At 40.3% G+C, this 144,179-nt stretch overlaps 1 protein-coding gene across 1 annotated transcript; it reads left to right on the top strand.

The window, feature by feature from the left end:
• Positions 1 to 58,034: 58,034 nt before the first annotated feature.
• Positions 58,035 to 117,519, top strand: LOC124805151 (exosome complex component RRP46). Its single transcript, XM_047265621.1, has 5 exons — positions 58,035 to 58,337; positions 70,973 to 71,086; positions 87,801 to 87,922; positions 117,004 to 117,144; positions 117,238 to 117,519. The coding sequence occupies exons 1-5, from the start codon at positions 58,193 to 58,195 to the stop codon at positions 117,421 to 117,423; spliced, it is 708 nt and encodes a 235-aa protein (XP_047121577.1). The 5' UTR covers positions 58,035 to 58,192; the 3' UTR covers positions 117,424 to 117,519.
• Positions 117,520 to 144,179: the final 26,660 nt, after the last annotated feature.

Raw genomic sequence — 144,179 nt, 5'->3', positions numbered from 1 at the left:
AGGCTGGCCACAGCTGCTCACAGGACCAGCACCATTTCCAGTCTCTGTGCTGAGGCTGGAGAACCACTATTCACTATCTGGTGGCAACTAACTCCTCACAATTCACCAGCATACCATACTATTGCTTGTTCAGCTTTGAAATATCTTTTCTCCAATTGTCCACAATCATTTAGGCCATTTAGGATTCACATGAAGCAAGTGCTGGAGTCACTTGGTGTGAGGCACATACAAACCAAAATCCAGGGCTTTATCCAACTGCCATCCCGGTTACCGCAAGGGTCCAGAGTAATTTTAGATTTGATGTAGTACAGGAGAGGCTGTACCCCTGCATCCGTTTTTAATACGATGTTTTATGACATTTTCAATAAGTACCACAATCGTATAGCTCTACTGATGGATGGAGCTAAACTGGGAGACTGTTGGTTGCTCTGTTGCTTTCCCTGATCATGTCTTCAAGACTCAATTGTCTCAAGACTTCATAGTCTTCAGTGCAGAATTATATGCAATCTAGCAGGCACTGGAGCTGATGGTATGCATTGCAACTGCTAAAAACCTTGTCTGCTACAATTCCCTGAGTGCCCTTCACTCTCTAAAACATTTGCACACAGCCGATAAAGTAGTCCAGGATATGCAAGATGTTCTCCTCCACCTAAAATGGCTGGAGAAGGTGTTGTCTTACTGCTGTGTGCCAAGGCATGAGTATTAATGAAAATGAAATGGCAAAGGTAGCAGTCAAGAAAGTGTGTCACAATCCGAAATTGTACAATCGTACAGGAAATAAAGAAAATGGCAGCTGCAGGCTTCAAGAAATCATTCAAAAAATTCATCACATCTGCGGACCCTATCACATTGAAAATTATACATCCTGAGAGAGTTCAATGTGCCCATCAACCTACATAACACCACCTCATGATTGTTGATTGGAAGAAAACTGGATGGGAGTTACAGACAAGAAGCTGCATCTGGCAGGGTAAACAAGCTTGCAGCCACACAAACAGGATGGTTCCTTTTCACTCATCTTCACTTAGGACACTGCTCTATGATGCATGGCTTCTTGCTCTGGCAAGAGGACCCTCAAATGTGTGGCATACAGGTCATGGTGCACCGTGTTTTAGTGGACTGTACCTTATACTCAGACAAGAGGGCAGCCACTAATTTGCAAACAGGTTTGCCCTCTATCTTAACTGACAATGAAATGAACATGGTACTTATTTTAAGATTTTTTGAAATGTCTTACATGTTTCCCAAAATTTTGGGGAGAATTTTTTAATGTGTTATCATGATGGTTGGAGTATTTGTGTTTTTGTAAGTGTCAGTCAGCCATATATCCCTGTGTATTATGTAGTTTTCTCCTTGTCCTGCACATGTTTAAATTGGCAGTTTTAGAACTGTTGAAAATTTTAACATGATGTAAGCTGGTGTGATTGTGGGTGATAATGGGTGAGACTGGGGGAGAGAGAAAGAGAGTGTGCAGTTTTATATCATATACTTCATATTCAGTATTTTCTGCAGCAGTTTCGAACTGCTTCTATTCTCTCCTCGTATAATTTTTTATCACCCGCATTTCATTTCAGTAAAAGGCTACATTCCAACCAAATATCTACATCTATGCTCTACAAACTACTTCGATGCACATGGCAGAGGATACTCCCACTGTAACCAATTATTAGGGTTTCTTCCTGTTCTATTCACATATGGAGTGTGGGAATAATGACTGTTTGAATGAATCTGTGTGTGCAGCAATTATTCTAATCTTATTCTCATGATCCCTATGTGAGCTATATGTTGGGGGTTGTGGTATATTCCTGGAGTAATCATTTAAAAGTAGTTCTTGAAACTTTGTTAATAGACAATCTTCAAGAGTCTTCCACTTCAGTTCCTTCAGTATCTCTGTGACAGTCTCCCATGAATTAAACAAACATGTGATCATTCATGTTGCTCTTCTCTGTGTATGTTCAATATCCCCTGTTAGTCCTATCTGGTATGAGTCCCACACACCTGAGCAATATTCAAAATCCAGTCGCACGAGTGGTTTATATGTTTGTGAACAATCTCCTTTGATTGCACTTCCCCAGCATTCTACCAATAAACCGAAATCTACCACCTGCTTTATTCATGACTGAACCTATATGATCATTCCATTTCATATCCCTTCAAAGTATTACATCCAGGTATTTGTATGAGTTGACCAATTACAATAGTGACTCACTGATATTATAGTCATAGGACACTAAGTTTTTTCATGTTGTGAAGTGCAAAATTTTACATTTCTGAACATTTAAAGCAAGTTGCCAATCTCTGCACCACTTTGAAATCTTATCAAGATCTGACTGGATATTTATGCAGGTTCTTTCAGACACTACTCCATTATAGGTAACTGCATTCTCTGCAAATAGTCTGATTTTACTATTAATATTGTTTGCATGCTTATTAACTGTTTCATAACACCACTGACGTTACTACTTATTTCATTCATCTTTTCAGCAGTATGAGGATTAAATTGAGGCAATTCTCATGGGTTTTACGTTATAAAAGAACATTTGAAAATGGAATTAAGCATTTCAGCTTTTGCTTTGCTACCCTCAATTTCGGTTCCTGTCTCATTCACTAGAGTCTAGACACCAACCTTGGTGCCACTAACAGTCTTTACATATGATCAGAATTTCTTTGGGTTCTGTGAAAGATCACTTGACAATACTCTGCTAATGTAGTCACTGAAGGCATCATGCAGTCCTCTCTTGGCAGGCAAATGTGTTTCATTCAGCATCTCTCTATCTATAGCCCTACACTTTTTTTTACACTGTTTGTGCAGTAATCTCTATTTCTGTAGAAGTTTCTTTACAGTGATTGTATACCATGGAGGTTCCCTCCCATTGTGAACTGTTCTACTGGGTGCATATCTACCCAGTGCATGGTCAAATATTCCATTAAACTTGAGCCATAGTTCCTCTACATAGATCTTTCTGCTTGTTTTTGTTGTGCTTTGTATCACCAGTTTTGATGTGGACATCCTCAAAGAGGTCAGATCTATTTGTTGCCATTAGATCAAATATATTTTCATCATGAGTGGGGTTCCTATCTGTTTCAGATATTTTTCAAAGATGGCATTTAGTACAGTTTCACAGGATGTCTTATCATGTCCACCACTAACAAAAGTGTAATTTTCCCAATTTATTGTTGGATGTTTAAATTCTCCACCAGTGATTACAGTATGATTGGAAAACTTATGTACAAGTGAAATGAGGTTTTCTCTAAAGTTTTGGTTACATCAGGAGATGAGTCTGGTAGGTGATAAAAGGATCTAATTATCATTTTATGCCCAGCCCTAATACTGAGTCCTGCCCAAACAATTTCACATGCAGCTTCAATTTCTACATCGGTGGATCTGAGTTTCTTGTCTACTGCAACAAATACTTGACCTTCATTTCCCATATGCCTACTCTTTCAATATACACTTAAACTTTCCCCTAAAAGCTCACTGCTATCAACTTCAGATTTCAACCAGCTCCCAGTACCTATTACTATGTGAGCTTCACTGCTTTACATGATCGCTTCAAACTCTGGCACTTTGTTGTGTATGCTTTGGCAGTGTGGCACTATGATTTTAATACTCTCACCTGTGGGAGTCTTTCTTTCGATCTTACACAGATACTTCTGGTTTTCCAACAGCTATCATATATGGATTGGATGGAGAGTAGCCTAATCTAAAAAGTTCTTGTGCACACCCCACACACAATCAGGTACCTGAGTAGCAGCCTCTGATTTGTAGTGCACATCTGACCCATTTAGTTGGAGCCTACAGTTGTCAACCCTATGGCACAGGTCCAGGAAGCGCAGACTAGCTTGTCGTAGAACTTTCAAAGACTTTGGTTCAGTCCTTCCATTCGACTCAGACCCAAAGAGCCACAATCAGTTCTGGGGACAATGCTGCAAATTGTGAAATTCTTCGAAACTCCATGCACAAGCTGATCTTCTTAACCTTCTCTGCCAGTCACTAGAATGATCCAAATATGGCCTCAAAGCCCAGATGAAAGGCCTCATTTTTTTCAGCGTGTGCCACAATCTGCAGTTGGTTGCACCCCATTCCCTCAACATTTGTTGGAATAGCCTCTTCAACATGCTGAATGAGGGCCCCAGGCATACATAATGAGTGCACTTGGTGTCCTTTTCTGTCCCTTGGTGCCATTCCCCAAAGGGATGCCATCATTCACCATGCATTTGAACGTCCAACAATTAATAGATGACTAATCTTTTGCGTTTGCCTCCTCCTGACATCAGACAAAACAGGTTTCCCCAAACAGGTGAAGTGAGCCCTACTGGACCAGTTTCAGTTACAGTGAAAGACAGCATGTCAAACTTGTTGGTTGGGGGTTCGGAACAACACGCTGAGTCCTCCCTGGTCCCCGTCCACCTTGTAGAAGATGCCTAGATCTAACATTGACACGTCACTCACAGTCAACTGGACGATTAATGAAAGATGCTGTACTTTCTGCAGGAGACAAGATCCATGGGAGAGGATAGTAATTGAGGTACCTCTGCTGCATGTATCACAGGTACTTGATTCCCGGGAGCTCTTCCAACACGACTGAATTCATACTGGGGCTGCATTCTGGCTGGTGCAATGAATTACAAGCCAGTGAACAAATAACTTTAAGATATGACCGCTGATTATCTTCCAATCTATTGAGATAAAAGTTGCTAATTCCCTGTAAGAATGGAATACACAAAACGAGATTTTTATTCAGGTAATACAAAACCCTGTGGTAAAAACAACTAGTTTCCTGAAAAGTTTTAGGTTACCGGTAATTATTGTCGTTAGCAAACTCGAAAACAGTTAATTAACGATTAATGAAGATGATTTATAGGGCTACTGCTCTTTAAAGTGAAACTAGACGTAACACAATATGTTAGTTAGAAAACTCAATACAGTAACTAAATCACAAAGGCTGGTTTGCTACAAATTGCTCATAGATTATGCGAAGAACATTTGGTAGCTTCCGAAAATTCTCAAAAACGCATGTTTACTTGCATTGATATAAAATGAAGTTCAGGGGTGGTGTATTCTTTGGCAAAACTGTGAACCACAAACGCTGATTTGCTGCGAAATAAATTATGTATCCAAATCGCTCATACCGGTAACTTACCAAAATAAACGTACGTAGTTTTGTAAGAGTCCGAAAATTGACGTAACTCAGCAATGAGATTGAGAACGATTATTTTGAACGAGGATAGACCTATTGTTCTGAAAAACTTTAAAAGAGCACAATAAAGTTTAGGCCTACAATTAACGATAACAGTACAAGTTTACCGCGGCACTCGCGAATGTTCGACATTTCGCAATATATCACAATAAAAGGGTACTGATGGAAAAAATGAAAGATTCCGCAGAAACGACGCGAACAGTAAAATTTGCGAATCTATAACTTATAATCGGCACACGATCTTATGCACGCGATCTCATACAAAGGAAAATTCCTAAATTGGTTTTATGTATAAATATACGTGCATATTGCACGGATTTTTCACTTGGACGATTCTGCGCACACTCCTAAGCAGGCATGCAGGAGAACACTGCAGCATCAGTTTTTCTCAATCAAAATCACTAAAATGTGCAGCACCAACAAAGCACCTCTTCTGCCTGTTGTAGCTAACAATACATTCATAAAGTACTTCCTGACATTTAAATTTATATTAGATGTTAACATAATACTTTTTTTCAGAAATGCTTTGCTTGCTACTGTCGGTCCACATTTTATATCTTATCTACTTCGGCCATCATGAGTTATTTTGTTGCCCAAATAGCGAAACATGTTGGCTAGTTCCTAATTTTATTTCCTTGGGATCACCTGATTTAATTCAAGTACATTCTGTGGTCCGTGTCATAGAGTAAATATCTCTGGAGTGAGCATTCACATGCGCAGAACAGATTTTGTGTTAACATACATTGCCGGCCTGGTCACGTGATCTCGGGACGTCGTGTGTTTGTCCGTATAGCTCCCTGTATATTTAGAATGTCACTACATACCTAGTTCAGACGGATTCTTTTCGTACGTGTCGTGGATTATTTATAATGTTGCGCAGGCTTTTTAACAGTATCCATTTGATACCTGGAATAAACCAGCTGCGTAACTTTTAAGGCCAAGTGATATTACATTCTGCTTTTTTGCGATAGGTGTCGTAGTTCCGATGCACTCGATTTTTGGTAGTTTTCGGTATGATACGGCACTTTATAGTATTACAGAGCCTGACGTACATTTTTGCAGTGATAGCCCTGCAAAACGACTTGACAGTACGCTAGTACCTTTGCAAGTCTCCGAAAAACACCGAATTTGCCACACATTAGCGATTATATTCCTGCTAATTCGTCCTTTTTTCTTGTTTTTCTGCGTATTTATTTTCTCGTTTTTGCGACCTAAAGCACAATTTTTCTTACTGGTGGCACTTTGAGGTATTTATTTAACGCATTTTAAGTACTTGCTCCCAGTTTATTAAATAAATAGTAGACTCAGTAATCTATATACATAATCGACAAGTCACTGATAAATGCATGGAGGATAGTATTTACTGAAACAACTAACCATTCCCTTCCTGTTCCACTAGCAAATTTACGAGAGGAAGCGATTGTTTGTAAGCTTTTGTACGAGCCGTAATATCTGTTATATAGTCATAAAATCGTAGAAAAATAGGTCTACAGAATGAAGCCTTAATTATAAGGCGTCTCGAAATTTTTAAACATATACAGTGTCTCCTACTAATAGGATAACTATAATTAGAGCTACATGGTATGTACCCATGAAAAGTTACTATCCCTCCTTTCACATATTTTTCTTTGCATCCGTAGCAACAACAGTAATTCACCCTCGCTATTACACTATCAACAAGCGGTGAAACACAACAAAAACTGTTGATATTATAAACTTCAAACGCTGCAGAAAGCACACACGCACAGCGAAGTCCCGAAAACACGTGACAATCCTGGTTTAATGTTGACAACATGCGCAGAACGCAATGCTCACTCCAGAGATATTTACTCTATGGTCCGTGTTACATTTTTGTTGGTGTTCATCTTGTAACCTCTTTTCAGAACGCTATCCGTTGCATTCAACCGCTCTTCCATGTCATTTCTTGTATCGGGCACAATTACAGTGCCTTCTCTTTCCAAATTTGCCTTGGTTTCCTTTACTCCTTGGTTAGTGTACAGGTTAAATAGCATCAAGGATAGACGACGACGCTGTCTCATTCCCTCCTCAGTCGTTGCTTCCCATTAGTGTCCTTGGACGCATAACTGTAGTCTGGTTTCAGTAAAATAGGTCAATAGACGTTTGCTCCCTGTATTTCATCCCTGTTATTCTCATCTCATAATTCCAGGTTGTATTCTAGCCAACATTGTCAAAAACTTTCCCTACAGCTACATGCTATAAATTTAGGTCTGCCTTTCTTTAAACCTTCTAAGTTAACTTGTAGGTTTAGTATTGCCTCACGTGTTCCTACTGATCTTCCCTGAGGCCAACTTCTACTAGTTTTTCTATTCTTCTGTAAATAATTCGGATCAGTATTCTGCAACCATCACTTACAAAAATGATGGTTCAAAAACAAACAATGGCAAATCCAGGACTGAATAACAGCAATATAAAATAGAACTGATTGCTCCTTGCCACATAGAAAAGGAATTTAGTGGAGGACAGGAACACTAAGAGCCCTGGCGCACTAAGATGCGACAGCATCTCTGCTGGCAGAGATGCCCGATACAATACATTGGGCTCGATGGGGCCTCCCGCACCTGGCATCCACCTGACGCTGCCAGCAGACCCGCCGCTCCAAGCCTCTGCTGGCAGTTCGCTTGCAGACGTGGAAGTGTTAAGACATGCTACGCGGTCGCTCTTCCATGTGACGCTTGTGTTTACCTACTAGTGCACGCACGTAACAGCTTTCGTTTGGTACGGTTTTCTGTTAGGCACATTAACGCCTGACATTACTATCGGTGACGGCTAGCCCTGCCATGTATGGTAGGGTGTATGGAGAAGGGGGTGGTGACTTCGACGCCCCTATGGGACAACATCAACGACAACCACCTGCCCAGCGGCTACATCCAGATGCAGCACCCTTACCAGCTCCTCCAGGAACTACATTGGACAACACAACGGCTGTGATCAGCCACTCGTTAGCAGTTGTTCAGGGAGAATCTGGAATACAGCCGGCAGAAGAGCATATGGATTTATCGGAACAGGATTCCTCCAGCTTCTCCGCTACGAGAAACAAGCGACAAAGTGAGGTCAGTCTGGATTTAAGAAATTCCAAAACCTTCATAGCAGACGCTAATCAACTCTTACCTGTAACTGACGATTCAAATGTAGCTGACCCCCCTGTAGCAACTGCTTCTGGGCTCACTCCTAACAAACATGCTGCAACTAACACCCCTCCTGTGGGACCTGCACCTACTCCGAGGTCTCTCAACTTTTACAAACGTACAGATAGGGGACCATTCGTAGTTTACATGGAATGTTTGGACAAAAACTTGGGCCGCTTGCACCCTATGGCACTAGGGAAATTATTGCATATTTCCTTGCCAGAAGTGAAGAATTCTATCCTTAACATCTCTTCAGCAGGAAAAACAAAAGTTAAGGTGGAACTGAAAACCCCAGACAAGGCTAATTTCCTAGTTACCAGTGAGGTATTAAAGTCAAAAAATATAGAAGTTTACATTCCTTCCTTTGTTGACCATAAGCTGGGAGTAATCAGGAAAGTAGACACCAACCTTGAAGAAGCGGAGATTTTGGAAGTCGTACAATCTCCCTTCCCTGTGGCAGGCGTTCGGAGGTTTACGAAGAGATATGGTAAAGACCAAATCGTTAAATTGCAGACCTGTTTGTTAACCTTCGACTCTCAAACCTTACCGGAAGCCGTGTCTATTCACGGAACAAGATGTCCCGTAGACCTTTATGTACCAACTGTCAAGCTGTGCTTTAATTGTCTTCGTTACGGGCACATCAGCAAACAATGTCGATCTCAGATGAGATGCATTAAATGTAGTGGTCCACATAATGTTGAATCCTGTGTCTCACCTATCACTATTTGCGCTCATTGCGGGAGACAACACGCATCCACGGACCATTCCTGCCCGGAATACCATATACAGCGACGAGCTCAAGAATTATCTACATTCAACAACATCAACTTCAGGGATGCGCTGTCTATTGCTCGTATGCCAACCTATGCATCCGTCACCGGGGTTCAACAACATCACTTGCCGGCTCCGATCATTCCTGCTCCAACAAATTTGAGCTCTCCGGACTTTCAAAACCCACAACTCTTCCCGCCGCTGCCCGCCGCAAGCATGCAGAGTCAACAACGCGGAAGTGGGGACGCAACTCAGTGTGCAACTGTGCCCCATCAGACACACGTCGCGTACCGGCCTCCCCGGCGGCAGGCGCAAGTAAACAACCAAAGTAACGTTCGTGAGTGGTCTCAGTACCGCAGCCTGTTATATCCCATGCAACATTCATTCACTCCTATCAGCCAAAATCCATACCAGCCTGCTGCTCACAGATTAGCAACCCCACAAGCGCCGAATCAACGACAGCCTCAAGGTCATGCTGAACTTATAAATAAGATAATAAATGTGATTGATATTGTCATGCAAAACATGAGACAAAATAGTGCTATGAACAATTCCGATATCCGGCACCTCGTTACTGGCTTATTTCAATCTCTCTCTCCCTAAATTATGGCGGCTTTAAAAGTATTGCAGTGGAATGCGAGATCGGCTAATTCTAATAGAGAAAGCTTGCAACGAGAACTGTTCGTAAGTCAGCCTGATATCGTTCTGTTATGTGAAGCTTGGTTCAAATTCGAACGAACTGTTCGCTTTCAAAATTATTATATAGTAAGGGAAGACCGTCTCGATGGGTGGGGCGGCGTAGCTATACTGGTAAAAACTTCGCTGCCGCATCGACCACACCCGTTACATGTACCTGTCACCAACCTTGAATTAGTTGCTGTGGAGATACGAACTGCTCACAAAACCTTTACAGCTGTCTCGTTGTATAATGCTCCCCACCACAGTATCGTGGCAGATGACTGGAGACAATTAATATGTCAGCTTCGTCCTACCTTTATCGTAGCTGGAGACGTGAATGCCCACCATGTAGCGTGGGGAGGAGACGTGACAGACAGGAATGGCAGGACCTTGATAAGCGTTATCGAAGATAATAACCTAGTGATACTCAACGATGGCTCTCCTACTATGATAACTTCACCTCTCCGTAGACCCTCCGCAGTTGATGTAACTCTTTGCACCCCCTGCTTTACTGAAATATCTAATTGGTGCGTTGAAAAGGATTCAATGGGATCAGATCATCTCCCAATAGAGTTTCACATTAACATCAACGTCGATACTACGCACATCTGTTACTCTAATAGTACGTGGAAAATCAAGGAAGCCAATTGGGCCTCTTATAAGGAAACGGTTCGGCGGGCACTCTCAAATACGAGACGTGACTTACAGGACGAAGATGCATACCCAGTTTTACTCAATGCTATGAACGTCGCAGCTGGCATCAGCATCCCTAAGAAAAAAGAGTTTACAGTAATGAAGCACCGTTCTCCTCCTTGGTGGAATTCGGAATGCTCTCGCCTTGAAAACGTATCGTCAGAATCCTTCATTGGACAACTTCTTGGCTGTACAAAAAGCGAATGCGCGAGTTACCAAATCCCTGAAGAAAACCAAGAAGGACAGTTGGAAACAATTTTGCCTTTCCCTAAATAATGAAACCAGTATGGCAAGCATCTGGCATAAAATAAAAGCTTTTAGAACAAGAAGACTGTCTTCCTCCCCTCCTGCTACCACGGCCTGGTTAGAGGAATTCATAGATACAATCGCTCCTCCCACGGTGCTATTTTTAAACCATCGGTTCCCTGCTGAAGAAGACCGCTATCATGTTCTCCTTCGTCCTTTCTCTGAAGAAGAACTCAACGAAGCTATTAAAGTATCGAGCGACAGTTGCCCTGGCACTGATCACATACATTACTCTATGCTTGCACACCTGCTTATAGAAGCGAAAGACTTTCTCTTGAACATTTTTAATCAGTACTGGATGAAGAAAGACCTCATATCAATATGGACGACGCAAGTAATAATTCCAATTCTCAAACGTGGTAAAGATCCAAATGTCGGTACTAATTATAGACCTATTGCCTTGTCGTCGTGTGTTGCAAAAACACTGGAACGAATGATAAAAAGGAGACTAGAATGGTGGCTTGAAAAAAGTAATTTGTTGCCTCGGAGTCAATACGGCTTCAGAAAAGGCAAAGGGACCATGGATAACCTGTTTTTGCTTAATATGGATATCACGTCAGCCTTTCAAACGAAAGAGACAGTAGTGGCAGCTTTTCTTGACGTTAAGGGTGCATATGATCATGTACAAATACCGATACTCTTGGACAAGCTGGCAAGATTCGGAATTCCTTCACGGATGATCTACGGTATCAGTACCCTGATTACTCAAAGAACGATCTACGTCCGTTTCAAAGGTACCATGATCGGACCTTTTTATGTCTCCCAGGGCTTGCCGCAAGGTGCAGTTTTAAGTCCTCTCCTGTATACTCTATATACGCAAAGCCTAGAACGCATACTTAGTCCCCCCACAAAAATCCTACAGTATGCTGATGATATATGTGTTTATTCTACTGCTGCTTCATATCTTCAGGCCAAAACGGCATTAACCACAACCATCGCACACATCGATGAGTGGCTCTCTATCAATGGGCTGGAGATCTCGGCTGAGAAATCAGCAGTCGTTCCCTTCTCCAAGTCGACGACAGCTCGCACTGAAGATCACATTACCTGTGGCAAGTACACCTTCCAAATAAAATCTCACGTTCGATTTCTGGGGATGATTTTTGACTCTCGGTTAAGCTGGGCGCCCCACATCCGATCCACCGTTACCAAGTGTGAAGAAGGTTTAAATGTAATCAGATCACTCACTCGTGTTTGGTGGGGAGCGCACCAGAGTGTTTTACTCACCATGTACCGAGGGATAATTCGATCTCGATTAGACTATGGCTGTCAATTCTACCACACTGCGTCAAAGATTCATCTCTCCAAATTAGATTTCAATATAGAGCCATTAGTACCTGTCTTGAAACCATGCGATCGACGCCCACCAACGCCCTTTTAATAGAAGCAGGGGAGATGCCCTTGAGCATTAGGCGCCAAATGCTATCGGACAAATTCTACATTCAAGGCATGGCCATTATGGACAGTTCCGTCTATCAAAGTAGAGACTGCATTTATCTACTGTGGATTGCATCCCACAGAAGGAATAAAGTGCTAGCCGTTTGTGCCAGCTTTGACACTTGGTCACCTGTCATACATTCTATACGGCGTTCAGCGCATCTACCTGTTTTTGAATATGATCTTCAAACGCTCTGCTCTCAGATCCCAGTCCATTATTTAAGTGCGACCTGGCTGGACAGTACTAATGTCAACGTTGGCTTCAATCGTCTTGTTCAAGCACAATGGCCGGGTTTTCTCTGTGTATATACCGATGGCTCCAGAATTCCGCAAGAAGAGTGTACAGGATGCGCTTTTTTCTGCCCTCAGATCCAGATCCGCAAAACCTTCAAACTGCCTACGAGCACTTCTATTTTTACGGCGGAGACAGTGGCAGTTTTGGAAGGACTTAAGTTTGTCTCTAGCACTTCCTTCCCCAAGATATTGATAGTATCTGACTCGCAAAGCGTTCTTAAAAACATTCAGTACAGTCGATGGAACAAAACGACGAACAGTTATATCTTGGATGTGATATCTGAATATATTCGCAGCACACGCACGGGCCGGTCGATCCATTTGTTGTGGGTACCTTCCCACTCTGGTATCGTCTATAATGATGAAGTCGATGCATTAGCCAAACAAGCGGCAACGTTAGGCACCGTCCTGGATCTGCAGCTTCCTTATACAGACTACTTACGTGCAGTCAAGGATCACGCAAGACAACAATGGCAGGAAATGTGGAACGTTTCTCAACAGACAAAAAGCGGTTATTACGCAGTGCTACAACCTCGGATTCCTTCACAGCCGTGGTTCATGAGGACACATCTGGGCCGATCCACGATTTCTACCATCATAAGACTCCGCTTCAATCATGCCTCTTTCCCACAACATCTACATCGGATCAACGTTTACAGTTCACCAGCATGTGAGTGTGATCCTGAGTCGGAAGCTGATGTCAACCACATCTTATTTATGTGCCCCAAATTTGACCGTGAACGGTTGGTCTTTTTGAAGATATTGCTGAGTATGGGCTACCATCTTCCTCAATCAGCTTCTCCTCTTTTGTGCACTAAAGACGTTCGTCTATATAAAGTGATCGTTAACTTCATCAAGAGTACTGGTCACAATCTGCAGGTTTTAATGGTGTATGTCAATTATAAATATGTCTTGCTGATGAAGATATTTCAGAATTGGTGTGAATTGTAAGCCAAGACACTTTTAATTATTTTCCAATTCAATTCAATTCAATTTTTAAAACATTATGTACAAAACTGTAACAGTTAAGCTTTTTATTCTTGTAAATATGCATTTCTGTATTTGTTTATTCAGCTATGTGTACATTGTCACTATGTGTTGCCGATGGCTAAATTGAGTACACACTCAAAGGCCAAATTAAAAAAAAAAAAGCCTCTGCTGGCAGCGCTGCCAATGAAACACAAGGCGGCTTATGGGGGCTCCCGCACCCGGACACCAGCAGACCTGCTACGCCCTACCTGCCGCTCACCTGTGCTCAGTTTTGTTGCTGTTTTGCATGTGTGCCAGCATGGATAGTTTCGATACGGAAGCTTTTATATGTGAAATTCAGGCGACACCAGCAATTTGGGACACATCATCCGTGGATTATTCGAACCGCGAACTGAAAAAAACGTGTTGGGAACAAGTTTCGGAGGAAAAGAATCGTCTTTGGAAGTGAAGAAAGAACTCGGTAAGTGCTTCAAAAACATTTTATTTTTCATTACTAAAGTTTACTGAACGTAAATACTTTGAACTTGAGGGGATCACGATTAACAAAATACTCTGAAAATTTGTCTCTCACTGCAAGTGCAGATCGACCGCTTCTGCCTGAATGGCCTGCACATTCATTGTTCTCAAAACCAATTACTTCAAGTGAGTCTTCATAGACGAATCCATCTCTTGCACGTACAAAATTATGCAAAGTACAACAAGCTTTAACTATATCTTGCGCAAAACCAATGCCCACATTTAGTAGACGACGAAAGATTCTCCACTTGTTGGAGAGGATACCAGAGGCACATTCCACATAACGCCTAGCCCTGGATAATCTGTAATTGAAGATCTTCTTCTCGTAACTAAGATTATTTCCACCGTATGGACGCATCAAATTTTCGCTTGTGCCAAAAGCCTCATCTCCTACCAACACATAAGGAAAAACAGCTGAATGTTTTTCTGTCAGTGGTGAAGCTTTCGGTATCTTCAGGGAATTGTTCATTAGTCTCTTGTAAAACAAACTGTCTTTGAAAATTGGCGAATCATTACTTTTTACATAAGCTCCGACGTCTACGAAAGTAAAGTTATAGTTAGCATCGCACACAGCGAGCTAAACAATGGAAAAGTAATTTTTGTAGTTGTAGTACAAGGAACCTGAGTGAGCGGGCCTAATCACTCGTACATGTTTGCCATCAATTGCTCCAATGCAGTGAGGAAAGTTGGCATTCTATTCGAAGGTATTTGCTATTTTTAACCATTCTTCTGTTGTCTGCATAGCTTTATTTGCATACAGTTTCTGCCATAACAGGATACACTTCTCGAACAATTTCTGTGATTGTTGTGTGCCCGAGACGGTATCCATAATGCAGTTCCATGAAAGAACAGCCAGTCGCCAGATACCTGTAATAAATTAGGCAACAATGAGTACGACAAGCGATTCGTATGACTAGTTTTCTTTTTATATAAGATAAAATGCCACATGAAAGTAAACGCCTTTTCTGTGAAATACACTGCTGGCCACCGTAAATGCAACACCATGAAGGAAGCATCCGAATCAAGTGAAATTTACACCATGGCTCGGCCACAGCCATATTTCAACAGGATAATGCGCGACCACACGTGGCACGCATTGTCCAAAGGTTCTTCGTCAATAACCAGATTGACTTGCTTCCCTGGCCGGCTCGCTCTCCGGATCTTTCGCCGATACAAAACATGTGGTCCATGGTTGCTCAATGAGTGACCCAGATTACATACCCAGCTGCCACACCAGATGATCTTTGGCAACGTGTGGAAGCTGCTTGGGCTGCTGTACTCCAGGAACACATCCAACGTCTCTTTGACTCAATGTCGAGACGTGTGGCAGCGGTGATCTCCAACAATGGCGGCTACTCTGGCTACTGATTCTGGCAGGAACCACACGTCACAGACGTCTGTAAACGTAATCATTTGATACTTGGTCAACATGTTATCTACAAAATAAATTTTGTTGTGCTACCTCTTGTCTTCCTTGGTGTTGCATTTACGGTGGCCAGCAGTGTATTAAAAGCTCTGCTATAACGGACGCAAAAACCAACAATACAAAGCCTCTTGCAAAAGTTAATTTTTCTGTATTCATCACTTTTCGATGTTTACTCGCGTCTACATTATCAAGTTTGCATGTGTACATCAAAATTGAATAGGTATTCATCTTAGTGTCGCTTATCGTAGAAAAGTACCTACTGTACATCGTACTTATCGACTTAACTCAAGACCAGTCTCTCCCCTTTTTTTAATGAATTATTAGTAATGTTTATCTTTAAGCGATAACACCATTCTCTTGCGCTTTCACGTATTTAAGAACTAACGCGACACGGCGGCGCGATTGCCAACTGTCTAATCAAACAATAATCAAAAGCATGGGACAGGGATCGCACGAATCTCAGAGGGTAGTACCAGCGCGTCATGTCCGTTACAATTCGGATAATCACGAATACGTATCACTGAGGTCCGTATAATGCAGTCTCCATCGTATATTTGAATTTTTTAAAAAATGATGGGACTATTTCTGACAAATAACACAGATCGTGACAAAACGTACACATATTTTGTTGCAGGCTTGGCGTTGCATAAGAGGTGGAAGAATCTCAGAGGCTCTTTTGCGCGAGAGCTACAACGCAGGAAATCCTTAAAATCAGGATCGGGTGCCACAAGGAAGAGCCAATACACTTACTTTAACCAACTGTCGTTCCTTCGGACCGTTGTAAGCATAAGGGAATACACACAAGCTGAGGATCCGGACGAAAATGAAGAAGAAGAAGAAGCTGCATCTCGTGCAGGTGCGGTTCCGTTAAGAAGAAATAGAAAGAGGAGGAAAGAAGATGACGAAGACCACCTGATTAAGCTACTTAATGCGAGTATTTACCAAAGAGAATTACGGGAGCAGTAAGCAGAAGAGGATGAAGACAGAATGTTTTTGTTGTCTGTGTTAAGAAGAAATAGAAAAAGGAGGAAAGAAGATTAACTGATTACGCTACTTAATGCAAGTATTCAGCAAAGAGAAATACGGGAGCGGCGAGCAGAAGAGAATGAAGACAGTAATACCCCTTCGTGGTATTCCCAAGGAAAGGAAAATGGAGACGAAAATTAAAATAATAAGTGTGATAAATGAAGCTCAGTACGGACCACGCTATTTACAGAGTAATGTTCAGTCAGGACACTGGCCAATAGGAAATTATCGTCCTACAGTTTCCTGTCACCCTGTACCTGATGCTCCACAGCAGTCGCAAGCTACTAACACAGTAAATTACTATCCACAACATGCACCTCCAGAACAAAATTACACAGTTACGTCTCCAGCTGCAGCAAGTGATGTTAATGGGTCAGAGTCTTCAGACGTCGTTGATTTAAGTATTTTTTTTAATACTGCTTTGTCTCATTTATAGTATTGCTTTAAGTTTAATTGTAATAGTGTTTCAAGATTTATTTGTAATATTGAATTTCATTTTGTAATAAAGTACTTTTCGGATTAAAACTGATAAAACGCTTCTATGTATATGTTACAGTTACAACTCAAATTGAAAGTATCACTGCATAAAACAAATAATTAGCTACTGCGTAGACAGGTAGTTATTTACCTTAATGTCACGAAAATCTTTTCTTCTGGTGAGATGGCTTTCTTTAAAACAGTGTCCTTTTTCTTCAGTTCATCTCGGCAGATCTCCACTAATTCGTCGAATGAACGTACTGACATTCTCACGTAATTAAAAAATTTATCACTGTAATTTCTTAAATCATTGTATAGTGTATGAAATAATCCGTTTACATCACGATCAGCAATGAAGGGGTGTACCCAGAAATTCTTAGTTCTCTGCATTCTCTGTCTACGACGCACACAAAGCACAGCTACTAGCTCCTCTACGTCCATTTCGACACTGAGCGCAGACTGAAGGAGTTCCCCCCCTGTGGCATCCCTGCTGGGAGCCGCACTGGCAGACTGTGTGCTGCCAGCAGAGATGCCGTGGCATCCCAGTGGGGCATGGCCCTAAAGGTAGACTGTTGGATATTATTAAGTCATTGGGAAAAGTCTTTCTTCAAATGTAGATTTCACACACATTCATACACACAAGGCCAAAGTCGTCTCTGGATGCTAAAGCCCATCTGATAAGCAGCAATCTCAGCTGTTTTAAGAAGTGGAGATGCAGAAGAGGTGTGGTGTGGGGACGGTAGGGATAGCATGATAAGGGTGAGGGAATGTGCTGTAGTGCTGCCTGTGGGAGTGGGCTTGGACATTGTAGAGATGGGATGGTGGGACCCAAGGTGCAGCATCTGGAGGTCGCCCTAGAGTGGGAGCAATGAATGGGATAGGGGCAGGTGGAGGACAGGATCTAGTGAAAGTTGTCGCCAGGGAGGTTACAGGAACGAAGGATATGTTACAGGGATAATTTTCATTCACATAACTGAAAAAAAGTTGGTGTTGGTGCGAAGAACACTGACTGCATTTACTCCAGAGGCCTTGTTCCAACTTAGGTCATTCTGTCAAATTATTCGTCTAGTATCATATCTCACATACTATCTCCACTTAAAATCTTTCTTTCGATGAAAGCATTGTCAGTCACTGAAGTCAAGCACATGAGTTGGGTGGAATGCATGGCAACAGGGTGATCCAGCTGTGTCTGGATCACAATTTGGCGGTGGCCATTCACGCAAACAGCCAGATTATTAGTGGTCAAGCCCACATATAATGCCACGCAGTGCTGTAGCTAAGTTGGTAGACCACATGGCTGTTTTCACTCGTGGCCCTGCCTTTAATGGAGGGCAGCGCTGCAGTAGGTGACAGTAGGAGCCTCTATGGAATATGTCTTGAATATAGGTAGTTTAGAGGCATATGATCCGTAGGTTAAGTGGTCATGAACAAGAATGGAATAGGGATGGAGAAAGATAAAGTGTAGGTTGGGTGCATGGCAGAATATCAAAGTAGACAGGGTGAGCAGGATAGTGGGGAGAATATTTCTCATTTCAGAGCACAATGAGTGGTTGTCAAAACCTGATGGAGAACATCGTTCAATTGATCCAGTCCTAGGTGGCGCTAAGTCACAAGAGGGAACTCCCCTGTGGTTGATCTGTGAGTAAGGGGGGGGGGGGGGGTGAAGGGGTAAGAGACTAGGGAAACATGGCATTGGAGATCTGTATATGTACAAGGTGGGGAGGGCAATCTTGATCCATCAAAGCATTGGCAGGACCCTCAGCACATTTTAAGGGACTGCTCGTCAATGCAGATGTGACGACGACGTATATACACTCCTGGAAATTGAAATAAGAACACCGTGAATTCATTGTCCCAGGAAGGGGAAACTTTATTGACACATTCCTGGGGTCAGATACATCACATGATCACACTGACAGAACCACAGGCACATAGTCACAGGCAACAGAGCATGCACAATGTCGGCACTAGTACAGTGTATATCCACCTTTCGCAGCAATGCAGGCTGCTATTCTCCCATGGAGACGATCGTAGAGATGCTGGATGTAGTCCTGTGGAACGGCTTGCCATGCCATTTCCACCTGGCGCCTCAGTTGGACCAGCGTTCGTGCTGGACGTGCAGACCGCGTGAGACGACGCTGCATCCAGTCCCAAACATGCTCAATGGGGGACAGATACGGAGATCTTGCTGGCCAGGGTAGTTGACTTACACCTTCTAGAGCACGTTGGGTGGCACGGGATACATGCGGATGTGCATTGTCTTGTTGGAACAGCAAGTTCCCTTGCCGGTCTAGGAATGGTAGAACGATGGGTTCGATGACGGTTTGGATGTACCGTGCAATATTCAGTGTCCCCTCGAAGATCACCAGTGGTGTACGGCCAGTGTAGGAGATCGCTCCCCACACCATGATGCCGGGTGTTGGCCCTGTGTGCCTCGGTCGTATGCAGTCCTGATTGTGGCGCTCACCTGCACGGCGCCAAACACGCATACGACCATCATTGGCACCAAGGCAGAAGCGACTCTCATCGCTGAAGACGACACGTCTCCATTCGTCCCTCCATTCACGCCTGTCGCGACACCACTGGAGGCGGGCTGCACGATGTTGGGGCGTGAGCGGAAGACGGCCTAACGGTGTGCGGGACCGTAGCCCAGCTTCATGGAGACGGTTGCGAATGGTCCTCGCCGATACCCCAGGAGCAACAGTGTCCCTAATTTGCTGGGAAGTGGCGGTGCGGTCCCCTACGGCACTGCGTAGGATCCTACGGTCTTGGCGTGCATCCGTGCGTCGCTGCGGTCCGGTCCCAGGTCGACGGGCACGTGCACCTTCCGCCGACCACTGGCGACAACATCGATGTACTGTGGAGACCTCACGCCCCACGTGTTGAGCAATTCGGCGGTACGTCTACCCGGCCTCCCGCATGCCCACTATACGCCTTCGCTCAAAGTCCGTCAACTGCACATACGGTTCACGTCCACGCTGTCGCGGCATGCTACCAGTGTTAAAGACTGCGATGGAGCTCCGTATGCCACGGCAAACTGGCTGACACTGACGGCGGCGGTGCACAAATGCTGCGCAGCTAGCGCCATTCGACGGCCAACACCGCGGTTCCTGGTGCGTCCGCTGTGCCGTGCGTGTGATCATTGCTTGTACAGCCCTCTCGCAGTGTCCGGAGCAAGTATGGTGGGTCTGACACACCGGTGTCAATGTGTTCTTTTTTCCATTTCCAGGAGTGTATTTCTGATTGTTGTTAAAGTGATGGATCAGTAGCATTCTCATCTGCCTTCTTTGGAATTTGAATCATTAAATTCTTCATGAGCTCTGAAATAGTTTTGTCGTGGTTTACTCTCCTAAGGACCTCAATTATTTTGGGGGAGTGTCATTTACTCCAGAGGCCTTGTTTCGACTCAGGTCATTCTGTCAAATTATTCATCCAGTATCGTATCTCCCATACTATCTGCATTTTTCTTTTGACAGTGTTACTATAAAGTTCATTTCCCTTGTATAGCACCTCTACACTATCTGAGCTCTTGATATTCATGCAGGTGCTTTCCTTTTGTCCTAAGGTCTCTCTAACTTTGCTGTAGGTGGCGTCTATCTTCGTCTACATCTACATACAGCTTATGGTGCACGACAGAGAGTATCCTATACCACTACCAATCATTTCCTTTTATATTTGCTCTAGTTATTCAAGTTTCTAAATCCTTGCATTTATTAGTTTTAATTTTAATAAACAACAGCCTCTGTTGCAATGTTTACCTAGATTTACCTAGGTTTCAGTCGGGATAACCCAACCTTCTTCAGAATAAAAGTAACTACCGTTTGTCCATAGTAGACATCGTCAAGCTAAAACTACAAATCCATAAATTATCGTCAGACTGTAAAAACGTATCTGAAACTGCCTTGGCCTCCCTTTGCGATTGCAATGCGGCAGCCACAAGTGCTGTACTGGAACTGACCGTAGCGTCATGAGGCCCGCTTAGGCGGACACAATACCTTGTGCTTAGATCGACCGTCTTAACATAAATGTTAAAACAGTCGATCTAAGAACAAGGTTGCAACTGAGGCTGTTGGTTATTAAAATTAAAATTAATATTTATACAGTTGCTGACAGGGCCGCAAAATGTTGAAAATATTTAAGTCCTTGCATTTATCCTTTAGCCATTGCTGTTTAGTCATTTTGCACTTTCTTTCAATCCACATTTTTAGATGTCTGTATTCCTTTCCACAAGCTTTATCTGCTGCATTTTTATATTTTCTTCTCTCATCAGTTACACTCACTAACTCCTGTGTTATCGAAAGTTTTCTATTAGGCCTTATCTTTTCACTCATTTCGTCAACAGCTGCCTTTTCTTTTTACTCATTTGATCCTCAGCTGCCTTGTTTTTATCCATTTGTTCTTCTGCTGCCTTCTCTGTTCCATGTTCTAAGCTACCCATTCGTCTTCTATAAATGACTTTCTGCCCTTTCAGTCAATCATTTCCAAATGCTCTCTTTGAAACAACGAAAAATGTTTGGTTCTTTCACTTTGTCCAGGTCCCATCATCTTAATTTCCTACCTTTCTTCAACGTCTTCACTCTTAATATGCAGTTCATAAGTAAAATCTTCAGTTTGGATTCCGTAGAAATGTTGGAACACGTGAGGCAATACTAACCTTACGACTTATCTTAGAAGAAAGATTAAGAAAAGGCAAACCTACGTTTCTAGCATTTGTAGACTTAGAGAAAGCTTTTGACAACGTTAACTGGAATACTCTCTTTCAAATTCTGAAGGTGGCAGGGGTGAAATACAGGGAGCGAAAGGCTATTTACAATTTGTACAGAAACCAGATGGCAGTTATAAGAGTCGAGGGGCATGAAAGGGAAGCAGTGGTTGGGAAAGGAGTGAGACAGGGTTGTAGCCTCTCCCCAATGTTATTCAATCTGTATATTTAGCAAGCAGTAAAGGAAACAAAAGAAAAATTCGGAGTAGGTATTAAAATTCATGGAGAAGAAGTAAAAACTTTGAGGTTCGCTGATGACATTGTAATTCTGTCAGAGACAGCAAAGGACTTGGAAGACCAGTTGAACGGAATGGACAGTGTCTTGAAAGGAGGCTATAAGATGAACATCAACAAAAGCAAAACGAGGATAATGGAATGTAGTCAAATTAAATCGGGTGATGCTGAGGGGATTAGATTAGGAAATGAGACACTTAAAGTAGTAAAGGAGTTTTGCTATTTAGGGAGTAAAATAACTGATGATGATCGAAGTAGAGATGATATAAAATGTAGACTGGCAATGGCAAGGAAATCGTTTCTGAAGAAGAGAAATTTGTTAACATCGAGTATAGATTTAAGTGTCAGGAAGTCGTTTCTGAAAGTATTTGTATGGAGTGTAGCCATGTATGGAAGTGAAACATGGACGATAACCAGTTTGGACAAGAAGAGAATAGAAGCTTTCGAAATGTGGTGCTACAGAAGAATGCTGAAGATAAGGTGGGTAGATCACGTAACTAATGAGGAGGTATTGAATAGGATTGGGGAGAAGAGAAGTTTGTGGCAGAACTTGACTAGAAGAAGGGATCGGTTGGTAGGACATGTTTTGAGGCATCAAGGGATCACAAATTTAGCATTGGAGGGCAGCGTGGAGGGTAAAAATCGTAGAGGGAGACCAAGAGATAAATACACTAAGCAGATTCAGAAGGATGTAGGTTGCAGTAGGTACTGGGAGATGAAGAAGCTTGCACAGGATAGAGTAGCATGGAGAGCTGCATCAAACCAGTCTCAGGACTGAAGACCACAACAACAACAACAAGTAAAATCTGGTTTTGCATTATCTCTTACCATTATACAAGAAACTTTCCATTGGCTCCAGTCTCTTTTACATATACGACCCTCCTATATTATTCTTAAGCCAAACGTTATCAATGATTAAATTACGCTCTGCACGAAATTCTACCAGTGGCTTCCTCTTTCATTCCATCTCCCCATCCCTCGTCCCTGTCCATTTCTTCTATTTTCCCCTCTCTTCCTCTTATTATTATCTAAGCTTACTTAAATTTTCGACTTCCATAACTATTTGAGTAATAGATTATCTGACCAGTCCAGCTAGCCACACGGTGTAACGCGCTGCTTCCCGAGCGGGAAGGCGTGCTGGTCCCCGGCACAAATCCGCCCAGCAGATTAGTGTTGAGGTCCGGTGTGCTGGCCACCCTGTGGATAGTTTTTAGGCGGTTTTCCTACTGCCTCGATGAATGCGGGCTGGTTCTTCCTATTTCGCCTCAGCTACACTATGTTGGAGAGTGCTGTGCAAACACTGCCTCCACACACATGTATACCATAATTACTCTACCTCACAAACATTTGGGGTTGACTTGTCTTGTATGAGACGCTCTCGCCCAGGGGAGGGGACCACTGGGAACCGAATTGCACAATAAACCTGGGTTCGGTGTGGGGCGGCAGTGGGGTGGGTGTACTGCTGTGGCCTGATGTGGGGATGTGAACCACTGAGGACTACAGCAGGACGAAGCCTCTCTGTCGTTTCCAGGTCCCCGGTTCAGTACACAATACAAAATACATCTCATCTCATGATACATTATTTCAATCTCTTCACATTCTGTGGAGCTAATTGGTATATTAACTTTTTCCGCTGTGGTGGGTATTGGCTCCACATTTATCTTGGCTGCAATAATGCATCCACTATGCTGTTCATAGAAGCTTACCTGCATTCCCATTTTCTTCCGCATTATCGGACCTACACTTCCATTATCCCTATTTGTTTTTGTGTTTATAACCCTACACTAACATGAATAGAAGTCTTGTTCCTTGTACCACCACACTTAACTAATTCACTCTGTATCTAACTTCAGCCTATCAATTTCTCCTTTAAATTCTCTGACCTACTTACCTGATTATGATCCCCAAAAATCTCTTCTATTTGACGATTATACTGATGTATTACTCTCTGGAAGTAGCATAGGAAGTTTGTGGTTAAAAGCAGAAAAAAATGTAAGGACTTACTTAGTGGTTCAACAAAAACTAATTGTGATTCTGACATAATTCTACGTTAAACTTTAACTTACCTCATCATTCTGATCAAAAACGTATTCAAGCAGGATTAAAAGAAAAAAATTGTAGAAGGCGTTAGTGTTAAAAAAAATTTCGGTCTTTGGGTTCAGCAGAACTTTAGATGTGACACCCATGTAACTAATTTGTAAAGGGTAACTCTTTACACTGTGCTGCAGTCTGAAAATTTTAAAAGTCACAAGAAATAAAGAAACATTGGTCCCGGTATATTATGCACAATTCATTTCTCTGCTTTACTATGGCTGGTTGGTTGGTTGGTTGGGGAAAGAGACCAAACAGCGTGGTTATCGGTCTCATAGGATTAGGGAAGGATGGGGAAGGAAGTCAGCCGTGCCCTTTCAAACGAACCATCCCAGCATTTGCCTGGAGCGATTTAGGGCAATCATGGAAAACCTAAATCAGGATGGCCCAACGCGGAATTGAACCATCGTCCTTCCGAATGTGAGTTCAGTGTGCTAACCACTGCGCCACCTCGCTCGGTCTCTGCTTTACTATGGAATCATTTTCTGGGAAAATACTGCACAGAGCCTAAAAGTATTTAGAATACAAAAAAGAGCAATGAACATAATTTGTCGCCTAAACAAAACAGAATCTTATATATCTCTTTTTATCAAGGTTGGAGTTATAAGTGTCCCATGTTTTTATTTTATCCTCCAAACAATCTCATTCATTAGAAACTATCTCATGATATGTGGTAAAATCAGGCAGAACATATATAAGTATGGTATCAGATGACTTCGGCCAAAGTTACATACTGGACCCGTAGTGAAATCTTGGTTTTAATGATAGACTGATCTGTAGCACAGCCCAAAGTCTAGGTTGTTGAAGGTGTCAATTTGGTTGTGTGTTGGCGACACCAACGAATGTGAATGCAGAATTCCCAGTCTGGGTATTCTGGAAATACCCAGGCTTTGGCTAAACCATGTATCCACAATATTCTCTCTTCCAGGAGCGCTAGTCTTGAAAGTTTCGCAGGATAGCTTTTGTGAAGTTTGGAAGCTAAGAGATGAAGTACTGACTGAAGTAAACCCCTGAGGACTGGTCATGGGTTGTGCTTGGGTAGCTCAGTTGGTAAAGCACTTGCCCACAAAAGGCAAAGGTTGCAAGCTCGAGTCCCAGTCCAGCATACAGTTTTAATCCGCCAGGAATTTTCATAGCAGCTGCATTGTCTTGTTTCAAGATTCTTGTATCTCAAATGTTCTAAAAATTCTGCAACCAAATGTAAGCAATGACCTATGGTGCTCAGGTTTGATTATCTGTACAACTGAATTTTCCTGTCATGGAAGAGACACTTTGATGGATTACTTTGAGGCTGGAATTTAGAGATTAGTACGTGTTTGCTAGCCTGTTCCCATAGAAAATTTTGGAAATTACGTGTGTGAAGTGAGGACAATTATCTGATGGTAGTTTTCATGTAGTATTACTGGGACAGCATCTTAGTGGATCTGCCATTCTCATAATATTATGGGTATGGCAGTCACCATTAAGATGTGCCCAAAATATTATAGGCATGACATTCTTTTAAACACTGAAGGCAACGTAATATCATGGGCATGGCACTCAAAGTGTTAAAGTAGCTGTACTTAAGTAAATGATTTGTTCCTGATTAAAGAAATAACATATGCATCAGTTATACACTCTCCAACATGGGATCTCAAAACTGAGTTAATAGAAAAAATTTATACAAATACAAATGTTTTATTCCACCATTGAGTATATTTACATGCAGTTGGTGTTGTCAGTGTTTACATAATAATAATAACAATAATAATAATATAAACTTCAACATGACAAATGTTATTAACTACAATATAATAATCCAGGATGGATGCAATAAATATTTGTGCAAATGTAAATAACAACAAAAAGTTTCCTAATAGATCAATTACAAGATAAATGAACTACATAGTTTAGTGAATGACAAATAAATAATCAAAGAGATAATTAACAGTAAGTACATGAAACAGTAATAAAATAGTTGCACAGTGTGGCATATGTATAGTTTGCAATGAATTTATAGTTCATTTTCATAAGGAAAGTGGGTCATTTGTCACATAATCAAGGAACTGTTGAGTATAGTAAATTACTTTACTTTTGATCCACCACGAAAGAGTAGTTTTAAATTTACGAGTATTTACTGGCAGTGTGTAGGCATTTTCAGGTAATTTATTGAAGTAGACAGGACCAAGATATTTGTAGCTGTCATGTGTCTTTTTAAGACTAGCATATGGTATGTTAATTGTATGTCCACTTCTTATGTTATGATCAAGAACTATTCTCCTTAAGACAAATTTACTTAGATTCTCTTCAATGAAGACAAGGCAATTGTAAATATACAGGTCAGGCTCTGTCATTGTATTTAGTTTCTCAAAATAATCTCAACATGATTCACATGGGCTAAGTTCCGCTACATCTTTCTTTTGCCATTGAAACACTAATTTTGAGCCTAAGGAATTGTCCCATAATAGTTTTCCATATCTCAGCTTTGAATGGAAGAATGCAAAATATGTATACAACAGAATTTCTTTACTGACACTGCTCCTCAGCTTGTACAGCAATTGGCAATATCTTCTCTGTGTGGGTATCCCAGCTGAGCTTTTGAGCTATATGAACTCCTAATAATTTTATTGTTTTGTTGTCATGACTGGGAGCATTCAGACTGAATATAATAGCTTCAGTTTTACTACCATTGTTCTGCAATACACTTGCCTCAAACCAAGTAGTGCACCTCTCCATTGCCACTGCCATGCTGTCTTGCACATTTTCAAGATTGGATTCACATGCAATTAGTGTTGTATCATCAGCATAAAGCACTGCATCACATGATACAGCTGTAGGTAAATCATTTATATAAACAATGAAAAGGAAAGGTCCAAGAACAGATCATTGAGGTACGCCCTTTATAACTGGGAGACTTTCCAACATTTTATTATTTACCTTAAATAACTGTTTTCTATTGTCCAAGTATGACTGCATTAGGTATAGAGCATTCTCTCACTCTGTAGTGGTAGAGTTTTTTATGAGAATATTGTAGGAGACCATATCAAAAGCTCCCCTGAGGTCCAACAGTGTTGCACAGATAATATCTTTATTTTCAAAACAGTTGTATATTTTTGCTACCATACTCTCAACTGCTTTGACTGTAGAAAGGCCAGATCTGAAACCATACTGTGAGGAGGTGAGTATATCATTATGTTCAAAATATTGACTCATCTGTTTATGCATGCAGTATTCTATTATCTTTGATATTATGGATATAAGTGATATTGGTCGATAGTTATCTGGTGATGCTATATCTCCTTTCTTATTGACTGGTTTAACTACAGATGTTTTTTAACATTCTGGATAATTACCTTCATTTAAAATTTTGTTGTTTATTTTAGTCAGTGGCGTTACAATTTGATTTCTGATGTATTCAATAACATAATTTGAAAGACCATAGTAATCCTTTGCTCTAGAATTACTGAGCTTAGTTACTGATTCATTGACCATCTTCTCTGTTACAAAAGTCGTGTGAAAGCTGTCTGTCTGCTTACTGTTCATTTCTGGCAGCAGTACCTCTGCCTCACTCACACTCTCCATTATGCTGTTATCTGATTGAGGACTGACAAAATGAGCATTTAGAATATCATGTGGAATTAGTGTCTGGTATACTTTATCATCACAGTTAGTTTCTGTTTTAATAATTTCCCATGCAGCTTTGCATTTATTTACTGAGTTCAGCATATATGTATAATTTGTTTTGCACTTAGCTGCCTTGATTTCAGAGCTGTAAATCTTTTTTACTTTCATGTACATTTCCTTGTCGGCATTATTGTGCTTGTACCTATCATGATAGAGTAGAATTATGATTCTTATTCTACTTAGATGTGAGGTGTACCAGCTTTTAGATTTTGTGGTTTGGTATAACGATTTTGCTTTGATATTTTCTTGCAATGTTTAGGACAACATGCTTCAAAATTTTCAGTTAACGGTTCTAGAAATTTGTTGGTAGAATCATTTGCACATGCAATGGTTATTATTTTGTTTCATTTTATTAAATTCAATTTACTTATCAACTTGTTAATTGGTCTTATAATGTTTCTACAGTCTGTGGAAGATTCAGTTGCTTTACTGTTAAGAGATCCCTCATGATCTGAAATGCCTAGCTTGATTGTGTTGAATTCTGTTTTGTTTAGATGAAAATTACAAAAACAAGTTATCTAGGCATGCTTCCTGTCTTGTGGGTTTGTCATTTACGCAACTGAAGTTAAGGGATCTTAATGTATTTAGTAAGTGATCAACCTTTCCATTCTTAAACCTAATGTCTATATTGATTTGACAAAATATTAGTACTCTGTAATTTTTGGATTTTGTTTAGCATGAGTATCAGCTTCTCCAGAAGTTCCATAAACAGATCATCATTGTGTTTTGGGGGACAGTATACTGAAGCTATTATAATTTCCTGGTTTGGCAACATTATGGCTGCAGCTTCAAATTTTGCTACTATGCACAGTCCACCTGCATCTATAACTTCATAGATTAAGTTCACACTATTTTTAACGTATACAGATACATCACCATGTTTAATACTTGTTCTACAGTAGCTGGTTGCCAATTCATATCCAAATAGTACACTTAATTTTAGTTCCTCATTGCTAAGGCAGTGTTCATTTATTGAAATAACAGTGGAGTTTAAGTTTTCCAGCCAATACTGAAGTTCATTAAGTTTGCTGTTAAGAGACTGCACATTGATATGTAAGAATATTACACTTTCCGCCCTTATGTAAATGTCTCCTCTGTTTCAGTATGGTTCCAGTTCCACTCTTTCTTTCTTAATACCTTACAGGTCTAGGCTCCTCTCCTCGAGTTTCTTGAATTCTAATTATTAATTCTGTCCTCTCTCTGCACAAATTGTGTCTGTTAGAGAATTTGGCACATACTATGTTAAGCTGTTTCTGTAATGGACAAACTCAGATTTGTCTTCCCGTATCTAAAACTTCAGTACGAATAATAAGCTACTTAACTTGAAAAACACTGTTGAGAAAACCTTTCTCTCAAGTACTGTCTGCAACAATCTTGATACCAAAGATGGGAAAAGAAATTCTGCCATGAGTACCTGTAAAATTCGAAAACAACACAACACATTAAATTTTCATTTCCTGTTATAATCAAGTTTTATAATATTGACATACAAGTTTTTGCTCATTAAAATTTCCCTACAGGGTGTTACAAAAAGGTATGGCCAAACTTTCAGGAAACATTCCTCACACACAAATAAAGAAAAGATGTTATGTGGATATGTGTCCAGAAACGCTTAATTTCCATGTTAGAGCTCATTTTAGTTTCATCAGTATGTACTGTACTTCCTCGATTCACCGCCTGTTGGCCCAATTCAAGAAGGTAATGTCAAACATGTGCCTTTACAAGTATGACACAACATGTGGTTCATGCACGATGGAGCTCCTGCACATTTCAGTCGAAGTGTTCGTACGCTTCTCAACAACAGATTTGGTGACAGATGGATTGGTAGAGGCGGACCAATTCCATGGCCTCCACGCTCTCCTGACCTCAACCCTCTTGACTTTCATTTATGGGGGCATTTGAAAGCTCTTGCCTACGCAACCCCGGTACGGTCCTCGTGCTCGTATTGTGGACGGCTGTGATACAATACGCCATTCTCCAGGGCTGCATCAGCGTATCAGGGATTCCATGTGATGGAGGGTGGTTGCAGGTATCCTCGCTAATGGAGGACATTTTGAACATTTCCTGTAACAAAGTGTTTGAAGTCACGCTGGTACGTTTTGTTGCTGTGTGTTTCAATTCCATGATTAATGTTATTTGAAGAGAGGTAATAAGATGAGCTCTAACATGCAAAGTAAGCGTTTCCGGACACATGTCCACATAACATATTTTCTTTCTTTGTGTGTGAGGAATGTTTCCTGAAAGTTTGGCCGTACCTTTTTGTAACACACTGTATATGGCCCTATGCAACAACAGAGATTATTGTATAATAGAAGGGGGGAGATTAAATAACTTGTTTCTACACACTTTGTTTACCAGCTGATAACTCTAAGTGCGTATGAATTTTAGAAGACACTAAAGAGAGAATTACTTACAGTATGATCTCCAAAGGACTGAAGAAGGCATTCTGTGATGGATAAGGGAGGCTAGAAAGAGGGAAGTCAGAGTGACTTCTCCAAAAACTTTAAACATTGACAACTGTCGCCAATTGAGAATCAAGGATTTTATTCACCATAGATCATTTTACAATGATATTGGTTTCATCATACAGGATGTACTAGTACATACAGAATAATAAGATAAACCAGTTTCAGTACATTATAGAATACATTTTAAGCAAGGCAGTGTACCAAATTACACCAAGATAGCTGCTAAAAGCTAATACAATGAGCTATACTATAATCTAATACAATATAGTATTGTATTGTTTATTGTATACACTATATAATTACACACAATCAACCACAGCACACAATAATATGTTTAATTAGAGACAACTTTGAAATGCGAATATCCTCCTCCATCTCAACGATTTCTTTAATGTCATAGAATGGAAGATCTGACTGCCAGCTGTACCACTTAATTAGAAAAACGTATACCCATAGAGTGAACATGAGTTGGTAATTTATTGAACATTTTGAGTGAGTTTACTTTGTGGGGATTTCCTGTTCTTGCTAATTTGTGGTATGGTGTGTCTAAATTACCCTTAGCCCTATTGTTGTGTTCATGTATTTCTCCTCTGGCAATAAATTCTGAAATATTATTCTTAATATAGAGCACAGGCTGGGGGAAAACCGACCAGTTAAAACTGGTACTGGTATTTTAGTTCTGAGTAACTGATGTTTGTTTGGTCTCATTTATAACGGGTGTTTTGCATTTTCTCTAGTGACTGAGTAACTGAGTAAAAAACTGAAATATCACTTAGCCATAGCAACAATGCTAAAATATTTTGTATTTAAATAAAGGCCAAATCACACTGGCCATCATGGCACTTCATGTCACGGCACCATAAAGTCAAGCTGTTTTCACACTGTCCCTTACGTCATGGTACATCAAGTCAGTTCAAGTCATGTCATCTCAACTAGCATGGATGACCTCAACTGTTACTTTCGTTGAAACTGCAATCTTTGCATATTGATTTGCAAACGTTTTAAAATGTGAAGTGTACATACATAAGGCGATAGCTTATATATGTGGAGAATGGAGCCCACATTTGAACGAAAGTGACATTTATTGGACTCAAATGGTTTGGAGCTTGCAGGGATAGCTTGTTTATTAGAGAAGTAAGACAGAGGTGCCAAACAACAGAAAATAGAATGTGGCTCCAAAAGAAATGTGTTTATATGCGTCATAAGAGGAATTTCACACACTATACAAGGAGCCCGAGGAAGAGGAAACTGCATTTTATACTTTAGAAAGGCGGCGCATAAGTTTTCTCATTTGTTACATCAAATTTCGCTGAGAATTTCTAAAAGGAACATAGTGTTAAGGGCTGCCATCACATCCCATGAATATTTGGTTTCTTTAATGTTAAGTTTAGTTGCTAATCCAGTGCAACTTTTTGTGCAATAGTCATATATCCCTCAATACCTTTCAGTTCGAAATTGATAGGTTTTCTTTACATCTTGTATTTGTATTTTAATAGTTCAGGTGCCGTATTTGTACAGAGGTTAGCTAATGAAATCACATAAATATTGACCACTGATGGTCACACACAATCCAGAAAGCTACTTGGGAGTAAATAAACCTGTAACAAACACATATTTAAACAAACAATTTGCAGTGTCTGAAGGCTTCAGTCCATTTCTTTATTAAACACTACAAATGCCTGACAACATATGAATAAATTCCACCTACTAAGCACTCTAATTCTACCCACAGTACTTTTTTCACTGTTGCACGCATATTGCAATCTATTTTGTTGTAAAATATTAAATGTGATATCGGTATGTATAAAAGTCCACTTAATAAATATAGCAGGGGGCAAGTAACTTAGTGCAATCATGTCATACAATCAAGACTGCTGCCTCATTGCTTCAGTTAAGCCTTCATCAATTATCACAAATCTCAACATAAGAAATAACAAAATGAAACAATTTTGTAACAAATAACGAACAACAAACAATTGATATTAACCACGATAAAACGAAATATGGAGATCTGTGCATGTCCGTGTACTGGGAAGTAATGAGCTTGTGGGTCACGTGATCAAAAACAGGCAGATGACATCAAGCATCATAACGTTTTTCCCAAACAACCTTGACAGTGCCAGTCATGACATGGTGAGATGGGACAGCTGTGTGGCTGATCCATTTGAAACGCATTGCAGAAAGCTTTGATGGGGTGGACATAACATGACGTGACAGCAAGTGTGAATTGGCCTTACACCTACTTTTAGAAAGGGGTGATTTTTATTCGTAACAATTGCATTTGTTTGAAATATTATGGTATTATAAAAATGGGAAAAGTGATCTGTGCTATTTTATTTAGAATGACAACACAAACAAGCAACAAACACATATTATAAGAATTGGCACAGCATTGCTGTGACAATAATATACCTGTTGCCATGTGTTGTGGCTTACGCTAATATTTGCGCAAAAAAAGTTGACACTCAGCAGAATGGCTGATGGCAGCGACTGTAAATAGGAAATACCTTTACAGTTGCTCCCATTAGCCGAGTTTCAACTTTGTTTGCATGTATAGTACATATGTACCTGCTGTGAGTAAGATTTGTCCCCACCTTATCTACATGCAAATTTCCTGTTGTTGTTGCTGGACATCAGTTGTACCACAGAATGGCACCAAATCTAGCCTGGAAATATTTTTACAAATTGACATAGCAACAAAATATAAGATTGGTGCATAACTTCGCAGCATTATTGATTTGCATGTTGGTATTCTGGTTGCTACATGTTTATTTATCGATTGTCATTTTTTATTTGTAGTTCACTGGTGCTACTTGAGTTTATATGTTGTCATTTGGAGACAGTGAGTGGAGCTGTGGAATCTAGGATATGAAATGCCAAGTGGATAAATCAGAGATTTTCCGACATATTCATCTGTTTGAGTTCAATAGAGTGGTGACAGCGGAAGAGGCAGCCAGAAACATTTGTTTCATGTAGGGTGACGATACCATTGGACAGAGCATGGCAAGAAAATGGTTTCTTCATTTTAAGGAGAATCATTTTGACATTAGTGATTCTCTACATTCAGGAAGATCTTAGGGATTTGATGAAAATCGTTTAAACACTTTAGTCCTCAATGATTCACATCATTGTACTCGAGAAATGGCAAGTGTGGTGAACTGTTGTTATTCCACCATCGTGTGACATTTGCACGCAGTGGGGAAGTTTCAAAAATCGGCTGTATGGGTACCACATGCTCTAAGCCACTGGGCGGCCATATCTGCATCTCTGCTTACTCATTATCAGTTGGCTCCAGTTGGCTCGTTAACAACACCAACAATTCCTATCCTGTATCGTTACTGAAGGCGAGAGTGGTGTCTTTATACTAATATATGGAACAGAAAGGAGCCCAAACAAAGCAGTGACTCTCTATACAAAACTCTGTGCACATCCACTAAAGACAATGTTATCCATCCAGTAGCATACCGACACCATGGTGTACTACAAACTGCTTTGTCAATTGCTGTTAACATTTATTGTCAACAACAATCTAAGAACAACGACCAGGAAGACTGTGTGAAGTTATGTGACCCCACAATAATGTTCACCTGCATTCTGCTAGACTGACAAAAATCACCACACAACTGACCTAGCACCCTCAGATTTTCACCTTTTCCATTCTCTAACGAATAACATTCGACGAACTTCCTTCACAGAAAAAAATGCGCTCCGAGCATGGCTCGACAAGTTCTTAAACTCAACACCACTTGATTTCTACAGTCGCAGAATTAAAAAGTTATCCCAGAGTTGGAAGGAAGGAGTGAAGGAGAATATATTATTGCTGACTAAAATCTCTGTTATGTGTATCTGTTGTGTTTATTAAACATGTGCAAAAATGCTACAAACTTATGCACCAGCCCAATACAATGCTTCATTTGCTTTAAAAATTATTAAAGATTTCTTCGCCATTTCTATGTAATAATAAAAGAGAGAGGAAGTTACAATAACAGTAATAAAATAAATACTTAACAACAATTCTTTCATAGCATACAGTAAAAATAGAAAGTAGCTGATCTGCTGCCAGTGTCTACATAATATACCTTTATATGTTTTTAGCCCTTAAAAATGGACATATTAACCTGGGAAACAGAGTTATTCAATCTCAATTTTCACCCTTTAGCGCTGACTATTGCTAATGTACAAACAGTGGTATGACAACCGATTACAACATTAGTTTTGATCAAAGTATCAAAAGAGTAGAATCAGTAGTATTCAACCACTTATCACTTTTCGAGAGAAGCAATGACCAATGGATGGACTAAGTCTTATTTTTTGCCTATTTGATTTAATATTTTGAGACTGAGAGAGTCAGAATTTTTCAATCTTCCTTCAACTTCTGTGTTTATTACAAAAAATTGTAGATATATAAAAGTGAAAATCGCTTATTTCAGAAACCACTTATTTTCTGCGGTTTTAACAGTCAAGTTAAACTGGTGTGAAAAACAGAAAACGATATAACCGAAGTCCGTTTGATTCAGCAACAACTGCGATCCCCATCTTGCAGGAGGAGGGCCTTAATGTGGATACACAAGATATGGTAACATAAAAAAAGGCATTGAGAATCAGATACCGTAATGTTAAGAAAAAGACAAGCAGAATCGAAGAAGATGATACTGGCACCAGATAAGCACATAGTGTCAATGGCTACTCACAGCTCAGGTAAGACCTACCTTAATCAAATGAATACGATAGGGTGGATAAACTTTCAAGAGATGACAGAAATCACTGAGATGGAACTTAACATCCATAGAGGGATGACGGATAAAAGAATTGGGAGGACATGACAAGTAGAGGTAACTGTTGCACTTATTGTTGAATGTAATCCTGTGGTAATATAGCTGACCAGATGGGGGACCAGCAGTCGACTGCAGTACAAAAAACGGATGAACGTAAAACCAATAACGAGAGGTACAGGAGAACAGATCTGGGGCGTTCCATTGTTTTCGTTGGAAGCCTAGACAAAAGTGCTGGGAACTTACATTCCACAGCTGTTGGTAAATTGATGTATTCACACAATCCCCACCATAAAAAGGATATTGTCAACATTATTCAGACAGGAACACAGTGAAAAATTGAAGTAAAGTCAGCAAGTGTAGTGAAAAATTTATTGGAGTTACCTATGTTTAAAGAAAAAACTATAGAAGTATATATTCTTAGTTTCTCATTACATACATATGGGATCATACATGAGGCTTTAATGGACAAATAAATCTACATGGAAATACGGGACGAATACCTAGTCATCAGACGATACATACGAAAAGTTGGTGCAAACCTACAAAGGAATGTGAGAATACCAGTGTGAGACTGCATTTAGCTCGCAAATATTGCTGCATCGTGTAAGGATATTGACTACAGATGGCCAGTGAGGCCATATATTGCTCCAGTAATACAATGTAGGAACTGGTTAATATAACAGTCATGCTCTGCAGTACAGGAGCCAAGGTAGATGCAGTAAATACAGTGGGATACCTTCAGTAGAAGTTTTAATGGAAGACATGCTTTGTTGTTTATATTGTCATGATCCACATGTCGTTACAGACAGGTTATATCAAGCTTATAAATGCATACCAAGAAGAAATAAAACTCAGAATGGCCCTTGCTAAGAACGTAAGATAATTAGAAATCCATTCCAACAAGAGACCAAATACGCAGAAACTTCAAATGAAGCTCCTGCATGTATCAGTTACATGGAATTTCTATCTCTACAGCCATAGGTATGGCAACCACCAGGAGCACCAGTTGCTCAAGATCGGTCAGCTGACGTAATACAACCAATGCTACAACAACAATGGCAAATACGGCATAAGGTGCAGTACCCAAGGTAACAAAAGTGTAGCAAATGGTCTGGGGAGCGATCGAGCCTAGCAGCAAATCCTAAAAGCCAGCCCAAATTACGTAGCCATAACAGTGCATGGCATCAGGATTAAGTGCAAATGAATCAACAAATATGCCACAGTGTCTCTCTACCCACTCTGTGTTCCATAACTATATCCTTCTCAACCTCATTATCACATGATCTCACAGAGTGGGAGCAAATCCTTAACAAAAAAAATTATTTGAGTTATTGTTGGTAAGTCCATACGAACTGCAGACATTCATATCCAACTGACCTGGTAATTACTTGCTAGCTTTTTGTGTACAAAAACCGAACATTCTAAAAACAAATATAAAATTTTGTAGTGAGATACCGGTTCAGCACCAGCAAATGAAGGTGTCCTTCATCGTGAATTAAATTTAAGAGAAATTTCCTTTGCACGCAACTGTGAAACAGATTTCAAACCAAGATCTTTGGTTTATTTTAGAGGCTTTCATGTATTTTGACACGATGGGGAAGAATCAAAAGAAGGAGAAGGTATAGTACTACCTTCACAATTGCTTTACGAGGAAATAAAAATATGTTACCTGAGCGTTAATGGTCTTCAGGTGGTGACTATTAGGACCAGAATAATCAACAAGGTAATATTGAGAACACCACTATACTGCCCATCCAGAACTGTTATTTCAAGAAGGGCATGGCACAGTTTAATGAACCAGGTAGACCCATAGTTAATTATTTGTTGAAATTTTATTGCACAGTTGTGCTTGGGGATGTGACCATCAAGATAGTTGTAGAGTAACTTTATTTGAAATTGTTGATGACTTCAGTGTTTACATCTTGAATGATGGAACGCCAAAGTTGATTTCAAAACCAGAAATCTACTAGCCCACAATCGACTTAACACTATGTTCACCAAAGCTTACTACATATCTCCACTGGAATATCAGTGACTATCCCAAGGGATCAGACTGCTATGTTATAGAAATAATGACAACAGAGGATTATCATTCAATGCCCACTAGCATATAAAAAAATGGAAAGTCGCAAAGCAGACTAGGTGAAAACCAAAGAATAGTGGAGGACCAGGTTAAGACGTTAACCACATCGTCCTTACCGATGGAAAGATATTGTATGTTTTCTAGTTTTATCAATGATGCAGAAAGAATATCAATTCCTACAATGAATTCAGCCCACATACTGAAAGGAACATCGGCATCATGGTGGAATAAAGACTGCAACAATTATTAGAATGTGGAAAGAGGTTTTTAAAATATTCAAATAAATTTATACTTGGAAAATCTTTATTAAATGTAAATAACCAGATGTTCAATCGAAACATGTATTTAAGTGGCTAAAGCGAAATCGCTGGTGTGGTTATTGTCCGATGATCAACAAAGACATTCCTTTCTCTGACGTCTGATCTATGATCAAACATATAAAGAACAAAATCAAATGAATATCACTTGTTAATATGCTAGATAGAAGAATTCATGGATAGATTCATGTCTGAAGTGACCACCTCTAGGATACCTACATTTGGGCCATGAACAATCAACACTGCTTTTGGAAACTCCATTTACTATAGCAGAACCGGCACAAGTATTCAAACCAAGGGCTAAGGAGCCAACTACCTAACCTAATCACTGATCATTAGACTGTCCAGATTTACTGAAAACTTCTAATCCATATCTATAATTCACTGGAGAGTAGCACTACATTTCTGACAGAGTAGAGCACACACATCTATTTTGAAACTAAGAAAGGATCCGTCTATGGGATTTTCCTGTCAACTAATTCCTTGCTGTCATGTGTCTGTAAGATGTCTGAGTGAGTCATCAAAGTTCACTTGCAAAGGTAGTAGTATATGTATACCGATTCTGGACCAGACAGCATATTTTTTTGAAAATTCCTGATATAAAACAAGATTTAAGTTTTCCTGTATCCCACATTCAAAATTTATCCATACCCATGAACAGGTTTTCATTCAATTAAAAAAATAAAAAATATTTCCTTAAAATTTAATACTCAACAAGCAAAATATACACTCCTGGATATGGAAAAAAGAACACATTGACACCGGTGTGTCAGACCCACCATACTTGCTCCGGACACTGCGAGAGAGCTGTACAAGCAGTGATCACACGCACGGCACAGCGGACACACCAGGAACCGCGCTGTTGGCCGTCGAATGGCGCTAGCTGCGCAGCATTTGTGCACCGCCGCCGTCAGTGTCAGCCAGTTTGCCGTGGCATACGGAGCTCCATCTCAGTCTTTAACACTGGTAGCATGCCGCGACAGCATGGACGTGAACCGTATGTGCAGTTGACGGACTTTGAGCGAGGGCATATAGTGGGCATGCTGGAGGCCGGGTGGACGTACCGCCGAATTGCTCAACACGTGGGGCGTGAGGTCTCCACAGTACATCGATGCATACGACCGAGGCACACAGGGCCAACACCCGGCATCATGGTGTGGGGAGCGATCTCCTACACTGGCCGTACACCACTGGTGATCGTCGAGGGGACACTGAATAGTGCACGGTACATCCAAACCGTCATCGAACCCATCGTTCTACCATTCCTAGACCGGCAAGGGAACTTGCTGTTCCAACAGGACAATGCACGTCTGCATGTATCCCGTGCCACCCAACGTGCTCTAGAAGGTGTAAGTCAACTACCCTGGCCAGCAAGATCTCCGGATCTGTCCCCCATTGAGCATGTTTGGGACTGGATGAAGCGTCGTCTCACGTGGTCTGCACGTCCAGCACGAACGCTGGTCCAACTGAGGCGCCAGGTGGAAATGGCATGGCAAGCCGTTCCACAGGACTACATCCAGCATCTCTACGATCGTCTCCATGGGAGAATAGCAGCCTGCATTGCTGCGAAAGGTGGATATACACTGTACTAGTGCCGACATTGTGCATGCTCTGTTGCCTGTGTCTATGTGCCTGTGGTTCTGTCAGTGTGATCATGTGATGTATCTGACCCCAGGAATGTGTCAATAAAGTTTCCCCTTCCTGGGACAATGAATTCACGGTGTTCTTAGTTCAATTTCCAGAAGTGTATTAAGTAAAAAATTTAAAAAATATAAATATTCTAAAATTTATTCAAATTCAGTAACGTGAACCAAATACCTGTTATTTTGTTTTTTACCTCAATGTATAAAATTTAATCAATAATTATCCTTTTTTATAATAGTCTTCTGAAAAGATTGTCAGATAATGATATGAAAGAGTAATTTTTAATTTATCATCTAAAAGTAATAAAACTTTCTGACAATATTTAGTTACTAAATTTTAGCTTTTGAAATATTGTAAGATTATTTTCAGTTCTGTTAAATTAGTGAACACATTTGCTTAACCATTACTACAACTGTTAAGTTCACTTGATAAATTTTCAATGCTGCCATTCATGTTCATTTTGTATTGCTTATGTTTATATAAGAAATTCGGTTTTCATAAATTAATATGTTTAACAAACTTTATAGTTTTTAAAAATGAAAATTTTCAGTTTTTATTTCCCCTATCTTTCTGAAAATACTGAAAAATGAAATGTAAACATGAAGTTCACAATTCTAAAACTTCTACTAATTTTTTGTTCATATGTGTAATTATAAATATTCAGTAAGTATTCTATGTTGTGAATCATAAGTCAAATTATTTTTACCATACATAATTATATATGCTATTGTATCATTTTGTATGATCTCATTAAAAAGGGCAAATTATTTCATTGTTGTTTTTGTGCAGTCAAAGAATTCATTTTCTAGATCTACTAATTACATAGGTAGATCAATTTTGCATAAAATTTAATGGACCCACATTTACATCGTTAATTCACTGTCATACTCCTTTAAAATCTCTAAAACCATCGTAAGCTTTTAAAAAATTATTTGGTGGAACAAGATTCCATAGCTCTTGAGGAAAACTTTCATTTCTTCCATTTTAATGTAGATATTACATAATTAAACAGCATCAATAAATATGAATCGATTAACTGATTATGTTTTCGATACGTTTGGAACTTAGCAGAATTATATTAATTAGTAATATATAGCTCAAAATTTCTTTTTATATTTACTCCAGCAATTTCAGTGGTTTGTGGTTAAATTTTTCTTTACTTCAGGTGAATATTCTGGTTCATATTTAACAATATGAACTCGAATTTCCATACTTTCAACAATAATTTTACGTTGTATTGGAAGTGTACAATTATCATTATCACTAATTCATCAAAGAATAGTACCTTTTTTATCTTTTCTTCAATTCAAAGTAAAATTACTGTTAAATCTCCTTCCCAAGTTATTTCTTTGAAATCCTTACAACTCCTCCTAACAATTCTAATAGATTATGTACTTCATTTATATGTTATCAATTTTACCATTGTTAAGAACCCAAACTTCCATAGTAAATTCATTTCATACAGATGAAGTTCACCAATTAAAGAGTAAATGAAGAAGAAATGGCTGTTCTATTGTAAACAAAATATTGATTCCTTTTTTAATTGTCATAAAATTGAGCAACTTTAACAAATATTTATCAATCAGTTTAATTTTTGATTTACCATCATGAGCTGAAAAATCTGCTACAACTGTGTGATTAACATAAATGTCATATAAAGTTGTGAATAATTAGGATGAATCCAACCATCACCAATATTATTGTTAATTTCCATTTTCTTCTATGGGATATTTAAATCATCTTTTGCTTTCTCATTATCATGAAATGAGCGAAATTGATAACTATCGATTTTCGTCAAGATTTATAAAGAAATATTTTCGTTTGAGGTTTTTGTAATCCCTGTTAGACAAGCACCATTGAAGTCAATCAAATTATCACTTTTATCAGTTATAGATATTTCTAAAATCTAAATAAAATAAAAAATTAGAATATTTCTAGGTAATTTGGTTCATAAATTCAGCATTTGGTTTAAATGAAGAAATAATATTAGTTTCTCTACGAAAATGATCAGTATTTTTAACAAATGTTCCATTAGCCAAATTAAAATTTGTAGCTATCAATTCAAATGGATTAATTTTAGCAACATTATTTCATTAGCTTCAATACTTTGATTATTAATTCCTAAAACTTGACGAATACAACCTTCTTTACCTATAAATAATGTAATGTCACTTTCAATAGTAACCCTTTTTTAAATTTTATCCTCTTTAATGTGTAATATTTTATTTTTTAAATAATTTTTTAATTTCTTAAACTATACTGACCAACAAGACTTTCAATTATTTCTCTGTCACAATACAGTTAGTTGTTTTTCGATCTAATACTTTGAGTTAAAAAAGTTGATAAAAAACGACTAATGTAGCATTTTTATAAGTGTATCTTATTGGAACACTTAATATATTTTTAAGAACATATAAATTATCACTCAATTGAAATTATCTGCCCATTTATATTAGTAAAATGTACGAAAATAAATGATAGAACAGAAACTAAAAACAAGAATTCCAGAAAAGAAGTTAAAAAATAATTATGGTAAACTTTTATCAAATTCGGTTTGATGTTCAATAATAGCATCAAGCGGTTGTGGAAAAATAGATTTAAAAATAAGCAACGAAGGTCCCATAAAGCGTCCCCCACATGATGCTAACAACTTTACTGATAACCAGATGCTGACATACAGATTGGCATTTATATCTCCAGAATGCTCAAACTGGAATAAGATTAATCATTTGTACATTTATTCTAAAAGTTTAGATCAAGTAAAATATCAAGAATTTATAAAAAGTTGTGAAAAATTGAAGATAAAGTTAATTAAAATATAACTACTCTTATTAAAAAAACGACAAAATTACTCCAAATAGATGAAAATGAAAATACGTTGGTTGTAGTATTTGATGATTTCACTCTTGAAAATCAGGATACAGTTAACGACTATTTTACTAGAGGCAGACATTAAATAATAGATTGTTTTTATTTAAGCCCAACATATTCAAAAACACCAAAATAATTAGTTAGAGTCTAATTTTTAAAAAAATATTTTCAGACAAGATGATGCAAATTTAAGTCATATTTATCAGAGTTCATTGGTGGAGACTTAAAATTTAATGATTTTTAAAAATCAGCAGTTAATATTTGGATGAAGGTTAATTCGGTTTTATGTACTAACAGTAAATACAGAGAACAGGTTACAAATTTTTAAACATTGAACATAAATGTTGAATATAAATATTGAATATAAATGATGAACGTAAAATAAAAATGCTTATTATTTTATCTCTAATAAATGTTCTCAAAACATACTGCAAAGGTTGCTAAAAAGTTAGACGAATCAGAAAAGCAAAAGAACAATGGAAAGCTTAAAAATGAAAAAAATCCAAGAGAAGAATATGAAACATTTAGAAAGATGCTTAAGCAGTTATCGATGAAATCGAACAAGTTAAACAAGGAATTGAAGGTTTAGGTGATAATGTTTTGAAAGCTATTGAAGAAAATAGAAAAGTTAATAAACTAATGGTTAATTCAACATTATTTAGCAGAATTTAACAATATTCCAGCAATTAAGCAATATTTTAGTGATGTGAAAGATTATACATTAAGTAAAGCAGAAATAAATAATTTGTTAGATAACCACGAAAAAGAAAGAAAATATTAAAGGACAAAGATGTTAAAAATAAATGTAAGTGAAAGTATGTTAGAATTTATCAACCATTGTACAGAAATTGTTTTTGGGTTAAGACCTGCTGGCGCTGTTAAATATATCGGTTAATATCCAGTTGAATTCAGTGGTGATAAATTAAAAATTGCTGAAAAAGAATATGAAGGTATTATTGGCTTAATTAATCTTTTACTAAAATTTTGGTAAACATTTTTGGAATTCAGTGATCAATAGATAATTATATTGTAACTAAAGTTCAGTCTTGATCACAACACTTCTCTCTCAATAACACGGGTGACCAATTTCGGATATATTTATATAACAATCTTCAGACCAATGGCCTCCTTGGAGGATGGTAGGCGGAGCTCTCCTCAGCTGAACAGTTTATCAGTTGACTTTGTAGCAGCTGAAGAGAGCTCCACCTACCATCCTCCAAGGAAGCCATGGGTCTTAAGATGGTTATATAAATATAACCGAAACTGGTCACATATGTTGTTGAGACAGAAGTGTTGTGATCAAGACTGAATTTTAGTTAAAATATAACTTTTACTAAAAACTATTATTGATATTTTGCATAATTGCTTGCGCTATTCCAGTTAAAGTTAAAATAGGTAAGAATGGAGTTCATGTTTTGAAAAAAATTCAAGTCTAAGAAACCAAAAAATTAACTAGCATATAATAGTAAGAAATTTTATGATAAAGAAATTAAAGAATTGATGAAAAAATATAATACTGATAATTATTCAACATTTTCGGAAATAAGACCGTGTATTTTCGAAAAGTTTAATAGAATATTGAATGAAAAGTGTGGAAATTACAAATGGGTTGACTTACGTAAAAATCTTGTTGTTGATTGTAATAACACAAAATACTTAATAGTGAATATGAAACCGAAAGATTTAAGCAAAAGAAATGAAAACATAACAAATAGTTAGTAAATCAAAAGTAATTTTTAAAAAACGATGTCAAATTGATCAAGAGAAGTGTTTGAAGTTGAAGATGTAATTCATTCTAATCCAATAACATTTACATTTAAAGGGTTAAATGGTGAAGAGGTAATAGGAAATTTATATGAACAAGAACTTTTGAGAACTAATTTTGCAAATGTTTATCTTGTTGAAAAAAATTGAAAAAAGAAAGGAAACAAAGTCTGTGTTAAATGGTTAGGATCTGCTTATTCTCATAATATTAGTGATGGTAAAAATACAATAGATTTATTAAATTTTTTATATAAATGGAGTTAGTTATTAAGATTTTAAAGATGTTTGATTTCGAATAAAATATACATTATATTTATTGTATAATTGAAGAAAATAGAGTAAATATTCATATTTTATAAGTTAATAAGAAAGGCCTAATAACAGAAATGTTTGAGAATTTTAAATTTGAATTAATTGGAACTGATGTTAAGAAACTTTTAGCTTATTAGATGTGAACAAAAATCGTTGTGAATGTTTATTAAAATGAAATCATGAAAAAAGTACTTTAATATTTAATTTTATGTTCTAAGAAAAGTTAACTAGACTAATTACCCTTTCATTCAATTCTTCTCTTGCATAATTATTATAACGATAACCAATCTTTCTTACATTCGTTGGAATAAATTTATTGGGTTATGTAAATGTTAATTCTTAATAGTTTTTCACAATTATAATCATTTAATTTTAAAAGAACATAAGTAGGTCTTAAATTTTCATCAGTTAATTGAGGAACAACAGGTGGTAATAAACTAGTCACTTGATCACTGTGAAATTTCTATAGCCCTACCATATATTCCATCTGATCTTTATACATAATTATGCTTAATTTTAATTAAATATTTTCACTGTTTTATTTGATCTTCATAGAGTTTTTTTCATTAACCTTGTTCTAAATTCACAATGTTTTCGAAGTAATGGTAAAACTTCCTCTAATATACAATCATGAACCATTTCTGGTTAAATCGTTTCAGATTATGTGATTGAAGATATGATCCAGGTTCATTTATGAAATTTGTATCTAACTGTAAGTGTAACTGCTGCCTATCGCTTTAATCTTTTCGTTTTGTGGTATACTGGATTTAACATTGTTCTTCAAAGCATCTCTCACATTAATATATTTGAGAACATGGCAAACATCTTTCGCTTCATACCATGGATTGTTTTTTCATCAATAATGATTAACATTTTTATCATTATAGGTAAGTTTCCTAATTTAACTTCTAAATGTGATTCCTTTTATAAACAATAAAATTTATTAAAATTTTAATTTTTTAATTTTCGTAGGTTTCCCTCTTTATAAATGTAAAGTGAAAATAAAGTCCTTTTCTATTGTCTAATCATAATGAAATAAAAATTATAATGAAGGATATGACTTCAAAAATTGGGTGTATTGAATGTATAAAAAAGAAAAAGAATATAGAAAACAAATATGAACATATTAAAGACCATCCTAATAAATGTAATAAAAAAAGTATTGAAAATTGTGAGACATAAGAACTAAATGAAAATGCTATATGTTTTTGAAATTTAGTAATACAGGTTTTTTCAGGATTTGATTTACAGGTGTTAACATCTATCAGTAGACATTTCAGAAGCTACATCTAAAGAGTGCTTATAATTTTCAAATTCAATTATTTCACCTTCTACAGACATATCCATTTTTACCTAATTTTTCGTCTGAATAAAATGTCTTAAACATCTATTACAAAGATAAATATATTTCCATTTCTAGTTGATTGTAAACTAATTAACGTAGATAGATTTATATCCAACAGTAATGACAATTAGTTCCTTCTCGAATTAAAGGAAATTAAAATCATTTTCTTGTTTGTTTCTGCATGGTAAGCGGATATACAATACATTTTTCATCAAAAATATATCATGAATGGAAAAATTTGAATTCTTTTCAAATTTTGGAATTACCATCAACTGAACAGAAAACTTGATTTTATCTTTTTCAACAATTTGATATAATTCTAAACCTGTTATTAGCACTTTCCACCTGATTATTTTCTGGATTTTATACCAATTTTATGGAATAAAGAAAACATTTTTGATCTTTGCTTTGAACCTTAATTGCAGCTTCTTTGTCTTTTAATTTTTTTGGTAACTCGATATATGAAGAACCAGAAATTGGCTTGTGCCTATTAACACTTAATTCTAAAGTTTTTATACAAAATAAAGACCATCCAGATTTTTTCCTATCCATTTCTTCCATTTCAATTAATAGTTTATTAGTTGATTTTTGATAATGAGGTTCTAAATCAGTTGTTTTTAATATAACTTTCTTACTTATTTTAAAATTAAAGTATTGTGTTTCGTCTTGTTAATTTAATTAAAATAAAATTTCATTTCAGTTGTAATCGCTATTATTAGTATTAAAATATTCTTATATTTAGTGATTACTTCTTTATTTTGATTTAAAAGTGTTTTTGGTTCAACAATGTTATCTACTTTATTAAACTCATAAGTTATTATTATAGATTCAAAAGCTGAAGCTTCTCCTTTAATTTGCATAGCCATTTTTAAAAAATTCATCATCCAGGAACTTGTATAGAGACAAATTTTTCTGATAGATTTTTGTTTATTTTCTTGATATATATCTACTAGAAGCTTTTGAAAATAAGTGTCATTATCAATATTACCCTCAAAAGTTTGGATCAGATGAGTTCACTGTGGTTTCTCATGTTTAGAAAATTTTTTTAAATTTCCGATTCTACAAACTGATAGAGGTTCTTCTGCAGATTTTTTTATCAAGTCTACTATCATTATTGTTAATATTATCCTCAGAGTTTTTGATAAGTCTAATTATTTGTTGTTTATTATGTTTAGAATAATATTTTGATTTTTTACAGATTTCATGAATGTTTTTAAAGATTTTCATTCAATTTGTTATCATTATTATTAATGTTGTCAACAGGATTTAAAATAAGATTGATTAATATTTTATTAAGTTTGGAATAATTTGTTAAATTACTCATTTTACAAATTGTTTGCAGTTCTTTTATTACTTTATATCTTAGTCGCCTCTCATTTATTTCCTTCATATTAAAATAGTCAATAAATTTCAAGATATCTTGTTTTCTTACATTTGAGTAACATTTCTCTGGACTATAATTTTCTAAATCCATATAAGTACATCCTTATTCTTCTTTGCAATTATTTTCTACTTTTTGAAACAACTCAGCTTTGGAGTACATTTTTACTCGTTGTTTATATAGGAAGAAAATTACATTTATAAAAATTATAATTTTTACTGCTAAAATGTAGTTTTTAATTTAAAATTTCAGAGAGGATTTAAAAAACCACTACATGTTAATCGTAAACGACATAAGAGAAGACAACTAAAAACAGGAACGTGGGGAAAGGCTATAAAATACACCATAGAGGAATGGAGGTTCAGAACTAAAAATTAAATGCCTTTCACCATAATGGTACAACGGATAAAAAGTCGATAGCGCGCACATTGTTCGCTAAAACGACCAATAACTCAGATGACAAACCCAAGCAGGAACGTGAATGGTTAAAAAAATGGGCATTCCATCAGGCAATGGCATACAGTTAAAACTTGGTCTCAATGTGCACAAAGCGGTGGGAGAGCGTCACTTAACAAACGGCGATGGCTAAAAAGACAGTGTCCAATACGCAACCAAGTTAAAATGACCTCCTTTTGGTGCGAGGGCCAACGGGAGTTCGTCCAAGCCACCAGCAGAGGCTTAATAACCTGGAGCGTATTCCCATGAAGGGACAACCATGGCGATGCCAAAGTGACACTACCTCCTGACAGACGGCAACACAGAGATCATCAGAGGGACGAGTAGAACTATTGGGCTTAGGTACGAGTACTGCAGCCTTGGCAGGAGCTCAGCAGCCTCATTTTCTTACACACTCACATGACCAGAAACCCACATAAACATAACGGTTGCTCCATAAAGAGTGAGAGCAAGTGACTGTTTTCCTGGACCCGTTGCACTAACATATGGGCAGTTACGTTGCACAGAACCTTTGAAGGTCGCTGAGAGAGTCTGAGCTGAGGACAGAATTGAAAATCCTGTGTCACTGGACGTACTCCATAGCCTGAGACAGAGTGAAGAGCTCTGCTGTAAATACTGAGCAGTGTCCTGGAAGCTGATATTGAAAAATGTCGTTGTCAATGGTGAAGGCACACCCAACACCACAGTCATTGTGCACAAAGCTACTATCATAAAGTTCCATGCGAAGGTCGTGAAACTGAACGTGATAGAGTGAGGCTGGAATAGTGTCCTTAGGATGCAAATGATGCCAGAGCAAGAGCCGAAAGTGAAGTCCAGGAGGTAACAGAGAAGAGGGAACTGCCTCATTCTTCATTGAAGATGGAGGCATAGGATGGGTGGCGACACATGGCAGACAAATGGCATGCATACCTGCTGAGGAGAAAGTCATGGCGGCAGGACAACGGTAGTTCAGCAGCTTCTGTAAACAGACTCTCAACTGGGCTAGTGTAAAAGGCGCCAGTGACGAAACAGATGCCACGATGATTGACAGAATTGAGGCAGCGTAAGAAGGACGGACATGCAGATGCATAAACAAAGCACCAATAGTCTAGTTTCGAATGGACAAGGACCAGTACAAATGGAGGAGGGTGATTCGATCTGCACCCTAGGAAGCACTGTTGAGGGCATATAGGATACTGAGGGACTCCGTACAGTGGGCTGCCAGGTGAGACACATGGGAGGACCAAGAGAGTTTTATATTGAGCAAGAGCCCCAGGAATTCCATAGTTTCAATGAACAGAGGAGCAACAGGCCCAAGATGTAAAGATGGTGGGAGAAACCAATTGTGCCACCAAAAATTCATACAAATGGTTTAACATATTTGGGGGCAATGTCGACGTCCTCGACCAAAGGACTTCTTGTAGAAGGAAAGGAAATACCACTCTTCATTTGACGACGGTTACTAGCACAGAAATACTTTAAAACGACATGCAGACCCCAATACCATGACAATCATGAAAATACACCAGTCCTATCAAACCGTGCAGTGCAAAATTGCATAATCATTAAACCCATCTTCTTACAACAAGCCATTACCGGGTCCAAGTCTTACTAACATTAGTCCTTCCAGACAGCAGTAAGCTAGAATACAGTTATCCAAATGAATCATCTTTTTGGGTAACATAGTATTTTATTGTGTGTCATAGATGGCCAAATTATATCCAAATTTACATGATCTCTTCAACACCAGAAGGAATGGGATATGCTTTGTTCTTCCTATCAACAAACAATATGGAGATGTATGTTATATCTAATGAACCATCCATTTACACTGCTGAAATATTAGCAATTTGCAAAGTGGTTACCTACAGAGTAAGGAATTAATTTCTAAAATTTTTGATCTTAAAAGACTATAAAACTATTAGAATGCAGCCACCCCTGATTACACACAATGTATTGCAATTCTGATTCATACTGCAAGAAAAGTTAAAGTTGATGTCAACCTCTTGTGGACGAACGACATACAAGACGTTATTGCAAATGAAATAGCTGACACATATGCTAAAAAAAGTATAACTCAAGGAACATTGCAAGGAATGAGAATCCTCTGTAGTGATTTTATAAAGCAAATGCTCCACCCAGCACAGGAAGAATGCAACAAAAAGTAAAAAATTCCCCAAATGGACAAAAGAAGATTTTATACCCTTATTCAATCGGAGCTACCAAGGAAACTTATTTAACGGAAACAGAATGACTTAAAAGCAACAGAACTACATAATCAGAATGTGATTGGGTCTTGGATGTTACCATAATCACCTTAACAATATTAAAGTAATTGATTCACAATGTGCAGCTGTGACAACAAAGCTGACTGAAATCATGTAATATTAGTATGCACCAAATATCAGACACAGTAAACGACATTATATCGCAAGTTAAAACCAGATGAAGATTCCATTGCTAACAAGCATTACTGCCCTATTAAGTGTGAATGACATAAGATCTTACCACTTATATAATGAAAGACACAGACATCAATACAATGTTATACTTGTCTCAGATGCCTATTGTATGTAATTTGTTTTACCACACTAGTATACAATTTCAGTTTTGTTGCATCATGTGTGGAGTGGGCTTGGTTGCGCTCATAGTCTTGTGACCTTCAGATACGTTCCTGTGACGTCATGTGATGTAGAGAGTGGCTTTTCCAGGCACAAAGCTATCGTCAACGAAAACTGCCGATCTCTGAAATCGTAAAACCTGGCAACACACCTTCTGATCCAGGGCAACTCTGCCAAAACGGAAGATTCATAGGACATGTTAACTAACCCAGGAATACCATACTTTAAACAAGTAGTGTGCAGTAAAAAAGCTTAATTTTTTTGTGAATAGGTGTTATTGTTTTCACTGTACCTACTTTATGTTTTTTCAGACACATGCAGACATTTCAAAAATAAGTCCTATTACTTAGTTTCAAATATCGTACACAGAAAGTAGGCACCTACTACACTCAAAATCTGTTGAGAATTTAATTTTGTATTAGATGTTATGTAAAAAAATTAACAGGAATATTTTAAAATAAACTTAAATGAAGATATATTTTATTTTTATGGTTGTACAAATATACGTTTTAGGTTATAAATGCTTGCATGTTGTGCTGTTTCTAGGTCATTAAAATGTGGGCCCTAGTCATTACATCGCAAGTGAAGTGTAAAGTGTAAAAAAGTACTTAAGAGAGCGGATTGGGATGTAGAAAAACTTTCCCCAACTATTGTACAGGCCACAGTAGTGTGAAGCTTGTGCTGTGACGTGTTCAAAAGAGCGAATTACGTTTGATTGTGAAGCTTACGAGAAGAAGTTTGCCATGGAATATTTAGGAGAAAACGGAACACAGGAATCTAAAAAACTGGAGAACTGTGTAAACAGTTCCATTGACTTTTTAGACTTTGTATAAAATTTTTTCAAGTTAATGGATGAATTATCAAAATATAACAACTCAGCAATCAGTACAAAGCTAGATATGGTTCTCAGTTCAAACGCAATATTAGAAAAATATTTATGACAGTCGTCAATATGCTTTGAAAGACGAAGTAAAGAAATCATTGAGAACAGTGTGGTGGTTGTGGAAGTGATTACGCGAAAGGAAAAATGGACATTTTTTAGCTAAACTACAGGTAATCACGCAACCAAAGCGTAAACTGTACACAAATGGAGTGCTGTGCAGCAGAGCTCTCAAGACAATAAGAACGAACTGACGATAACAGTTCATTGGATATTACAAGTAATTTCCCAAAATATTTTACTGACAGTCAACAACAAAACGTTATAGAAGGGTTCAGTTCATATGTAAGTGGGAAACAATTCTAAGAAATTAAAACAAATGTATGCAGTAACTTGATATGTACAAACAGTGCTGGATTTGTGATGGTACACACAGTTATGCCGTATCAGTGGTACCTCTGACTTAAGAGAAATTAAACCCCAGATTTTGAGATGAGATACAATATATCTTTTGCTGTGGCTTAAGCACTATAAAACAAATGTTGTAATTACACTTTTAAAATGCTCAGGGTAGAATTAAAATAACGTTTCAAGAAGACTAAATTTCAAAAACAACCTCTTGGTAGTCCACAGTACTGGAACCGCTTTTTCTTTTCTTTTTTTTTCTTTTCTTTTTACAAATCAAGCAGAATGTATAAGTAAGTTCTCAAATAGGCCTAAAAATACGCTGTTACAGTGACATACAGTCCAATTATGATCAAAATAGCTCTAACAATGTTGTGAATCCGACAGACAAAAACTCATCAAAAAATGTTGAGACACTTTTCAAGAAGTAGGCCTACATGGAAAACGGAGAAAAATGTATTCTTTGTCAATGAAACATGAAACCTTTGTGAGTACTGAAGTAAAAAAATATGTTGATACTGTAGCTGAATAATACAAGCATTCGTAAAAAAGTGCAGTAAAATATACCAAACAGAATGTACTCTCACTATCCCAGAATTCTGTTGCATCTGGAAATGCAAGGCTAAAAGCAGAATTAAAACAATAGTTGGTACAAGAAAGGAACGAGGAATACTGTATGATGAAAAGAGGGCATAGTTACATCTGAGCAGAGTAAAAGTTGCTCAACTCCTCAAAATGTCATTAGCTTCCTGCAAAAGACGGTTACTGACCATAATAATATTTCAGCCAAAAAGCTTGATACAAATGGGCTTTATAAAATTTTCACAGTTAGTGATGAGTTTGAGCTAATACATAAAGTAGTGGATAACACTACATGACCCAAAAATATTGCGAGAATGCTTTCCTAATTCCAGGTAATGGCCGATATTGCATCAATTAGACTCTTCTATGACAAATGGATACTAAGAGCAACTAAGTGAAAACGCAGAGCATATTGATCAGTAAGTCACTTTCATAAATCTGCAAGATGTCTTACAGTCAACGAAGTAGTGACTAAAATGAACATTAATTGGCACATGGCCAATATTTTTCTATCAGTAAAATAAAACTGAAGGAATTTACTTCAACCTAAAGACGTTCAAACAAGATACGAAAAAGTCAACTTACTGAGACTGCATTTAGAGCAAAAACTTTTGTGGGATGATCATACATATTATCTGTTGGGCAAACTTGCTCATATTCTCTACCTACTTCACAATCTATGACAGATTGGTAAAAATTTATTAATTCCTGCATATTTTCCTTTCTTTCATTACAGTATAATATGGAGTACTACATTGGGACAACTCAATGGATTCAATTACCATCTTCAAGTGGCAGAAGAAAGTAGTTAGGCATATATTAGATCTAGCATGAAGACAGAGGCGCAAAAATCATCTTAAAAAATTCAAGATAATGACACTGCCAAGTATGTATACCTACAACTTTTCAATACATGCTAAAGAAAATAAGTAATTTTAACTTAAGATCCCAAGCCCATGTCCATAATACTTTAAACAATAGTAACGTAGATCTTTCATACTCAACACTGACATTAACATATAAGAGCCATAATTACCTATGTTTGAGATTCTATAACAAATTTTCAAAAACAGTGAGCGATTTGCCAATGAATAGTTTCAAGTGTACCATAAACATGTGCTTCAAACTGATGAGTTTCTAAACAATAACACAGAGGAGATATGCAGTCAAAGCATGCAGCCAATGATTTCTTTATGAAGTATGCCTTTATTTGTCTGACAGTAATGTATAAGTATTTACACTTTTTCTACATGGTACCTTATTGAAACATAATTATATATGATACTATTATACATGTAATTAATACAATGTATTATTATATTATATTATCATTGTCATTATCCCTTATATCGTTATCTCATTATCCTTATATTGTTATCATTATCTACTTGTCTTGCACATGCACTTGCGTGTAATTATATTGTATTTGTAGAATACTAGCAATATACTTAGGAATGCATTTAAACTGAGCTTTCACACATGAATTTGTAAGCAGTCACAAATAGATATGAGACCACAGAATACCATATGAAAAAACCAGTTTCTGTTTCATATGAAACAAAAACAAATTGGAGTATTTACCACACCCAGTATTACAGATGAAAGCAAAAATTAAGCAGAACACAAGCAACATATTTGCATTGCAATTCATAGAGTGCAATACGCACAAGATGGTCACAATCAGAGACAAAGTTTCCACTTGATAACAGCCACACCATCGAAAGTGCAATACTGGGTTTTGTAAATATCTACAGTCGAGCACCAGATACCAGACCCACCTATAATGTATAAATCAAAAATATTATCATCTGGGACAATTATTTCGAAAAACAATTATGCAGATTTCGATACCATATTTCTTATATTCAAAATTCCCTGCCACACCACGTGGAGAGCTGCTGTCGTTCTGTGTTTCCGTGTCAGAACACAGGCGGTTATTGCACTTCTGATCACAGCATAACATAAGTCACGACCCTCCATCTCGTTTTTGTTACCCACACCAATAGCATCACCACAAGCGACTCTTCTGAATACAATAACGGATTAGTGTGAATGCTAATGTTTATATTAGTGAGTAACATAGTTTCTACAATAGTCAGTGTGTAAAAATCGACTATACATAAAAGTGACTCAATATTTGTCATAATTTACTTTCCTAAGGACCCTGGGAGGTGCGAATAGTACATTTCAGGACAGTTTATTCACGATTCTCTTGTGATGTATAGATATTTATTGAATCATGTCGTTTTCCTTTTAAAACAAAAAAATGCTATTAAACACCAGAACACCTGACCTCTTGCAGAAAGACTACCCAACAAAGTGGAGTTTTGTTTCACTGCACTTTCAACCAAATCAGTGAATGTGGAATGTAAGAAACCTATGTGAAATAAATACCTACAGATTTAACGTACTAAATGAGCCACCACACCTGTGGCTTCAGAGAAAACCATACAGACATGATAATAAATCGTCAAAAGTAATAAAATTCTTTCCCAATATGGAAAAAGCCAATTCCACAATTGTTGTTAAATCTTAGTCACAAATGGCAGGAGTCTTAACATATTCACTTTTGAAGCAAAAGTAATTTCTCTTAAAAAATATTCATATTAAAAAGTCGAGAGAAGTGTAAGAATTTTTAAGGGTTAAAGAGAGAGCCTACGAAAATAAAAACAGACGACAGAAGTATATGTCCTTCATATATAGAAAGTGTGTTCATACAAGTTGTTCGGAACTTCCCATTACAAACTTCTAGGACAAGTAGAGTAGAGCAAGCACAAAATATTTTGAATAGTAATCAATGTCTGGAAACAACCGTATCCTTGCTCTAGCTGTTTCCTAGGTAGCTGTACAACGAGGTAGTACGACTGGGGGGGGGGGGGGGGTTGATGTGTACCCTACCTCTCTGACCTCATCTGAGCCTCATTCACACGCCTGTGAGTGTAGAGCAACATGGTACAGTACACATTAATATACTGATATGATCCTTCTGAATGGCGAAGCTCACAGCAATGCAAGAGTTGCTTGTCGCCTTTATCAAGATCATTCTCCACAATATCTGCCTCCATCAGATACCCTTTTCGCTGCAATTACCCTAAGACTCCGAGAAAGGTATCTTCACTGTCAGCAGGCATGACTGTGGTGCTTCAAGGACATGCCACACGCCCGAATTGGATGAGGCCATACATATGACATTGAGAAGAACCCATCAACAAGTAACGAAAAAAAGAATGAAGTCCCATGCTTCTTGACAGAGCATAGGGCAACAATGTGGGAGACCTGCACCGCCATACTAGGCAAGGTCCTAATGGAGGTGGTTTGCCATTGCCTTCCTCTGACAATAATGGGTGTGAATGATGATGATGAAGACAACACAACAACACTCAGTCATCTTGGGGCAGATGAAAATCCCTGATCCTGCTACCACAAGACCACGAATGGTGGACTGTCAACGGGTACATGAGCAATTTCTTCAGCTATTAACTGGGACTGTAAAGCAAGTGATGTAAAGAGTCACACCTAATCAAGTATTTGTGAAAGAAGTTGCGTTACCATCATGTTTTCAGATGGTTGGAACATGTAAACAGTACATTTTTGGGTATGAATTCCAGTTCAAAATACCGGTAGTATCTACTCATTCTCTCTACAAGTTCTAGAAGTTTATAACGTGAATTTCTGAACACATTAAGTGTCTCATTTCGTAATCTAATTACCTCAGCATCATCTCATCTAATTCGACTGCATTCAATTATCCTCAATTTGCTTTTGTTGATGTTCATTTTATTTCATCTTCCAGTCCAATCAGTTCAACTGTTCTTCCAAGTCCCTTAGAATGTCATCAGGAAACCTCAAAGATTTCACTTCTTCTCCTTGGGCTTTAATTCCTACTTCAAATTTTTCTTTTGGTTCATTTACTGCTTGCTCAGTATACAGACTAAATAACATTTGGGATGGGCTACAACACTGTCTCACTCCATTCTCAACCACTGCTTCCCTTTTGTAACTCTTGATTCTTATAATTACTATCTGGTTTCTGTATAAATTGTAAGTAGCTTTTCGCTCCCTGTATTTTACCCTTGTCATCTTTAGAATTTGAAAGAGAGTATTCCAATCAATATTGTTAAAATGCTATAAACGAAGGTTTCCCTTTCCTTAACCTATCTTCTCTCAGAAGTCATAGGATCAGTATTACTTCGCATGTTCCTACCTTTCTTCAGAATCCAGACTGATCTTCAGGGAGATCAGTTTCTATCAGTTTTTCCATTCTTCTGTAAAGGATTCGTGTTAGTATTTTGCAGCTATGACTTATATAACTGATAACTCGGTAATTTTCACACTTGTCAGCACCTGATTCATTTGGAATTGAAATTATTATATTCTTATAGATGTCTGAGGGTATTTCGCCTGTCTCATACATCTTGCTCACCAGATGTAAGAGTTTTGTCACGGCTGCCTCTCCCAAGACTATCAGTAACTCAAACGGAATGTTGTTTACTCATGGGGCCTTGTTTCGACTTAAGTCTTTCAGTGCTCTGTCATATCATTCGTGCTGCATCTTTCCTCTCTTCTCATCTTCATCTGCATTCTGTTCCCTTTCCATAATATTGCCCTCAGGTACATCTCTCCTGTATAGATCCTCTACATGCTCCTTCCATCTTTCTTCTTTCCCTTCTTTGCTTAGGACTGGTTTCCATCTGAGCTCTTGACATTCATACAGGAGATTCTCTTTTCTCCCAAGGTCTCTTTTATTTTCCTGTACGCAGTATCTATCTTACCCCTAGTGATATATGCTTCTACATCCTTACATTTGTCCTCTAGCCATTCCTGTGTAGCCATTTTGCACTTTCTTACTTCCTGTCGATCTCATTTATTAGATGTTTGTATTGCCTTTCGCCTCCTTCATTTATTGCATTTTTATATTTTCTATATTATCGATTAAATTGAATATGCCTTGTGTTACCCAAGTATTTCTACTAGCCCTCGTCTAACGTATGGAATGCAAAAACATAACTGTATCGTTAATGAAGTGGAAAATAATTAAAAATAAACATTGTTCCACAAAATTTCGGGAGAACTGCCAGATGTTTGTAACTTCCTGTCACAATATTTCGGCACAGTGTCTTCTGGTCATCCTCAGGTGATACTGGAGAAAACGTACTGAGCTCTGGTATTTAAGGCCGCGGCGGCACATGTGTAGTGGATTCACTTGGCATTGCGGGTGCGCTACTTCAGAGCGTTAGATTCTGCTGCGCTGCGCGCCCTCCGTGGTGAAAACTCGCCGCATCGATATCAATTTGATTGCCTTCCCGCGGTTCCATCACAGAACTTCGCCGGCTACGTAGGAATCGAAGTTTTTCAACGATCGGATTCCATGCCGAATTCAATTGAAAAACGACGTCTTGGTTAATAAGAGACTCGCTGTCAGACAAGTCGTATTTCCACGGATTCATTAATAATAGAACTCCAAAAGCTAGACGTATGGGCCACAATTTTTGTCTCACTGTAATTCGTGACATGACCAGTGGAAATACACTGTTCGGCGATGGCAGACTTACAAGGCTGAAGAAGGTGAGTTCTACAATGCGATCCTGCACAGTACGCGTCGTTTGCCCTATATAAGATTTGCCGCATTCACACAGAATCCTGTAAACACCTGCCTTGCGTAGCTCTAGGTCGTCTTTGGCAGATCCCAACAGCGACGAAATTTTTGTAGGAGGGCGGAAGATTGCTTTCACTATATGTTTTCTTAGTATTCTGCCTATTTGTGCTGGATTATTACCAATATACAGTTAATAGTCAGTCGTTTTAAAGGCCTCTTCCTCTTCTTTTTTCCATCGTTTAGAGGTCTGCAGCGCTCTCTCCACTTGCTGGGACGAATACAGTCTGCAAGTGCTCCACCTCCGTCTGCAAACTATTGGTGTCAGAGATGACGTGGGCTCGGTGAATCAATGTTTTCAAACACCCATCGTTTGTGGCGGATGGTTGCAACTAGCGGTTTGCAAGTAAAGGTCTGAGTGAGTGGGCTTTCTATATACTGAATGACCAAGTAGCACACGCGCAACGCCAAATGAATCCACCATGCATGTGCCGGCGTGCCCTTAAATACCAGAGCTCAGGGCGTTTTAGCCAGTATCACCTGACGATGGCCAGAAGACTCTGCGCCGAAATATTGTGGCAGGAAGTTACAAACATCCGACAGTTCTCCCGAAATTTTGTTGAACAGTATGTACGCCGGGAAAGTTTTGAATCTCACAAAAATAAACAATATCCTGGCGATGCATATTATTGCTTTCTCACGTCTTGTAGCACTGGTGTCACGCCATCTGCCAAACGGCAACAAATTTCGCACCAGAGGCTGTCGTAACTCTACGTATGTGCTACTCGTGTTTTGGTGTTCTGTGAATGCATGTACAAGCCACAGTCTAACGTACAAGCTTTCTGTGCAAATGGGAGGGAAGCACAAATTTATGGACGGAATATCTGTGGAAGCGCGTGTGTAAAGTTTGTAAACAAAGTCAGCGTAGTTACGCTGTCGAAATACAAGCCGTGCGTCTGTATGCGTCTGTATTAAAGTGCATCGCTAACTATCATAATCTTAACGATGCCGGTGGAAACAATTGACTTAGCAGATTCTCCCAGTTCCTTAACAGGTCCTGTTGTGACTGAAGAACAAATACATCTTCGACCTATTCATTTTGAATTAAATGTCGTGTCCCGCTCAGATGGTTCGGCAATCTTGACACAAGGTAGGAAGATTACCAACTCGCTGTCATGAGTATGTGTATCAGTGATTCCAGAAAATAATTAGTTCCTCCTTTGAGGGTCATTGTCCATGTTCTGTTAATTTCCTGTGTATTGGAAATTATTTAGAGTGCTCTACCGTGCACAACGATGAGAAACAGCACGTGTAGATTTCATGATGTGACGAACCACTGAAAGTGTTTGTTGTCATATAAAAAGTTAGTAATAAGTTTCATTATACGCAGTGAGGTCTCATTGTAAATATTCCCTCTCGAACAAGAATCGCAGTTTTACGTAAACTTCCGTTATTACCAGTGACGTTTACACATTGTTCGCTATTGCCTTGTGTGTTTTATTATGATAGAACATTATTCCTTTCGCAACATTTATTTGGGTAAACGTAAACAGTAACCGCGTTTATATAGTACAATATTAGGGTCGACAGAAGCGTCCGATCCCACGTGTCGGCTTTGACCCGTGACGTAAGGGTGTTGTCGTGTGTGACGTCATGACGGCGCGGAGTTTGGTTTGAGTGTGGCTGTCTCCAGTTCTGTTTTATCTTATTTTATTTACTTTTCTGATCTGTTCGTTCTATCTTGTGAAATATACTGACGTATGCGTGACTAGTGTAGCAGGGGATACAACCCGTCGGCTTTGGACAATGACGTCACAAGTCGCCAATCGAGAAGCGATTCTTCTTAGTGTTGTAGCTCCCTTCAGTGGCTGATAAGTGTTTTTTGGCTTTTTAAAAAAAAATCTCACGAGATAGAATAAACAGATCCACTTTATTAAGCAATCAGTAAAAAAACGAAACTGAAACATAACAGCAAAAGCGAAAATGGTAAACTGCTCTCTGGCGACTTGTGACGTCATTGTCCAAAGCCGACGGGTTGTATCCCCTGCTACACTAGACCCGACGTATGCTAAGGTAGAATAACTGTCGTTTTGATTCACTGGAAGTTAAGTAGTTTTAGTTAAGTATGGCTGCTAACTGCTGTGTCCAACTAATTTTAATTGAAACTAGATATGTAGGAAAGTAGCCATGGAAATATTTGAATGAACTATTGCTTCCCTTGGAAGCACGTCACTACAGTGGGATACACCAGAAATAATTTAACAGTAAAGTATAAAAGATTACAATTACGTTTCTTTACGTTCGAGCAGTAAATTTTTGAAAAGTAGCTAAGCCTTACATCTCATTTGTTTGCTATTACTTCTTTTTATTTCTTAATGATCAAATGAGTACAACCACTTACACATGTACAACTGGTACATAATAAGTCATTACAGTTAACATATATCAGTAAAATATAACACATAACAAAACCATACTTATGGAAGTTGTTCATGAACTAACAAGTTTCTAAACACTTATATATTTATTTATATATTCTGTTCACTGTTTGGTTATGAAAAAGAAGTGAAAAAATTGGAAACAGAAAGGCAGGATAACAATTCCAATAGTGAGCTACATGTCCACAACAATAAAATTTGATTATTTGTCATAATACTAGCATACACTTTTCTTCACTTTTTGTCGCAAAATGGTTGGATTTACGGATCCAATGAAGAAAGAGAAGTTTAAGTAGAAGTTAAGGAGTTAAAGATTGTATGAAGATATCATCAAAGGGAAAAATGTGGGCAGTTGGTCACAGTTATGATTGGTGTAAATGAATTCACTAGGCTAACGTGTAATCTTGCTTACTTGAATTACGAATGTACTTTTGGAGCAAACTCATTAAATCTACACTCTTTAATGTCAAAACAGTGGAGGGTAGATCTCAAAAACAAAGATGATAGGGGCGAAATTTCCAGTGAGCCTAATGCAGGCTCTAAATTCGGCAAATTTGTAAGTTTGACAGCTATTTTAGGAAAGAAATTGTTAAATGCAATGCCAGAAAATCTTTTCGGAAACATTAGATCACTACGTATATCACAGTATATTCAGAATGAAAAAAGTATATGCAAAGTACCAGAACAAGTAAGATTCCAAAGTACTTTCATAGTATAATGCAGATTTTAGGTAGTGTGCACTGTTACACGTGTAGCCTACTGATACTACTAGTTGGTCATTTTCAACTCGGTGTATACTTAACTTGCATTTACAGTGTTTGAACCTGAAGCTTATAAAGACAAAATGTCTTGTCACCATGTGAAATAAGTGCAAGTAGTCTAGTGTCTGCAGAAAAGTTGATTTATTTATTTTTCTTCCTTCTTTTGCCTGGTACTCTGATGTTGCATAGTTTAGTTATTCACTTTTTCCATGGATTGTAATTGTGGTATTACTATTACAGTCCACTTGCCTTCTTCCTGTGTCACATTAACACTGAATGCTAGGTACTGTAAGTTATTTCTCAAGGTCGTATTTCTGCACTTTACATCTACATAGATACTGTGCAAGCTACTGTACAGTGCATGGCAGAGGGTACCTTGTACCACTACTGGTCATTTCCTTTTGTGTTCCACTTGCAAATAGAGCAAGGAGAAAACTATTGTCTATATTCCTCCTTATGAGCCCTAATTTCTTATATCTTGTCTTTGTTGTCCTTCTGTGCTATGTATGTTGGTAGCAGTAAGAATCATGTGGCAGTTATTTTCAAATGCCAGTTCTCTAAATTTTCTTGACAGTGTTTCTTGAAAAGAATGTCGCGTTCCCTCCAGGGTTTCCCATTTGAGTACCCTAAGCACCTCTGTAAAACTTATGTGTTGTTTGAACCTACCGGTAACAAATTTACCAACCTGCCACTGAATTGCTTCTGTGCCTTCCTTCAGTCCAATCTGGTATGGATCTCAAACACTCAATCAGTACTCAAGACTAGGTCACACCAGCATCCTATAGGCAGTCTCCATTACAGATGACCCACTCTTTCTTAAAATTCTGCCAATAAACTGAAACTGACCATTTGCCTTTCACACCACAGTTCTCACATGCTCGTTCCAACTTGTATCGCTTTGCAGTGTTCCCACAGACTTGACTATGTGAAGCAGTACACTCGTATATCTGTGTGTGAACATTAAAAGTTTGTTCTTGCTACTCATCCGCATTAAATTACATTTTTTCCACGTCTAGGGCTCTCTGCCATTCATCACACCAACTGAAAATTTTGTCTGAGTTGTCTTGCACCTTCTCCAGTCACTCAACTTCAACTCTGTACTGTACACGATGGCATTGTAGGCAAACAGCCACAGACTGCTACCTACCCAGCCCGCCAAATCATTTATGTATATAGAGAACAACAGTGGTCCACACTTCCATGGGGCACTCCCAATGAACACTCACCGTCAAGGACAAAATACTGGGTTCTATTACTTAAAAATTCTTAGAGCCACTCGCATATCTGTGAATTTATTCCATATGCACGTACCTTTGTTAATAGCTTGCAGTGGGGCACCATGTCAAATGCTTTCCAGAAATATGGAATGTGCCTGTTGCCCTTCATCTATAGTTCGCATTATATCATGTGAGAAAAGGGCAGGCTGAGTTTTGTACCAGCAATGCCGTCTAAAACCATGGTGATTTGTGGACATAATCTTCTCAGGCTCAAGAAAGTTTAGTATATTCAAACTGAGAAAATGTTCAAGGATTCTGCAGCGAACAGAAGTTAGGGGTATTAGTCTGTAATTTTGTGTAACTTTGCAGGTCCATTCTTTTACCATTCGTATATACTGGAGTCAACTGCACCTTTTTCCAGTCGCTTAGAACTTTGTGCTCAATGAGAGATTCACAGTGAATGCATGCCAGGTAAGGGGCTAATGCTGTAGAATACTCTTTGTAAGTCGAATTGGTATTCCATCCGGACCTGGTGATTTATTTGCTTTCAAATCTTTCTGTTGGTTCTGTATGTCAGGAATGCTTATTATTATGTTGTCCATATGGAGTCTGTCCAATGGTCAAGTAATGCTATGGTTGTACGATTCTCCTGTGTGAACGATTTCTTGAACATGAAATTTAAAACTTTGGCTATCATTTTGCTATCTTCAACTGCCATGCCAAGCTGGTTAATAAGGGACTAAATGGAAGCCTGAGACCCACTTATCCATTTTAGCTACGAACAGAATTTCCTTGGATTCTATGCCAGATCTTTTGCTGAGGTGTGACAGTGGTAGTTGTATGCTTCGCACATACATCTTTTCACAGATGCATGAATCTCTGCTAACCTTTGCTTGTCATCATTTGTGCATTCCCTTTTGAACCAAGAGTGCAACAGCCTCTGTTTCCTCAGCATTTTCCGAATTTCATTATTAAACCATGGTGAGTCTTTTTCCATCCATTATCCATTTACTAGGCGCATAACTTTCCAGACCACGATTTACAATCTGCTTAAACTTTCCTCTGCACCCATCTTACTGGAACTAAGTGATGCCAGTTCACTGTCTAAGTGAGATGCTAATAACTGCTTATCTGTTCTATCTAATAGAAACACTCTCGTAGCCCCCCCCCCCAGGGGGTCCACAACTCTTTTGTGGACACGTGCGTAGCGAGCACGGGACCCCGAGCTAATGTGGCCCTCCTTCCTTTCCGGGCTGCATACCTTCCCTTCCCTTTCCGCATCCTTCCCCGTCCCCCATCTTTGCCCCCCCCCCCCCCCCTCACCACTGGCTCTTTCCTTCCCTTTCTCCCCCTCTGGGAGTATGGTTTGTGCCTACGTCCGGAGACGGACGCTCAAAACTGTTCCAAATTCCTTGCTTTCTACACTTGCAAGTCCTCGTCCTTCCTCTGTCCTTCTCTTTTCCTTCCCTCTTCTCTTTGCCCTTTTCTCTGCTGCGGCATTTGAGACCCCCTCTTCTTTCCTTTCCCTTTCTCTTTTTTCCACCCTGTGCGTGTCTGAAGGCCGACCCACGCACTTCCATGCGTAGCCGGTGACGGGGTAACGCGTAATTCCCCGCCCCGGGTAGACAGGTAGGACACGTACGTACCCCCTGGTAATGGCCAGGCCCAGGGAGGGGTGATTACCCGAGCTGATACCTTCCGAAAGTGCCGATTGGTCCCTCCGTCCGTTTGTCGGGAGGTGTGACCTGACGTGTGAACAATCACCTAAGGCGGGTGTGCCCTCAGTGAGGGCCCCCACAAGGGAGGAGCGCGCCATCGGAGACGCCGGTAATCATGGGGGATTCTTCCGCAATGGTTTCCTCACCTTCCACAATGTCTGCTCACAAACGTAAGTTCACTGAGTCTCAGCCACAGACGGTTCTTCCATCGTTGCCACAGTTCCTTGTTGTTTCTCGGTCTGACGAAGGTCACGACTTCTCCACGGTCAACCCTTTCATTATTCAGAAAGGTGTCGACGCAATTGCAGGTCCTGTAAAGTCTTGTTCCAGATTACGGAATGGCACCCTGTTGTTAGAAACACACAGTGCCCTCCAGGCACAAAAATTGCTGCGTACTTCTCTGCTCCACACCTTCCCTGTCCGGGTGGAACCGCACCGTACCTTAAATTCCTCGCGTGGAGTCATTTATACACGCTCCCTCCATGGATTGTCTGACGAAGAAATTCAGCGCTACCTGTCTGACCAGGGCGTAACGGCTGTTCATAGGGTTCTGAAAAGGGTTGACACGAACATCATTCCAACCCGCACTGTCTTCTTGACATTTGACAAAGTTCAACTCCCATCAAAAATCAAAGCAGGCTATGAGATAATTTCCGTTCGCCCTTACGTCCCAAACCCTACGCGTTGCTATCGATGTCAGCGGTTCAATCACACCAGCCAGTCCTGTTCCAATCCGGCCAAATGTGTTACGTGTGGCAAGGATGCCCATGAGGGTGCTTGTCCACCTCCATCCCCTCGCTGCATCAACTGTATGGGTGACCACGCTGCTTCCTCTCGAGATTGCCCCGTTTTTAAGGACGAAAAGCTTATCCAGGAAATAAGAGTGAAGGAAAAGGTGTCGACCTTTGCTGCTCGAAAATTATTCGCCAGTTGACAGCCCACCGTGCCTCAGACAGGAAAATACAGCACTGTCCTTGCTGCTCCTCGGCCAACAAAGGAGGTGGCCACGCAGACTTGCAACCTCACCTTTAGTACCACGGTCGTCAGATCGGCCAGCGCAAAGATCGCCCGTTCAACCTCACCACTTTCGCCTGCCCACTCTATGGCTCACCCTTCATCGGGTTCTGCTAAATCTCGAGCCCAAAAGTCAGACGCCAAGTCTTCGAAAAAAGAGCATACTCGTGAAGAGTTTTTACGTACCGCAACTTCACAACCATCGGTTCCTCCTTCATCTAAACACCATACTTCCAAGAAGGCTACAAAGAAACACAGTTCCTCTCCTTCTCCGCCAAGGCGTGTCCCATCTACAGCACCACCTGGCGGAAATCGCCCTCGGCCGTGTTCTGTGTCGCCGAGGCGCACTGCTGGTGGCCGGTCAACCGGCCGATCGCTGGTGGCAGGAGCTGCTCCTGACCAACCTATGGATCAGGATCTTCTGCCTTCAACTGAATGCCATTCCATGCTGTCGGTCGCAAGCTCTGAGCAGTCGTTGAGTTGACAGCACCCTTGGTCACATTCCTCCATTTTCTGTTCACCCTATGTCCATTATCCAGTGGAATATCCGCGGCATTCGAGCCAATCGGGATGAATTGTCGATCCTCTTACGATCCTACTCGCCGGTCATCTTCTGTCTTCAGGAAACAAAGCTGCGTCCCCATGACCGCTTTGTTCTCCCTCATTTTCAGTCCGTCCGATATGACCTCCCCTCTGTTGAAGGCACTCCAGCCCATGGAGGACTCATGATTCTTCTCCATGATACTCTCCATTATCACCCAATCCCCTTAAACAGTTCCTTCCAAGCTGTCGCCGTCCATCTTTCCCTTTCTGGATACACGTTCTCTCTTTGTACGGTATACATTCCATCGTCCACACCAATGGCACGAGCTGATCTCCTTCATCTTCTTGGTCAGCTTCCACCCCCCTATTTGCTGGTTGGGGACTTAAATGCCCACCACCCGCTTTGGGGATCTCCACATCCTTGTCCACGTGGCTCACTATTGCTAGACGTCTTCCACCAAGTGGTTCTAGTTTGCCTCAACACTGGGGTCCCCACATTTTTTTCTGCCTCCACGACGAATTTATCACATTTGGACCTTGTGGTCGGTACTGTTCCGCTAGCTCGGCACTTCGAATGGTTTGCCCTTGATGATACACACTCGAGTGACCACTTTCCATGTGTTCTTAGACTGCAGCCTCAACTGCCATATATGCGCTCGCGATGCTGGCAGTTTGCCCAAGCCGATTGGACACTTTTTTCGTCTCTAGCGACATTCGATGACCGTCGCTTTCCCAGCGTCGACGATGAGGTCACACATATTACCGAAGTTATTCTTACAGCTGCGGAACGTTCAATACCACGCACCTCCGAATTGGCCCGGCGCCCCCCAGTTCCTTGGTGGAACGAGGCATGCCGTGACGCAATACGTGAGCGGCGACGTGCTCTTCGCATTTTCCGTCACCATCCAACTTTGGCCAACTGTATCCGATATAAGCAGCTCCGTGCGCGATGCCGTCGCGTCATCCGCGATAGCAAGAAGGCAAGCTGGAAATTCTTTATTAGCTCATTTAACACCTTCACTCCCTCCTCGGAAGTTTGGAGTCGGCTTCGACGGTTCTCAGGCGCGCCTAGTTTCTCCCCGGTCTCTGGGCTCACTGTCGCGCATGATACCTTAGTGGACCCCGTCGCAATTTCTAACTCATTGGGTCAGCACTTTGCTGAGATTTCGAGCTCTTCAAATTACCCGCCAGCGTTTCTCCCGAAGACACTTGCAGCAGAAGTGCGACATCTTGCTTTCTCCTCTCAAAATCACGAAAGCTACAATACTGTTTTCTCCATGCGGGAACTCCAACATGCCCTCTCTTCTTCTCGCTCCTCCGCCCCAGGACCGGATGGTATCCATGTCCAAATGTTGCTGCATTTATCAACCCATAGTCTGCGTTACCTCCTTCGCCTTTATAATCGAATTTGGACCGACAGTACCTTTCCCAGACGATGGCGGGAAGCTATTGTCGTTCCCATTCCGAAACCTGGAAAGGACAAACATCTCCCCTCTAGCTATCGCCCCATTTCTCTCACGAGTAGTGTCTGTAAGGTTTTGGAGCGTATGGTGAATTACCGTTTAGCTTGGTGGCTGGAATCCCGCAGTCTTTTAACACCAGCCCAATGCGGATTCCGAAAGCATCGTTCTGCAGTTGACCATCTTGTTGCTCTCTCCACTTATATCATGAACAATTTTCTCCGAAAACGCCAAACGGTAGCAATATTTTTTGATCTGGAGAGAGCATACGATACCTGTTGGAGGACAGGCATCCTCCGCACACTGTTCTCTTGGGGCTTTCGAGGCCGGCTGCCCCTTTTTCTTCGCGAATTTATGGCAGAGCGCACATTTAGGGTGCGGGTGAACACTACTCTCTCCCGTACTTTCTCCCAAGAAAACGAGGTACCCCAGGGCTCCGTGCTGAGTGTTGTACTGTTTGCCATTGCCATAAATCCAATTATGGATTGTCTCCTTCCTGATGTCTCGGGCTCCCTTTTTGTGGACGATTTTGTGATCTACCACAGCTCTCAACGGACCAGCCTTCTTGAAAGACGTCTTCAAGGATGTCTCGATCGCCTCCACTCGTGGAGCATCGAAACCGGCTTCCGTTTCTCACCCAGTAAGACCGTTTGTGTTAATTTTTGGCGATGTAAGGAGTTTCTTCCGCCCTCCTTACATCTAGGTCCTGTCAACCTTCCGTTTTCAGACGTCGCTAAATTCTTGGGTCTTATGTTTGACAGAAAACTGTGCTGGTCCTCCCACGTTTCCTATCTTTCGGCTCGCTGTCTGCGTTCCCTTAACACCCCCCGTGTCCTGAATGGTACCTCCTGGGGAGCGGACCGAGTGGTCCTTCTCCGCCTCTATTGTGCCTTAGTGCGCTCGAAATTGGATTATGGAAGCATAGTCTACTCCTCTGCTCGGCCGTCTATTCTTCGGCGTCTCGACTCTATCCACCACCGTGGATTACGTTTAGTGTCTGGAGCTTTTTACACCAGCCCTGTGGAAAGCCTTTATGCTGAGACTACTGAACCTCCGCTGTCCAATCGACGGGCAGTCCTTCTGAGTCGTTATGCTAGCCATCTGCCTTCCATGCCTGCTAATCCAGTCCATGACCTTTTTTTCGACGCCTGCTTTGATGTAGGGTATGCAGGCCGCTCCTCCTCCCCACTACCCCCGGGAGTCTGCTTCCGTCAACTGCTCCATTCTCTTTCCTTCCGCTTTCCTAAAACTTTCTTGACAACTTGGGGTACAGCACCGCCTTGGCTCCGCCCCCGGATCTACTTGCTCCGTGACCTTTGTCAATTTCCCAAGGATGGTACCCCTACACTTATTTATCGTTGGGCATTTGCTGCTCTATGTGCACAAATGACGGACACCACATTTATTTACACTGACGGCTCGAAAACATCGTTAGGTGTAGGGAGTGCCTCTATTGTTGGCGACACCCCAAATCACTTTCGGCTTCCCGACCAGTGTTCAGTTTATACTGCGGAGCTTTACGCTGTTCTCCAGGCTGTCCACTACATCCGCTGCCATCAGCGGATACAGTACGTAATCTGCTCAGATTCTCTCAGCTCTCTCCTCAGTCTCCAAGCTCTTTTTTCCTGTGCACCCTCTGGTCCACCGGATTCAGGACTGTCTGCGCTTGCTCCACCTGGGGGGCGTCTCGGTGGCGTTCCTCTGGCTCCCGGGACACGCTGGTATCTGTGGGAATGAGGCGGCCGATATAGCTGCCAAGGCTGCAGTCTCTCTTCCTCGGCCAGCTATTCAGTCGCTTCCCTTCACCGATCTACGGAGCGGTTTATGTCGCAAAGTTGCTCAATTATGGCATGCGCATTGGTCAACACTTCCCCATAATAAATTGCGGGAAGTGAAAGCCCTTCCTTGCGCTTGGACCTCTTCCTCCCGAACGCGTCGTCGGGAGGAGGTAATTTTAGCTAGACTCCGGATAGGGCACTGTCTTTTTAGCCATCCCCACTGCTCTCAGCTGTGGACGGTAAGACACCTTTTAATTGAATGCCCCTATTTTAATCCGTTACACTCCCGTCTACAGCTATCGCCTGATCTATCGTCGATTTTAGCAGATGACACGCGCTCAGCCGACCGCGTTCTCCAGTTTATTAGTGACAGTGAAATGACGTCAGTCATTTGAAGCTTTTTTTTGGGACAACCAACCCCTTTCTGTAGTGGATTTTTAAGCATTCCTTCTGCTTTTAGTTTCTCCAATTTTATGACTTTGTTCCCCTTGCTGCTGGTTTTAAATTTCGGTTTTTTACTGTTTCCTAAGTCACGGGCTGGGCGCTAATGACCATAGCAGTTTTGCGCCCAAAAAAAAAAAAAACTCTCGTAGCCTTTTTGAATGATTTATTAACTTTCATAATCATAGCCTCTATAATGACATTATGATCACTAATCCCCACTTCTATACTGACATTATTGATAAGGTCTGGCCTGTTTGTGGCTACAAGGTCCAAGATATTTCCATTGTGTGTGGGCTGCTGAGCTAGCTGCTCAAAACAGTTTCAAAAGTATTTCACATGATTGTTTGTCTGCAGTCCCCTGCAATGAATCCATAGACATCCCAGTCCATACTCGGTAGGTTAAAGTAACCTCCGACTAGTATTGTGTGATCAGGGTATTTACACACTATTGACTGTAGACTTGCTTTGAATGATTCTAGAACTGTTACAGTGGGTGGCTGGTAAAAACATCCAACAATTAACTTGGTTTCACCTACACTTGTTATATATGACCAGATAACTTCAGTGTCACACTCAACTTCGACCTCACTAGAGGCAATATCATTGTCAACTGCGATGAACATGCCCCTCTATAGCCTCTGCTTTTTTGTGATTCATTACTGACAAACTTCGTGTGGGAGTAAATGTGACGTGAGTCTCTTGTCAATATGGGGAGTTGTTTAACAAGCTTTCCATGCGAGGTTCTTAAGTGGATGCACACTTCTTTGAATGTGTCTGTCTGTATAAATACCTTGTCACTCAAACACTCTATTATTAAACCTATTGCAACATAATCAATAAGAAGAACCCTTTTGAATTTGAAGCAAGACTGGCCATTATCTCTCAGGCAAATGAAAGGAGCATCGTCTTCTTTTTGTGCTAGACCACTGGCTGCCATCCTCTGTTTTGATTATTGTTGCTTTTAGCATAGAGTAATGTATCCACAATTCATTCAAATTAAAAACTTTTTGCACTGTATCAGTTTATTACTTTTAATATGATCTCAGCATCACTGAGAAATCAGTTTTTACATTCACGTTTTGCTCGCTACAACGTGTGCCCGCATTCAGAGTGTAACATACTCTTTCTTTGTGAATGATCGTGATCCTCTCTCTTTCATCGCCTACTACCCAGTACCATACTGTGCATTTTTCGATATTTCAAAGTGCGATTGTAAACTTGAGATGTCCTTACATAGAATATTTAAAGGATGAGGAAATTCCCCATTAATATTCACAAACTTTGGATGAATTTTCATTGGCAGTAAACCTTCAAAATATGTTCGACAGAAGTTCTTAAAAATGCTATTAGGCCAAGTTGACCCACAGATGAAGTTGACCATTGACTCAGATTAGCCTATGTCATCGTAGTATTGCAGCTGAGTAGGTCGCAGAGTTCTAAGCTGCAGTATTCACATTCAGGATTATGACAGTTTAACGCCTGTCCTACTAAACAGATTTAGGTTTTCCCTGATTTTCCTAAACTGCTCAAAGCAGATGCTGTGACGGCCCTGCTCTCCATTAAAATGGTCTTGGTCAATTTCTCTCCCCAGTCTGAGCATTCTCTGCCTCTAATGACTTCATTGTCAGTCAGGCATTAAACGCTAATAATCCTGTCTTTCCTCACAGTGCTGCAGAAGTGTCACATGATCTACCCTTAAGGTACTGAGTGGATTGGATCACAGATAAGATGTATGCAAATATTTCCCACATACCATTGATATTTACCCAGTAAAGCATTTTTAAGTTCAGGCCAACTTTTAACTCAAAGACTAATTTATTTAAATGAAATTACACAGTTTCAGTGACTCTTCTGCTCATATACAGATATGATTTTTATGTATATAGACTGAAGCAGTGAGTGAATATTTGTACTAAGGTCAGGAATCAAACACTGGTGTCCTACTTACTCAGGGGAATTTAAAGTAGCCTGGGGCGGCAGCAAGAATTTGGATCGAGGAGGGAGGTTTGCCAGGGTAATCTATGCAGTTGTGTGAACTGCTGTGCCGAGGTGGTTAGTGGCTAAATTACCTGTGTAGTAAGCAGGAGACTCACATTTGATTCCCGGCCTTGGTACAAATTTTCACTTCCTGCTTCAGTCTATATACATAGAAACTAATTTATTTTCCATGAAATTTTGTATATGTGTGTTCAGTTTGTAGGTATTAGGGACTATATGCAGAAAAACTCTTAAGCCGATCACTAAGAGCAAAATAGACACCTAGTACTATATTATCTCTATCAATCACATCCTCTTTTTGCACTGATAACATCACATCAGTCCATTGTTTGCAAAACCTTTCACTGTGCGATTGCCTTTTGTCTCCATTAGATATGGTGTACTGTCACTTACATTGCTGAGTTCATTTTCCAGGAAATACAGCTGTAATGGCTGGTGTATTTGGACCTGCAGAAGTCAAGCTGTCGAAGATTTTAATCGACCGAGCAAACGTGGAAGCCATTTATCGTCCGAAAACAGGTCTTCCGAGTAAGTATAAGATATTAGTGACATATCAATATAATGGAAGGAAACATTCCACGTGGGAAAAATTATATATAAAAACAAAGATGAGGTGACTTACCGAACAAAAGCGCTGGCAGGTCGATAGACACACAAACAAACACAAACATACACACAAAATTCAAGCTTTCGCAACAAACTGTTGCCTCATCAGGAAAGAGGGAAGGAGAGGGGAAGATGAAAGGAAGTGGGTTTTAAGGGAGAGGGTAAGGAGTCATTCCAATCCCGGGAGCGGAAAGACTTACCTTAGGGGGAAAAAAGGACAGGTATACACTCGCACACACGCACATATCCATCCACACATACAGACACAAGCAGACATATTTAAAGACAAAGAGTCTTTGTCTTTAAATATGTCTGCTTGTGTCTGTATGTGTGGATGGATATGTGCGTGTGTGCGAGTGTATACCTTTCCTTTTTTCCCCCTAAGGTAAGTCTTTCCGCTCCCGGGATTGGAATGACTCCTTACCCTCTCCCTTAAAACCCACTTCCTTTCGTCTTCCCCTCTCCTTCCCTCTTTCCTGATGAGGCAACAGTTTGTTGCGAAAGCTTGAATTTTGTGTGTTTGTTTGTGTGTCTATCGACCTGCCAGCGCTTTTGTTCGGTAAGTCACCTCATCTTTGTTTTTATATATAATATTAGAGACATAGTATGATTTAATGGCAACACCTATGTGTCCATCATGGAAAATTATGGGCTGGAAGAAATGTTACAATTTGAACATGTCTGCCCTCTTTCTTTTTGTAAACAGAAGCTACTTTCAAAGAGGTAGCCTTTTATTCAGTTTTTCTTCACCTCTCCTTGTCATCCCTTTGCTCCAGAGTAAAAGAAATGGCAAGAGACAGGAAAATCATATTTAAGTGTGGATCAAATCTGGAAGCTCGGAATTTATGGCAGAGACAGTAGAGCATTACTCCTGCTTAAACTAAGCAAATCAGGGAAGAGAGAAAAAGAGGTATGTCTTGTGAGCTAATAATGGAATAAAGGATACTTTCCATTAACACGTTGGCTTTATTTTTAAAAAAATAATTTAAAGAGTGAAGGTAACAACTCTTCTAATAGTGAACCTTCAGCAAGCATGTGAGAAAGAATGAGAACACTGCTACCTTCAGGGCTACAGAGTATAGGTACTCCTGCTGGGCTACAGTGTCTGTAGAGTGATCGTGGTGGGCAGTAATGTCGGGTAGAGTGAATGAGGCAGACGATGAGAGGCAACAGCATGCACAGGGTAGGAATGTGGCTTCGCCTGCAATCAGGGTGAGTTTTGCCCAGTGACTGGGAGGAGTGGTTTGGAATAGAGATAGAGAGAATGGAGAAAGGAGAGAGAATGGGGGGAGCGGGGAAGGGTGGGTTGCAGGGCAAGTTAAGTGAAGATCATGGAGGTGGGTGCGGGGCAGTGACTAGCAGAGGCCAAGGCTAGGATGACTATGGCTCTGTAGGACGTGTCGCAAGGATGATTTTTCATACACTTTATTTGGAGAAGCTGATATCCAGGGGAAACATCTGTACCGCATAGGTTGTGACATCACCATCAAAATAGAGGATTTTGTGCTAGGTAGTGTGGTCTGCCACTGAGCTGTCACCTCTGCTCAATCAGATGCTTGAGTGGTGATGTGCCCATGTAAAAGGAATAGCATTGTGCCCATGTAAAGGGAATGGCGGAGGCAGAATATGACTTAGCTCCATTCACAGGTGTCCCTGCCTCTGATGGGATAGGGTCAGCCTATGAAAGCAGTGGAGTTTGATGTACTAGATGGGTGCAACAGACTGGTTTTGTACCCAGATTTTCTCTCAGAGGTAAGACTCATGTGGCAAGGAGTTGGCAGAAGGTGTGGAACAAGGACAGACTAGAATATTAGTTAGATTAGTTTGTGGCAGAATAACACTTTTGGGAGGGATGGAGAGGATTGGTGGTGGGATGGTGCCTCACTTTTAGGCACAATGAAAAATAGATGAAGTTCTGATCAAGGATATGATTAAGTTGTTTCATTGGGGGATGGTATATTGGGTTGTGAGTGGGGAGGGGGAGGGAGGGGAGTGAAAGGCTCCTTTATAGTTCATTTGTGTGAGTGGAGTATTAATGGTACGTGTGGATACATTTGGGAAATCTGACTGCTGACAAGATTTTGGGGCAGGATGAGTGGTAATGCCTCTCTGCAAAGGCTTTTGTAAGACCTTCAGCCTATGGGACAAGAGTTTCATCAACACTGCAGATAACTGTCCACAGATGGGAAGACTGTCCGGAAGATTTTTTTTTAGTGTGGAATGGGGAGAAATATCGTGCAGTTGCTGTCGATGGTTAGTGGACTTGATTCAGATAGAGGTTCGAATGAAGCAATTTGAGATGTGGAGATGCATGTTCGATTGAGGAAAGAGTGTCTCGTTCCTGCATCCGGATCACCAATGAACCTGAACGAGAGAGGGGATTTGGGATTTTGGGTATCTGGGAACATTTTCTCTACACGTCCCATACACAGGTTGGCATAGTAGGGTGCCAGTCGGGTGTTCACAGCAGTGCCTCAGATTTGTTTGTATATATTAACCTCATGGAGAAGTAGCTATTTACTGGGATACAGTTCTTGATATGCGTAAGGAAGGAGGTGAAGTATTTCGAGCCAATACGATATTAGGAGACATAGTGTTTGATAGCTGCCAGGTTGTGGATATGGAGGATGGTGGTATATAGGTAGGTAGTACTGATCCAGGTGGTAATGAGCTGGGGATGAAGAAGGAAGTGCTGTACTATTGTACACATGGTGCTCACTCTGCAGTTTGTCAATTCTCAAACTACACTCCTGGAAATGGAAAAAAGAACACATTGACACCGGTGTGTCAGACCCACCATACTTGCTCCGGACACTGCGAGAGGGCTGTACAAGCAATGATCACACGCACGGCACAGCGGACAAACCAGGAACCGCGGTGTTGGCCGTCGAATGGCGCTAGCTGCGCAGCATTTGTGCACCGCCGCTGTCAGTGTCAGCCAGTTTGCCGTGGCATACGGAGCTCCATCGCAGTCTTTAACACTGGTAGCATGCCGCGACAGCGTGGACGTGAACCGTATGTGCAGTTGACGGACTTTGAGCGAGGGCGTATAGTGAGCATGCGGGAGGCCGGGTGGACGTACCGCCGAATTGCTCAACACGTGGGGCGTGAGGTCTCCACAGTACATCGATGTTGTCGCCAGTGGTCGGCGGAAGGTGCACGAGCCCGTCGACCTGGGACCGGACCGCAGCGACGCACGGATGCACGCCAAGACCGTAGGATCCTACGCAGTGCCGTAGGGGACCGCACCGCCACTTCCCAGCAAATCAGGGACACTGTTGCTCCTGGGGTATCGGCGAGGACCATTCGCAACCGTCTCCATGAAGCTGGGCTACGGTCCCGCACACCGTTAGGCCGTCTTCCGCTCACGCCCCAACATCGTGCAGCCCGCCTCCAGTGGTGTCGCGACAGGCGTGAATGGAGGGACGAATGGAGACGTGTCGTCTTCAGCGATGAGAGTCGCTTCTGCCTTGGTGCCAATGATGGTCGTATGCGTGTTTGGCGCCGTGCAGGTGAGCGCCACAATCAGGACTGCATACGACCGAGGCACACAGGGCCAACACCCGGCATCATGGTGTGGGGAGCGATCTCCTACACTGGCCGTACACCACTGGTGATCGTCGAGGGGACACTGAATAGTGCACGGTACATCCAAACCGTCATCGAACCCATCGTTCTACCATTCCTAGACCGGCAAGGGAACTTGCTGTTCCAACAGGACAATGCACGTCCGCATGTATCCCGTGCCACCCAACGTGCTCTAGAAGGTGTAATCAACTACCCTGGCCAGCAAGATCTCCGGATCTGTCCCCCATTGAGCATGTTTGGGACTGGATGAAGCGTCGTCTCACGCGGTCTGCACGTCCAGCACGAACGCTGGTCCAACTGAGGCGCCAGGTGGAAATGGCATGGCAAGCCGTTCCACAGGACTACATCCAGCATCTCTACGATCGTCTCCATGGGAGAATAGCAGCCTGCATTGCTGCGAAAGGTGGATATACACTGTACTAGTGCCGACATTGTGCATGCTCTGTTGCCTGTGTTTATGTGCCTGTGGTTCTGTCAGTGTGATCATGTGATGTATCTGACCCCAGGAATGTGTCAATAAAGTTTCCCCTTCCTGGGACAATGAATTCACGGTGTTCTTATTTCAATTTCCAGGAGTGTATAATTAGGCACACGTGCCCATCATCAGTGGCATCATGTAGAAAAGTGATATTGGTGTTGTTTCATATAATTTAACTTACCTTATATTCTGATTTCTTAGCACATTACAAAGACATTTCCCAATAGCAGCTATACAATTATCTAAGGATATGATACTTTTAATCAGCATATTAATTTTGGATAATGTGTAATTTCCAGAGTCAATTGCTTCACATCCCAAGATAATTTGATTTGTTTGTCTAATGGATTATATAATTTTATTTCTGAATTTTACTGTCTGTGTTAATGGAACACCCAGACAAAGGAATGTATTTGTGAGAATATTGGTGAAATTTTCGATAATTTTTTTATTTTTTAGTACAGTCTGTCCATTCAAAATGTCAGGATGTTTTGTCAAATATATGAAAATTTCTATCTGGTCTGTATGAATAACAAAACAGTAAAACTGTTGTGTAGGGTGAAGTGGGGTAAGTGTAACCATGGGGTTAGTGTAACCACGGCTTATGGTGCCTTAAAAAAGCTGTATTTTTACCTCTGACCTATCACACATGTTAATTTACTCCTTTCTTTGTTATATTCAACCATAAGTTGTCAAATCTGACATAAATTGGTAATTAATTTTTGGACTTGAATTGACGTCTACATTTTCACTCTGCGAGTGAGTGACATGCTCAGAATTTGGTGGTCTGTCATTTTTGCAGTTTTAAAGATAACTGCACTATTTTTTGGTTACAAACTAACTTTTGCATAATAATTTCAAATATGAGATTCGTTTTACTCTACTGATAAAGCTCTTGATATGCCAGGCATGGTTACACTTGCCCCAACTTTTTCCCATGTGGGGCAAGTGTAACCAATCGGCTGGGGCAAGTGTAACCATGGGGGGTTACACTTCCCCCAAACAAACTTACCGGAACATATTTATTTATTTAAGCCGTAACCTTGTTTTTGCCATCGCACTATATCAACTAAACTGGCCTTCCTGTACATATGGATACCAGAATACTTGATGTGCTGGATTTGTAGGTCTGCTGAGCTTGTGAGAGATATATTTTATTTTTTATTTAAGTCTACTATATTTTTAAACCATGTTTCCTTTTATAAAATATGACACAGAACTGTAAAGAATGCCACCATTTCAATTACAGTACAGTATGTGAAGCATTGTTTGACTGACAACAATGTTGAGCATGATAATTCATCCTGCAGCCAATGGATGTAGCAGGGTTTAAGAGTGTGAAATCTACTTGGGACCAAAAGTTAACTCGTCACCAGAGACATCATCAAGGGGTAAAAATTAGCAAACGTAACTTTTCCAATCTCCTCACTACTGTATGGAATGAAACACCACCTGAATTGTTGAAAAGTGGTTTTCAAAAAGCAGGAATATTCCCTTACAGTAGAGAAGTAATTGATAAAACTAGATATGATCTGGAGGCATATAAAAGATACGTAGCTCATACCAAATCACTGGCAGAAACAAATCCATTGCCAGCTCACGATAATGCAGTCATAGACTGTGTGGAAGCTACATCTCTAACAGAAAGTACTCAGATTTTTGAGAAGCTTCCAGCTGAACAATCTCCAGAATTTTATAGGCCTACATCTACTGAGCCCTTCAGTTCTTCCAGTATCAAAGTTCTTTGTCAACCATTCACAAGCTAACCAATGTTTCATTATGTTCTGTAACTTCTGATTTGTCATTTGAAAGCTTATTATTAGAAACAGTCTGACAGTGTAGTCCCACTGGTAAAACAAAGAAGAAAAGGATTGCACCAGGAGCTGAAGTTATCACTTTTCAAGATGCCATCTATAAAGAATAAGATTTTAAAGGAAACAAGAATAATAAGGAGAAAGCGAAACAAAAAAGCGTTATCGGCATAGAAAAGGGCTTGGTAATGAAAAGTAAATCTTCCAAACAAAGTGCTGTTACTTTATCCGAAATTGCATCTCATGTGGGTAACAAGAAAAAAAGACTGGAAGTTGAATCAACAAGTGCAGGAAGTGAAACTGAAGGAGGCCTATCTTTAATAAGTAGTGATGAAGAAAATGGGACCATAATAACACTCGACGATCTCAGGAAAGAAATGATAAACTGTGAAGAAGAAGAAGAACAGGCAAACTTTTTTGAAGCCAAAGATAAAATTACAGTTGGAAACTATGTTCTGGTAGCTTTTGCAACGAAATATAAGAAAGTTCATTTTATTGGCCAAGTTACCAAAATTAGTGATTTAGGAGATTCAGAAGTGATTTTCCTCAGATGCAAAAATAAGACAAAGCGTGGCAACACATTCTACTGGCCTGACAGAAGAGATGAGACGGAAGTTCCATCCTTTGATGTCATTTCAGTGTTGCCTGAACCTACTTTGGGTCACAAGGGAGACCTGAATTTCGTGTTACATTTGATTCATACAACATTCAGTGACTAAATAATAGTTCAGGCCTAAGTGTGAATATAATAAGTTGAATTAGGGCAGTTTAGCATTAAACACAAATTTCCAACAACTTTAGTTCAATTACCATGAAAGATAATAGAAAGTGAACTTATAAAGTGAATTTTTCATTTCTCTTGAGACTAGATATTTTATTATTTTTGTTAAATTGCCTACTAAAGAAAAAAATATTACTTTTGTAGAATTTAAACTAATAAATTACAGGCCTAAAACAAAAATAAATCATCTATAATGCATTCTGTTTCAGTGTTTTATGGTTTAGGCTAACACTTATTTTTTAGTTTAGCTAACATTTTCTGTGTATTTCATAATATACAAAGAGGCGTGTGCAAAAAAGTTCATATCTTGAGTAAAATTTAAGATATTTTGATAATTTAAAAACCCTCAAATTCAGTAAAAATTGGGTAATCAGGTCACTTACCCCAAGTCTCTTTCACAATGCTCTGTATGGGTACAACAGTGCCCCGAACCATGGGGCAAGTGTAACCTCACAACACAAAATTTTGAAAACAATTATTTGACCATATAACTTTTTTTCAAAAACAAAATGTATATTGTTTAAAAGTCAACAAGTCAAATTTTAAGCATGAGAAATTTCAAAATCATATCTTCAATAACAAGTTGGCAATTTGGCGTCAAAGTTGAACTATGCCAAAACATGGTTACACTTACCCCACTTCACTCTATGTCTTTATTTCTGCATAAACACACTAATCTTCAAAACTACTAAACAGATTTTCATGGGATTTTCACAAGTGCCTGGGTGTAGATTGGGGCAACATATAGGCTTTATTTTATCAAAATCGGAACACACGGGGGGGGGGGGGGGGGGGGGAGGGGGGGAAGATATTGTAGTACAAAGTTCCATCTAAAATTGTCTGCTCAGCTTAGTACTTAGGGTGTTTAATCATCATTGCATAGTACACGGAAGGTCGAATAGATGGCGCCATTAGTATTTTCAGAAGTTTGTTGGTGACAGAAGTGAATGCTGCAATCTTATCTTTACGAATACAAACTAATGGTGGATTTATTTCCCCAGGATACAAAAATTTACCAGTTTTGCAATGTGTATTAAAAAGTTTATAAAATTGCTTTGTTTCATTTGATAGGTTTTACAGATAGTCTTTGATAGGAAAAATGAGTCGTAAGTCATCTTTGTGATTTGGGTGCCTACTCATTCCATTTTGATTTCATTTTGTTTGCATATAAAAATGCCTAGAAAGTGCCAAAGACTTTCTGAATATATCAGACTGGCTAATAGATTGAGGACTAAGTGGTCTCAAGAATCCAATGAAGATCATGATGTGAGACTTGTGGCTTGAGAACATCAGGCTCTTTGAAATTTCTTTCTGAAAGCAAGGCACAGTGTTACTCTCTCATCGAGAGGATCAAGCATTATCTCACTCTTTAGAACTCTTCACTCCGAGACTTTGTTACTTCTCTCCAACACAACACAGAAGCAGCAGAAATTTTAATGGGAAGCGGCACAGGCAAGCGAATTTTTATACTCCAGATCCCACTTATTCCTAACAATTTACCATTTTGCTTTAAATATGTGCAGCTTCCATTACCATAAATAAACTACAATATCAGGTGCTGCATGTTGAGGATGTTAACCTTAGTGTCAGTTGCTTTTCACACTGTCAACTGTACATGTCCCTAGCATGTTAGTGAAGCAAACAGGCTCTTCATGTTCCCAGTCATTTCACTTCCAATGTAGTATACAAGGTAGCTTTAAAAGTAAAAAATAAATACCATGCATACAAAGTCTCGGACACAGCTGTAAATAAATTCCAGGGCAGTGCAGGGCTTCTCAGCTAGTTATGTAACAAATATAATTGATCTAACTAAGCCAGCTAAGTATGAAATGATTGGAGGAGCGGACTACTGGTCACTCACATGAAATATTCAATTCCGTTCCGTAAAATAAAGGAAAGGCAATCACTGACTTATAACTGACTGGTGTATGGCACATCGAAACAAGCAACAGAAACAATATTTTTCTAGCTTCCAAGCTCTTGCTCCTTCTCTAGTAGAAATACACACATTAACACACATAATGAGACAGACATCCAAATGCATACACACTTGGCCACAGCAAGACTTACTGTTGATTGTCGATAGCAGTCGCCTGTGCAGATGGAGATGGTGAGGCGGTTGTGAAGGACACACAAGGTGAGAAGGGGGTAGTAGGCTAGTGTGAGGCATCTTTTGACAAATGGCTCAATGGCTGAATAACAAGACAGAAGGACTTTAGACTATAGAGAATATATGAGGTAGAGAGAGGGAGGGAGAGGAGGAAATGTGAGGAAGGTGGAGATGCAGAGCGAGGTAGGCAAGGAAGAGAGAGAGGAAGAGGAATGGAAAACAGACAGACAGACCTGGGGGGGGGGGGGGGGGAGACCAAATGGAGGGAGGGCGGAGATGGGGGAGTGAGTGATGAGAGAAGGCAATACATGAATTAGACAGGGAAGGGGTTGTGTGGACAGAAGGGAAAAAGTAAGGTGAGAATTGGGAAATGGGTTAGCGGAGGTTTAGCCCAGAGGGATTGCAAGAGTGCAGGATATGCTGAAGAGACAGTTCCCACCTGCATACTTCAGAGAAACTATGTTGTGGTGTGCAGCATGTTCACCAGTGGGTGGTCATGTTGAGGTTTGCCACAGTTTGTAGGTTGTCATTCATGTCAGTAGACATTGGATTACTTGCTGTGCTCACATAGAATGCTGTACAATAATTGCAGCATAGCTGATATGTCTTGGCTGCTTTCACATATCATCCTGCCTTCTATAGGGTAGGAAATGCCGTTCACTGGACTGGGGAGGTGTGGGGTTGGGGGCAGGAGTATGGGACAGATGTTTCACTTGGATTGATCACAAGGGAGTGACCTTTGGGGGTGCAGGATTGTGATAGGGATGGATAAGGATTTTCCCCCCCATGAACCATGGACCTTGCCGTTGGTGGGGAAGCTTGCGTGCCTCAGCGATACAGATAGCCGTACTGTAGGTGCAACCACAACGGAGGGGTATCTGTTGAGAGGCCAGACAAACGTGTGGTTCCTGAAGAGGGGCAGCAGCCTTTTCAGTAGTTGCAAGGGCAACAGTCTGGATGATTGACTGATCTGACCTTGTAACAATAACCAAAACGGCCTTGCTGTGCTGGTACTGCGAACGGCTGAAAGCAAGGGGAAACTACAGCCGTAATTTTTCCCGAGGGCATGCAGCTTTACTGTATGATTACATGATGATGGCGTCCTCTTGGGTAAAATATTCCGGAGGTAAAATAGTCCCCCATTCGGATCTCCGGGCGGGGACTACTCAAGAGGATGTCATTATCAGGAGAAAGAAAACTGGCGTTCTACGGATCGGAGCGTGGAATGTCAGATCCCTTAATCGGGCAGGTAGGTTAAAAAATTTAAAAAGGGAAATGGATAGGTTTAAGTTAGATATAGTGGGAATTAGTGAAGTTCGGTGGCAGGAGGAACAAGACTTCTGGTCAGGTGACCACAGGGTTATAAACACAAAATCAAATAGGGGTAATGCAGGAGTAGGTTTAATAATGAATAGGAAAATAGGAATGCGGGTAAGCTACTACAAACAGCATAGTGAACGCATTATTGTGGCCAAGATAGATACGAAGCCCACACCTACTACAGTAGTACAAGTTTATACGCCAACTAGCTCTGCAGATGATGAAGGAAGAAATTGAAGAAATGTATGATGAAATAAAAGAAATTATTCAGATTGTGAAGGGAGACGAAAATTTAATAGTCATGGGTGACTGGAATTCGAGTGTAGGAAAAGGGAGAGAAGGAAACATAGTAGGTGAATATGGATTGGGGGACAGAAATGAAAGAGGAAGCCGCCTTGTAGAATTTTGCACAGAGCACAACATAATCATAACTAACACTTGGTTTAAGAATCATGAAAGAAGGTTGTATACATGGAAGAACCCTGGAGATACTAAAAGGTATCAGATAGATTATATAATGGTAAGACAGAGATTTAGGAACCAGGTTTTAAATTGTAAGACATTTCCAGGGGCAGATGTGGACTCTGACCACAATCTATTGGTTATGACCTGTAGATTAAAACTGAAGAAACTGCAAAAAGGTGGGAATTTAAGGAGATGGGACCTGGATAAACTAAAAGAACCAGAGGTTGTACAGAGATTCAGGGAGAGCATAAGGGAGCAGTTGACAGGAATGGGGGAAATAAATACAGTAGAAGAAGAATGGGTAGCTTTGAGGGATGAAGTAGTGAAGGCAGCAGACAATCAAGTAGGTAAAAAGACGAGGGCTAGTAGAAATCCTTGGGTAACAGAAGAAATACTGAATTTGATTGAAAAAAGGAGAAAATATAAAAATGCAGTAAGTGAAACAGGCAAAAAGGAATACAAACGTCTCAAAAATGAGATCGACAGGAAGTGCAAAATGGCTAAGCAGGGATGGCTAGAGGACAAATGTAAGGATGTAGAGGCCTGTCTCACTAGGGGTAAGATAGATACCACCTACAGGAAAATTAAAGAGACCTTTGGAGATAAGAGAACGACTTGTATGAATATCAAGAGCTCAGATGGAAACCCAGTTCTAAGCAAAGAAGGGAAAGCAGAAAGGTGGAAGGAGTATATAGAGGGTCTATACAAGGGCGATGTACTTGAGGACAATATTACGGAAATGGAAGAGGATGTAGATGAAGATGAAATGGGAGATATGATACTGCGTGAAGAGTTTGACAGAGCACTGAAAGACCTGAGTCGAAACAAGGCCCCCGGAGTAGACAATATTCCATTGGAACTACTGACGGCCGTGGGAGAGCCAGTCCTGACAAAACTCTACCATCTGGTGAGCAAGATATATGAAACAGGCGAAATACCCACAGACTTCAAGAAGAATATAATAATTCCAATCCCAAAGAAAGCAGGTGTTGACAGATGTGAAAATTACCGAACTATCAGCTTAATAAGTCACAGCTGCAAAATACTAACACGAATTCTTTACAGACGAATGGAAAAACTAGTAGAAGCCAACCTCGGGGAAGATCAGTTTGGATTCTGTAGAAACACTGGAACACGTGAGGCAATACTGACCTTATGACTTATCTTAGAAGAAAGATTAAGGAAAGGCAAAACTACGTTTCTAGCATTTGTAGACTTAGAGAAAGCTTTTGACAATGTTGACTGGAATACTCTCTTTCAAGTTCTAAAGGTGGCAGGGGTAAAATACAGGGAGCGAAAGGCTATTTACAATTTGTACAGAAACCAGATGGCAGTTATAAGAGTCGAGGGACATGAAAGGGAAGCAGTGGTTGGGATGGGAGTAAGACAGGGTTGTAGCCTCTCCCCGATGTTGTTCAATCTGTATATTGAGCAAGCAGTAAAGGAAACAAAAGAAAAATTCGGAGTAGGTATTAAAATTCATGGAGAAGAAATAAAAACTTTGAGGTTCGCCGATGACATTGTAATTCTGTCAGAGACAGCAAAGGACTTGGAAGAGCAGTTGAATGGAATGGACAGTGTCTTGAAAGGAGGATATAAGATGAACATCAACAAAAGCAAAACAAGGATAATGGAATGTAGTCTAATTAAGTCGGGTGATGCTGAGGGAATTAGATTAGGAAATGAGGCACTTAAAGTAGTAAAGGAGTTTTGCTATTTGGGGAGCAAAATAACTGATGATGGTCGAAGTAGAGAGGATATAAAATGTAGGCTGGCAATGGCAAGGAAAGTGTTTCTGAAGAAGAGAAATTTGTTAACATCCAGTATTGATTTAAGTGTCAGGAAGTCATTTCTGAAAGTATTCGTATGGAGTGTAGCCATGTATGGAAGTGAAACATGGACGATAAATAGTTTGGACAAGAAGAGAATAGAAGCTTTCGAAATGTGGTGCTACAGAAGAATGCTGAAGATTAGATGGGTAGATCACATAACTAATGAGGAAGTATTGAATAGGATTGGGGAGAAGAGAAGTTTGTGGCACAACTTGACCAGAAGAAGGGATCGGTTGGTAGGACATGTTCTGAGGCATCAAGGGATCACCAATTTAGTATTGGAGGGCAGCGTGGAGGGTAAAAATCGTAGAGGGAGAGCAAGAGATGAATACACTAAGCAGATTCAGAAGGATGTAGGTTGCAGTAGGTAGTGGGAGATGAAAAAGCTTGCACAGGATAGAGTAGCATGGAGAGCTGCATCAAACCAGTCTCAGGACTGAAGACCACAACAACAACAACAAAGGATATTTTATAGGTAGAGTGGGTGGCAGAACACAACATCGGGTGACAAAGGTAGGATTTTGGGTGGGGCATCCTCTTATCAGAGCATGATGATAGGTATTTGAAATCCTGGTATAGGACATGGTTCCTTTTCGAGGCCAGGATGATCAGCAAAAGTGCTGGTCAGTGGGTGGTTAACAGGTTCAATGGTGTCGGAGGAGGAGATGGTGTGGGGGGAGCTGTTTATGTATAAGCTGGATAGGATATCGTCTGTCAATAAAGGCTCTGGTAAGGTTGTGGGTAAATTTCAACAACTCTGTGTTACACTGCAGATATGGCACCATGGCTTGGTGTGGGGCTGTAAGGAGGAGATTTTTGGCATGGGACAGATGACAGCTGTCAGAGTGGAGGTACCATTGGTGGCATTTGCACTTTTTTATGAGCAGACATATTTAAGGAGCCATCTGGGTGGTGGAGATTGATATCTAGGAAGGTGTCTCATTGAGTTGAGAAGGATCAGATGAAGCAGGTTTGGAAGTAGAAATTGTGGTTGTGGAGGAAAGAGCAAAGATTGCCCTTGCCATCTGTCAAATCTTGAAAATGTTATCAGTGAATATAAACCAGACAAGAGGTTTTAGGTGGTGAGTAGATAGGAACAATTCCTCCAGAAGGTTTGTAAATAAGTTGGCATAGGATGGTGCCATGTGAGTACGTATGGTGGTAACAAGGATATGTTTGTAGATGTTAGAAAATGAAATAATTGTGAGTCAGAATGTGGTTTGCTAGGAGGGTTAGGAAAGAGGGGGTGTGTTTGGTATCAAGAAGACACTGGGAAAGGTAGTGCACAGAGGATGTTAGTGTATAAAGACATTCATCCACAATGACCAATAAGTACTGTGGTGGAAATGGGACAGGAACTGTGGAAAGTCGGCCATGGAAATAAGAGATGTCATGACTGTAGGATGGGGGGTTTAGAACAATAATTTGGATGTGTTTGTCAGCAAAGATAGAGGTTAATTCTGTGAGAGCATTGTACCCAGCCACATGGAACAACATGCATGGAGACCTGTGGGGTTGGGTTTGTGGAATAGGTAAAAGGTAGGAATGCGAAGGGGGTGGGGTGGGGGGGAGGGTATGGATTCAGCTGTCAGGTTTTGGAATGGACTTAAGACCTTCACGAGCTGCTGCAGGTCCTGTTAGACCACTTTATGACAGTCATTCTACCGTATTTACCAGAGTATTAGATGACCATGAATATAAGTGGCTCCTAGGGAAGAATTTATTTTTAATATATTCTGATTAATCAAAATTACAAACTGTTTTATTGATGTAAAGTATTTGCCAAAAGGTAACATTATAGCTATTCTAAACTTATGCCATTTATTGATTGACTGCATTTTGATAATAGCAGGAGAAATAAAATAAAGAAATGGTTTACATTAATTTTCAGATTGTTTTCCTTTCTACGTTTTTTGCTTACAAATGATCATCATCATCATCCGAATAACACATCTGTGAAATTTATATCTTCATTGTCACAAATATTTAGCTGTTTCTTCTGAGTATGTTCCTACTTCTGAGGTTGTCCTTATGTTAGGACTTGAGAACACAGCTGTTCTTTCCCAAATAAATATAGGATTTCACTTCTATACTGCCGTGAGAACGTTACTATGTCTCCTGCTTCCAAACCTGCTGCTGTATCATAAGCCGCATAGAACCAACTAGCACACACCAATTCATTCCTATAATACTTTATGGCAAGGATCAATAATATTGCAGCAAGAAACATATAAGTGCGCCACTGCTCCCTACCTAGACTTTTACCATCTCCTGCAGAAATGAGTACTATTGTTGAGTATTTGACCGATTTTAAAGTCAGTTCGATTCCGACTACAAATGGATTCAGGCAGAATGCCGTTTAACTGTGGTAAATGTTGATAAAAAGTCAAAGTACATGATATAGATTCCCACAATTGGTAGCACAGTGAAATTTGCTGCTGACTCATTGCTCCCCTTCCTGCAATCATTGTAGCTTTCGGCCAAACTGGTGTCACTGTTCCTCTTCCAGCCCTTGAACAACTGTGAAAAGTGGACTGAAATATCTTCTAATGTGCAGGTCATAATATTTGCACCAAATTTGTTTGAAATCATTCCAGGGGTTTAGGACAAGCTTTCTACTTGTGGCTTTAGCTTCGTATGCGCATGTGAAATATATTGTATATGTATTCACATATTTCATGTGTCTTTGTACATGCATTTCACGCATATATCTAGTGAAATTCATTTTCAAGCAGCTCATTGTTCATGACATAATATCTCCTGAACTGCACTGAGGTAATAAGTGACGAGATACCTCATAGTATCATGTCGGACCTCCTTTTGCACAGCACAGTGCAGCAGTTTCACTGGACTCAACAAGTCATTGGAAGTCCCCCTGCCTGTAGAAGTGTTGCTGGTGCAGGATTTTGTACATGAAATGACCTCTCAATTTTATTCTATAAATGGTTGATGGGTGGTCAGATCATTTGCTCTAATTGTTCAGACTGTTCTTCACAGTTTTCGCAAACAATTGTGACTTGGTGACATGATGCATTATCAGCAATAAAAATTCCATCGTTGTTTGGGAAGATGAAGTCCAAAAATGGATGCAAATAGTCTCCAAGTAACCAAACACAACCATTTCCTGTCAATGATTGGTGACCAGAGGACCCAGCCCATCCCATGTAAACACAGCCCACATCATTATGGAGCCACCACCAGCTTGCATAGTGCCTTGTTGACAACTTGGGTCCATGGCTTTGTGGGAACCACACCACATTCAAACTCTACCATCAGCTCTTACCTACAGGAATCAGGACTCGTCTGACCAAGCCACAGTTTTCCAGCCACCAGGGTGCAACCGATACAGTCACGAGCTCATAAAAGGCTCTCCAGGCAGTGCCGTGCTGTTAGCAAAGGCTCTCACATCAGTCATCTCCTGCCATAGTCCACTAATGCCAGATTTCACCATACAGTCCTAATGGATATGTTCATCATATATCTCACGTTGATTTCTATGTTTATTTCGCGCAGTGTTGCTTGTCTGTTAGTGCTGACAACTCTACACTAATGTCTCTGTTCTTGGTTGTTAAGTGCATTGTTTGTGGTGAGAGGTAATGGCAGAAGTTTGATATTCTCAGCATGCTCCAAATACTGTGGATCTCAAAACATTGAATTCCGTAATGATTTCAAAAATGGAATATCTCTTGTGTGTAGCTCCAACTGCCAGTCTGCATTCAGAGTCTATTAATTCCCATCGTGTGGCCATAATCACATCGGATACCTTTTCACATGAATCACCTGAGTGCAGACGACAGCTCTGCCAATGCACTGGCTTTTAGACCTTATGTATGCGATACTGCTACCATCTGTATATGTGCATATTGCTATTCCATTACTTTTTTCAGCTCAGTGTATTGCACAATAGTTAAGTGCCAAGACTTAGCTGTATTTGCATGCAAACTCTAGCAAGTGAGGAGGGGTTACATATTTGAAAGATTGTAGATATCTCTCTCTCTTTCTCTCTCTCTCTCTCTCTTACACACACACACACACACACACACACACACACACACACAGACAGACAGACAGACAGAGAGAGAGAGAGAGAGAGAGAGAGAGAGAGAGAGAGAATTGGTATCATGGAAGTTTTATTGTTGGCGTGCATCACACCATTTTCTGTCAAAGTAAATAGTTACACTATGTATAAAAATGAGGTAGTTATTTATGATTGCTTAACATTGATATGTTCTGGATTTGTTTTTGCTTCAGCTGTTGCAGATAGAACAAGAGAAGCACTGATTAAGAATACATGTGAAGCAGCAATTATTTCTTCCCAGTATCCCAGAACAAATATATCTGTCATAGTACAGGAAATGCAAGATAGTGGAGGAGTAAGTTTAATTTTGTTTAATTTGTATGTTGTGATGCTGTCTTGTACATGAACACTAGAACTAAATGCATTTGATGTGAGAAAAGAATATATAGTGAAAATGATGATCAAGCTTTGGGTGTGTATGGGTTTCTTTGGCAGGATGAATTCACTTTTTATATTATGGATGATTAGCAGTCAAGTAAAAAAAGCGAATACTTTTTCATCTTTCTGTATCATAATTACTGACTGTGGTCTGTAGAGAAAAATAATTTGAAAAATGATGAGTCATCTGCACTCTTCTCTGTCCATCTCCTTCTCCCCCCCCTTCCCAGTCCACCTCCTCCCCCCTCCCCGCACTCTGTCCATTCCTCCCGCCCCTCTCTCTGTCCATATGTTCCTCCCCTCTCTCCCTTTCCACCTCCTCTTTCCTTTCTTTGTCCATTCATCTTGCCCCTCTCTCTGCACATAGGTTCCTCCCCTTTCTCTCCGGCCATTCCTCCTGCCCCTCACTCTGTACATATGTTCCACCTCTCTCTCTCTCTCTCTCTCTCTCTCTCTCTCTGTCCATCTCCGTCCATCTCCTCTTCCCTTTCTCTTTCCATTTCCTCCTCCTGTCTGTCTATTCATCTCCTTCTTCTCGTGTGTGCCTATCTCCTCCTTCCCCTCACTCCGTCCGTGTTCTCTTCCCTCACTCTGTCCATGTCCTCTTCCCTCTCTCTGTATTTGTCCATACCCCCCTCCCCCAGTCTGTCTCCACATTATCACCTTCACACCAAACGGTAAGTCTCCCCTGACCCACAGTTCTGGGTGACTTTTCCAAAATGTACCCCTTTTCCTAGATCCCTCCAGTCCTTTTTCTTCATCCTTCTTCCTTCCCCTTCAACCCTTCTGCCTGATGAAGGAGCTAGTGGCTCCGAAAGCTTGCCAGTCATAACAGTCTTTTATGTGTATGTTCTGCCGCTGCTTGGTGAGTAGATTTTTTACTAATACATTTTTGTAATATTGAAATCTATGATGAAATAAGTAACAAAAAAAGAACAGTCAGTCATTCACCTGCATATAAAAGGAGCTGTTGCATAAGTGCACCTAGAAGATCAGAACATAATGCCACTGAGTTTTTGTGAGTGTTCGTCAAGCATATGGATGTGAAGGAGAGAAAAGGAGTGGTGCGGTTGGAAAGAGGAAAAGTGCAGGAGTATGGGGCGGGGCTCTGGAAGGACAGAAAAGACATGACTGAGAGATGGGGAGTTCCACAGGTAATGGCAATTATTTATTAATGCTGCTAACAAACACAGAACTAAAAAGGTTTTATTAGTTTGTGTGTGTGTGTGTGTGTGTGTGTGTGTGTGTGTGTGTGTGTGTGTGTGTGTGTGCGCGGGTGGGGGGGGGGGGATGTTCGCACTTGCACACATGTAGACGTGTTTGTAGAAGGCCTTCCAACTGCACAGTTCAGTGGAGCTGTGGGGAGAGAATTAGTGTTGTCTACAGGATGTTCAGCATCAGAATATGTGAATCTGTAGTTACTATATTACTACTAGCCATATTGTGGGGAAGTCGAGTTGCAGACAGACACAAGAAAAGGACTGCTAAACAAGCAAGCTTTCAGCAAAAAGGCCGTCTTCTGAAGTAGACAGCATAAACACAAAGTAATGCAGACACAACTCACACACACATGACCACCATATCTTTGCCATTATTCCATCCTGGATTTTCCATTGTTTAATCTGTAGTTACTCATAGTTTGTTGGTGGCTTTCTGTGTGGTTAAACAGTTGATTCCAGTTGTGTATGATCATAGAATGCAGCATACTAGTTGTATCACAGAGAATAAGTGACATGGTTGTTTGCACAAGTGTTGATAGCTTGAATCTGATGGGAAATGCTTGTGACTGGATGGCTTTAAATAGTGGTGGGTTTGTGTGTAGCCAAGTCTTGTGACTGAGTCGTCCATTGGAATAGCCCATGGGTTGCTGGATTGAAAATGCTTTACGCATAGGAATGAACTACACTCCTGGAAATGGAAAAAAGAACACATTGACACCGGTGTGTCAGACCCACCATACTTGCTCCGGACACTGCGAGAGGGCTGTACAAGCAATGATCACACGCACGGCACAGCGGACACACCAGGAACCGCGGTGTTGGCCGTCGAATGGTGCTAGCTGCGCAGCATTTGTGCACCGCCGCCGTCAGTGTCAGCCAGTTTGCCATGGCATACGGAGCTCCATCGCAGTCTTTAACACTGGTAGCATGCCGCGACAGCGTGGACGTGAACCGTATGTGCAGTTGACGGACTTTGAGCGAGGGCGTATAGTGGGCATGCGGGAGGCCGGGTGGACGTACCGCCGAATTGCTCAACACGTGGGGCGTGAGATCTCCACAGTACATCAATGTTGTCGCCAGTGGTCGGCGGAAGGTGCACGTGCCCGTCGACCTGGGACCTGGGACCGCAGCAACGCACGGTTGCACGCCAAGACCGTAGGATCCTACGCAGTGCCGTAGGGGACCGCACCGCCACTTCCCAGCAAATTAGGGACACTGTTGCTCCTGGGGTATTGGCGAGGACCATTCGCAACCGTCTCCATGAAGCTGGGCTACGGTCCCGCACACCGTTAGGCCGTCTTCCGCTCACGCCCCAACATCGTGCAGCCCGCCTCCAGTGGTGTCGCGACAGGCGTGAATGGAGGGACGAATGGAGACGTGTCGTCTTCAGCGATGAGAGTTGCTTCTGCCTTGGTGCCAATGATGGTCGTATGCGTGTTTGGCGCCGTGCAGGTGAGCGCCACAATCAGGACTGCATACGACCGAGGCACACAGGGCCAACACCCGGCATCATGGTGTGGGGAGCGATCTCCTACACTGGCCGTACACCACTGGTGATCGTCGAGGGGACACTGAATAGTGCACGGTACATCCAAACCGTCATCGAACCCATCGTTCTACCATTCCTAGACCGGCAAGGGAACTTGCTGTTCCAACAGGACAATGCACGTCCGCATGTATCCCGTGCCACCCAACGTGCTCTAGAAGGTGTAAGTCAACTACCCTGGCCAGCAAGATCTCCGGATCTGTCCCTCAATGAGCATGTTTGGGACTGGATGAAGCGTCGTCTCACGCGGTCTGCACGCCCAGCACGAACGCTGGTCCAACTGAGGCGCCAGGTGGAAATGGCATGGCAAGCCGTTCCACAGGACTACATCCAGCATCTCTACGATCGTCTCCATGGGAGAATAGCAGCCTGCATTGCTGCGAAAGGTGGATATACACTGTACTAGTGCCGACATTGTGCATGCTCTGTTGCCTGTGTCTATGTGCCTGTGGTTCTGTCAGTGTGATCATGTGATGTATCTGACCCCAGGAATGTGTCAATAAAGTTTCCCCTTCCTGGGACAATGAATTCACGGTGTTCTTATTTCAATTTCCAGGAGTGTAGTATAATGGGTTCTTGACTAAATGCTACTTGAGGAGATTTATTTTTGTTTGTTTATTTATTTGAAATAAAGGGGGCGAGTGTAGAATTTGGCATTGGATGTTGGATATTTCTCATGTAGGGGCATTTGTGGGGTGATAAAAGGGTGTATGTTAATGATTTGGTGCAGTCTTGATGGCTTTATTGTCATTATGACAAAGTATCATTGGCAGTTTGTATTTAAAAATTGGTGCATGATATTATCTATCCAGAAGTTTTAGCAAGGTTTTCGGTATGTTCTGATAGCTGTAAAATTTCCACAGCAGATGTTGCCCATTCTAGCGCCAAGGCCATAGGAGAGGAATGCTTGATACAGAATGGGTGGCAGCTAAGCGAATGAAGTTTCCGTCGGTGTTTGAGGTGTTTTATTTGGACAGAGGTTTTTATGAAGGCACCAGAGAGATGGAGATCAACATCCAGGAAGGTAGCTCATTGAAGAGAGAAGGGCCATGTAAATCAGATTTGTGTGATGCACATTCTGGGAGGAGGAGTGGAGATTGTCCTTAAAATGATTCAGATTTCAAAAATATTAGTAACTTATATAAACTAGTATGAATAGCTGTTTGTTCTGTGGTTGTGATATTGGACTCACCAGGAAAGCAAGGTGAGCTAGACCATTGTTGAGAAATTCCTGAAAGGTACAAGGTGCACAGCTCTCTTCTGCCACTTCCTCTCGATTCTTGTTATGTACCAAGGCCATGAAGTGGTTTTACACTGATGGCTCAATGGCTGATGGTAGGAGACATGCACTCTTTGACTACACAATCTGGAGAAAAACCATTTGTGAAAGAGTAGTACTCTTTGAAGAACAGATACCTCATATCACAGTGGAAATGCACACAAGACGGAAGATTTGTAGAGAAATGGCAGGTAACCAAGCTGCCCTCTTATATTTACTTGTGACCATTATAGTAAAATGTGTATCATGAATCAGGCCGATCAGCCACTTAAATTCCATTCATAGAAAGATACAATAATCCAGTGGGTAGATAATCATTTCTGCTTTGGCATCGCATAATAATTCCAGATTATTTTTGTCTTTTATTCAGTTTTATTTACATATCTAGTTCCTTAGCACCGAAATGAATCCGTGGTGATGGAACAAGTCTGTACAGGATGTTCATGTTGTTGTTGTGGTCTTCAGTCCTGAGACTGGTTTGATGCAGCTCTCCATGCTACTCTATCCTGTGCAAGCTTCTTCATCTCCCAGTACCTACTGCAGCCTACATCCTTCTGAATCTGCTTAGTCTCTTGGTCTCCCTCTACGATTTTTATCCTCCGCGCTGCCCTCCAATACTAAATTGGTGATCCTTCGATGTCTCAGAACATGTCCTACCAACCGATCCCTTCTTTTAGTCAAGTTGTGCCACAAGCTCCTCTTCTCCCCAATTCTATTCAATACCTCCTCATTAGTTATGTGATCTATCCATCTAATCTTCAGCATTCTTCTGTAACACCACATTTCAAAAGTTCTATTCTCTTCTTGTCTAAACTATTTATCGTCCATGTTTCACTTCCATACATGGCTACACTCCATACAAATACTTTCAGAAACGACTTCCTGACATTTAAATCTATACTCGATGTTAACAATTTTTCTTCTTCAGAAATGCTTTCCTTGTCATTGCCAGTCTACATTTTATATCCTCTCTACTTCGACCAAAATCAATTATTTTGCTCCCCAAATAGCAAAACTCCTTTACTACTTTAAGTGTCTCATTTCCTAATCTAATTCCCTCAGCATCACCCGACTTAATTTGACTACATTCCATTATCCTCGTTTTGCTTTTGTTGATGTTCATCTTATATCCTCCTTTCAAGACACTATCCATTCCGTTCAACTGCTTTTCCAAGTCCTTTGCTGTCTCTGACAGAATTAAAATGTCATCGGCGAATCTCATAGTTTTTATTTCTTCTCCATGGATTTTAATGCCTACTCCGAACTTTTCTTTTGTTTCCTTTATTGCTCGCTCAATATACAGATTGAATAACATCGGGGAGAGGCTACAACCCTGTCTCACTCCCTTCCCAACCACTGCTTCCCTTTCATACCCCTCGACTCTTATAACTGCCATCTGGTTTCTGTACAAATTGTAAATAGGCTTTCGCTCCCTGTATTTTACCCCTGCCACCTTCAGAATTTGAAAGAGAGTATTCCAATCAACATTGTCAAAAGCTTTCTCTAAGTCTACAAATGCTAGAAACATAGGTTTGCCTTTCCAATCTTTCTTCTAAGATAAGTCGTAGGGTCAGTATTGCCTCACGTGTTCCAACATTTCTACGGAATCCAAACTGATCTTCCCCGAGGTCGGCTTCTATCAGTTTTTCCATTCGTCTGTAAAGAATTCGCATTAGTATTTTGCAGCTGTGACTTATTAAACTGATAGTTCGGTAATTTTGACATCTGTCAACACCTGCTTTCTTTGGGAATGGAATTATTATATTCTTCTTGAAGTCTGAGGGTATTTCGCCTGTCTCATACATCTTGCTCACCAGATGGTAGAGTTTTGTCAGGACTGGCTCTCCCAAGGCTGTCAGTAGTTCTAATGGAATGTTGTCTACTCCGGGGGCCTTGTTTCGACTCAGGCCTATCAGTGCACTGTCAAACTCTTCACACAGTATCGTATCTCCCATTTCATCTTCATCTACATCCTCTTCCATTTCCATAATATTGTCCTCAAGTACATCGCCCATGTATAGACCCTCTATATAATCCTTCCACCTTTCTGCTTTCCCTTCTATGCATAGAACTGGGTTTCCCTCTGAGCTCTTGATATCCATACAAGTGGTTCTCTTCTCTCCAAAGATCTCTTTAATTTTCCTGTAGGCAGTATCTATCTTACCCCTAGTGAGATAAGCCTCTACATCCTTACATTTGTCCTCTAGCCATCCCTGCTTAGCCATTTTGCACTTCCTGTCGATCTTATTTTTGAGACGTTTGTATTCCTCTTTGCCTGCTTCATTTACTGCATTGTTATATTTTCTCCTTTCATCAATTAAATTCAATATTTCTTCTGTTACCCAAGGGTTTCTACTAGCCCTCATCTTTTTACCTACGTGATCCTCCTAATGATATATAAAGTAGCATTCAGTTTTTGAACAAGAATGTGAACATGGGTTTTGCAAGAGAGCTTACCATCTGTCTAAACACACAGGCCGGAGCTTTTCTAACTGGATATCCTGCCACCACAGGGTGTCTAGTATTATCATGCAGGATGTTGCAAAACTATAAATTCAGAATGTAAAACAATGATAAAATAATAACAAACCGCCTTTCTATTTGTTCAGTGTAAGCATACATCACTTATCAAATGAGTCATCAGTATATTGAATTTGAGTATTTTGTGCATGTAACTACCAATTATGCCACTAGAATATCTTTCTTCTGCTCGTGCACATATATAATAACACTGCAACTTGACTGAAATGCAAAACACAGACAAGTCTTTTCTGGAAAAACTTATCATTGGCGACGAGACTTGGTGTTACCAATACAAATCTGCCACAAAACAAAAAAGCACAGAAAGTCACACGAAGGACAATGCTTTGAAAACATGAAAAATGTTCAAGCATTTGAGACACAGAAGTTGAACACATAACAAAGAAGGACCTTTTCTGACAACTTTACATGGTTGTGTGAACATTCACTGTGTTGAACTCAAGTGGGGGCAGTCTATGTAGAACATTTGAAGCATTAAAACCACCATCTTAAGTTTCCTTTATATTTTATCATGCCAGTCCTGTATCTTTTTCAACTGACAGGGTATGTCTTGAAGTACACTATGTGATAAATTGCCTATGTCTTACTCAACATCCCTCACTACCAAACAAGTGTTGTCAGCAAACAGAAATATTTTAGAATCACCTGTCATATTAGAAGGCATATCATTTAGTCAGGATGTACAGGGTGTCCGAGGAGAAATGTTCAGCATTCAGGGATATGACAGAATGATTATTTGAAGCAAAAAAGTCTTGTAAACATGGGATCAAAAATGCATACCTTAAGAGCTGTGAGCTCTTCTCTTCTTCAAGACAGGCTTAGAGTCCAGGCCAGGTGGGGGAGATTCCACATCCACAGCGAAGCCAGGAGCTTCTGCAGCTCGAAGATGTTGCTGGTGTTCATTGCCACTTGCACGACGATGATAAGTGGTTGCCTCATTCAGTTACGTAGCTTGACTGCTGCTTCACCGAAACCTGCGCATAGCAGCCCTTGTCGGACTGCTGTCTCATCACAGACCCAAAGCAACCCACAGAGAAGTGCTTTGATCATTTTCTTGCACTGTTTCAGCAGCATCTTCTTCTTTGCTGGTTGTTCCATTATGTGGGTGACTACAGCACTCATGAGTGCACTGTTGCCAGGCACGTTCACTTCCTGCAGCTTAATCAAGGCATCTGAGTCATCATACACGGTGCTGAATTCAAGCTTGCAGTAGTACAAAATCTAAATTGTACAGCTCTGTCCATGCTATGCCTTTTCCTTTGCACTTGATGTACAAATAAAAGGCAGGCATACAATTGTCATCTTGCTGCTTCTGTGGTCGATCGGTGACTTTAGCGAGCTGTACCACCAGTGGACCCTTTGCTGTAGCAGCATTCGCCTGGCATGCTCGCTGCTTCTTCTTCTGGTGACTAGAGTTGCCCCTGTGAATGTACGGACCAACTGCTGTCCCTTCTCTTGGGTGATCATCCAGGTAGTTATTTCCCTTTCAGTCATCCATGTTTACAAATTTAGGTAGTGTGGAAAGGTCCATCCTTTCATATGATCCTTCCAAATTCTTTTTTAATTTTTTTTAATGCCTTCATCCTTTTATTTATATTTTGTGTTCCACTATGTTCCCTTATTGACACATTGGTTCTTTTGTCCCACACGGTTACTCCTTGGATCTGTCTTAGTACCTTCATTTCCACTGCCATTAACTTTTTGTTTATCTTTTTCATTTTTGCTCTAGTTTTGGGAGCTGCACTTGTCAAAACAGGACACACCATTGTTTTACACATTTTTATTTTCCCCTCAGTTGTCATAAATTTGTTTCTGCTTACAGTATTTTGCAGGCATTCAGTTACCCTTATTGCCTTTGCCACTTGATTTGCCACTTTATTGCTGGTACTCCCTAGATAATAAATTTCATCACTTGTTCAGATGACACACTGCTTGCTACTAATTTACATTGTACAATTGCTTTGCCATACTCGTAGGTTTTTAGATGAGATTTCGTTGTTATATTGCTTAGGTGTTGTATTAAATTGGTGAAATAACCATTGTAAATTATTCTCTTTATTTGCCATCAGTACACCATAAGCAGCATAACATATAATATTTACCACTTTATTTCCCATTTTATAGTCCAGTTTCTTTCTTACATCATCAATGATGTGGTATATTATTAAGTTGAATAGGAGTGGACTTAAGGCAAATGCCGTAATGGTTCCTTCAAAAGGGCATGACCGCTTTCCTTCCTCATCCTTCCCTAATCCGAGTTTGTGCTCCGTCTCTAATGACCTCGTTGTTGACGGGATATTAACACTGATCTCCTCCTCCTCCTCCTCCTCCTCCTCTCCTTGTCTAATTCCTGTATCTAGTATAATTTCATCTGTGAATCCTTTGTGTTTTTCTAATCCTATCAAAGGCTTTTGACAAGTCAATGAAACACAGGTAGACTGGGTTATTAAACTCTACAGATTTCTCCAAACTCTGTTTTAAAGTGAAAATACCATCTGTTGTGCTCCTGCTTTCCCTGAATCCATGCTGTTCTATTTCCATATAATTCTGCATTCTGTCTCTAATTACTGATGTTAACAATACCAGAGAAGGAAAGTTGTTACTCTCCATATATGCTGAGTTGCGATAGGCACAACAAAAAGATTCACACAATTATAGCTTTCGGCCATTAAGGCCTTTGTCAGCAGAACACACACACACACACACACACACACACACACACTCACTCTCTCTCTCTCTCTCTCTCTCTCTCTCTCTCTCTCTCTCTCTCTCTCTCTCAAACGCAACTTGCACCCACGTCTGTAGTCACAGAGGGCTGAAACCACACTGTGAATTTTCCATTGTTTACTGATGTTTACAATTTTAAGGTGGTATCAACCAGGGTAATTCCTTGGTACTTGTCATGTTGCTATTAAAGTAAGAAGCCGTTGACATAATGTCCATTCCACATATTATTTTATTAATTTATTGTATATGTCATCTGGCCATGGAGACTCCTATTTTTAAGTTTCTTTTATTGCAGTGCATATTTCCTCAAATGAAAAGTCTATTTGGCTGTCATTTTCTGTGCTTTGGTTACAAGTTTCAATTTCCACTTGCACTGTGTCCTTTGCCAATGCTGCAGCGGAAGTACAACAAATCTTGCTCATACTGGGAGAACAGCAATCACAATCATTGTCCAGTTTTCCGAGTGCCAGTAGCAAGAGTCTTTACAGCTCTGTCAGACTCAGCTATTTTCTCACACTGCTGAACCACAGATGCCATTTGATAGCCATCCTCATTATTGTAGAGAGTGATTTTTGCTGTCTTTTCTTATTCTTACCCCATAATGGTGCAACTTCTGAAGTAATATTTTATCATCAACACAAACACCATAGTTAAATCAAAGAAGACAACTGATGTTCACAACTTTTGTTTAACCTTTCCAGTCACTTAAAGAGGCAGAATACAGCATTTTCATTTGTTAAATAATTTATAAATGCATACTGTACATTTGACAGAAAATTATGTGAAATGAGATGATCAACACCCTCTTATATAAATCCTATTCAATAACTTTCGCAAACAGTGATGGCATAGAATTGGGTTTAAAATTTTCTACTTTGTCCCTTTCTCCTTTGAGTAATTCAACTGTTGAGGAAACTGACCCACCTAGAAGAAAAATTACAGATGTCCCTAAGTACAGGGCTAACACATGCAGCACAGTGCTTTAGTATCCTCCAAAAGTATCCCATCACATTCATGAAATTGTTAGTCTTCAGTGATTTAATTATTCAGTCAGTCTCTGCCTTGTCAGTATCATGGAGGTGTATTTCAGACAGGAGTCTTGGGAGCCATTTTCTAACAGAGTTATATAATACCCTGCAGAAAATATCAAACAATGGAAAATCCAGTATGGAATGCAACAATACTCTGAGAAGGAAAGCTGCCACTCACCACACAGTGACTTGGCATCTCCGCTGTGTGGTGAGTGGCAGCTTTCCTTCATGGAGTATTATTCCTGCAGAGAATAAGTTATTATTTAATCAACCTGCTATATTCAAAAAGTGATTCTTCAGGGTGTATATGGCCCGGGACATCTGGGAAAAACCCGGGAATTTTTTAGAATTCCGGGATTTTTCATTGTTTTAGATTTCAGTTAAAGTTTTGTAGGTTTGACATGTAAGATCTGATACGCTGACAAAGAACTTCAGTCCACTACTGCTGAATAATACTGCAGCAATGAAACATAAATCAGAGAATAACACCAAAATAAAAGTTTAGTTGCATAGAAAATGGGTAATTTACACAATGCACAGACCAGTTTGCCGACACCGAAAAGTGTCAAAGGCTTTAGGTCGAAGATTATGCAGTACGTCCGTAACAACTAATGTGCATTCGATGTGCGTGACGTCTTAATTGTTTACATTTCTAACAGATCACCAGAAAATATTACGAATAGTGGCTTGAGATGCGTTAATTTCAAAGTAAAATTTCCACGCAAGATGATTTATGTTACGTGTGAGAATGTGCAGTGAATTTCTTAAATCACAGGGTGCTATAACTCTCATTCAAAACGTATTACTTTGAGGATCAGCCATTTGAAAAATGTCGGGCCCAGAAGATAAGTCATTTATCCCACTATTTAAAATTTTACCAGCACATTTGTATTTGATATGACTTAACGTGTAACACACGCTAAAAAAAGACCGAGCTTCAAGTTAGTTTTCATATTTAATGTTCTTTCATAGATAAAAAATTATGCAATCGATGGCAAAAAGCGTAAGTGACCTTAAAAAAATGTGCATAATGTGTTACTGAGCAAAATCATAAGTCTCTTCATGCCAGAACACTTAGACTTTTCTGTGCAACTGATAATCATTTTGGCACAATTTTAATTGCCAAATTGGAGCCTGTTAGTAGGCCTACGGACTTCCTATCATTGTAGGACTAATAACAGTGGATGCCAATAGACGATGCAATTCTCGTTCGTACATACACATCTACTTACAAGTTAACCGGTGTAGAAACGCACTTTGAGCGAGCACTGCCTACCTTCGTAACGTACGCGCCACGGCCTGTCTTTCTCATAGGCCTCGTGCTCTGAATAACTGCCGTCATTCACTAGCGAGATCACGTGGCATGAGCTATGACTGGCTGACAAAAGTGCATCCCTCAACGCAATCTCTATTTTAGAGTTTCGGAAGCTACCATGCTGTAATTTGTGGAATTTGTGTATATACTTTCGCAATACGAAAATAAACTCTGTGTATATTGTCTCGCATCAAACAACTTTCCAAACGCATTGTTTTTCCTGGATTTCGTTTCCTAAAGTGCTGGGACGTCCTCCGCCGGTATAAGACCTTTACGATTCAAAGGACTAATAGGTTTCACAGCTCCGAGGGAAAGTATACTGTTACTTAACACGGATGTATTTTCACCCGCTTTATACGTAATTTCATCTGGGAGAAATTGTGTTTTTAACCGGGAAATCCGGGAATTTTTTTTTCTTGTCCACGTAGACACCCTGTTCTTAAACAATGCATTTATATTTGTCTTACCAGTAACTAAAAACATATTTACTACATATTGACACTCTATTCTTGGTCTTGTGCTGTTGGCCAGACACTTCCTTTGTGACTGAAGACTCTGTTTTAATTTTATCCCGGGAATTTGTGGATCACATGTGATTTGCCTTCCTAATGACATTTTTAAACAATGAAAGGTCCAGGCTGGAATATCAGCAATATTACAGAATGATAGATTTCTACTCACTGTAAAGATGGCACATTGAGTTGCAGGCAGATACCATGAAAAGACTCTCACATGTAAGCTTTTGGCTGAAGCCCTCTTCAGAAAAGAGAAACACATGCACATTCACGCAAATGATCGGTACATCTGGCCAGTCTGGAGTGGCTGGAGGCAGTGGTCATGTGTGTGTGAGGTGAACTTGCTTGTTTGAATGTGCACATGTTTCTCTTGTCTGAAGAAGGCTTTGGCGAAAGCTTATTTGTGACAGTCTTTTCATCATGCCTGTCTGCAACACATGTGAGTAGCAATGTAGCCTTTCTTAATATTGTTAATGACAAAGCAACTTATCGTACTGTTTGTAATGGGTTTCTGTAGCTCGATTGTGACTAGTTGTAGTGTTCTGATATAACATGATACCCTATTAGTCAGACACCTAGGTTACATGTTAGTTCTAATGGGAAACAACTTTTAGAGAGCATGAAAAATGTGTTGACGAAAGCATTATATTTATTCTCTATGTTACCAGCACTATAAACATGCTGCCTTTTTTCTTCTTTAATGAGGTTTATAAAACATGTCTGGTCCCACTGGATTAGCATTTGTAAATAGTTTGCAATTATATTTAACCTGTCAACCTGCACAAATTCCTTCTAGTGTTAAAATTTGTGTATCATGGTCTGAAATGCCTTTTGCTAACGGAATGGCCCTCTAGTAATGAAGAATGAACTTATAAAATTGATACTAAGGTAACCAAACACTACTAATTTTTGTTGCTTTCTATTAAGTAAACCAAGAACCCTCCCTAACTTGGACAGAATGTCATGAAAACAGGGGAGGCTGACCGATGGATAACTATAATCAAATAGAGTTTCACTAAATTGAGCTGCTCCTGCACAACAATGACAAGTTCTGTGCAGTGCTTTGATACATCGATAAATGTAAATGAAATACCATTTTTCATGTACATGGCCACTCACCAACCTGCAAAGAACTTCTTGAAAAATAGGCAGCTAATCTCTCTTCTCATGTAGGAAGCCTCTCAATTGTTACATGGTTTAAATGGGGTACTCTAATGAGCCAATATCATCAGAGATAACATCTATAAGCAGTTCACCAACTTTGTCTCTAATACTCCTATGTTTTGGTGAAATACGCTGTTTGCTTCACTACTTGGATACCTTACCATTTTTGAAGGTGGTTTCTTTGTGGAGAGACTTCACTTAAATGGGATACCTATCAGCTGTGTTACCAATTAGTACTGGCATTTTCTCACGAGGGATACTATCAACCTGTCAATACATTATCATTATAAGCTTTGTCAACCTCATCATCCTATACTTATTCACATGCAGGCCATATCTTCTGAAACTCAATCTATCAACAGCCTCAACTGGCACGTCTGCAATTTGAACTGTACCCCTCGCCATCAGTACCCTCTCAACCCCTATGTTAATATACCTAACAGCCATATAAAGATAAGGCTGATCATGATACTGAAACAGCTTTGTGAGGTGCACATTTGTGCCACCGGTTCGTGTAGCTATATTTTCCGGGCTGTCACAATCCTTGTTACTGTCAAGACCATTCCCAGCTTTACCCACAGTCACTGTCTGATCTGATACTGTGTTTTTAAATTCCCACATAACTCTTCTGTGTTATCCATCGACTAAGCCAACCCTCCACTAGGTTTCACAGTGCCAGTGACCCAGTACTCACTCCCTAGTATTTCCTGCAACTGTTGACCTGCACCTCTGCCATGAGAACTACCTAACAGCAGAACCTTCTTTTTTTCTATTGTAATTGACAATTGTCTTTGGCTTATTAACTGTTGAAGTGTGTTGCATGTTTCTGCATCTAGAGCTACAACAGACTCTTCTCACTACAGTCTGACTGTTGGTAAAATCTGCTGGTGATACCCAAAGTGAAATCATCTCCTAGCAACCTTATTACCAACTGCCAGTTGACATTCCTCAGCGTCCTTCCCCCTCTTCAGCTCTTCAGCCTATTAAGTTCCTCACTTGCAATTTATAACTGCACCTGAAGGGCACAGCTCTCGCTTCTTGTCTAACTATATATAATTTTGGGATATTGCATTTGTATGTCATCTGTTCATGTAATAAACACCATATTACTAATAGTTTTATTTCCATATATTCTCTACTAAAATTAATTTTTCTGTGTGCATGCCATTCAGCATAATTGTTACTGAGTCGATCTTTATTTATGATATCTTTATTTATGCAGTCTCTGCCAGTATCAAAATAACTGAATAGCTTCAGTAAAATAAGAAGTCAACATTAAGATTATCACAGGTATTTTTAAGTGATACAACAAATTTGTGGCCAGAGACTTTTTGATGACATGGGCACTTGAATAGACAGCCGAAAAAAATGTCAGAGTACTGAATTCTTATTTTAAATATCCTTTCTCAAAGGAAAATTGCATGTGTATTTATTTATAATGTGAAACTTGACATGGCGTAGTGAGGAGATACTTGTAAAAGATGAGGGAATGTTAGAAACATGATAGCTACCGCCCATTGTCAACCATATGTTGTCATCCACTGCCTAAGGCATCTTTTTATGTCAGTATGAAGGATTGTAAAGTTATGACACTACCCTTGGGGTCACTGTTGTAAGGTTTGTTATTATGCATAACCTACCTCATAGTATCAACATTTGTGATTTACAGTTAGTGTAAGTAACTAACATGTCAGATTAGTGACATATTAGTTTACTCTTTTATAAGGAGTGTAAATTGTCTACATTATCACATATTAACACTGTTGTTGAATTTGTTAGTGACCGTAACCTGAAAAACATTTCTTCTAAACAGTAAATTTCGTACCAGATTTTCCTGTTACTGTAGTAGATTTCTTGTTTTGGCTGTTATTCACTACACTTCTGAAAGGCTGCTGGTAATATTATTAGCATATCAGAGCTATAAATGAGAAGAGGATCACTGTTCTGTAAAATATTACACCAGGCACAATGCCGCCCCATTGTGTATGCTGTTCTCAGCCACTGAGTGAGTTAGGTGCTGTTTGTAGATATTTGAAATCATCCAGACTATTGAAGAGTGATAGGAAGCTGCTGTGAATGGGTGTGTCAGGAAGGCTACCAAATCATGTACCAGAGGCAACAAAGATACCTCAAGTACTATCCTCTTCTGTGGATACTCTCTCTTTTGCAGGACATGCAACAGGATCTCTCTTTAGTTGTCCACTTGGGTTCGAGTGGCATGTGAATAGTGGGGTCAAGGTGTCCTACACAGGAGCGATAGGGACTAAATAGATCTTAATGTGTACACCCATCCTCCTAACCAACAAGTTCAAGATGCTGTTTTCCACTGAAAAGTGTCTTGTCAAGGGCATATGGACGGAAATGGGTAGGGGTATGTTAATCGTCAGCAGTGCAATTGTACGGCAAATAATGGTATCCTGTAGGGAAATAGTAGCAAGGGACGGGAAGGAACAACAGGTGCATTCAGTGTGTATGTCTTGGGGCCTCATTCATCATGTTGGCCATTCCAGCACCCATCAAGGGAGCAGGGTGTAACTAGTTGCAGATTGTGGTGCACATTGGACAGACGGTGCCTCTCACTTGGGCTCCAAGGTATACTTGGATCATTCGAGCAGCTGGTATGTAAGGTTGAGAATATCAGTCTTGTTCATGGAGTTTCAATGAAGCTCACACTCTACAGATTGTAGCCTGCTGGTTCTGAATCGAGTGGAAGGCCCACATGGTGGGCTGTGACTTCGTATCATTTGGCATAGAGTTGAGAATTACGAGGTACCTCTAAAAGAGTCAGATGCACACTACACATTGGAGGCTGCTACTGAGGTACTGACTGTGGAATGCATACAAGTGTTTTTTAGATTAGGCGACAATCTATGCAGTCCAAAAAACGATAACTGCAGGAGACCTAGAATTAGCAGTACAGGATGCATAGATGTGCTCCCCACAGGTGACAATATTACAGTCGTAGTTGTGAATTGGCGGAGCATCTACAACAAAGTGCCAGGGCATACAAAGCTCCTACAAAGCAATGAAGCTTACTAATAGTTGGTACAGAAATCTGGATAAAGCTTGAAGTGGGAAGAAGTGTATATTGAAAAGATAGGCTAATGGGAAATAGAGGTGGATGTATTTGTAGAAATAGACAAGAAACTCATATCCATTGAGATAGAAATTAAAACTTCATGTGAGATTACTTGGGCACAACCCAATATCAGGTTGACATAAATTTATATTCTGATCTTTCTATAGACCACCAGACTCACTTCCCAATGTCACCAAAAACCTGATAGAAGAACCTCAGTTTTCATTACATAAGTTCCCCGGTTGCACTGTAATCATTGGAGGACCCTTTAATTTGGATAATTACAATTTTGTTAGTGGACAGCATGACAAAACATCCTGTGGAACAGTACTGAATACCTTCTCTGAATATTATCTAGAGCAGATGGTTCAGAACCCAACTCATGATGATATCTTAGAGAATGTCCTCAATGAAACTGGTATCAGTGATCACAAGCAGTTGTAGCAGCAATGATTACCAGAGTACAAAGTGCAACTATGACATGTAGAAAGATTTATATGTTCAGCAAACTAGATAAAGAAGCTGCTGTGTCACATCTCAGTGAGGAACTTGACACTTTTATCTCAGGAACTATGGTTCAAGTTAAAAAGACTAACTGACATGTCACTGGATTGATATGTACCCTATAGAACAGTTCATTATGGGAGGGACCCTCTTTGGTATACATCACTTTAAAGAAACTTGTAAAGAAACAGACTACTGCGTAGTAGGTGTAAAACAAAGCATAGGGCGATAGATCAAGAAATGCTGAACAAAATGTGTTTGGCTGTCAAGAGGGCAATGTGTGATATCTTCAATAACTAGTGGAGCAGAATAACTCTCACAAAAACTAAAGAAATTATTGTAATGTGTAAATGCCGTTAGTGGTGCCAGTGTTGGTGTCTAGTCACTAGCGATTGAGACAGGAACTCAAACTGTGGGCTGGAAAGCAATAGTAGAAATTGTTAACTCCATTTTCAAATGTTTCTTTCAGAGGTAAATCTGGGAGTATTGCCCTAATTTAATGCTTGTACCACTGAAAAGATGAATGAAATTAAGTGTTCGCTTCAGTGGTGTTGAGAAAAAGCTGAAACTGTTAAAACTAAATGAAACTCCAGGATCTGATGGAATCCCTGTCTTAATTCTATACTGAATTTGCCCCTGAGTTAGCTCCCTTTTTAACTTTAATCTACTAAAGATCTGTCAAACAAAAACCCTTGCCCGGTAGTTACTAAAAAGCATAGATCACAGCTGCCAACAAGAAGTATAGCCGAAGTATCCACAAAATAACTGTCCAGTATCCTTGACATCCATTTGTTGTAGTTTCAGAACATGTTCTGAGTGCACATGTAACAAAGCATGTCGAACTGAATGATGTCCTCTATGGCAGCCATCATAGATTCTGAAAACATCGATCATGTGAAATTTATTTTTGTCACATAATATACTGAAAGCAAATACTAACAAAGAGATAGAGGGGCTGGCCAGTACTTACCTCAGCTCAGTACAGCTGATAGATACACATAAAACACATAAAACAGAACCGAAAATTTATGTTCCTAGCTTTCGGAACAAATGTTCCTTCATCGGGGAGGAGAGAGGGGAAAGAAAGGGAAGAAGGGAAAGGAGATTCAGTTACTCACAACCCAGGTTATGAAGCAACAGGGAAAGGAAAATAGGGAGGGTAGCAAGGATGGAGGCATGGTTGTCAGAGGGAAGCCAAAGATATTCTACTGTAAGTACTGTGCCAGCTTCAAACCAAAGAGGATGCATACAGAAGTAAAGAGGTATATAGTATAAAGATAAACACAACTATGTAGGATGAAAAGATGCGTGAATGGCTAAAGAGGAAAGGGAAGGAGGAGAAGACTGAAGAGTAAATGGGATTGAGGTTGTTTAACGTAGGTTCAGTCCAGGGGGATGGCGGGATGAAAGGATGTGTTGGAGTGCAAGTTCCCATCTCCGCAGTTCAGAGGGACTGGTGTTGGGTGGGAGAAGCCAAATGGCACATATGGTGTAGCAGGTTCCTAGGTCCCTAGAATTATGCTGGAGGGCATGCTCCGCTACTGGGTATTGGGCATCTCCTAGGCGGACAGTTCGTCTGTGTCCGCTCATGCGCTCAGCCAGTTTAATTGTTGTCATGCCGATGTAAAAGGCTGTGCAGTGCAGGCATGTCAGTTGATAAATGACATGTGTAGTTTCACACGTGGCCCTGCCTTGAATTGTGTATGTTTTACCAGTAGCGGGACTGGAGTAGGTGGTTGTGGGGGGATGCATGGGGCAGGTTTTGCAGCGGGGTCGGTTACAGGGGTAGGAACCGCTGGGTGGAGAAGGTAGTCTGGGAATATTGTAGGGTTTAACAAGGATGTTACGGAGGTTAGGGGGGCGACGAAAGGCAACTCTGGGTGGTGTGGGGAGAATTTTGTCAAGGGATGATCTCATTTCAGGGGTTGACTTGAGAAAGTCATATCCCTGGTGGAGTAATTTGTTGATGTTTTCGAGGCCAGGATAATATTGGATGACAAGGGGGATGCTTCTGTGTGGTCTGGGGGTAGGAACATTGTTGTTGGATGGGGAGGAATGTATTGCTCGGGAAATCTGTTTGTGGACAAGGTCTGCAGGATAGTTGCGGGAGAGGAAAGCATTGGTCAGGTTATTGGTGTAATTGTTGAGGGATTCGTCACTGGAGCAGATACGTTTGCCACGAATACCTAGGCTGTAGGGAAGGGAGCGTTTGATGTGGAAAGGATGGCAGCTATCAAAGTGAAGGTACTGTTGTTTGTTTGTGGGTTTGATATGGACAGAGGTGTGGATGTGAGCTTCAACAAGATGAAGGTCAACATCCAGGAAGGTGGCTTGGGTTTTGGAGAAGGACCAGGTGAAATTCAGATTCGAAAAGGAGTTGAGGTTATGGAGGAAATTAAGGAGTGTTTCTTCACCATGAGTCCAGACCACAAAGATGTCATCTATAAACCTATACCAGGCCAGGGGAAGCTGCTGTTGGGTCTTCAGGAAAGCCTCCTCCATGCGGCCCATGAAGAGGTTGGCATAGGATGGAGCCATCCTGGTTCCCATCTTTTTTGCAGCACGCGCGATCTTTTTTTCGCCACTCGCTATCTGTGTTTTTAAGCAACGTGTGTTCTTTTCTCCTGATCTGGACATACTTGCTTGGTCTGGTCAAACTTTTTCCGTATTTTTCTTATTTAGTGGTCTCCCTTTGGTATTGAACGTTACCAACACAATTTCTTTCTTTCTCGTCCTTCCCTCCGCGTTTAATTCCTTCTTATGATTACTATTTCAACTTTAGTTATTTAATTTCCCTACCCACCAGTTATCCACTATGTACCCTAATCCTATACTACAATATTTACATTCATTCCGGAAACATGCATTCACCGTAGCCAAACTGCAATCCCACATACTTTTCCTCCGGTCCTGCTTAACCTTTGGAATTACCCCTAAAGGGCTTACTATAAAAGTTCCCATCTCCGGGTGCAATTCCTCCTTCCACCAGTCTCTCCTGGATTTCCAGAACTTCAATCTTTAGCCCTTACCCAACTTGTCCTGAATCTCTACACTACTTCATGTAACCACCACTCCCAACAGCTCCTATCTCTCTTCAAAGTCCTCCACCTCTCAAACCCTTGCTTGGAGAACACACTCAGGAACATCATCCTAGAAGCCAGCTGCAAACTTGAGTTCCATGCCACACACCACCTGAAAAAACTATCCACAGTGCTAGTGCAACACCTAAGAAGTGGGGTCTCTCTCCCTATCCCTCACAAACACCAACCACAACAGAACCTTCAACAAACCCCCCTCATAGTCAACAAACCTAGCCTAGCCACCCTACTCAATCTCCCCATCCCAGCACATACCCCACACAGACCAAATCTCAACTATAACCACAGTCAAATGCCACATATCACCAGTCCCAATTCAGTCCTAAACCTCTCATCCAGATCCCTCTCTCCTCCAGAGGCATCTGTTCTATCAAAAGGCTTAACCTTTAGCCCCACACCTAAATTCAACCACACTGCCCTGGTTAAAGATCTCCTCTCATTCACCCGGAACCTCAACTGGAAATATCACTTCACTACCCAAACACAGCCCCCAAGTACTAGACCCAGTGTTGAACCCTGTCTAGAACAGTTCCGACTGCCTTCTCAAAGGGATCCTCCTCCCCTCCCCCAAAACCATCACCTGCAGACATTTCAGGAATTCCTCACATCCAGTGTTGCCTCCCAGTCCTTCTTGAAGAACATCCCGACAACCCCCAACATCACCCCAGCTGAATCCCGTGCCATTAAGGAGCTGAAAATAGACCACTCTATTGTCATCCTCCCGGCGGATAAAGGCTCCACAACTGTCGTACTTGACCTTGTGGAGTGTGTGGCAGAAGGACTGCGTCAACTCTCCGACACCTCAACCTACAAAGCTGTTACCCAGGATCCCATTCCCTCCATCCAGACTGAGCTGCAAAAAATCCTAAAAATCCAAGGTCCCTCACAAGGCCTCACAATGGCTTCCATAGACTTACTCACTCCACCTGAACCACGTACCCCTACCTTCTACCTATTACCCAAAATCCACAAAGAGAACCATCCTGGCCGTCCCATTGTAGCAGGCTTCAAAGCCCCAACCGAACGTATCTCAGCTCTGGTAGACCAGCACTTCCAACCTATCACCCGCAGACTCCCATCCTACATCAAAGACACAAACCACTTCCTAGAACGCCTCAAATCCATTCCCACTCCTCTCCCACCTGAAACCTTTCTTGTCACCATAGATGCTACATCCCTTTACACAAACATCCCACATACCCATGGTCTCTCTGCCCTTGAGCACTACCTCTCCCAACGCCCACCCGAAGATCTTCCAAAAACCTCATTCTACATCTACATCTACATTTATACTCCGCAAGCCACCCAACGGTGTGTGGCGGAAGGCACTTTACGTGCCACTGTCATTACCTCCCTTTCCTGTTCCAGTCGCGTATGGTTCGCGGGAAGAACGACTGTCTGAAAGCCTCCGTGCGCGCTCTAATCTCTCTAATTTTACATTCGTGATCTCCTCGGGAGGTATAAGTAGGGGGAAGCAATATATTCGATACCTCATCCAGAAACGCACCCTCTCGAAACCTGGCGAGCAAGCTACACCGCGATGCAGAGCGCCTCTCTTGCAGAGTCTGCCACTTGAGTTTATTAAACATCTCCGTAATGCTATCACGGTTACCAAATAACCCTGTGACGAAACGCGCCGCTCTTCTTTGGATCTTCTCTATCTCCTCTGTCAGACCGATCTGGTACGGATCCCACACTGATGAGCAATACTCAAGTATAGGTCGAACGAGTGTTTTGTAAGCCACCTCCTTTGTTCATGGACTACATTTTCTAAGCACTCTCCCAATGAATCTCAACCTGGTACCCGCCTTACCAACAATTAATTTTATATAATCATTCCACTTCAAATCGTTCCGCACGCATACTCCCAGATATTTTACAGAAGTAACTGCTACCAGTGTTTGTTCCGCTATCATATAATCATACAATAAAGGATCCTTCTTTCTATGTATTCGCAATACATTACATTTGTCTATGTTAAGGGTCAGTTGCCACTCCCTGCACCAAGTGCCTATCCGCTGCAGATCTTCCTGCATTTCGCTACAATTTTCTAATGCTGCAACTTCTCTGTATACTACAGCATCATCCGCGAAAAGCCGCATGGAACTTCCGACACTATCTGCTAGGTCATTTATATATATTGTGAAAAGCAATGGTCCCATAACACTCCCCTGTGGCACGCCAGAGGTTACTTTGTCTGTAGACGTCTCTCCATTGATAACAACATGCTGTGTTCTGTTTGCTAAAAACTCTTCAATCCAGCTACACAGCTGGTCTGATATTCTGTAGGCTCTTACTTTGTTTATCAGGCCACAGTGCGGAACTGTATCGAACGCCTTCCAGAAGTCAAGAAAAATAGCATCTACCTGGGAGCCTGTATCTAATATTTTCTGGGTCTCATGAACAAATAAAGCGAGTTGGGTCTCACACGATCGCTGTTTCCGGAATCCATGTTGATTCCTACATAGTAGATTCTGGGTTTCCAAAAACGACACGATACTCGAGCAAAAAACATGTTCTAAAATTCTACAACAGATCGACGTCAGAGATATAGGTCTATAGTTTTGCGCATCTGCTCGACGACCCTTCTTGAAGACTGGGACTATTTGTGCTCTTTTCCAATCATTTGGAACCCTCCGTTCCTCTAGAGACTTGCGGTACACGGCTGTTAGAAGGGGGGCAAGTTCTTTCGCGTACTCTGTGTAGAATCGAATTGGTATCCCATCAGGTCCAGTGGACTTTCCTCTATTGAGTGATTCCAGTTGCTTTTCTATTCCTTGGACACTTATTTCGATGTCAGCCATTTTTTCGTTTGTGCGAGGATTTAGAGAAGGAACTGCAGTGCGGTCTTCCTCTGTGAAACAGCTTTGGAAAAAGGAGTTTAGTATTTCAGCTTTACGCGTGTCATCCTCTGTTTCAATGCCATAATCATCGCGGAGTGTCTGGATATGCTGTTTCGAGCCACTTACTGATTTAACGTAAGACCAGAACTTCCTAGGATTTTCTGTCAAGTCGGTACATAGAATTTTACTTTCGAATTCACCGAACGCTTCAAGCATAGCTCTCCTTACGCTAACTTTGACATCTTTTAGCTTCTGTTTGTCTGAGAGGTTTTGGCTGCGTTTAAACTTGGAGTGGAGCTCTCTTTGCTTTCGCAGTAGTTTCCTAACTTTGTTGTTGTACCACGGTGGGTTTTTCCCGTCCCTCACAGTTTTACTCGGCACGTACCTGTCTAAAACGCATTTTACGATTGCCTTGAACTTTTTCCATAAACACTCAACATTGTCAGTGTCGGAACAGAAATTTTCGTTTTGATCTGTTAGGTAGTCTGAAATCTGCCTTCTATTACTCTTGCTAAACAGATAAACCTTCCTCCCCTTTTTTATATTCCTATTAACTTCCATATTCAGGGATGCTGCAACGGCCTTATGATCACTGATTCCCTGTTCTGTACATACAGAGTCGAAAAGTTCAGGTCTGTTTGTTATCAGTAGGTCCAAGATGTTATCTCCACGAGTCGGTTCTCTGTTTAATTGCTCGAGGTAATTTTCGGATAGTGCATTCAGTATAATGTCACTCGATGCTCTGTCCCTACCACCCGTCCTAAACATCTGAGTGTCCCAGTCTATATCTGGTAAATTGAAATCTCCACCTAAGACTATAACATGCTGAGAAAATTTATGTGAAATGTATTCCAAATTTTCTCTCAGTTGTTCTGCCACTAATGCTGCTGAGTCGGGAGGTCGGTAAAAGGAGCCAATTATTAACCTAGTTCGGTTGTTGAGTGTAACCTCCACCCATAATAATTCACAGGAACTATCCACTTCTACTTCACTACAGGATAAACTACTACTAACAGCGACGAACACTCCACCACCGGTTGCATGCAATCTATCCTTTCTAAACACCGTCTGTACCTTTGTAAAAATTTCGGCAGAATTTATCTCTGGCTTAAGCCAGCTTTCTGTACCTATAACGATTTCAGCTTCGGTGCTTTCTATCAGCGCTTGAAGTTCTGGTACTTTACCAACGCAGCTTCGACAGTTGACAATTACAATACCGATTGCTGCTTGGTCCCCGCATGTCCTGACTTTGCCCCGCACCCGTTGAGGCTGTTGCCCTTTCTGTACTTGCCCAAGGCCATCTAACCTAAAAAACCGCCCAGCCCACGCCACACAACCCCTGCTACCCGTGTAGCCGCTTGTTGCGTGTAGTGGACTCCTGACCTATCCAGCGGAACCCGAAACCCCACCACCCTATGGCGCAAGTCGAGGAATCTGCAGCCCACACGGTCGCAGAACCGTCTCAGCTTCTGATTCAGACCCTCCACGCGGCTCTGTACCAAAGGTCCGCAGTCAGTCCTGTCGACGATGCTGCAGATGGTGAGCTCTGCTTTCATCCCGCTAGTGAGACTGGCAGTCTTCACCAAATCAGATAGCCGCCGGAAGCCAGAGAGGATTTCCTCCGATCCATAGCGACACACATCATCGGTGCCGACATGAGCGACCACCTGCAGATGGGTGCACCCTGTACCCTTCATGGCATCCGGAAGGACCCTTTCCACATCTGGAATGACTTCCCCCGGTATGCACACGGAGTGCACATTGGTTTTCTTCCCCTCTCTTGCTGCCATTTTCCTAAGGGGCCCCATTACGCGCCTGACGTTGGAGCTCCCAACTACCAGTAAGCCCACCCTCTGCGACTGCCCGGATCTTGCAGACTGAGGGGCAACCTCTGGAACAGGACAAGCAGCCATGTCAGGCCGAAGATCAGTATCAGCCTGAGACAGAGCCTGAAACCGGTTCGTCAGACAAACTGGAGAGGCTTTCCGTTCAGCCCTCCGGAATGTCTTTCACCCCCTGCCACACCTTGAGACGACCTCCCACTCTACCACAGGTGAGGGATCAGCCTCAATGCGGGCAGTATCCCGGGCAACCACAGTCGTAGTCCGATCAGGGGATGCGTGGGACGAGCTGGCCGTCCCCGACAATCCCCCATCCGGACCCCCACAGTGATGCCCATTGGCAACAGCCTCAAGCTGTGTGACCGAAGCCAACACTGCCTGAAGCTGGGAGCGAAGGGATGCCAACTCAGCCTGCATCCGAACACAGCAGTTGCAGTCCCTATCCATGCTAAAAACTGTTTTGCAAAGAACGTCTGAACTAATCTACAGAGAGCGCAAACAAATCAACAAAATTTAAACAGTTATTAAAATACAAGATTGCCTAGTAAATGCAGTAATGCTGCTACTTGCGCACTGCTGACACTGCTCGGCGGCGGAAGGAGACTACGCGAATTTACACTATTCAGGTACTAAAACGCGATGCTACACTCTCAAATACTATAATACGCCCGAAATTTATGAATTAAACAATGCAAGTACCAAAAACACGCAAAGAAATTAAGAATTAAACTATGTAACAAATGATTGAGCTAGGAGTATACGACTTGCTGCTCAGCTGCTTATCCAACGGCGGCAGGGAGCACACTGACCGTGACCAACCGACACTGGCCGTTCAAAACAAAAACAGAAGACTAACGACTACGCGAATTTACACTATTCAGGTACTAAAACGCGATGCTACAACTCTCAAATACTATAATACGCCCGAAATTTATGAATTAAACAATGCAAGTACCAAAAACACGCAAAGAAATTAAGAATTAAACTATGTAACAAATGAGTGAGCTAGGAGTATACGACTTGCTGCTCAGCTGCTTATCCAACGGCGGCAGGGAGCACACTGACTGTGACCAACCGACACTTACCAACTTCATCCTTACCCATAATTACTTCACTTTTGAAGGCCAGACCTACAAACAAATCAGGGGAACGGCCATGGGAACCAGGATGGCTCCGTCCTATTCCAACCTCTTCATGGGCCGCATGGAGGAGGCTTTCCTGAAGACCCAACAGCTGCTTCCCCTGGTCTGGTATAGGTTTATAGATGACATCTTTGTGGTCTGGACTCATGGTGAAGAAACACTCCTTAATTTCCTCCATAACCTCAACTCCTTTTCGAATCTGAATTTCACCTGGTCCTTCTCCAAAACCCAAGCCACCTTCCTGGATGTTGACCTTCATCTTGTTGAAGCTCACATCCACACCTCTGTCCATATCAAACCCACAAACAAACAACAGTACCTTCACTTTGATAGCTGCCATCCTTTCCACATCAAACGCTCCCTTCCCTACAGCCTAGGTATTCGTGGCAAACGTATCTGCTCCAGTGACGAATCCCTCAACAATTACACCAATAACCTGACCAATGCTTTCCTCTCCCGCAACTATCCTGCAGACCTTGTCCACAAACAGATTTCCCGAGCAATACATTCCTCCCCATCCAACAACAATGTTCCTACCCCCAGACCACACAGAAGCATCCCCCTTGTCACCCAATATTATCCTGGCCTCGAAAACATCAACAAATTACTCCGCCAGGGATATGACTTTCTCAAGTCAACCCCTGAAATGAGATCATCCCTTGACAAAATTCTCCCCACACCACCCAGAGTTGCCTTTCGTCGCCCCCCTAACCTCCGTAACATCCTTGTTAAACCCTACAATATTCCCAGACTACCTTCTCCACCCAGCGGTTCCTACCCCTGTAACCGACCCCGCTGCAAAACCTGCCCCATGCATCCCCCCACAACCACCTATTCCAGCCCCGCTACTGGTAAAACATACACAATTCAAGGCAGGGCCACGTGTGAAACTACACATGTCATTTATCAACTGACATGCCTGCACTGCACAGCCTTTTACATCGGCATGACAACAACTAAACTGGCTGAGCGCATGAGCAGACACAGACGAACTGTCCGCCTAGGAGATGCCCAATACCCAGTAGCGGAGCATGCCCTCCAGCATAATTCTAGGGACCTAGGAACCTGCTACACCATATGTGCCATTTGGCTTCTCCCACCCAACACCAGTCCCTCTGAACTGCGGAGATGGGAACTTGCACTCCAACACATCCTTTCATCCCGCCATCCCCCTGGACTGAACCTACGTTAAACAACCTCAATCCCATTTACTCTTCAGTCTTCTCCTCCTTCCCTTTCCTCTTTAGCCATTCACGCATCTTTTCATCCTACATAGTTGTGTTTATCTTTATACTATATACCTCTTTACTTCTGTATGCATCCTCTTTGGTTTGAAGCTGGCACAGTACTTACAGTAGAATATCTTTGGCTTCCCTCTGACAACCATGCCTCCATCTTTGCTACCCTCCCTATTTTCCTTTCCCTGTTGCTTCATAACCTGGGTTGTGAGTAACTGAATCTCCTTTCCCTTCTTCCCTTTCTTTCCCCTCTCTCCTCCCCGATGAAGGAACATATGTTCCGAAAGCTAGGAACATAAATTTTCGGTTCTGTTTTATGTGTTTTATGTGTATCTATCGGCTGTACTGAGCTGAGGTAAGTACTGGCCAGCCCCTCTATCTCTTTGTTAGTATTTGTTTCACATCTCATATGAGATTTTCCATTAATCATTAATATACTGAAAGCTATTTATCAAGACAGTCAGATAGATGCAGTACCTATCAATTTCAAAAATCATTTGACTCATTACCACATCTGCACTTATTATCAAAAGTACAACTGCATGGGATAATAAGCAACATTTGTGACTGAGTTGAGGATCTTTTGACAGGAAGAACAAAGCAAGTTATCTTGGCTGGAGAATCTTCGATTGATGTAGAAGTGACTTCATGTGTGCTGAAGAGACGGTGTTAGGAACCTTTCTCTTCGTGATGTATATTAATGACCGTATGGGTAATATTAATAACAGGGTCAGACTTTTCACCCGTGATGCAATTATCTGTAATGAAATACTGTCTGAGAAAAAGCTGTGCAGATATTTAGTCAGATCTCCGTAAGCTCTCAAAGTGGTGCAGAGACTGGCACAAGTTGCTTTAAGTGTTCAGAAATGTATTAGTGTGGACTTAAAGAAATGTAGTATACTAAGATCACAGGATCCATCAACCTCAGTTGGAATCCTCCAACACATGCAAATACCTGGGTGTAACAATGTGTAGGTTTATGAAATGAAACAATCACATAGGCTCTGCCTTAGGTAAAGCAGATGCCAGATTGTAGTTCATTGATAATATAGTGAAGAAATGCTGTGAATCTGCATAGGAGACTGCATACAAATCACTTGTGTGACCAATCCCAGAATATTGCTCAGGGGTGTGGACCCTTACCAAATAGAACTATCAGGGGATATTGAATGTACGCAGAGAGAGGCAGCATGAATGGCCACAGGTTTGTTTGACCCATGGTGGAATACTGAAGAAACTGAACTGGCAGACACTTGAAGATAGATGCAGGCTATTCCACGAAAACCTACTTAGAAAGTTTCAAGACCCAAGTTTTTAAAGTGATGATTCTAGGAACAACGTACAACCCCATACATATTGCTCCTGTAGGGATTGCAAAGATAATATTAATTTAATTACACCACACAACACACACGCACGCACGCACGCGCGCGCGCACACACACACACACACACACACACACACACACACACACATATACACATTTAAGCAGTCGTTCTCTCCACACTCCATACATGAATGGAATGGGGAAAAACCCTAATTACTGGCATAATGGGGTGTGCCATATGGCATCCACTTCACATTAGTTTTCAGAGCATAGATGCAGAAGTGGATGAAGATGTTTGACAAACTAGATCCTAGGTTCTCTGCACAACAGTCATTTATGCTGACCATTCAACTATGGAGGTGGGCTTATATGAAATGATGCACCATGTTGTGTTACGATTTGGCTAACCAATATTACTTCTTACATTGCCAGTAAGGACTTATTACATTCACAATGGTATTCAGAAATTTAGCTAACAGGGTTAATTTTGTGATTTTTGGTAATGTTATGTTGCAGTTTACTTTTGAAATTAACATTTTTAACTTGTGTATATGCTTGATGGAATTTTAAGAACATATTGTTTTTCAGTTTCTTGCATGTTCCATAAATGCTTCATGTCTGGCTCTTATGAACAGTGGAATTGCAATGAGATTTTTAGTAGCAGCAGTGAATTGTATGATAGATAAAAGAGATGAGATAATATTAGATCCATCAGATTTACAATCAAAGGTTTGTATTATTATTATTATTATTATTATTATTATTGTCAATACAGTTTTCTAATTTTTACGATTGTAAGCAACATTGTCTTTTGCATTTCAGGACAGTAAAGCATCGTTAACATTCGTGTTTGAGAGTCAGAAGAAATCTGTTGTTGCTTCTCACACAGAAGGACATTTCAGTCAGCTGCAATTTCAAGAATGCCTTCTGAGATGCCGTCATGCAAGTGATGTGTTATTTAAACTCTACCGTGAAATTGTGAAGAAATATACGAGTATGATTTGCTAAATTAATGAGATTGCATTTAGTATTAATGCATTTAGTATTAATGAATTGTCATGTAAATATTTTACTTAATTTGAATGAAAACTACAATCTGAACAAGCAAAATCTGTACATTTTTCCTGATTTTTTTTCATTCTTTCTTTTTTTCATATTGTAGTGTAGATGTAGAAGAAATAGGGGATCCAGTATTAGAATCAGAATTTTAAAAAGCTTTTGAAGACTTAGGCTCAAATAAGGCAGAAGGGAAAGATAAAACATTCCACCAGAAGTTCTAAAATCATTGGGGGAAGTGGTAACAAAAAGACCATTCACATTGTTGTGTAGGAGTATCAGTCTGGCGATATACCACCTGAATTTTGGAAAAACTTCACCCACTCAATTGCAAAGAGCTGGCAAGTGCATGAATTATCACACAATCAGCTTAACAGTCCATGCATTGAAGTTGATGACAAGAATAATATGTAGAAGAATGGAAAAGAAAATTGAGGATGTGTTAGATGGCGATTCGTTTAGCTTTAGGAAAGGTAAAGGCACCCAGCAAGCAGTTCTGACATTGTGGTTGATAATGAAAGCAAGACTGAAAAAAAATAAAGACACATTCATGGGATTTGCATGAAAACTGTTCAAAATTCTGAGAAAAATAGGAGTAAGCTGTAGAGAAAGACGGATAAGTGTACTAGAACCAAGAGGGAACAATAAGAGTGGAAGAGCATGAACGAAATGATAGGATTAAAAAGGGTCCAAGACAGGCACATAGTCTTTCACACCTTCTGTTTCATCCATACAGCAAAGGAGCAATGACAAAAATTAAAGTTCAAGAGTGCAATTAAAATTCAGACTGAAAACACATCAATGATAAGATTAGCTGATGACAGTGCTATCCTCAGTGAAAGTGAAGAAGAATTACAGGATCTGCTGAATGGAATGAACATTTTAATGAGTACAGAATATGGATTGAAAGCAAATCAAAGAAAGACAAAAGTAGTGAGAATTGGCAGAAATGGGAACAGCAAGCAATTTAACATCAGGATTGGTAATCACGAAGTAGGTGAAGTTAAGGAATTCTGCTTCTGAGGTAGTAAAATAAGCCATGGCAGATGGAGCAAAAACATAGTAGCACTGACAAAAAGGGGATTTCTTTCCAAGAGAAGTCTAGTAACATCAAGTGTAGGCCTTATTTGAGGAAGAAATTTCTGAGAATGTATGTCTGGAGCACTGCATTGTATGGTAGTGAAACATGGACTGTGGTAAAACCAGAAGAGAAGAGGATCAAAGCAAGTGAGATGTGATGCTACAGAACGATGTTGAAAATTAGATGGACTAGTAAGGTATGCAATGAGGAGGTTCTCTGCAGAATTGGCAAGGAAAGGAGTATATGGAAGACACTGCCAAGAAGATTGGACAGAATGGTAGGAGATCTGTTAAGACATCACAGAATAACTTCCATGGTGCTATTGAGTGCTGTAGAGGGTAAAAACTGTAGAGGAAGACAGAGATTGCAATACATCCAGCAAATCCTACTCTGACATGAAGTGGTTGGCACAGTAGATTAATTTGGAGAAAATAAGCCAGAAGACAAAGACTCAAAAAACCTTAGTGTTAAGAGACAAAGTACTTCCTGTGAAATAAAAAGTATACATATGCACACTTATTTTAGTACCAAATTAACACAACATTACCATAGTGGTGATATATTATTATTCTGGAGCTGACAAACAGATCTGCTTATTCCAGTACATTTGCTACACTGTTATTGTATTTAAAATGTACTACAATGGTTAATAATCATGAGAAAATAGCAGCATTTTGTGCTGAAAACAATATAAAATATGTAGTTACCACCAAGATCAGGCATGGTGAACCTGTGGCACCCATGTCAGCAGTGGCATGTGACCAAATAATTTGGACATAGAATTAAATGAGGAATTTAGGTAGGCCTACTTAATTGAAATAACTCGTTTGGTATCAGAGTTGATCATGGATGGGCTGTCAGTGCCGAAGCACCAAGAAGTTGTAGATGACAGGTCTTCGCTGTTGCTCACTCACTGTCAGTCACAGTGTACTCAGATATATTAGTAGTAATACACGGTCAGTTTACATAGGTTGACAGTTGTTCAAATGACAACTACCGCCATCCATCAACAAGTATCTTATTGCCAAATTGTCATGGTGAAACATACTTCATCCATTTGTTTTCGTTTGTTGCGCACTTAACGTTGTTTCTTGCAATTACACATAGTTAGTATCGTTCTTAAGCTTGTGAGTATTATTGAACGTGGCTATTTTGGCAAAGAAACTAAAAGCACAAGATAAGTATAATAAAGAATTTGAAATTTGGTGGACTGAGAAATGTGGCTTGATTAATGATAGAAATGAAGTTGTGTGTGTTTCATGTCCTCGGACAGTGGTGTGTTGAACATTGTCTGTAAAATGACTATGAAACAAATCACAATAGATACTTGTGTGGCTGTTAGCAAGTCACTTATTGAAAAACAGATAGATGTAAGTAAAATTCTTTCACTCACAACTGATTGTGTACTCAATATGATGGCACAAAAAAGAAAAAAAAAGTATTATTGATTTATTCTAAACACACATTGGATATTCTGTTCTTGAATTCCATTGCATCACACATCAGCAAGCCTTTTATCCCAAGTGTAGTTTCAATTTCTTTGATAATATAGATAATATAGTGGCTGTAGCTGCAAAAATATTGAACCTTTTATTGTCTCAAGCTTTTAATAAAAGAAAGTTTGAAGTGTTGTTAGATGAAGTCAGCTCAGTGTACAGTGGCTTACTGACGTGTAACAATGTTTGCTTCTTGAGCCACATCAACACTCTTCGAAGACTTGTTAATTGTTTGGAAGAAATCGGACTGGTTTTACAAAATGGGAAATACTGTGCAGTATTCACAGGTAATGAATGTTATGTGGCATACATGTTTTTTACAGACGTGTGTCTGCTTTCCAATGAGACACAAATATAGCAATTATTGTTATGGTAGATCTCATTTGCACTTTTGAGGCTAAACTGTAAGTTTTAATAATTATGATGTGTTCAAAAACTACACAAGCATTTCCAAATTCAAAAATATCTACCATCGATTTTACATGAAGAGAAAGTCACAGAGGAACTTTTTTTGTAACACATTCTTCAATCGAAGAATTTTCATCCAGGTTTTGTCTGTTCAGAGAGTTGTTGGGAACACTAAAATTTACTATGCATCCAGATGTGATTTAATTGGATAATCTGAACTTTTCTAAATTTGATTGCTTGGAGACTGAAGAAATCAAAATGCTGCTGATTGATTTCCAATTTAATTCAATATGCACTCAAAAATTTATCAAAATAAGGAAAGAATTGGAAGTAAAGAAATTAGGGAGACTATCAGGCAATGTGAGGAAAAATGCCGACATTAAAATTATGGAAACCTGGATTCAGTTCCAGGGATATGTAGCTGCCTAAAGAAGCTAGTGTTAGCTATCTTGACAATATTTCCATGTACCTATACCTGTTAGTTACTTTTTTCTTAAGTGAATAACATTAAAGGCTCATTAAGAAACCATTTGTCAGATGACTGAAGTTAAATTTGGATTCTGCTAAAATTTACAAAGTAAACTATTTGACATTGAATTTGCAACAGTAGAAGTCACATTAATTTTTCTTTCATTTAGATAAACTAAAAATGTTTCTTTTTTTATTGCTGTATACTGGATCTATTTGTGGTTGCATATAAAGAGTATTAATAAGGATTTTTATTTTTTCTTAGTAGAACCCAAATTTCTATGCACTCTCAAATCTTAAAACATGTATGCATTCACACAGTGTGATATGTCTAAACAAGCACAAAATAAGCAATAAAAAAGTGATATGCAGTTCAAAAATTTAGTTCTGTGATTAGTGTGCTGGGACACAGTGGCTATTTTGAACATTTCTTTGGAAAAAATCACACACAGATATACAGAGGTTCAGCATCCCTGACCTAGATATATAGTGTATAAACATGCATATTTCATGAAACAAAAGGCAATAGTCCAATGTAGTTTATTTATATGTGGATTTCTACACAAAGGCTGCTGCTAAATTAACACTGTTATTTCACCACATTTGTATGTTAGCATAATAATCAAGATAAGAATCAAGGACCCACAACCTGAGAACTAAGATGTAGCATGAGGAAGATAATATGAGCTCTTTGTAATTGCATCAGTAGAAAAACTGGCAGGAGAAAAATTGGAAAATTAAGAGCGTGCATGCGCGCACACACACACACACACACACACACACACACACACACACACACACACACACACACACACACACACAGAGAGAGAGAGAGAGAGAGACTGGTGTAGATATTTTATGTGACTGTGAGTGGTAAGTGGGAAAACTGCCATAGAAAAGCGACCTGTGGAACACTTTATGGGAGCTGTAGCAAATGGTTTCAGTGGGGGAATTGGGGTGTGTGTGTGTGTGTGTGTGTGTGTGTGTGTGTGTGTGTGTGTGTGTGAGTGTGTGTGGAAAGGGGGGGGGATGTAGTGGGAAGAACTCTGTGGAGATCACTGATGTTTTCTCTTGAAATATGCAGCACGAAGAGATTACAAAAGTAGCAGGAAAGGAAAATCTGTGACCTTCAGCTATGTTTGGAAGAAGCTAAGAGAGATCTTGTGAGGATGAAGGGTGGCAGTTGGGACAGTGGGTGGTTGGGAACTGTTGGTTGGTAAGAACGCGAGTTGGACAGTGACTGTCTGACAGTTTTGATATGTAGCAGGTGCCAGCTGCCAGCATTGAGGGGAGGGAGAAAGTGTCAAGATAATGTAGAAATAGGAAATGTACAAGAGACTGTGCCCATGAGTAGGAAGGCAAGGAATAACACTAAAGTTAGGAAGAAGAGAGGAGCTTTCCTGTGTGAGATGTAAGCCCTCAATTACATGAGAAGTGAGGGAAGAGTATCAGGTCACCAGCATTTTCAAGCTGAGTGCTGGGCTGAATCAGACAATTGAAAGTTTAGTGCCATTGTGTAAGGATTTCATAAAAAATGATTATCTAATGACAGTGGGAGGGGCAGGGAACAGCCAGGATAGAGACACGATGTACAACATATGTGGTGACCTGAGCAAGACAGTGTCCCTAACTGGCAGCATCAGTGTGAAAATGGTTGAGCTGTTCCAGCAGCGTGATTGGCCTCATCTTGGCAGTGCTGTATGGTGAGTTAGTGCAGAGCTAGAGATGGTGCTGATGACGGCTGACCAAATGCATAATGTACGGGTTCTAAAGGGGACTGTGATAAGATAGGGTTACAGTAGCTATGGTCTGCACCTCAAAAAGTCTTGGAAGGAGAATTTCGGTGGAGTTAATTAGTAAGAGAACAGGTGGTGGGTATGGGGCCACACTTGGTCAAACACGTGTTGTCATTGGTAGGACTACTATGCCATTTTTTGGGAAAATCATGACACCAGGCTTCCCTCCCATAAGTGTCTCAACCAGTTTAGAAATTTCTTCAACATGTACTCTGAAATTAGAACTATCACACCATAAAGCACATCAACAGTTATCAAAGAGAAGAAATCGCAAGGACAAGCAGCACAGAAGTTTGCTGAGAATTATGTATTGTTTATCAAAACATACAGTATATAGAAATTAAAGTAAACAAGCTTGAAGTTGAGTGACATTCTTTGAGCAGCACAGTGGTATACGCTGGTGTAGAAATTGGAGTATGACATATAGTGCTATTGTTATGTGACTGTTCAAGTTGCTACTGTAGAACTACCTTACAGGGTGAAGGATCATGTGTTTGTATCGGAGGTGGCATACACTTTAAAACTAGAGAATATATCACGATTAGAGTAAAACATTTTAAATTACCAGCTATTGAATTAACAAAGCTAGACATCCATCATAAGTTAATCATACTGTGCATATACCACTCCCCCAGTGGTAAAGTGGACATTTTCTTCAACTAATTAATGGATGTCCTGGAAAGAGTCTCAGGTGCCAAAACTAATATAACAAAATCTAGCAACATGAATACTAACACAGGTGTTCAGTATGAAACTAGCAATAACTTCCTAAACATTTTGAACACTTTTGGTATGGTCCAAACGGTAAACACTGCTAGTAGGGCACCAAAAAGTTCAGCATCAGTCTTAGACCATGCATTTACAGATATTTGTAAAAGATCTTGGCCTCATTGACCATTACTGTCAGATAATAAAGCTAAAGATAGGAATGATAATACCCACAAAAGTACAGGCGTACAAATGGATCTTCAAGGAACATAAAATACATATTTTTTCTAGGATAGTGGTAAATCAAATGTTGACGAAGCGTATGTGAAAAATAATGTACATGTTATCTAAATTCTGCACATTGTTTAAATTAATTTTTAAGGCGACCTCTCCAAAAATAAATACTTAAGCAACAGCAGCTAAGGAAAATAGGTGGTTAATTGTGGGTTCTAGAAACTATCCCAGATACTAGAGTATCTCAGTTCTTGACAAAAGCTCTACACTAATTCAAAGTTCCTAGTTCACTGTCACAGCTACAAAAAGTTACAGGAGGATACTGCTCACTGCAAGAGAAATCATTCACTGACAGAACAATACATAATGCAAAGAAATAAAAGGCTAGTGTTATGGGATGCCATAAAATGTGAAACTGGGAAAAACAAAGATAAGTATAGTAACATGCAAATCAAAGGCAGCAGTAGAGTAATGGAAAATCCTCAGGAATTTTGTAAATAACTATTTTTCTGGTATTATGGAAAAGTTGCAACAAAGTCGTGCTAAACTCGTGTAGTGTCCACAATGAATTACAAAGCAAGCACAATGATGTTGCACTTGTGGGTAATGCTGTGGAAATGAAGGTGGTGGAACAAATGCTTCTGACAGCCAGCAAACTGTTTACGACAGATGCCAACAGTGTTCACCCACATAGTGTGTATTGGAAGGAGGCTCTGGTGTCAGAGACAAGAAGGTAAGGTCGCTGCTGACTCAAGCCACTTGTGTATATGATAATATTCTATTCTATCTGCTGCTTAGGAGCACCTCTTTTGATTTGATATGTTGACATATTATTTGTAGGGTTGACAATTCTGGTGTGTGTGTGTGTGTGTGCTGTTTCCGTAGGTTTAGTTCTTCAGACATTAGAATTCTTGATGTTGACAACTTGGTATGTTTCATGCAGTGTACGGTGAACCCCTCCCCCAGTTTGCAAGTTTATACTTTTAAACCTGTACCCTGTTTGTAACAGCCAATGTCTTGTGGTGACATATTTCTACGTACACTCAGTTCTTAACTATGGGATTCTTTCTGGGGACATGGCCACAATTTTCAAACTGCAGGAACTAGCTATAAGAATAATATCTAAAAATAGTAACTGTGCTCATAGTACAGAACAATTTTAAAAACTGGGGCTGGAGTCTTCGAAACATACTGGAGCGAGTGCAAGGGGCCATAGCAGAATATTGATGGTCCAGGAGTCACCAGTGGGTGTCTGAAGTGCATGTAGTGGTAAACTTGTAACAGTATTATCGATATTGCTTGTAATAGTCTTACCTAACTTCTTTGTCTGTTTTTAACAATGTGACTTCTGTATAACCATGCATTTGGTGTAACAGCCACATAAATGTTTTATTAATTATTTACAATAATTTATGTAATTGTAATTAATCTATGGATGTAATTTCAAAAATAATGAGCTGTAAAAGAATATAAAAATCAAAACATGAATTGTAATACTGGTGGGTGCAGAGGGAAAGTAGGTTTGTGATCATGTAAAGCTTGGAGGGAAGCCATTCCATGCTGCAACAAGCTAGATGGAAATAGAAAAGGTGGATCTGACACTCGAACTGCACAGTACCTTTGTGGCAATAGTGTGGGTGGCTGGCAAGCAGAGAGTGTGCATCTTGTGAACTGAAAGAGGCAAGAAGAACTGCAAGATTATATAATACAGCCTCGGATTGCAAGCAATGTGACTTATTGTCCATAGCATAATTTGGTTCGCTCAGTACTATGAAAACCGGATGCTAAGAAAATTTTCAGAGCTTGTTACGCAGGAAGAGCCATGGATACTTTTGCTGCTCTTTTTTTGAATAGCACAGGATATCAACGCTGCAACAACCTCCAGCTCAAATTATCAGTTGAGTATTGTATCATTGCATGGACCAGTTATGTGGTTTTGTTTTCAATAGTAATTTTGTGTTCTGTAAACTTTAAGTTGAGCCACCATATTTTATCCTCAGTATTTACCTAGACAGGGTCACATTCCAAGTGCTGCAATAAATCTGAGTATCCTAATTTATTGAACTGAAAAGCAGTTACCTTCCTTAACAAAAGTTAATAAACTTTGTGGAGTTGTAAAATTATTTAGTGAGCGTAGAAATACTACATTTAGTTTTCGTAAATGGGCAGTTAAAGTTTCATCTACATCTACAGGGATACTCTGCAAATCACATTTAAGTGCCTGGCAGAGGGTTCATTGAACCACCTTCACAATTCTCTATTATTCCAATCTTGTATAGCGTACGGAAAGAATGAACACCTATATCTTTCCGTACGAGCTCTGATTTCCATTTTTTATCGTGGTGATCGCTCCTCCCTATGTAGGTCGGTGTCAACAAAATATTTTCCCATCAAAGTATATGTACTAAGAGGAGATTTACATTATTCTGTTCAAAGATTCTTCTTATTGAAATAATAATAATATTTACAATTTCATGTGTTATGTAGTTAACAGTGTTTTCCATATTGTGTTGTGACTAAAGTGTTCAGCCTAGATCTGAGTCTGTCAATAAATTAGTTTCTAGGTCCCCATACTAATAGTTGAACCAGATTCAAATGTCATATTAGAATAACACTAATCAAGAATAAGCAACTTGTTACAAATACTCAAACCATACTAGATCCAGGTGTCGCATGTTCCCTTGAGCTAGATAACATAAGGAAGTGAATGTTCCTTGGGACTGCAAATAATATTCCATACAAAAGATATATAAATATTTCATAACTATTTCACTAGTATTGAATTCCTACAATTAAACTGACAAAAGAAAACCTCTTGTCCAAGTCAGCAGTGCTCCATCATTAGTAATCATTAACCTATAATTGTCACTGTCTTCCTACTGTAATGTGCAGATAGTAAGTGTTTTTGAGAGCATTTGTTGCCTAAATGCATTAATATTTATTTACGCATTTATTTTACCTGGCAAGATTAGGGCCTTCAGGCCCTCTCTTACACCTAACTAGGCATACTCAGATTGAACGAATTTCAGTTTCTACAGAACATTAGGGACGTATAACGTGTTATACAGTATTAATGTTAAAGAAAAAAAATTGAGATTATAACAGTAGTACAATGATAATTATAACAATCAAAAAATAATTATAACAATCAATAATAATAATAATAATAATAATAATAATTTGGAGTAGTGAAATGGAGTAACACAGACCTAGAAGCACTCAATACACTTACATGATCACAATGCCACAAATATAGAATACATCACATACATTCAGCAACAGAAAGATTCACATTAAGCAGAAAGGAAGGAGGAAGGGGATTTATCGACATAAAAAACCTACATTATGGACAAATTTATCAAAAAACAAAGATGATGTGACTTACCGAATGAAAGCGCTGGCAGGTCTCGGCCCAAACTCTTTGTCTTTAAATATGTCTGCTTGTGTCTGTATATGTGTGGATGGATATGTGTGTGTGTGCGAGTGTATACCCGTCCTTTTTTCCCCCTAAGGTAAGTCTTTCCGCTCCCGGGATTGGAATGACTCCTTACCCTCTCCCTTAAAACCCACATCCTTTCGTCTTTCCCTCTCCTTCCCTCTTTCCTGATGAGGCAACAGTTTGTTGCGAAAGCTTGAATTTTGTGTGTATGTTTGTGTGTCTTTCGACCTGCCAGCGCTTTCGTTCGGTAAGTCACATCATCTTTGTTTTTTGATAAATTTTTCCCACGTGGAATGTTTCCCTCTATTATATTAACTACATTATGGACAGGTAGACAATTTAAGAAAATTCTTTATAGAACAAGCAGAAACTAGCAAAATACACAAAGCAATCACTCATATAAATACATCAGCTACACCACTACAATTTCATAACCACCTCTACAACCCTTCAGATCACATAACATCAACAGATACGAAGAAAGTAAATTGGAAAAAGAAAACACTACATGGCAAGCACCCTTATCATCTAACACAGCCACACATAGATCAAGACACATCCAACACATGGCTAAGAAAAGGGAACATATACAGTGAGACAGTAGGATTCATGATTGCAATACAGGATCAAACAATAAACACCAGATATTACAGCAAGCATATTATTAAAGATCCCAATACCACAACAGATAAATGCAGACTTTGCAAACAACAAATAGAAACAGTAGATCACATCACAAGCAGATGTACAATACTAGCAAATACAGAATTCCCCAGAAGACATGACAATGTAGCAAAAATAATACATCAACAACTTGCCATACAACATAAACTAATAAAACAACATGTTCCCACATACAAGTATGCACCACAAAATGTACTGGAGAATGATGAATACAAATTATACTGGAACAGAACCATTATAACAGATACAACAACACCACATAACAAACCTGACATCATACTCACCAATAAAAAGAAGAAATTAACACAACTAATCGAAATATCCATACCCAATACAACAAATATACAGAAGAAAAAAGGAGAAAAAATTGAAAAATACATCCAACTGGCTGAGGAAGTCAAGGACATGTGGCATCAGGATAAAGTTGACATTATACCGATTATACTGTCAACTACAGGAGTCATACCACACAATATCCACCAGTACATCAACGCAATACAGCTATATCCAAACTTATATATACAACTACAGAAATCTGTAATTATTGATACTTGTTCAATTACCCGAAAGTTCCTAAATGCAATGTAACATATACCGTACAGTTAAAAGGAAGTCACGCTTGATCAAGGTCTGCATCACCTTCCATTTTTAACCAGACATAACGTCTGAGACAGGAAAGAGAAATAATAATAATAATAATAATAATAATAATAATAATAATGACTATTTGCATGAAAGTAAACATATTTTTCTTTTATGAATGTAATTCCTATTGCTAGTTGGGGCAGCTTGTGAGTTATTCTCATTGAGCAGAGACATAAGGCGATAGAATGGGGTGAAAGAGATATAGAAGAGGGAGATAGGTTAGAGGAAGAGAAGTAGAATGGTAAAATTTGAAGCTATGATGGAAAGAAGAAAGAAAGAGATGAGAGGGGCACAACAATGGTGGCTATACCATCCCTAATATGTAAATAGAAGAGGGAGATAGGTTAGAGGAAGAGAAGTAGAATGGTAAAATTTGAAGCTATGATGGAAAGAAGAAAGAAAGAGATGAGAGGGGCACAACAATGGTGGCTATACCATCCCTAATATGTAAGTTTTGAGTTCCCTCTTGAATGTTGAGTGGTTCTGGATAAGTCGCAGATCACAGGGGAGCGCGTTCCATAGTCGTATGGCTGAGATGGAGAATGGCACGGAGAAATATTTTGTGTTATGTAAAGGTACAGCCAAGATGCTAGACGTATCCGATCTGGTGTTGCGGTTGTGGAATGTACACCTCCTGTGTAGTTAAAGTCAAATCACTGGTACATTATATGCTAAATTGTGATACTGTCTTGTATATTACCAGCAAAACTGAAGTTTAGTGTCAGGTAAAGTCAATGTTGACAGTTAACTTCCTTTATAAACCATGCTAGTGCTGGGTAAAATTTGCCCGTTCCTTTTTACATGATGACAGTTTGCTTGATTACTGATAGAACTGTGGTTCGATTCCTGTTTATCTTGCTACTGCTTCCCTTCAATAGAAATCTTAAGGGGAACAAAATTAGTCCAATACCGGTACCTTACCATTACAATTGTCCCGGGCACAAAATTAAAAATACTTTCACAGTGGTAACATTATCAGCATATTACTATTTTAATTGTAGCTGGTAGTGTTATATGTGGTGGTGCATGACAGGACATTCATTTGTTTCTTCTACAGTGAAATACAGACCATAACACATGTACTAAGTGTGAAACAAATGTATTAATAGCACTGAATGTTCAGCGGCATGAACCAGCAGTAAATTCAATAAAACAAATAATAGCAAATGTTATGGGAGTTTAGAAAGTATAATGTAATTTCAATTCAGTATTAAATAGATACAAAAACATCAGCAGATCACAGCAAACAGAATGAGACAGTACAGGATGTACTGAGGGACATCATGGAGCCCAGTAGCAGTTAATGAAATGAATACACAGGTAGTGACAAAGAATGGCATTTGGTATATGTAGTGTACAAAGATTCAGATGATGAGCCTCTCACAAAGGAAACAGGAACTAAAGGATGGAATGAATGAGAAAGATTAGATGGAAGATAGTGGTTATGTGAAAGAATCAGTTGATAAGTTCAGTTTGCCACAAATAGAGAAACATGAGTTACAATCAGAACATGAAGATATGGTAAAGCAAGACAATGAAAAACCTTTGAGCATGAACAATGTGTTAAAAATTTCATTTTCACAGCAGCATTTATAGTCAAATTAAGGCACAAGTTAGTGGTCTTGAGAATCTGCTAAAAACACAGGCAAGCTGTATTAATACCCTTAATAATCAAATGAAAACACAGAGTGTAAAGATCAGCAAACAGATCGAAAAAGTAGACAAGAAAGTAGGTGTTTTGAGTACTGCAATCAAATACATGAACCTTGAAATAAATACCAATGTGGCCACTGTGCAGTGGCAGAACAATGATATCAATGAAAAGTTCAATTTAGAAATTATAAAGATCCAAGAAATGTTAGAATATTTAGTAGTAACAAAAGTGGATGAGAGAGTTTTTGGTTTGAAAACTGAAATTGTTGACGAATGTAGAAATGAAATGTCTCATTTGAAAGAGACAGTGGTTGATTCTGAGAAAGTAATCAGCAAAAAACAAGTAAATATTTGCGAACAGAAGTGTAACTAAAACACTTCACAATTCAAGGCCAGGTCTGTGACTTCGACAACAAAATAGGGGAGAAGTCCAGTTGTGTCAGTGATAGGATAATCTCGAAACTATTAGGGAGTGAAGAATGCTTTGATTCTGCCAAAAGGTATACTGGCTGGCACCCTCTGGATTTTCTGAAAAAACTATGAAAGAATTTTTCCTGAAAATTTGACAGATCAGGAAAGATTAACATAGTTATCAGTGCATTAGCAGATGATGCTAAGTGGTGGAGACTAAATTTGAACCCATCAAACGACAGTTAACGAATTAAAACAAAAGTCTACAAAGGAATACTGGCAAGAATGAAAACAAGATGGTTTATGGTGAGAGTTCATAGTGATTAGATTATATGACAGTAGGAGCAGAATCTCTATGGAAGATTTCTGTGAATCCTGGTACTGAACATTGACCCACTTAAGAAGTAGATGAGATGATCTGAATCCAAGATTATTTGGCCACTGCTGAAAAAGCTGCCAGAAGATTCGAGGAGATATATAGGAACCAAAAGTAAGAGCTTCACTGCATTTTTGGAAAGAGTTGAAGATGAAGATCGTTGGCAAAGTAATCATGATTATCACCATAATAACAAAAATAGTGTTAATCACAGTGGAAATTAACATAATGATGGCATTAGGTGTCATGTTAATATTGTTCAACGTGGTAGAGGCAGAGGTTGAAGTACTTCAGCCATTTGCAGAAGCAGATTTTGTACTGTGACATTACCACGCCAACAACCACAGGGAAACCTAAGGACCACATAGGTTGTGGGCCAAGCTAATGTGGACAGATTTTCACAGCCGAAATGGAAGAAACAATTCCAGTGTAGATGTAATGAATCCAATACTCTAAGAGAGCGATTGCGAAGCACTGCAGGTCGCTGCAAGCAAAGCGACAGACATGCTCAAGAATGAATCATGGCAGGCAGGCAATTAATCATATACTAGTGTGCAGACAGAGTGCCCACCAGCGAAGACTATGTCAGACCAATCAGCTGTAGTTATGGCTGCAGAATAAAACAATGGCATTACAGCAGATTGTACTGAACCTGCTTCAGCATATAACGGCACCTGAGCAAGTAGAAATGTGAACATGTTCGTAGGTGAGGAAGAAAGCACCGATGACAGTGTGAATAAATATAAAATTAGCGAAAATGAGTTGGAGGGATAGCTAGTTGATGTGAACAGATCAATGATCTGTAACAAGGGCTAACGTAGTAGGAGTGGAAGGATTTCAAAAGGAGTTGTATGACCTTTGGTAAGGTAATAGCAAAAGGAGAAAAAGGGACATCAAGAATAGGACGTGACCTAGTAGTAAAAAAAGGAATATGGTTGCAGTGAGGATACTGGAAGAAGATGAAATCCTCAGCATTGCTGACAAAGCATTCCTGACTAACGAATCTCCAGCAGGACAAACTGTTGTCAGAAGGTCAGAGGAGGTAGATACAGATGATTGTTTATGAATTGCTGAAGTTCACAAAGACTATACAAAATATAAATTAAAGCTAGGCGTCATTAGAGCCGATGTAAATGACAGTTCAGATGAACAGCCTGCTGTGGAAGAAACTAATAATATTAAGAGGAAACTGTGACCCTGAGAATTTAAGGCCCGACAAAGGTCAGATTAGGAAATTAACATGTGTCTAAGAAAAGTGTTTCTGTAACAACTGCACAGTGACCTAGAATGTTCAGGTATAGATGGTTTGGAGGAAGAAAATATTGTAGTAACAGAAATTGAGGAAGGCATGACAAAAGGTTGTTTTGTATCACCAGCTTAAAAATAATACCTGAAAGTAAACACAGAACCAAGAGAGAAAGAGCCTCTGGGTTACACGATACTTGACAAATTCAAGTCATAAAAAACTCTGAAATCTGAAACCTGAAAAAATCTCCTGGCATATGATTTGCAGTTGAACAACATGTCTTGGAATGATCTTATGGTCGACCAAGATTTGTTGCGGGAGGAATGAAATACTCCGATAGTAGAACAATCAAACATCATTCTTGTCAATATATGTGACATTAGGCAACAAGTCCTTTTAGACACTGGGTCACAAGTCAGTGCCATATTACAGAAATTTTTGAGTACATTTCAGACAAACCTGGATTAGTAATGATGTCTGTTAATGGCGTCAAGTCGTAAAGGCTACTGGTAAAACCAATAACCCAATTAAAATTCAAATATTGGCAGAATTGAAAATTAAAGGACGAAAATTTTAACATGATTTCCTGGTCATTCCAGATTTGAATGCCAAAATGATTTTGGGGGATTGATTGGTTGGATAAAGGAAAAGAGTTGTTTCTGTGAGTGTGTTTGGTGCACAGTACAGTTTTTGCTTTGTGGTGACATGTTTGTCCATGAGTAAACATCTTGTTTCTTGATTCTTCATTTAACACTAAGAGTAAGCAGTATTACGTAAGCAGTGACACAATGTGTCATTTTGTGGGGATTTTTTATTTATTTATTTATTTGTAGTAGTAGTAGTTGTGTGAAACAGTATAAATATAAACCGTTTTTTGGGTTGAAATGGAGGCTATGTGGTATAGGCTATTCAGCCATTTTAAATGATGCATGTGCATCTTTATGATTCTCAGCATATTCATTTGTAATTTTTCAGGCCTAGAACAGCAAAACATTTGACAGCATTGAGCTCTGTTGTGGTCACCATCTATCGAATATACACTCCTGGAAATGGAAAAAAGAACACATTGACACCGGTGTGTCAGACCCACCATACTTGCTCCGGACACTGCGAGAGGGCTGTACAAGCAATGATCACACGCACGGCACAGCGGACACACCAGGAACCGCGGTGTTGGCTGTCGAATGGCGCTAGCTGCGCAGCATTTGTGCACCGCCGCCGTCAGTGTCAGCCAGTTTGCAGTGGCATACGGAGCTCCATCGCAGTCTTTAACACTGGTAGCATGCCGTGACAGCGTGGACGTGAACCGTATGTGCAGTTGACGGACTTTGAGCGAGGGCGTATAGTGGGCATGCGGGAGGCCGGGTGGACGTACCGCCGAATTGCTCAACACGTGGGGCGTGAGGTCTCCACAGTACATCAATGTTGTCGCCAGTGGTCGGCGGAAGGTGCACGTGCCCGTCGACCTGGGACCGGACCGCAGCGACGCACGGATGCACGCCAAGACCGTAGGATCCTACGCAGTGCCGTAGGGGACCGCACCGCCACTTCCCAGCAAATTAGGGACACTGTTGCTCCTGGGGTATCGGCGAGGACCATTCGCAACCGTCTCCATGAAGCTGGGCTACGGTCCCGCACACCGTTAGGCCGTCTTCCGCTCACGCCCCAACATCGTGCAGCCCGCCTCCAGTGGTGTCGCGACAGGCATGAATGGAGGGACGAATGGAGACGTGTCGTCTTCAGCGATGAGAGTCGCTTCTGCCTTGGTGCCAATGATGGTCGTATGCGTGTTTGGCGCCGTGCAGGTGAGTGCCACAATCAGGACTGCATACGACCGAGGCACACAGGGCCAACACCCGGCATCATGGTGTGGGGAGTGATCTCCTACACTGACCGAACACCACTGGTGATCGTCGAGGGGACACTGAATAGTGCACAGTACATCCAAACCGTCATCGAACCCATCGTTCTACCATTCCTAGACCGGCAAGGGAACTTGCCTTTCCAACAGGACAATGCACGTCCGCATGTATCTCGTGCCACCCAACGTGCTCTAGAAGGTGTAAGTCAACTACCCTGGCCAGCAAGATCTCCGGATCTGTCCCCCATTGAGCATGTTTGGGACTGGATGAAGCGTAGTCTCACGCGGTCTGCACGTCCAGCACGAACGCTGGTCCAACTGAGGCGCCAGGTGGAAATGGCATGGCAAGCCGTTCCACAGCACTACATCCAGCATCTCTACGATCGTCTCCATGGGAGAATAGCAGCCTGCATTGCTGCGAAAGGTGGATATACACTGTACTAGTGCCGACATTGTGCATGCTCTGTTGCCTGTGTCTATGTGCCTGTGGTTCTGTCAGTGTGATCATGTGATGTATCTGACCCCAGGAATGTGTCAATAAAGTTTCCCCTTCCTGGGACAATGAATTCACGGTGTTCTTATTTCAATTTCCAGGAGTGTATTTTGTGCCAATGAAGATTTCCTGTTTCACTTTTGTAATTAGATAGTTACAATTTATGTTTCTCATTTATCCATGCTCTGTTTTCTATCCATTAATGTAGTGATATGTGCAGGAAATGTGTGTCATTTTTTATTCATTGTGATTTGATATTTTAGTGGCCCATAAGTTTTTGCATGGAGGAACATAGGTTTGACTGTGTTATTGTCATTCATGATTGTTTAGAGCAATTTAGTTTCATTTCTCAAACAATGAGAACTTCAGGCAGGAATACCAGCAATGTAGAGAGAGACAGATTGCAACTTACTGTATAGAGGACACATCAAATTGCAGACTGGCACAATTTAAAGATACTTACATATAGGTTTTGGCTACAGCCTTCAACAAAAAAAGAGAGACTCACATCATTCATACAGACAAGCAAGCACACCTCATGTACCGTACACACAACCGCCACTCTAGTTTCTCGGGCCAGAATGCAACATCACATGGGATGCCAGTAGCAATCTGGAGGGAGCTGGTTAGGGAAAGGGATGTTGTACGGGTGAGGAGAAAGATGAACACTGAGAATGTAACATCACATGAGATGCCAGTAACAATCTGGAGGGGGTGGGGTAGGGAAAGGGATGTTGTATGGGTGGGGAGAGAGGTGAACATTGTTTGGTGGAGTGTGCAGGGACTAGAATGCCAACAGGCGCAGTGTCTGGAGGTAGTAGGGCAGGGAGGAGGGGAAAAAAGGAGCAAGAAAGGAGAAGAGCAAAGAATGATGGATGGATGGATGCATTGACAGAGGGCTGCAAGTAAACAGGGTTGGAGATGAGAATGGGGAGGAGATGATAGGACAGGGAAGGTGTTGGGTGGAGCGTGTGTGGACAGCATGTTACCATAGGATGGGGCCAGGATGATTACAGGAGTGGAGAATGTGTTATAAAAATAACTCCCAACTGCACTATTCGAAAAGCTGCTGGTGGAGGGAAGGATCCAGATGGCTCGGGTAGTGAAGCAACCATTGAAATCAAGTGTGTTGTGTTCAGTTATGCCAGATAGTGCCTGTATGATACGGTTTTTATGAGACCTTCAGCATACTGAGCAAGGAAGGCTTTTTTTTCCACTGCATATATGCCATCCCTGTATGGCTAGGCTGCATGGGAGGGTCTTTTTGGTGTGAAAGGGATGACAGATGTCAGGTACTGTTGATGTGTGTGATGTGGACAGAGTTGTGGATGGAGCCATCAAAGAGGAGGAGAGCAACATCTTGGATGGTGGCCCACTTGGTTGAGAAAGTCCACATGAAGCAGTTGGGAGAGAAGGTGCTGAGGTTGTGAAGAAATGAAGATCAGGTACATGGACCCTGAGTCTAGAGCATGAAGATATAATCAGTGAACCTGAACCAGATTACAGTTTGGTGTTTTGGGAGGCTAGTAAGGTCTTCTCTAGATGGCCCAAAAAATGTTTGACAGAGGAGGGTGACATGTAGGTGCCCATGGCAGTGCCCCAGGCAAATGAGAAGTAGTCATAGGTTAGGGTAAAGTTAGTAAGGTGTATGAGGAAAGAGGTAGTGGGTTTGGAGCCTGTAGGACGACAGGGAAGGTAGTGCTCAATAGCATAAGACCATGGGCATATGAGATGTTGGTGTATAGGGATATGGCATCAACAGTGACAAATAGGGATCCAGGAGGTAAAGGGGTGGAGATGGTGGAGAGTCAATGAAGGAAGTGGTTGGTGTCTTTGACATGGGAGGCTAGATTACAGGAAATTTGTTGGAGGTGTTGGTTAATGAGGGTCGAAATACTTTCAGTGGAGGTGCAATAACCAGCCACAGTGGGGCATCCAGAATTGTTGGGATTATGGATTTTTGGGAGCATGTAGACGGTGGGTGTGCTGGGTGTCATAGGGGTGAGGAGGGAAATGGATTCAGGGGAGACGTTCTGGGAAGGGCTTAAGGCTTTAAGCTGGGATTGGAGTTTGTGTTGGACTTCTGGATTGGGATCACTCTGGCAAAGTGTATAGGTGGAGGAGTCAGATTACTGGCGGAGGTCTTCTGGCAGAAAGTCACTGTGATCCATAACAACAGTTGTGGAGCCTCTGTCTGCAGGTAGGATGATTAGGTCAGGATTTGTTTTGAGGTGGTGTATGGCTGTTCTTTCTTCTACTGAATGGTTGGTGTTCTGAGGAAAGGACCTGAAAAAGAATGGTGAGGCCAAGGTGGGTTAAGGAATTCCTGTGAGGTGACCAGCAGGTGGTTATATGGGATGAGGGGAGGATCATGGTTGGATGGTGATAAGAACTGGAAGAGGTCGAGTTCAGTGTTAGAATTAGAGTGGTTTTGGTTGGAGGGATTGGTGGCAAAGAAGTGCAGGGATCGGGAGAAGGACATCAGGCCTTTGACAAGTCCAGCATGATTAAATATGGAGGTAAGGTGAAAGGTGAGGAACTGAGGGTTTTGGTGGATAGGTTAACAGCAGTGTTACAGGAATGTTTTGGCTTTGGATTTGGTGGATAGTTGGTAGGGAGTTTTGAGGGATGTGGCAAGATGAAAAGGTCAGCTAGGCAGGGTTTAGTTGCTATGAGGGGTGGATGAGGAGGATCACTGTGGGTACTATAGCTATTGGATAGTGGTGCCCGAGGTGGAAATAGGATGTCAGCATGTTGGATATCTTAAAGGAGGTGGTGTCTGGAATGCTTCTCCAGGTCCTGGAGAGCAAGTGATTCAGTTTCAGAGATGTAACAACGAAAACAATCAATTATTGATAAAATTATTTAAATGGATAGAAAAAAATTATTTGAATCAGTATTATCCTGGCCTGGAATGTTTAATCAGCTACTTTATTAGGGTCATGACTTCCTAAAATCATGCCCTGAAATGAATCCACTCTGTCTGAAATTTTGCCCACCACACCTAGAATAGCTTTCCATCGCCCTCCCAATTTCCACAATATTCTTGTCAGGCCCTATGCTGCTTCTGCACCCATCTCCCTATACTACAGCTCCTACTCCTGTGACAGTTCCCACTGCAAGACTTACCCTATGCACCCTCCTATCACCACCTATAATAGCTCTATAACTGGCAAAGCACATACTATCATAGGGAGAGCCAGCTGTGAAACAACACATGTCATATACCAGATATTATGTAAATACTGTTCAGCTGTCTATGTCGGAATGACTACCACAAAATTATCAATTAGGTTGAATGGGCATAGGCAGAGGGTAGGTACTGGCAACTTGCAATATCCTGTTGCAGAGCATGCTGCACAACATGACACTCGTGACCTCAGCGCCTGTTTCACCACATGCACCATGTGGATTCTTCCCCCAGACACCAGTTTCTCAGAACTTAGGTGGCAACTAGCACTGCAACATGTACTTGGTTCTCGCTACCCACCTGGCCTTACTTTATGTTAATTTCTTCTGTCTCAGCTTTTCTTCACTGTAACTATGCTTTGCTGCACTCCATTTTAGTTTTCTGCATCTTTCATTGTCTTCCCCATCTATTGTTCACTGCCCCCTCCCACCTGTTCTGTACAATGCACTTAGCTTCTCACAGCTATTAGCTCATGCACAATGTTTTAGTAATAATCTCTGTCTTGCGTATTATCCTGTCTTCCACCTTTAAGATCTCAAGTTCTCAAACCTCATACGATGCTGTCCGCAACAACCAGTCTCTCCTTCTCATCTTGTACAGTAAGTCTCCCCTGACCCGTGGTTCTGGGTGACCTTCCCAAAATCTACCCATTTTCTTAGATCTCTCCAGTCCTTTTCCTTCACCCTTCTTCTTTCCCCTACAACCCTTCTGCCTGAAGAAGGAGCCACTGGCTCTGAAAACTTGCCAGTCAGAACAGTCTTTTATGTATGTGTTTTGCTGCCACTTGGTGAGTAAATTTGAGAGATGTGATGTATGGAGTAGGGAGTGCAGAGCAGTAGTATACTTTGGAGGGAGCAGAGATGGTTCTGGGATACCTGTACCATGGAGATGTGTTTTTGCAATACCACGTTTGCGAGGGCCAGGGATTGGTGGAATCTCAGAAGGTGTAGGTCATTGCGAAAGGATGGTTGGGATCCAGAGACAGAAATCCTTATAGTTAGGCCATTTGGAGGGATTGCATCGTTCAGGCAGAATTTGAAAAACAGGATTTGGGACTGGGTTTTAGCCAGGGAAAGGAATACTTTTCTGAACAGATGCAGAAAGATGGAGCAAGGGTTCATTATGATGTAAAGGAAATGGGAATGACACAGAAATGGGCAAAGTAGGTGTTAGGGCATTTAATTGAGATTGTGTGATAAGTGTGTTGTGTTTTGCTTTCTGGGTGTGCAATTGAATTGTTTGAAGTGTGTGCATTGAAACATGTTGATGTTGTACATGTGAGAGTTCATTTTTGAAATGGGTACTTCTTCTTCACACATGTAAGGAAATATTCTTTTCTGATTCTTCATGTAATTTGAGGAACTAGTAGTTTAAAATTGATATTGTGCTGGAAGTGTGTAATTGCGTTTGTGTGATGAGGTGGTAGACTTTTGCTTTATCAATGTGTAGTTGAGTTGTTTGAATTGTGTGTAGTGGATCAGTTTGGCCTTACATACAATGGATATCCTTTTTCATGTGCGTACATTTTTTTCTTGATTCTTCATGTCATTTGGGGAGGCTGATAGTTTGCATTGAGCAGTGTGTAAGACGAGTTTTTATGAATTTGTATAGCAAAATTGTAGTGTCCAGATATGCTCCTGCGAGTGTGTTTGTTATAGAATATAGCCATTGTTTTGAAAGAGTATCTGTCTTCATGGATTAACATCCTCTTCTTTCATTCTTCAAGTAAGGGTGATCAGTTTAATACAGATAGTGTCATTCTGTGTGGTTCTGTGGGACAGTTTGTTTTATTGTTGTGTGACATAGTGTAAAATATTTTTGAGTTGATATGGAGAATATTCAGCCAATTTTTGTTAATAGCCTATATATGTTTCTTTACAATTCTCTGGATATTCATTTCTAAGTCCTCTGGCTTAGGATGCTCTCAATATTTCACTGCATTTGCTGTGAAAATGATTAGAGTTGCAATTCTCTGTCATGTATAGAATGGCCAACAGTGTGCATTAGTGTCATTGTTGAACATAGTGTTGTTACCAGTCCTAGTCGTGTATATAAGAGCCATGAACAATGTCAGATATTGAGTGATCTATGTGAAGAACACGGAGAAGCTGCATACTTGTGTGATACAGTATAACTGTCACCTATCATAGTTTGAAAGGGTCACCATTGAGGGTCTCCATTTAGCTAGCTGGTTGAAATGTGGACTATATAGTTTTGTGGGGCATTTGAGTGTGACAGTGATCTAATGTTCTTGTGCACAGGAATGTGAGGGTAGACAGACTTGTCGTCAAACTTGGGGTCGAGCAAATCTGACCACCACAAGGGCATTCGAAAGTGTCAGTGGCCTGATGTTGGACAGCATAGAGAATGTGAAGGCGGGCATACTCATTATCTAAGTTCTGGTTGACCACATCTGATCATCACTAGCAAGGATTGCAGTATTGTGCACAAAGCACATCGTAACCTCTTCACATTTGTGCTTGCCATGTAAGAACAAGTTGTGGGCTCTCTGCAGCATTCTGTGTCATCTTACACCATTCGTCAGAGACTGCAAGAATATTGGGGAATTACCATCCCATGCTTAGGCTGGTGTGAGGAGCCATTCAGTGTGACTTCAGGTCATGGGTGGTAGTGATTAAGAGAACTATGATGACACAACAGTATGTCACAATCCTGTGAGATTTATTACCTCTCATGTGACAGTGTTGCGACAACAGGACAAGGCTCACTTGCACATGATATGTGTGTCTGTGTGATGTGGCAAGCAAGGTCCTCAGATGTGTCACCAATCGAGAGGATGTGAGAGCAGCTCAGACATCAATTGTGTCTCAGCACCAATATCCAGGATATCAAGGGCCAGCTACAGCAGTTGTGAGTGAGCTTTCCTCAAGAGAGAATGCAATGGCTTTGTGACAGCCTTTCCAGCTGCATCGTTTCATGCGTTCAGGCCAAAGGGGGTGCAGCATTATACTGATAAGTGGCCTCATAATGCCAAGATCTTTGTAAAGGTGTCTCTATAATGTAATCACTGAAATAACATCACATACTCTCTCAACCCTTGAAGTTTCATTTCATTTCCTCCTCCTTTCCTTGGTGCTTCCCTTTTTATATCAGGAAGTGTATTACTCTTAACCAAAGTGAAAGAAAATTTATTCAAAAATATTGTAGTGTATTTTAGACGCTGAGTATCAAAAGTAGTATTGTGCTGTTCGAGGTTGACTTAATAACTGTTTGAAAGGTTCACAGACATTGCAAGGGACGGTATTGTTGAACTACACAGAATTTTAATGACGGATTAACTTGTCATTTTCAGTTGTAGCCTGGAAGATGATGAGCAGCTACCTCATGGAAATATTCTATGCTTTAAACAGTACCATTCAAAGCAACATCCATTAACATTTCACTCAAAAATAGCATTATTACAGCTAAAATGGTTATTAGTTTCAGAACTGTTTGCAAAACAAGTAAAAATTTAGGTCAGTGTCATTGATAGAAATAGCACCAAATGTGTTTTCTTGTTCATAATGTAGACCAGCAGAAAAATGCTCTTATCAGAGCACAAGAAAGGCAAATATGCTCCTATTTATTAAACAACTGAAAAATTGGACACCAGATACCTTATTCTACCTTCCCCAGAATCTTCAAAAATTTTCCCAAAAATATTAGCATGCGAACATACTTGGAACATACTTGTGCTCTTTTTAATGTGCAACTCACCTCTCACTCACACAAGATCCCCAAGCATAACTTGCTCTCACCTAATAGTTCACTCATACCCATCCACTGCCACTTGCCCATTCTCACCCACTCATTCAGCTCAATTTATTGTCATTGTCTCTTTGTACCTCTCTGACTGTCACTGTTTCCAGTCTCAGATCCCTAGTCTCCTTCATTCTGTCGTACTACTACTGTCTGCTCTCACCTTCACTGTCTCCCTGTTGCTCTCACTTACTGCTACTATCTCATACATTCCTTCCCACTGCTGCTGTCTCTTCTCATTGTCACTGTTTCTCTCTTCCTCATTGTACCTGTCATAGACTCTGTCTCTCGCTATCACTGGCTCTCACTCACTTCCACTCTCATCCACTTCCACTTTCTCCACCTCTTTATTCCTCTCCCATTGGCACTGTCTCCTTCACTCTTTTCCTAGCACTGTTCCGTCATCGTCAACTATGTTCCACTGTGTCATTCTCTTTCTCTCACATTGTAATCGTCTCCTTCACTTTTCTATACCACTGCCACTGCCCACTCTCTTCCAGTATTTATTACTCCTTCCCACTGCCACCATCTCCTTTTCTCTCAGCATAAAAAGTGCGATATATTCACATCCAAAATTTTTGGGAGGATGTTTAAAGGTGCTGAGGAAGGTAGAACGAGGCAACTGGTACTCCTCATTTCAGCCAGAGTCAGGAGAATATTCACTTTTTTAGTGCTTCAGTGGGAGAATTTTTCACTGTTTCCCTTCTTCTCCCTGCCACAGCAAGGAGTGTCACCTGTGTGAAAAGAATTTTATGGGTCAGTAAAATTTTGAGTTTTCTTATGTGAAATTGAAATAACACAGAACTAATTTTACATCTCAGACAAAATTTTACATGCACAAAAATTGGATGTTCATCATTACTACAATATGGCATTACTGCAACCCTTCTGGCGATAACAGACACACATTACATCATGTTTTTCCATGCTACATGACTTTATAAACTAGGTTTTTTTCCTCACACTGGATTTTACATGTAGAAATAGGGTAACTTTGAATCTCTGTACCTCAGAAACAGATAAAGATACCAAGAAAATTTTCAAGATTGTTTGTGATTGGGATCTTAGGAATATACCATAAAAATTACAGCCATTTTTCATGCATAGCAGTCTTGGAATCCGCAGCTCAGTTTTTGTGCCCAAATCCATGTTTTTGTGGTGTTTTGCAATAATGGATAAAGATTTTTGAAAACGGGAAGATATGGCACTGCTAGGTATATGCCAATAAGCCACGTCTAATGCAAAAAGAACTTTGCAAGGAACTGCCTTGTGGCACCAAAGGAAAAAAAAAAATTTCAGCATTTAAAACAGGTGTTCATATTTACCTGTTTCAGAGCTGTTGTTATGATGTAACTGAATATCTGCCTGTTTAAAACTGTAAATGTGCGTGTTTTTATTATAAAAATTGCTGATAATAGAAAATTTCTATAGATTTTGCTAAGTGTGGAATAGTTGAATTTATTGTATTATGTACAAATATAATAGATTGAACAGCTACGTGACAACGATTGTGTGTTATACTGAAAATTATCTATGAGTAAAGGGTGTTCCAGGAAGCATGGACAGTATTCAGGGATATGATAGGAATGATCACTCAGAGCAAAAAAAATCTAGTAAATATGGTTTCTTATGAGCAGTTACTCGTCATTGATACTGTGAAACAAATCTCTTCTGCTGCAAGCTCTTTGCATTTGATATTGTGGGAGGAGGTAGTATGGAGGAAAACAAGAAAAAGCTATCTAGTAAGTGTAGGCTTTAAAATGCATACCTTAAAAGCTATGAACACATGTTAAGTAAAAGAGATTTGTTTCACAATAGTGAAGATAAACAAGTGCTCATAACTTTCAAGGTATGCACTTTAGAGCCCATGTTTACTGGACATTTTATTGTTATTTTGGTTCATATGACCATTTCTCAAAATATGGAAAGCAGAGAAGCTTGCAGTAGAAGAGATTTGTTGTACAGTATCAAAGATAAAGTATGTAATCATAGCTCTTAAGGAATGCATTTTCAAGCCCATATTCACTAGAGTTTTTTGCTTCAAATGATCGTTCCTTTCATGTTACTGAATACTGACCATTCCTCCTGTGACACCCTGTGTGTGTAAATTTGTTTTTCAAATTTTGTGCATTATTTTGTCTTTGCTTTCCCACTACTATTCTGTAGATATTCCTTTGACATGAAATGTTGGCTGATATTTCTACTTAATCCCTCAGTTGTCTCATTTCCTTCAGCCCTCTCATGTTTTGCAGCTGACGAACAAACACTGCTTCCTCAAGTTTGCAGTATTGTGGCCTTCTGTTTGTGATCACATCTCTCATTGCGTCATTAAGTTGACTTATTTCTGGTCAGTATTTAATTGTAGCTTCCCTTTTGTTATAAGGTTCATTTTAGATGAAAGAATAAAAATTCTGACAAAAAGTTCTTTCAGTTTATGGAAGACTCTTATGATAGGAGGCTTTAATGATCAAACTAGTGGTGTTTGTTCTTTATCTTTCAGAGGAAAGTCTGGCCCTTGCCCCATTGAGAGGATACTTTAATGTATGTTGTTTGTGGTGTACAGATCACAGTGTGCCACATTTTACTAGCCTGAGTTTTAGTTTCAGGCCAAAGGGCAGCAGCTCATTTGCCATCATATTTTCCCTCTATATTAACACACAGTCAGCTGAATGTGGTATGACGTTTAAGATTTTGATGACTTGTTTCTTAAAATTTGAGGATGATGATTTTAATGTGTTAACGGGGTGGCTGGCTCACTTG

The sequence above is a fragment of the Schistocerca piceifrons genome, chromosome 7, assembly GCF_021461385.2.
Source record: "Schistocerca piceifrons isolate TAMUIC-IGC-003096 chromosome 7, iqSchPice1.1, whole genome shotgun sequence".
In the NCBI taxonomy this organism is placed as follows: domain Eukaryota; kingdom Metazoa; phylum Arthropoda; class Insecta; order Orthoptera; family Acrididae; genus Schistocerca; species Schistocerca piceifrons.
This window is presented reverse-complemented; position numbering and strand designations above follow the sequence as displayed.

Coding starts and splice junctions, on each gene's coding strand:
- LOC124805151 (XM_047265621.1), top strand. CDS start 58,193: ATGCCGGTGGAAACAATTGACTTAGCAGATTCTCCCAGTTCCTTAACA. Junction 58,338..70,972: donor TTCGGCAATCTTGACACAAG/GTAGGAAGATTA, acceptor TTCATTTTCCAG/GAAATACAGCTGTAATGGCT. Junction 87,923..117,003: donor AAATGCAAGATAGTGGAGGA/GTAAGTTTAATT, acceptor ATTGTTTTTCAG/TTTCTTGCATGTTCCATAAA.